This window comes from Etheostoma cragini, chromosome 2 (genome assembly GCF_013103735.1).
Source record: "Etheostoma cragini isolate CJK2018 chromosome 2, CSU_Ecrag_1.0, whole genome shotgun sequence".
In the NCBI taxonomy this organism is placed as follows: Eukaryota; Metazoa; Chordata; class Actinopteri; order Perciformes; family Percidae; genus Etheostoma; species Etheostoma cragini.
In genome coordinates this window covers 15,182,483-15,326,661 of record NC_048408.1, presented here as the reverse complement: position 1 = coordinate 15,326,661, position 144,179 = coordinate 15,182,483, and the positions used below count along the sequence as shown (strand labels likewise).

Here is a 144,179-nt window from a genome sequence, read left to right as displayed (position 1 = left end):
ATTGCAGGCATAAAAGCGGCCAGCAAAACATATTTGCTGTTGTAATTTCTAGGAGACAGGGTTGGCCTATCAGTCTAGGAAAATAAATTACACAAATCAAAGTAAATGTTCCCTTGGCAACAATGTAGATTTGTGGTAGTCGGTAGATTTGACAAGGACTGTCTGTATACTGTGTGTTTATTCATAAAGTATATGTGATGGCATTTGCCTCTATTTGTGCCCCACTCCATGAAAAATATATTTTATTTTAATGGAGGCTCATTATTCAGATCAGGGGTCTATCCCTTCTATTTTGTTGCGGTCCCTAATTTGTGTTTTAATGCTTAGTTCCAAAATAATTTAGGTGTATTATAATAATAATAATAATAATATTTGTAGAAGTGGTATTATTATTATTTTATACGATGAAATTCATAAAGGATTCTTTAAACAGTGGAACCATATGGGACCCTGGTGAGACCTTATTACAAAGCAGAGCCAAAGGCTTTCCCAGAAATGCCTTTATCACAGGAGGGATTTACTGTAAAAGATAACATAATAGAGGCCAGGTAGAGAGGTCTGCATCATATCCACAGGACAGAGGACACACTGTTTTGGTTGCTGCTCTGGCACCAAAGCAGGGAGACCATCCCTCCCTCAGCAGTCCTGATCCCTGCCTCAACACAAGTATTAATAACCCCTATAGCAAGGTTCACTGTCAGCCCTCATTAGCTCCAACTGAAGAAGTAGCCTGAACAGACAAATAGCTAAAGATAAACAATTGATGCATTTACATGTCAGAGCCTGAGCAGAGGATGGATGGCTGTAAAGCAAAATCAACTGTAGCCATCAATAAGCATCCTATGTGCGTACTGTAACTGTATACTTAAGGCTATTTTACACCTGACAACCATATGCGTTTGTTACATACCTCTTACAATATGTGTCCATTCATAATGCTTACAAAGCAGTGGGCTGCTTGATGGACCATGTGAAGGCAGACAGAATGAAATTAACTGTTAATAGACTCGTTCTGACGTATGAATCGAGCATTGCCGTCTAATCCTTTTTGGATGAAAAAAAAAATCCAATTAATGTGGTGACCTTGCTATCCTAATATGCCCTTGTAGGCTGGATGATGTGCAGGGTAAACAGCAGCACTGTCGGACTCTGGGCAATTGAGCTTTCATATGCTGCGGCATCAAAAATCATATTAAAACTTAAGAGGTTTATGTAAACTCTTTTAGTATTTGAGGCAGAGTACATGTGTAGTGAGAACTTTTGATGCAACTGCATTCTGGCATTGCATTTGTGTTTCAACTCTGTTGGCAATGTTATACAGTAAATAATCATTTGAACCCTTGTCATGAGGTGCAACTTCCAAATAAACTATGGGGGCCTCTCTTTTTCCTGAAGCTATTGTGCAGGATGTCCTTGTGTGATTTATGTATTAGACACCCTGAGTGCCAACATGTATTAGTAGGAAAATATTGCACTTCTATTTGCATTTCAGTTGCACTGCTGCTCTGTATCTCTCACTTTTAAGCAGTTAAAAAACCTCAACTGGAGGCTGTATAGCAACAGTTATAGAATTAGACACTTTATAAAAAGCAAAGTAACTATGTAAACTATGTAAAAAGTAACTATGTAAACTATGTAAAAATGAAAAAGTATAGAAAGTGAGCATTATCATTAAATGGACATAAGGATCAAATGTAAAGCCCTTGCAGCTGATGCATTCAAACTATTTCAAGATTCAAGGCTGTCCAACACCCTCAAATGATAATCTAACAATGCAACATATTTCTCAGATTTTCATGTAAAACCTTTCATGTAGTTGCTTGGAAATCAGAAATATGCAATGCGGTAAAAAGGGTAAAATGTCCTTCTGAAATACAGTGGAACAGTACAGTGGTCTGACATAACAGAAATGTCATTAATGTGCATTGATACATGTACTGTATAATGCATTACTTCCAGATTGTGTGTCTTTATCTCATAGTTCTATCCAGCCTCAATACATTTCTTACTGCACGAAAGTGAAGAAAAGCAAGCCCACAGCAAATTTGTGCTCATAATTATCAGGGCTTTTAAAAGCTTGTATGTCGGTCTTGTTTCTTTGAACTTATGATATCCTCAGGCTTTCGCAGACTTTGTGCTAAGCGATATTTCCATATGTCAGGCTTGGTTGCTCTATAAGAAGATGACGGAGTTTGTATTTTCCTTGCTTCCCCTGGGGATGTGATGCTTCAGTGGAAGAGTTACACATTGTTGGCAAGCCCTAACAGTCAAGATGTTTAACCAGCATGATACATGCACGATCGATTGGAGGAGTCCATGTCATGAGCTTTAAATTCTGAAGCTTTAAATATGTAAATTCAAGTCAGTACATGTTTACAAATATGCTAATATTAGAGAACATAGTTTCAAGGAAGTTTGATGTTTTTGTTAAAAAACATACCTTTTTAAACTAAAAATTCAAGTTTATTTATTGCCTGACGATATACAATTGTGGAATATTGGAACTGACTGACTTTGGTCATGAAATTATAATGTCTATTAATGAAATTGTGCGTCTGCAACCACTGGAATATATTAACATATTGCTATTTAAAGCCCTTAGAACACCTACATTTCATTGCGATCCATTACTCTTGGTGAGCATCTATGTGGAGATTTTCCTCTTAGGTCGGCCTCAACTTCCCTGCAGTGCAAACACTGAAAGAGGGCAGAGAAAGAGAGGGAGAAATCACCCTCAGCAAATGTCAAAAGGAGGCAGAGAATACTGAATGTTGCACACACAAGGCTTTATGCAAATTATGTCTTGTGTCTGTGTTCACAAGTGTATACGTGTGTGTATGTGTCTTTGTTTACATGTGTTTGTTTCTTTGCACTAGTGTGAGGTTTGTGCAACTTTCACACGGTCGTGCGTGGATGTGTATTTGTATGCACACAGACTTGAGTTTATGCTGCACGTCCATAGGGATGCTGCAGATGTAGAGTGTGTGTGTGTGTGTGTGTGTGTGTGTGTGTGTGTGGTATTGTCATTTTTGCAAATTAGAAAGACATGTCGCAGGGTGAAATCCCATTAGAGTTTTGTGTCAGCATGCAGCAGTGTTGACATGATATGCATGTTATTCTAATTTGGTAGTCAAAAACAGATTATCACTGGGATATCTCAGGAGAATTTGCCGTTTTTTGATCGCCCTGCTTTTACAGTCTGTCCTCCGATGCTGTCTTCTAATTATTTCCACTGTCTTTTCTTCTCTGCTCCACAGGATAGAGAGCTAATGCCAGAGGAGTTAGATGGTAAGATGTTATAGGTGCAAATACGATGCAAACACAAGATAAATTATTATATAGTCAATGCATAGCTTTATCAATCACATCGATTTTGTGCTTCTCTTCGTGATTCAGGTAAGAGATTGAAGGTTTCTCAGACTGACGTGAAATGTTTGCCAAGACCTACAAAATTAATTAAAAACAACATAACTTGCCATTCTTGAAAGTTGGGTGTAGTTCTGCTTGGTGGACTCAAAACTTTACCTAAGGTAGGGCAAGTTTATTTATATGGCAGATTTCAGCAACAAGGCAATTTAAAGTGCTTTACTTAGCTTCCTGTGCACACACTTTGTATTTGTGGGAGTTTGAAATATTTTACCCTTCTTTACGGTGTATTGCAATTGCTGTAATTTGTGTGTCAGAGCTCCAGGAGGCCTTCAAGGAATTTGACTACGACGCGGATGGCTTCATTCATTACAAAGACATCGCAGACTGCATGAGGACCATGGGCTACATGCCTACAGAGATGGAGCTCATCGAGATCATCCAGCAAATCAAGATGAAATGTGTGTATTTATCCATCCAGTTGTGTGGGTGTGTATGTGTGTGTGTGTGTGTTTCTTCCTGAGTGGTTAAAGCATGTGTGCATGATTGATGGGTCTTTCTGAAGTGAGTCGGTGTGAATGGCAGAGTAATGTGTCTGTTGTACAAACGTGTGTGCTTGTATACGAGCAAATGCTTTCCTATGAGTCCGTGAGGAACTGATGTTCTTCTTTGAAGTTGGGGACTTTCGAGACGTTTTAGCAGACTGATTAATGGCCCTCACACAGCAGATGCAGGGATGTACAAATGTGAGTCTGCATGGAGAAGTGTGTTTAATTGAGATCTAACTTTCCACTGTCTGCTCTTAATGAGAGTGGGTTTTTCTTTGCTGTGTTTACTGAATGATAAAGAAAATATAGATAAAGTATAGACCTGTGAGTGGTGAGTGAATCATTACTGCATTGATTTTTGCCATAAGCCTGCAGAGCCAGCTTGTGTAACACCTACCTGGTGTCAGAGCCAGGCCAGAAAATCTATCTAGTCTGAGCATCTACCAAGACTTTACATTACACCTTCACTGGACACACAGGACTTATGATGCGTGTCCATATGCATTGTATTCACAGATCGCCCGCTTCCCATCATTGCACAGTACTGGGCTTGCCACCAGTTTCTCTTAAATGACCTCTGACAAGCAAAGAAAACAGTCTACACCCTCCTACAACCGCAATGGCTGCAGCTGATTGGACGAACTAGTCACGTGCGTCTGGCTGATCCGGGATTTTTAAAAACGACAATAATGGCGGATAAAATTAGTTCACCGAAACGTGTTTTTGAAAGCATGTTAAGGCTACGCAGTTGCTGAATCCATCTTTTTTTTTTTTTTTTTTTATTAAAAAAGGGTTTCGTCAGCTTTTGAGAGCCGTTGAGCCGAGCCTGTTGCTTCTCATTTGCATAAGTAAATAAATTTTTACAATTATAATTATGCCATGGGTAGTACACCTACTCTACATCAGTTTAAAATCTTTTATTTATCTGACGCTGATGAGATTTACTGGGTATTGAGTGAAAAGGCTTTTTTTTTATATTTTAGAGGCAATTCGGTTGGTGCCTTAAACGTATTGAAATGGTTCCCAGCCATAATGGGCTGAGTTGGCAACCCTTTCAGCTGCACAGGTTTTGGGAAGGTTGCTCTGGTGTATCCTTGCTTAAACTCTTCGGTGATTCCTTTTCAACGTTCGCACCTTGGGGCAGAAATAATAACTTGGAGACAGCCTTCACAAAGGAGGGACAGAACAACTTGTGGTACAGCTGAGGACCAACAACAGAGTAGTTATTAACTAAGTGAGATGCACTCAGTGACTCTGGCATTGCCTGACGACCTACTCAAAGTTCTAGTCGGAATATGAATCTGATACTGCTCCATTGGGCTGTAATTATGGAGTGTGTTCCAACCGACTCAGGAAAGAAAATGACTCTGCACTCAATTGGATAGAGCTACAACCAATTAGAGCAACCCAGTCAGAATGTGATGCATCTTGTACTCTAGCCAAATCCGGTAGGAAGGCTGACTAAACATATTTTCGATCAACAATACCTCAATTACGGTTCTCTGTTCCTCTTTTAAAATGAATATGCTGTCGATATCTTCTATACCAGATGCAATGGTGGACTCTAAACATCTCAATTCTCCAGCGGCAGCCACCTTTGTTTGAGCGCTCTTTGGTGAAGTGGTTGACCGTTATTGTTGATCATCTGTCCATCGTCGTAAAAAGCCCACCTTGATAATTTGATTGGTCCAAACAACTCTGGTTCAAGCATAGTTGCTCAACAATGGATCAAGTCCAGACCAAACTTCCCGGCCTCAAATGTTGTGGGAGGGGGCTAAGTCCGCCTGGCATCCAAGCTAACTCTAGTGTAGTCAGCGGTGAAATATAGACTTTAAACTTTCAACCAAAGGGGGCAGTGAAACACTGTTTTCCAGCCTGCTCTAAAAGTCCAACTGAAATTACATTTCAAGTATATCTTTCTGTCCACAGCAGCACACATATTAGCCCAAATGCCAGACAAACTTAGCCCCGCAAACAACATTTGAGGTCGGGACATCCCATCTGGACTTGATCCGTTGTAGAGCAACTATACTCAAACAATTGAAGGGATGGTGACATTATCCAGGAAATTTGCACCATCATTTCCATTAAATTGTAATTCATTTAAATTCCTGTAAAAAAAAAAAAAGTTAGTTACTCAAACACCCCAAGTTACCTGCTGGAGCAAAAATACTCACACCCACCTACATTGCCGCCATCATGGCCCTAACAGGCTCATATTCTGACTAGAATCTGAGTATGACAACATCAGGCTACATACACATATCTGACGTACATCACGCTGTGACATCCTTCGTGATTTCCTTTGACAAAAAAGGCAGCCTGCAACACAACACAAGAGCCACTTTGAACAACTACATTAGCTTTCCTGCTAAAGTCTCCTTCTTATCCAACTTACAAACATGAACACGTCTTGTTCTGCACCTTAGCTTGTTGAATGAGTGGCCAAACAAACAAAGTGCACTGCCAACGTCAGTTTGCAGGCTAGGTTGCTAAGTTGCTGCTATTAGCTGCTAATTAGCTGCTCAGCTGCAGCATAGAAACTTACCTGTAAATGTCATTTTGGTTCGTTTAGATGCTTGTGTGGTCCTGACTCTTTAATGTCACCATTGCTTTAAAAAAACAAACTCTCTGCCCATGACGTATAACGTGTCTCTGCGGAGATTTGGAGGTCTGGCTGTCCGTGTGTAACCAACTTTATTTCATTTGTCTCTCGGTCCCCTGCTGCAGAGTTCATCTTGCTAGCTGCTGTCAATCAAACACAGGAAGGGATCCGCCCCTCCACGGCAGAGATGAAAATGAGCATTTCTGATATTTCCACAAATACCTTTTTTCTCCCGTTTAATAAAAACATACTATTAACAACATATCAAATATTCACTCCTATTTTTTGGGGATTATTTTGTGATTTTAGCTGGACTTACGTTTAAAAGGGTAACTTCAACAAAATACTTTCATACTCTAGTAGTATCTAGCTTTTTCATCAAGACATACCTTTTGGAAAGGGAGGTTGCTTTTGTCTATTTCAATACTGTAAACACAACCATTGTTTTGGAAGCAAAAATATCAGACATACTGTAGACTAGATAGAATGTATGTATAAAAATGAAACATTACAAGATACCATTAGAGAGAAGCAATTTATCTCTATTTATTTTTGTAAAGGCCTGTAGCCTACTAGTGTAATTACTAATAGGCTTTTTGATATATTGAGACGTTTATATGTATGTATATGTATGTGCCACCTTCAGAATCAATTTACTCAAAAATATAACGGTATTTAGCCCCTAGGACAATAACATCCATTATGACAAAAATATTGAACTTTTGGGTCCACAGTGTAATTGTTTGGTCAAAACACAGTCACATCACATTGGATACAGTAAAGCCGTGTTTCTCAGCTGTGATTCTCATGAACCAAAGTGCAGCGGGCTTCTGTCCTGCCAACTAGTTAATTTGCTTCACCTGTCGTGTCCCATGTGTAAATAACTTCCTTATTATAGATGGTTAGAATGACAAGAGCATGAGAGACCCACCACTGCATTAACCTCACATTAATGTCCCTATCTGATGTGCAAAAAAAGGAGCGTTACAGACTATACATACAAAACTGTACTTGATTGATTGATATCTTTACTTCCTGTTTAATTACAGGGCGAACATGTATTTAAAATCATCTTTCATTGCCAACTTACCAACTTACCTTAATGTTGCAGCCATAAAATGGGCATCTCGGATTTGATTGTAAGCTTTACACACCAGACATTCCATGTATGAGTGAAACAAGCAGAAACAATATGTGATGTTTGTCAAGAAAAGCATTTTTAGGGACACTTAATATTCCTCTTTGCTGGTAGCTACATTTTGTGTATTTTCTGCTATGTTGCATACTGTGTAATGTGAATTATTCATCTGTTCATTGATGCCTTAATTTGACCCACAAGGTAGAATGAGCTTCAGACATCCCACTCTTAATCTCTGTAGCGTAATCCCTAGAGAGCGATTAATAGCATGAAATTCAGTCTTTTTTATATAACTAGCGTTGCGCTATCAATTCAAAAATAATAATAATCTCATAAGACTTTTAAGAGAATTTTTCCACTCCATGATTATAAATTGACCCACTTAAGGCCCAATTCTTGAAGGCAGTGTCAGGAATTCTCTACAGACTGCTTCTCCAAAGGGTAAAGCCAATCAGCCATACCGGACCTTGGGGCAAGCATTAAAATTCTTTGCCATCTTAAAACTCATGTTTCGTATTAAAACTAGTATTAATGGTCTTTTATTTTAGAATACTTTAGCTGCTGTTGTAACTTGATGATAGTTTGAGCCTTCAGTTTTGGTATACACACACCATTAAAAGAGTTTTCCCTACAAGCACAGTTTGCCATAGTTTGATTTTCTTCCTCAGCAGTCCTGACAATCTGAGCCCTGATAACCATTTTTCCCAACAACAGCAGGGCTTCATTGACGTAGAATTTCACATCCACCAAGTTAATGAAAACAGGCCGAGTCTATTGGTCTACACTATCAAATAAGCCAGTCTTTTGTCAAACTAATAACATGAGCCATCCCATTCTATCAGTCTGTTTTGATAATTACCATGGGGATCAAACAAAACAAAACCGTTTCTAACTGGGTTGAAGGATGGATGCATTGTTATCGCCTCCATGCTGTGAGGACGTTCATAAAGTTTTCACACAGAAGCTTGGTATTAAGCCAGGAGGTGCATTAGTACTACCTATACCTAAGAATTGCATTTAGGTACAATATTGAGGTACAGTACTGGTTAAACTTTAGAGGGAGATATTGTACTTTTACACTGTATGTGTGTTGTAAATGTACAATTACTTGTCATACTTCAGTACATTTTGCACCTAATACTTCCATACCTTTTTCTGGAGTGAATTGTGGTGTTACAATGTGCTTGTGTGCTACTTTTAATTAAAACGTCTTTAATCAACATTTTTATATTAACAATGGATCCAATTATTACATTCAGCCAAATTTGAAAAAGGGGTTGCTCAGTGATAAATCCAAAGAGAGTTATCAACAACACAGCAGTCCCCCTCATGCTCTACTGAGGGTTTAAGCCTCTTTAAGCTCATTATTATTATTAATTTTCTTTTTTATGACCTGCCACTTAACTGTTTTGGTTGACTTTTACCACATGCATAAACTTTTTTCATTGAAAAGGCTCTTAAAACCTACTATGCCTGACTTGTTAAGTACTAAATTGAAAACAAAGTAAGCAACTATCTTCTAACGTTACCAGCATAGTGACTTTACAAGGTGGTACATTGTGTCAATGTGGTGTGTTTAGCTTGTTCAGCCCTAAATGGCCCAAAAATGTTAGTGAATGCAGATTATTAAGTCTAGGATCTGAAAGCTTCTTCCATCACTGTCACTAGTCAGATAAGTACATGAAAGACAATATCTCCAGACACCTTACAGTTTTTTTTCCCACTTGCTAAAACACAATTTTGCAAAGTAGACTGGTTTTGTCAAAATACTTTTCAAAACACAATTCACAAAACCACACACCGTACCTCATATAGCCTGCATAATGAAGCACTGCAACCAAAACTACATGTTGCATTATTAAAATGTAAAAACAAACATTTGCACCAAATGACACACACTTCATTCATATTACCAGATTTTTGTCTAACCAACTACATGCAGTAAGGCACAATGAAAAGCCCTCTCATCTTTAGCATGCTTTGCCATGATAATAAACTAATTCAAATTGTAGTACATTCTTCAGATTGTTCACATGCACAGAAACATCTGCAGATACACACATATGCTGTTGAAACATTTTTTCATTTTTTACCAAACAAGTCAATGCAACATATCTACTACAGATATATTTACACTGGACTGAACAAAATATGCTAATGAAAACAGTAAACTGAAAAAGAAAATTGCAGGAAAAATAAGAGGCAAGAAAAAAAAATTGTTCACCTGTGGTCTTTTCACAGTGTTAACTGCCTGATTGAAGTGGTAACAATTAACCATTGAGGTGTTTGGCCAGGTGACACATATATTGGCCAATCATTATTATCATATAGTATCATTTTGAATGGCAGTGTTTTGAAATGGCACACATGTGACTTTATGTCAGATTGTAGTGTCTTATGCAGAGAACTGTGTTTAGTGCATTTAAAAAGTGCCACTTTGAATAGCAAAATGAGTGTTTAGCAGAAAATGTGTTTAGACTTTTGGAGACTTGAGAAGAGGATTTGCTCTCTGTGTGTCAGTTTGAATAATTGTGCAATGCATGTCATGTTAGCGTTTTAGCAATTGGAAAAAAATCCCGGGAAGCACTTGTCACTTGGTAGTCAACCTGTGTGTGTGTGTGTGTGTGTGTGTGTGTGTGTGTGTGTGTGTGTGTCTTTCTGCAGGGGGTGGTCATGTAGACTTTGATGATTTCTGCGAGTTAATGGGGCCTAGGATGTTGGCAGAGACGGCTCAAATGGTGGGGCTGAAGGAGGTCCGCTGTGCCTTCAAACAGGTAAGAGGTCCCCAGCAATGAACTCTAAAGGACTCTGACTTCAAGCAAGTGAAAGGGTCCTGGTACTCTTACAGTACTTTGAAGTATGCAACAGGTCCTTTCCTTGGAGATTACCAAAAGTGTGTGGCTCTTCCTTGTAAACAAGTCTGAGGGGAGTGCTATGAATGCAGAAGAAAAGGAAAGGAAAATATTGTTGATGTTTTTATTAAGCCTGGTCGCTGTCATGCAAAGTGTCACCATCCACATTCCATTCCTCTTTGACTCACCAGTTAATTTGTAATTTGTTCATTGGTCTGAAAGAAATATCTACTGAGTTGCTCTCTTTGACGTCAATACAGAGGCAGGTAGCAAACATGTGGAATTGATTGTCACGCAAAGCCACCCCTGGTGTGACATAGTCTCCAACCAAGCAAAACAATAATTTTAATGTGTTATTTTATAAGCACAGCTTCACACACTTCATCCATTGAACACATTTACAGCATGATAGATTTATAATGGTAACTGCAAAACAGACAACCATGATAATGTGCTCTCAAAGATAATAACTGAAAATATAGAGTACAATATGCTAGTGGGATTCATTGTTCTTTATTATAGATGTATCCCAGGCATTTAGTTTGACTATATTTTGGCTTCTATTAAAAGCAAAGTGAATTTAATTGACAGCAAGACAACAACAAAAAAAAACATGATTTCTACAGGGAAATAACACATATATGTATATAGCACATGAGTGTACACCTTAAAATGTAACAAATAATTTGAGCTATAAAGCTAGTAGTGTTAATATACAGTATAACAACCCAGCCATGAATAGTGAGCTTTGAAACCAAATTCCTATCTCAACCAACCAATCTCTTTCTGAATCAGTTGGACTACTTGAGACTATCGTTCCTCTGCATAAAAGGTTTTCAAAACGTGTCCTATTTTGAAAGTGCAAGGCTGCGGGGTCACACCATTTTGTCTGTGGTTTCTTAATCACAGGTGCGTCATCATCAAGCTCCTGCTAAAGCTGTCAATGGCCTGAAAATCACGTGTTCTGATGTTTGAATCCAGTTGTGGGGGAAAATGAATCAGCTGTCAACAACAGTACCATCGAACAAAACCGTCCACAAATTCAGAGCATAGTGTACTCTGTGACACATAGGACTATATTTTCAACTCATCCCAACTCTAGCCTTATAGTCTTTCTCACTTCTGTACTAACACCTCATGAGTCAGCATTGCCCCATCTGCACATTCAAGCTGTTATTAGACTCCCAGGAACCTCGTGCAACCATGTTGTAACTATACACAGTAAATGTGAAACTCTTTTTTGCATGACATGATCATGTATGTCTCTCGACATCTTTCGCCCCGTCTTCATTTCTCCGTCCTATTCATCGCATCATATTGTAACCACCCTCCTCATTGGCACAGTCACATTTAATCTTGTCCTTTCCTTCTTTATTCCCTGTGTCAGCTCTGATCCTCTGTGATCTATTTATTTGTCTCTCCTAACTCTCTACATGTTCATGTCCCCACCTCATTGCTCTCCGCTAACCGCATATGTCACAGTTTGACTGTGATGGTGATGGAAAGATCACGCTTGATGAGCTGAAGGAGGGCATGAAGACCCTCCTGGGAGAGAAGCTGAAGAAAGGCGAGCTGGAGGAGATCCTCAGCGACATTGACCTCAACAAAGATGGCAAAATTGACTTTGATGGTGAGTGGGTGGGGGGGGGAGTTAGGGGGGAGTGTTGGAAGGGATTGGAGGGACTTCAGGCAAGGTATGAGAGGACATTAAAACAATTAATAAAACACAATGATAACACACTGAGACAGTGAGGTGGGTGGTGTGTATTACTGATTCCTAACCAGTACTTGCAGCCCAAGGGGTACTTAATCCACGAATAAGTTCATAACTTCTGATTTGATGATAATAATTCCTTCTGATAAGTACTATTTGGTCATATTTTAGTATCAAGCTTTCTTCTTTTCTGTCCTGCTCTGTTAAATTGTTACTGCAAGTAAAAACTTCAATATACACGCAAACACTTCATGTATTGGTTTTGAACTAAAAGCCTTACAACGTTCCAACAGACAAAATCTACTACTGACTTTGCACGGTTCTCATATAGTACTTTGTTTCTACTGCCATACGTTACTACAAAATTCACTTTTGCTGGGATATTAACCAGTGGTGTAGTCAGATGTATAATAGTGGGTACATTGGCCAGTATCTGCATTTGGGGGATATCATAGTGGGGGGGTCAGGGAGTCCTCAATGACTTAATTTCCTTCATTCGGATACACTTTTATGCACCAATTTTTGGAGAAAACACCTTTATTTAGCCTATGTGAAGAAGAAAAACACAGATGACAATTCAAAGTATATCAAGTATAAAATGGAAAGTATGTGTCACTGGGCATTTTTTAGTGGGAACATGGAAATCCTGGAGCTTTCTTAGTGGTTATACTGCACATACCTGCGTATCACTTAGACTACACTACTGATATTAACACACATGCAGCCACAGGGACTGAAATGGGATAAAACACTTGAGTAATGCTGAGTAATCCAGAACCACATTTTGGCGTGAGTGTATCCACCTTCATTTTTCCGCCGGGCCTGTATATGGGGCCGGCCTTTATTTGTTCGTGGTGACCATGAACCCGGCCATTATTTGTCTACTAGCCTTTGTTTGAGAAAATATTGTAGTCTGCTATAAGTAATGATGAACATGTGAAAAAGTCAAAGGTAATGTAGGACCTAGCTAAAGGTAATGCAAAAACAGTTGAAATAAATTTCTAAAATAAATGGAAAAATTATTGTTGCATCTAGCGTTCTGCTAATCTATAATTTATTTTAAATAATAAATATCATACACAGAGTACAGAAAAAGTTCAAAATCATTACATAACACATTTGGAACATGATGGATGTGGTGTTGATAAATGGGCCTGCTCGTTTGACAGGGCTGTAGGAGTACATCAGACTCATCAGAGGGATGGTTAAGTCAAGGTGGGTTTGCAGGACGGGCCAATCCAATCTAATCAAGAGTGCATTAAGCCAATCGATACACATGCCTGGACATCTGTCACATGTCCCACAAAGAACACACACTTGGGCAGCTCAAGGACTTTGCAGAAACGCCATTATCATATTTACCTTGCAAGCAAATAAACAATTCAATGGGACACAATCTCACACACACGTACACAAACATACATAGATGAACACATACATTCACTGTGCACTTGTATGGGTACCATGAGCCACACATGCATGCTGTTGTAGGCTCCAGCACACAAAGGGCTTGGAGGTGGGACCCTGTTTGTCTTGTCTCAGCAATCCAATCATTTACAATTATTGGGAACATCTGAAAAGGCGCATCAGTCGCAGAAGGGATCAATAAGCCGGTGCCCCTTATTATCATCAATTAGCCCCTAGGGCAGTGTTTGAGTTGAGATTTGTCCAGCTTAGCCACACATGGGCAGAAAACAAGCATCCACAGCAGCAGTGTGAAGATTGTTCTCAATATCCAGGTAACAGTTTAAACTCATGTGTTAGGACATCTAGGAGCTGCTGGTAGCCTCGGTTGACCTCTTTCTTACAGAAATGGTTAGAGGAGTACCTCAAGAGATAATGTTAGTGGATTGATGTGGAATAGAGGCTTAGTGCTCAGTCAATCAATAGATTCACACCTACAATCAGAAGTCTTCCATAGTAAAGTACTTCAGGAGGACAATGGGAAACAAAAAAAAGACATGGATTGATTTAGTAAAACCTGCCTTAAGCTGTCTCCATCTGTAGTTTTCATTGACAGGAAACATCTATAGTTGTCTTTATTGACAAGTGAATCTCCAATAATGTCTACAGTGAGCTGATACAAGTGGTAGTCAAACTGATTAATGAGAAGACAAGAAGAGATGAAAAGAAGTAGAAAATGGCAGTATCTTGTTCAATCTAGGGCTGGGTTTAATAGCTGTCCAAAAAACTAGACCTGCAACCACTGTCATATTAAAATATACATATATGTGTGTGTGTGTGTTCAACTTAATTGCGCCTGTATAATTTTTTTAAGACATATCACACCACCACTGCTTTAATTTGTCATTCACTCTGATAATAGAAATATTTTGTCATTACATTTCACACCATGAGCTTTAAGTTTCCGGTATGCGCCGGAATGGATGTGACTGCATCCCATGCTGTCCTCTTACGATAGCGTCATCAGTCCTTATTGGTGGACCCACTGCTGTCTTTGTCTCCCTCTCTACAGAGTTCGTTATGATGCTTTCTGCACGATGACCTCTAATCGAAGATGCAGCTCACACTGGATTCTCCTTCCTGCTAATGTAATTTGTTTTCTGTGACATTATGTATTTGAAATGTTTGATAGATTGAAAAACAATAGCCAAAGAGATCTGTTGGTTTTCATTAAAAAAAAAAGTTGAGGTTGAGTAAATACAGAGGGTAAAGGAGGAGTTATGAAAGGCTTTACTGTGTGTAACAATAATGCTGCAGTATGGCCCCCTTGTGGTTAGAAAGTGTATATACTCTACAAGACTCCAAACTATAGCCACATTCATTGTCATTACAAACTAATTACATATTAATTTCCAGTTTTATGATAGATTGTAGTAGATGTATCTTGCATATGAATAGGTTAGAGGCCTCAAAAATGTATATTCTCAACTGATTCTTACTGTGTGATCAACAGCGAAATGAACTCTGTTTAAGTCTAACCCATAAACGCTTGGTTAATTCACATTTGAGGTTGGTGTTTCTTTTTTTTTTGTACTCTTGTGACTGATTTAAAGCGAGCAGGGCTCTGTTGGAGATTTGTTTTGGGATTGCTTTAAAGTGGATCCTTACTGTGAGGAAAAAGCTTGTCTTTAATGTGGATACTATGCCTGAAGTTGAGAAATATGTGTTTTTTATTATTGAAAATTGATAACTTAACATTTTACCAAAAGGCTGGATCTATCCAAAAAGCATTTTTTCCAGATGATTTACATACAAATTACTTGACTTTAATTGTTTCTCTAAGATTTATTTATACACAAATAGTGCCTTCTACTAACTTAAAGAAAAAGTATGCAAGCATACTTCACGCTATGACAAAAAGGAATGGTGACCAAGCCAACATATTGTGTTTTCAAATATCAATGCAAAGTGGCGTAAGGCAAATGCAGTCCCGTCTGAAGCCCTGAAGGTACCGCCCCTCTCCTCCAAGTAGACAGAGAGCAGCTCTGAATGGAGAAGAATGCTAAGTAACCCATTAGTTGTACACATTATGTTTTTGTCTTGTTTTGATTCATAATACTGCGAGACCCCTTTAGGATTTCTCATACAAACACATGTACAAATTTATTCTAACTTATAAATTAATTCAGTTTAAGTTAACGTAATGAGTAGCTGAACCTTTTGGTTTAGAGGAGATAAGAAATACATCAAGAGAACCACAATATCGTCAACACATCGTCGTCGCACTCCACCAGGATCTCCAAAGGTCCATAACAAAACAATAGTGCATCCGACTTAAGGTTAACTGTGAGAGAAAGAAGAGTTTAACAAGCATAGACTCAAGACAAGATTTCTGACATGATGTTAGAAGAGACCAAATGTCTTTTCCTGAACTCTTCGAAGAATTTCGACGTGGAAAACAACAGAAAAAAACCCAGATCTCGTTCTTACAACAGGAGGCTCCTTTGCCACTACTAGGAAGCAGCGATGGAAGTTGTGCATTGTTGGCATGTGAGGGTAGTGAGCATGAAGAAAAAGGGATGCTTGGAAGATAAAGATTAATACTTTCATGAGTGTTATAGTACACAAGAGAAAAATTGTAGTTACACTTGGTTTTCCACAAATCTCATCAATGGTTATCTTAAACCAGATCTTGCTATTAGGCCTGCACGATTCGGGGGAAAATACGAATCCAAATACAAATTGGCAGTACCAATCAAAGATGTTTTTTGGCACCTGTAGCACATAGCGCATCACCACAAGCCTGTAAACATAGAGGCTTCAATGAAGAGAAGGGAAAGAATTGCAGCGCTTTAGAACCTATTTGATACAGTCGGCTTGTAAAATTAAACGAGAATTAGAAAAAAAAAAAAAAGAAAGAAGAGCAATTTATATCGTGAACAGGGCAAATTGAGATTTCACAAAGATTAATCGTGCAGGCCTACTTACTTACTTACTTATCAACATTTTTGGACGTTCTGCATTTAGGATTTTGTTCAAATCACCCTCCCTTCATATTAACATAAATCAACATAGAAAACACAATACAATACGACACAAACTATAATACTCTCTTCATCTCAGCAATGTGATATCTTTAAAGAAGGTACACTCAAGATTGATTGTTGGATATATTTCTCTCTATTGCCGCCTTTGTCTGCATCAACAAAATGTCAACAAAGAGGAGTGGGAACTGCTCTTCTCTTTCAACAGGGTCATTCAGGGACGTTCTTATAAAAATAAACAGCATTAACAATGCAAGCAGATGAATAGCTTGTCATATTTGTCTTATTTCAAAAAAAAAAATTCCCATAGTCACGAACAAATAATGTGCGTCAGCAAAAGTATCCCTGAGGTGGTTTGCCCACAGTTTAAGGATGTTTCAGCTTTGCTGTTTATCTAGTGTAGGCTTTATGTGAAGAACTGTAAAATGAGGTGTTTTTCAGCTGTAATAAGAAAAGTTGAAGGATCAGATGGCAGTAGAAACAAAACTTGGCGAAATGTTGTTACAGGGTTGCTTGAATGTTATTTCAAAGTTGAAAAGATGTTTGCGGCGATGAGAAGAGGAAGCTCTAGTTGTTGGGGATGCTCTGTAGATATGTGAGGATGTGCTGGATCTTCACCAGGCGTTCTTTGAGGCTGGTCATGGCGAGGACAGACAGCTGGTAGCGTGGGTCGATAGGCAGGACAGCCAGCAGCCACCAGCAGCACGCTGGACCATCGGGAGTTGCCTAGAAGACAGGAGGAACAGTATTAGACCTTTGTGTGTGAAAATAGTTGTGCACAGCTCCTGCTGCCATAGTTGTGTGCCGCGACATTCTCGCACAAACCAAAACCTTTCTGCTGTTACCCCAGGCCTTCAGCTGTTTCAGAATTAAAGATTTCCAGTTTGCGTGTTATTCTTCCTGTTTCACAATTAGGATTGAAGGGAAGTACTCGTTTTGTATTGATTGCGGACTGAGTATATACTCGGCCATGCAACACTGAAATAAGTAAAAACAAAAATGTCCCATAATCTGCTAGAGGAACGCAGGTCTGCATCAAAATTCCATGTCTGAAAAAGCCCTGAGCCAGTTGGAGAAGAATTTAAAGTTAATGACGTCTACTATGTCCGTGCTACATGTTACACTGGCCATTAGCCAAACAACTTGTTCCCTGGAACAAACACCAAAAATCATGGTCAATGCTTTCCTTTGTAGGACAACATGATGGAGTTGGAGATTCTTTTCATGGCACTCTTCTGACGCAACAGGACCGGTGGGATTAGCTCTTTAGCCTTTATTGTCAATGGACTCCGCCCCGGGTTGTCCTAATAGCGCAGCTGTAATCCGTTTCGACACTGCAGGCTACGAGCCAGAGCTGAGCACACACAACAACTGAGATCCAGTATTATAACCTCTAAGGCAGGTGAATCCGTGGTAATGTGGGTTTCCCCGAAAGGAAAGTGTGTCATGAGATTAGACAGAATAATCTGCAGTGTCAGACGAGCTAATATAAGCCTTCGACACCGTCCAGTATTTCGAAGTAAATTACCGCTAGAGCACAACTGCTACCAATTCTGATAATAATATAGTGGATAACAATATTTTATATCAATTGGTGTTCCTTTGATTGTCTGCATACCTGGTTATTTAAAAAGTTGTGATGACCACAAGCACTGGAAGTTAAATCTTATTCTTATTCTAAGCACCAGCTGCTTAGCCGTGACATGCTACCAACTCACTGCCGCAGAGTATTCTCACAAATTGACCTGCTACACAAACCACAACTTCTCTACAAGTCACTAACACCACAAATACTAATTTTCTGTCAGTTTCTTCAGGAAACCAACACCCCAAAAGAAGTTAAACTAAGCACAATATATAATTTTCCGGTTTACTAGTTCTAATTACTCCTCATTTTAATAAGGCCAATGCCAGCCACTCCTTTCACACCTCCAATTTATCAGCAATGTGCAAGTTGAGTGTGTAAAAAGACAGTAGATGGATAAGAACCAATATATTTGGGACTAAATCCTTATATTTCTATTGTTTAAACAAGCACAAATATCAATGGAAATATTTGGCTTAATACTCCAACTCAGGCATCCACACTCTATACACTCCTGCTACAGTCCACTGACTGCTCTACAGCAGCAGTGGGTTTACATGCAGAGCAGTAACCGGGGTTAGTGAATAACCGGGTTATGCCAGTTCTCTCTGTATACATGAGTGGGGAAGAATGGGGAGAATGACAGAGAAACTCTACCTCCGGTACAGCAGATGGCGATCAGCAAACACACAAATGGCTTTTGTTTTGATTGCCCACTGTCAACATTACACCGATCGGCCTCTGTAATTAGTAAAATTATAGTTACTTAGTTCGGCTAATTATATCAGTAACATTAACCAGTGTTGGATGGACTTAGCAAGCTAACTTTGTTAGCTAACTAACATTAGGTTAGCCAGCGGCTGCAGCGGGGGATGCTCGGCCCCTCTACTTTTTTGCAGAGACACGGTGTTGACAGCCCCTGAGATGGACAATCTGTTTAGCCTTCGCCTGATGTCCGCTGCTGCCTCGGCGGGGAGTAAAACAGATGGCTCACAGGCTCTTGGCTGGGCATCACTGTTATGTGGTATGGTGTCTTAGCAACGAATATAATTACTCTACGACAGGTTCAAAAACCACTCCAGCGGAGTGGGGAGGGGCAATTGAAGCATGCCTAAACGTATACATGGAGGAATACCCCAATTACTGAAGGAGTTCTCTACCTCTGTTAGCCAGGTTTTTAGAACTCAGATTTGAACCGGTAGGGAGTTACATGGCAGTAAGGCGTATACATGGCGTTTGAGAAATCAGGGCATTGTCTTAACCCAAATTTAATCTTTTTTTTAAAACTACATTCAAACACACTGAATAATGTTTAGTAAAAGATTAAGAAACTTTGATGAATGATTACCTGGATGTCAGCTTCACGTTCTGGCATAGGTCCAAAGTGCTGCAGGATCTGGTTGTGGAAGTGGATTTTGAGGTTCTGGAACCAGACGCGGGCCTGCTCATACACTGCGTCATGCAGGTCTTGTAGTTTCTCTAGCTCGTCCCCGTCCTCCACCTAATAGAATTTTTGCTGTCTATCAGTCACTTTTGGATTTTTAAACAAAAAAAATATACATTCCTTAAAGTAATTGGATGAAATGAATGATAAATGAATGTCTAAACCCTGAATCTACTTAAAGTGACATGCATCCCAAAATCGACCCCTGTAGACTTTAAACTAGAAAGGTAGTTTCATATATCTAAAACTCCGATTTTGGATGGAGTACGTTTACAAAAGCATAACATACTAGATAATATCAATCAAATTATAGTTATTGTGGTTCTTACCCTGGCATCACCCAGGTGCTCAATGTTAGCAGTACTGTAACCATCCTTCATTCCTCGGGATAGGACCCGAAAGCGTTTTCCTCCAATGGTGTCCACTACTGATCGTCCGTCAGGGAGAAAATGGACACTCCTAATGGTCAGCATGCAGCCAAAATCTACAAACCTGCAGGAATGGACACAATTTAGTTTTTGGTTTATGTGGACAAGTATGTTTTGGCGGCCAAACTTGACCGGCCCTGTTGGCTAGCCAGACCAGGCTTGTAATTCTTACAAATCCATGTGCTTGCATGTGTTAATGCTTTCATGCTTACCCTTTCTGGGGATCACTGATACACATCCCAAACTGCCGCGTGCCTGTGTCCATGCAGCGGCGAATCATGAGGCGGTAACGTGGCTCGAAGACATGCAGGGGGCAAGGCACAGTGGGGTAGGCCAAGGTACACACAAAGATAGGCACATTCTTTGTCGGACTGCACAAAGGGAGAGAACATTTTAGACCCTTTGAGTCTCTTTGAAACTTTTGTATACAGAAGCTTCTGATGATGAGGAATCCACCAGGCCATGGACAGAAATTCTTACTTAGAAAGCTCTCGGGTCTCCTCCAGGTGAGTTTTAGTCCTCTCTGCATATTCCTGACTCAAATACTGTTTGATCAACGTGTCCAAGACGGTTGTCACTGTGTGCTTTCTACATGCTAGATACTGGACAGAGCAGGATATGAGTTCATGATTAAAACAGGAAGCAAGAAACATATTTTACTTAGCTTAACTTAATATCAGGATTCAATAAATGCAGAGTGGTCTCTCACCTCTTTCAGGCTCTCTTTACAGAGGGGACACTGGGGTGTATGGTCCAAGCAGCGCTCCAAACAGTTTTTACAGAAGGTGTGTCCACATGGTGTAGTCACAGGCTCGTAGAATAACCTATATTGATCACAGAAATGCAACATCTACATGTTAATTTAAAACTTCGGTCAAGTGTACAATGTGTGCCTTTGGCCCACCAGTGTGTGACCTTACCTCATGCAGAGAGAGCACTCCAAGTCATTGGCGTCCAGAAGATCCTCAGCAACCCTTCTGCAGGTTTTAACCTTTGGTTTGGAGCTTTTCACCACACCTAACGTCAACCAGAAAGAAGAAAGCTTTTAACAATTTATTTTCACTTTTAAGAATTCATCATATACATTGTTGGCATAGGACATCTGATTGTTATTCATTTGAATTGAGAGTCTACCCTACCCATCATATCCTTCCATCAAAAGTGTCCAAGTGTCCACTTAAACTTTTTACTTTATTTTTTATTTATGAGATATTAATGTGAACAGAATCAGAAGAGATTTTCCTGAATTCTTAACTAAGATATAATACATTAGCAAGAACATAAAGCAAATCAATTGTTGGATTGGCCACTGACCTTGTTTTTTAAGCTTGCTACCTCCATTGTCCACAACACAGTGCTCTGTGTCTGACACAGACAGCTTCCTCTTCAGCAGGCTGGCCTTGTCCTCGTCGCCCAGCTGAGGAGCAGAGCAAACTCTCTTGAGCCCTTCCTCAACAGAACTAGAGCCATGCGTCCGCAGCGAATGAGCTCGGCTCAGACCAGGCCGCTCCAGGCTTTCCCAGCGCTTCTAAATAATTATAGAAGACCAATGGTAAGAAGATTATGATTGACTCTTATACACAAGTGCCAACAAAAGCACTGAAGCTCATTGATAAACCATGTGTATCATTATTCAGTCTGCTAGTACCTCCTGGTTGTCCAGATGGTGGTGGGCCGAGGCGGTGCGGACCTGGTGTTGGTGTTGTCTTTGGACTGGGCTGTGTGGTCCAGCTTGGGCATCGGCCATGAGGCTTTTACTGCGCAAGTGAGGTGACGTGTTCAGCGTTGTTTCTCTCAGGCCAACCTTGACATTCTCCTCAGTGGGGTGGAGCAGGCCACACAGGATCTGTAAACAGTCAGTCAGTTGGTCAGCCTGTACATTTGAGAGGGAGACAGAGGGCCCTGTCTTGCACCCGACGCAGCGAAGCGCAAAGCCTGACACTTTGTTAAAATAGCAAATGCACCTGCACCCATCTATTCTCTTTAATGCTCTCACCTTTTCCACTTGTCTTTTAGCACAGGGGAAGTCCTTGTCCACAGATAGACAGTGGAGGAAGACTTGGAGGGACTCGTCCACTTGGCCCATCTCTTGCAGCACCATAGCTTTCCTGAACAAAGCCTGAAAGGACAAAAAAGGGGAGTTATGGTGTACCAGCATTTATGTTCAGATGTGTATTCACGCTCATACTTAGCTTAACTACTATGTACACAAACACCAGTCCATCTTTAAACCTCTATCAACTTTGCGCTTGCTGGGAAGTCTTTATGCTTTAATGTATCTTAAAAAAACAGAATCAAAATCATGCTCAATTGTTTTAAAAAGAGTCTGACAGAAAAGAATATTTCTTAAAACACAGGCAAGAGAAGCAGCTTTTTATTAAATGCAATACATTTATGCTGTCAAATAAATCACTTTGAAATATGCAAGTTATTTTAATTAATATACTAGTTTGCACCACAGAGAAAACATATCGTTTCAATCCAGACACTTGGTCTCATGTTACTGATGTAATAGTCAAGTATAACTTAACCTTAATCACTGCATTCTCTGTCAATCTCTAGAAAACCTCTTCAACCTCATGATCCTCTTTTGTAACTTATTTACCCAAATACCTTCTGCCTTTCATACAAAAAGAAATAGCACGAAGTCATTAAAAATATGCCTTGTAAACAAAGCAACCAACCAAACAACAAACAAACAGGGTCCCTACTAAGAAATTCTTCTTGGGCTATGATTCAGAGAATTCAGACGCAAAGAAAAACACTCTAAACTTGTAACTATATTACCATGACATGACAAATGAGGTGCTCCCTGTCTGTGGCTTTGTTGGAATCAGTCTTAAAATACACCTTTTCTTGGTAATAACTGGCTGGGCAATATATCAGAAGAGACTGACATGCAGATTAAACACATGCCAGACATGCCAGGCGGGCGTGTGAGCACACGTACACAACCTGGTAATGTCACAATCCTTACAGAACCAACTAAATACATTCAATTTGGTCCAATATCCAAATCTCTGATCTGATTAACCTCTCATGATACCAAGTCATACCAATAGTTACCATTTGCCTAATAGAAGAGAATTTTAATCTGAAATAACATTTTTGTAGCATGGGATAACAAATGACTACAGTATCAGTAAGTAACCTACTTCAGCAGAACAACTGAACCAGGGACTAAGTTCTGTGTCCTTTAAAGCCCGATGGTACTGTTTCAGAGCCATGTAGGCCTCCGCCCGAGATAGTCGTGCCAACGCCGTCGTCTCTGGATCTGCACAGGACATGAGGAAGAGGGGGGAGAAAAATCTTTTATTAATTTGAGAAAGGTTTTTTATTTGAATATGTATTGTTAAATACTCTAAAGCACAGCATTTTATTATAAACAGATATTTAATAGTGGGTATCTTAAATATCAAGAAACACAAATAACACCATATTAATTATACTGACTACTTGGTCAGATTCACGATGATTCTCAATATTGGCGGGAATTATCATATTTGTAATATCCTTACTTTCATTGAAAGAAAAAGTGTGATTTTTTGGGAGGCTCCCTAAACTAATATTTTTCCTTTAGTGTGCAGGATAAAATTTGTAGGCCGGGACGTCTCTGCAGCCAAACACTTATTTTAGATTGGTTTGACACATATTGCCTTTAACAACAATTGTGCCCAACTGCAATTTGAATATTGCACTAGTTAATTTACAATTTCAAAAAAATTGCTATTAATTGTGCAGCCCTACTGACTACAGCAAAGTACCTTTAATTTAATGAGCAAAACTACAACCTTCTCTACTTGCATGGGTAGGTAGTGTTCAAGTTTTAAAACTCTCTCAGTTCCTGTAAGTCATCTGTTGCGTAAGCACATGATAAACACTAATTAGATATTAACTGTGTCAGCGAATTCTCAGCCAACAATGCAAAGGACAAATAAGTTGCAAGGACATAAAGAGAAGATTGCATTTTATATTTTTGTTTCTAGTTGTATTTAAGGGTACACAAGAGCTATAAACATTGGCATGTACTCAATATCAATAGCAAACAATCTTAACAAGCCTAAACCAACCTTAAACACTTTCAGAAATGGCTAAATCACTTGTAATAATAATAAAAGTATAAACATATGCATGACCTTTTATACCTGTGGATGTGGATCATGCTAAAATCCGGCATTTGGCACTCAATAAATCAGTATGTTGTGCAGACATTACTGATAAATTAATTATATTAGTGGATTAGGTTTACCTGCAATCCATCAATATGACTATTTTCTTTCAGGACTAAGTTGCAATTTTTCTGCACATGGCAGCTACCATGGCAAGTAATTTATTACCTCTCATTGAGACAAATGGGATGTATCTGTTTTTATTCTGATGTATGACAGCAGCTAATGTGAACAGGATCACAGGTAGTTTATCTAGTCACCATGACATCAACGAACCCCCCTAAATATGTGGAAGTTTGTGTCCCCATTATCAGATTATCTGCAGCGCAGTCTAAAGCAGTGGTACGACTCGGCCAGTGTGCATCCTTGACGCAATTTCAAGTGACTGATTTGGTAGAAAGTGCCAAACCAGTGACCCCTAATTGTTCTTTACATTACATTTTTTTCTTTAACATTTTTTTGGCATTTGAAGGTATGTGGAGAGAGAAGATGTAGTTTTTTTTCCTGTCACTAAAGAGGGAATAATTAAAAAATAAAAACAAAACACTGGTATCGGCTTTGTTATTCTGTTATAACTATACCACAATCTGTGCATCTGTACATATTGCTGTATCGAAGAAGACTTAGCAGCAATTGAGACCATGAAGTAATTATGAAAATGTTTACTGATGTAATAAATCAAGTGAGAGAACTAGTCATTTTTTATAGACTTCTATGTAATCTGACTTTCTGCAACCTGGGAGGGGGGGGGGGGAGTCTCCCCCTGATGGAAATTAGTTTAAGTGGTTTAAGCCTATTAAAGTCTATGGTCACAGCCATTCTAGTAAGCAGGGCCTGCATGGTAGTTCATACCAGCCAGGGTCCACCTAAATCAAACACGGGCACCTGGGTTTGCCCTGCAGTGTCAAAATGGCTCCTGTAAAAGAGTCCTATTCTTTCAGATCCCAGTGAAAAGCAAGTTGTGATACTAACAACAATGCAACCTCTTTTAATGCAGGAACTGCTCAGTGAACTTGCAGGCTGTTTTCATATTCAGGTTACCTCAACTGGAACATCTGGGCATTTAGCTCATTGTTGTTACTGGTAAAAGTAGCAAATCTCATTGACTTCACCTATGCAAGCTTTTACTGAGATTTGCACCCATTCATTTGCCACAGCAGTAGCCTAGTGACTCTCCTTGCATATAAGGAACTGTTAAAAAAGCAAAGTCACTGCCTGGCTGAGTGTCTACGTAGACCCCCAACCCTGCCCCTGCCTTATAACTTTACGCACAAATGCATGCATTCATCATCTTGCAGAATGTTTATGAAACTGCATGTCGTAACAGACATAGCTAACAGTTACAAAATACAGAAGCCCTCCCTTTGATGAATTACAAAACCTGCTCCACGTAACATCCTTATGCAACGTGCACCGAGCGCGCATGCTCAGATAGTGAAATGTCGTAAGCAGCACCTACCCTACCAGGTTACACGACAGATAATGGGAGGAGACTGTAACCTTTACCACACATGGAGTGGGTTTTCGAAATGTTGGTCAGTAAAATTTAGTCTATTTAGCCCTTTGGTGTCTACAACAACAAAAAACATTATGGTACTCTGTTCATGTTCAAGTAACATTTTATAACACAGAAAACGTCCCAGTGACACGTTCCTACCATCCTCACTAAGAGTGCGCAGCAGACACACCACCAGAAAACCTCCCTTTTATCTAAAAAAAAATGCACTTAGGGTTATTTAAACAACACTTACCACATTGAATAACATCGGTTGCTAGCGACACTGCTTCTTGGTAGCGTCTCCTTCTACACAGCTCATCCACTTCACTTATCTTTTTAGACTTATTCAGCTCTTCGGGGAACCATTTTTCTAAAAGTCCGCACAGTAGTACGTTAGTTTTCTCCTCACCGCTAACGGGTTCATTGCATAGCCTACATTTGGAGAGCAGCCGTCGTCGTAAACATCTATTACAGTACGAATGGCCACAGGCTATGGTCACAGGCACACCTAAAAAGCTTTGACAGTTAGGACAGTCAAAGACATCCTCGTCCTTACAGCTATCCCCTGCCTCGCGACCCCGGCCCAAAAGTGAGTCTGGTCCAACCACTTTTCTCTTAAAGTTGCGGAGGATACAGTCCACGAAGGTGCTTAATTGTTCCGGTTGAACAGGGCCATACTGCAAAGCCACTGAAAACCAGTCAATGGCTTCTTTTAGGTCGTTTTTCGATGCTAGAGCATTGGCTTTTTGTAGCATAAATTGATGGTGGTCCTGCCCTTCCAAGACGTTGTCCGAGTCAGGGCCAATAAAGAAGGCGCTTCTCTCCTCCGGTGCGTCCTCCACTTGCGGTTTGAGCGACATTGTAGTGTCAGAAAAAGAAAATGAATGTAATGTAGATTTTCTTCTGTTGACGTGTAGCCTACATTCATTTCTTTAGCAGCCGCGGTCCTTCACAGTGTAGCTAATGGACCGACAAGCACCCAATTGTTACATAAAAAACATGGTCATGTGAATAGCAAAGTCGTGCCCTGATTGGTCAGGACGTCTCGGTTACAAAACCTGTATTTGAAAGTTTCGTAACTACGTATAAAGGACGTTATTGATCAAATTGAAAATATTACAACACAATGTGCATAGAAGATGAAATATCAGATGAGGGAGATGTAAACTTAAACACATTTTTCAACTGTTTATCACAGAGCATTTTAATCATTTATGTGAGAAGTCTTTATTGCTTTCTTGTTTGTTGACCTCAGTGTCTCGTTAATGAGATAGGCTATTGTAGTTCAGACCTGTTTCTATATACACTTGTAGCTGTATACGTGTTATATGCTCAAAAAAAAAAACTATTGTAGTTCAACACAGAACATGCGGACATTAGGTAGACATGGGCTCTGAATCTCTCTAGCCTATGTGATATTTGCCTACGTGACATATACGTTTATTTCATTATCAGTAGAATGTGTGCCTGTCTGACAATTTAGAAACAAGACAATTTTTAAATCAAAGAGAGTTAAACACCAACTATAAAATAATTAAAAGTATTTGGAGTATTTTATAATTTATAATTCATGCAGAGGTTGATTACTTTTAACTAGGGACATGATCAAATCGTTGCATTACTTGTTTTATGTGTTACATGTTCTGCTGCTTTACTGTAATGTTTTGGTGAGCCAAAGATTATAAATTATTCTAATATTATTCTATTTATCAGTCCAACTCTTCGTTGAAATGTGTGAATGTATTCAAAATGTAAAGGATAAATATAACAGACCTTTGCCATTAGCATTTATTTTCTACCTCTTGGTAGAAGATCACCTAATCCTTCTCTTCCAAAGAGGATTTCTGCTGTGACAACATGTTGAACTGTCAGTTACCTCCCGTCATCATCTGCCATTGACTACTGCTGGCCTGTAACCATGGTGTTGCTTTGTACAATCCAGAAGCTATGGTCAGCAATATAAAAGTACTTTACAAGTATATGATGCCCTGATGCTGTTACAGACCTTTTAAACAGGTAAAGGATATAAATACATTTAGGAAATTTCCATTTCTAAAAAAACATTAGTTATTCAATCTGAATTTCAACAAACAAAGAGATTTAGTTTTCATATTTGAAAGGCACTAGTGCTATCACTTAAAACAAGGTGGCCTCCTGTCCTCTTGTCGCTGATTAGAAGTCATCTCTGGAATCCAACGGAGGGACGTTGTAAGTGGAGGGAGCCTTCCCTCTAGTGGTCTATATTTCAATAAAACACGGACAGGCCGTAGCATGCGTGCGTGCGTGCGTGCGCGTTCGTTCATTCGTGTTCTCTCTCTCTCTCTCTCTCTCTCTCTCTCTCTCTCTCTCTCTCTCTCTCTCTCTCTCTCTCTCTCTCTGATTACATGCTGTGTTTAAGTGGTGTCAAAATAATCGGAAAAAACACTTCCTAACCAGGAAATTCACACTGCATGAACATTGTAAGATAGGGCAGGCCTTGGCAAAGGTCTGCATAAAACATTTATAATAAAAGATAGTTTTATTTAATTTTTTTATACATATTTTGAAAGACATGTGTTATGGTGGCCTAGCACATTATTTCCATCTGTGTTTAAGGGAGCGTGGAGCCTGTGTTGTTGGTGAGCATGCCAACCCTTTTCCAAACGATCGTGAGGGGGCAGTGTTGAACAATAAAACAGAAATTAAGTCGTGACTTGAAAATACATCAGTGACCCCTTGTGTTTGGGCTGACACATTTCAACAAGGCATCAGCTGGCTGGATAGTGCCACACACTACACTTCAAACATTTGCTTGCTTAATCTATGAGCAAATGCCACAGAGGTTAAGTAAGACAATATGTGAAGAATAATAAAGAAACATCTAAAACTCCATGTTGAGAAGGATGTACACGGTTGTAGGCTACGTCCTCTTCTTGTTTGTCATGCCACTTTCTTTCTTGCCCTGTCACACTCACATTTGTACATGCCTACACACAGCTGTATCACAACTGTGACACCCCATCTGTGGGATTTGAATTTGATCCCACCACATGTGGGACACAGTGATTAGGTCATTAAAACAACTAGACTGTGTGTGTGTGTGTGTGTGTGTGTGTGTGTGTGCGCACGCACATACCTTGTTTGGAGGTTACTTCTAGCCTTTGGAATTTCTAAAATATGGAGATATGATGTGGAATGATATGAGGTCATCTGTAGAAACATTGTGTGACTAAATTCTCTGTTGCTCTTTCCCATGTTGACTCTTAAAACATGGTGTTATCAATGTAACACGCTAATTCTGTTGTCACAATAATACCAAGGAACCCATCAAAGCATTACACATGTCCCAGAGTTCCTGTTAGGTAGTTGGCATGCCTAATTTGTTGTGACCAAACACAACTACTTATTGCTCATGGTGCGTACACCAGGGGAAACTAATATAATCCTTAGTTATGATTAGTTTCCTGTTTTATTTTGTAGGTTCTTCTCATGTGTCATGTCTTGTTTTACGTCCTGCCCTGTGTGTTTTCCCGCCTTTGTGATTGTTAGGCCCGCCCTGATGTGTTTCACCTGTTCCTCCTCGGCCCTCATGTCACCTGTCGTTCGTTACCCCCCCTCCTCTTCTTGTTTGAGTTCTCTTGCCTTTAGTTCTTGTCTCCCGGTGTCATTTTTCCTAGTGTTTACTTATCCAATGTTTGATATTTCCCACCTTTTTGGATTCACTTTTAAAGCTCGCTGCCTGACTAGTCTCCTGCATTTTGGTCCTCCTTTCACACCCTGGTGTGTCAGAAATGGCACAATATGATGTGATAAATTATTTACAATCTGTAATAAGATGAATAGCCTGTGTGGTGTCAATTTTTGTGTGTATGCCAGGCAAAAATGCAATGAAGACCAATGAGCATGTGCAAGTAGATACAGACAAATTTGATTGTTGGCACAATTTCATTAGTTTACTGCCCTTTAGCCTTGCAGTTTGTTGAGGGCGGCTGTCATCTTTCAGTCTTAGCCCACGGTGCCTTTCCCTCATTTATTTAAAAGAAACAGACTAGTTGTGCTGATGACCTCTGGTCCAGGAGGAAAAATAAATCAGAACCCCCAATTATAATATATGTATACATTTTAATTGGGGGCTTCAATTTGTTTTTCCTTGATTTATTATTCTGTTGCAAACTGAGTACAGCATAAAAAAAGATTGACAAACTGGAAGACGAAACACACACACACAGAGACACACACACACACACACACACACGCATGTGTATTCATTTATCAATGTGGGAAACCTTCTGTGTCTGATTCTCAAACAAGAGCGGAGGAATGCAGCCCTTGTGCTGACTCTTGGTCAGTCTTATCTGCTCCTCCATACTCTCCCAGAGGTGTTTGGGTTCCCAGCAATAATACATACAAATGTGCATGCAAAAACAGGCAGAAACATTTTGACTGTAAAGGTTTATCATTGTCTATTACTCAAACAAATAGTAAAGACAAATCGTTGAATGCACATTACTAACTGTGGTTTTTATGTGTGAGTATTCTGGAGGCTCTGGTCAATCTCTTGTTCCTGTCCACATGAAGTGTTCATGGTCCAACAGACACTAAAGTGAGTATGCCAGCACTAATGTAAATAAATTGTCTTGGTTCAAGTTGGCTGTGTTCTGTCACATTCAAGTTAACACTTCTAGAACACATATAGTAAGTAATGTCCTTGAGTTATGTAAATAACAAGTTTAGTTTCAAAAGAAGCTGGAGGCCGCAAAAAACACAAACAAACATTGCAGGCTAAACTATATTAAAGTGGCGGGAGACGGAGGTGATACTAAAAAAAGTACCTGTTGGCAGGTAACAGACTTTTTCTCATAATGGAAAACCAAAAAAAGCGTGTAGAGTCAAGGCGAGTCGAGCAGGTACCATGTAAAGGAAAAACGCCATTACAAAGTTCTCAATGCTTTGGTTTGCATGTAGGGACCCTCACTATGCTACCGTGGAAGTGTGGTGCTATTTTAAGCCTTGTTGGTGGTTCAAAAATAGCAATTTCTCTTTATTTTACCCGTTCCCAGACAACTAATGCTATAAGATAATTAGCGGTTTGCGCTAAAACTGTTCACATTCGATTAGTATGAAAACGCATCCCGGAGAGCTGTCGACTCGGTACACATGTTATTAACCCCCGAGTTCATTTTGCTCCGGAACTGTCCTTAAACTTTGGATCTGAGAAGGTGTAAGCACACAGAACAAACTGTAGTTTGAGGATATAACAAATGAAAACATGTTTTTTATTTTAATACTTTTAATAGTGCACTTTGATTAACCTGTACAGAAATAATATTAATAAAAAAGATAAACATTTGTTCATTTCGCAACACAAAGCCTAACATTTACAATAAAATAAAATAAAATTGTATGATACAAAACAAACATATCTGAGGTATAAATATATTTGTTTTAAATAAACTGCAATTGTCATGCGTTATTATTTGGCAGAGGCACAGTTAAAAGGTACGAACATTTACGATATGAACAATGGCTTAGCAAAGTAATCATACAACTCAACACGAAAAATGCGCATCCTCAGATTGAAGCGTGAGTTTTATGAATAAAGAATGTTATGAGGACCTAACTCTCTTACTTCTTTTTGAACACTGCCAAGACAGTGCAGAGAATGAAGCTTACACAAAGACCGTTTTCCTTCCTTTGAAACCTCACAAACATTCAATCTGCCCTGTTATTTACAGTAAAACCTGTAAAATCTCCACCTTTATAAAAGGACAATTTTTCTCTGTTTACTTATTTCTTAATTTTTTCATCTCTATCTTTTTTTAGGACTAGCTAGATGTTTCTGTTGCAAGTTAGAACAGTACATTGGTTTTTCTGTTCTCATGTACATCCAAATAATTGTGAAATCTATATTTTCTTATTTTTAAGCTTATAGTGATCTGGCCTAAAACAATTAAAGAAAAAGCAAACTGACTCTGCTCTTAACAACAAGGGAGGAAGAGCTTAATATGGAGAAGTTACTTGCTTTAGCATTTAAATTTGGTCCGTTATTGTGGAGGATTTGTTCTTAAATTCTTTAATCCAAGCTTTGTAAAAAACGTTCTCCGACTCTAAAACTAAGCCTCAGTCACAAAAACAAAAAGTTCCTGATGAGCTATAACTGATAAATTGGCTTTATGTACTATGCCTTCTTCCTAGCATAGTAACTAATCTTCAAGAACAAAATGAGGAGACATCTATTTGTATGTTAGTATTAAATGAAGCTGTTTCTTTGATCAATCCTTCTCTTTTTGGTGTGCCAGCCACCTATTCCTGTCTTTGCCTCTACTGAAACACTAAAACCCTTCCCGTCGTCTCACTGTATCCCATCTACAGTCTCTACTCACTCTGCATATTACCAGCACATTCACATCTTTCTTTACCCATGGACTCATCAATCACATGACCATAATATTGTCTACTGTTCCTCCTGTGCAGGATACATAAGGATAGAGACAACACAAGATGGACACAAACCATTACTGCGAACTGAATACTGTATGTACACATTATGCTGCCACTGGAAACCAGTGCGAGGAATATGCATTTATTAACCGTTTGTTGCTTTGAACACTCATGCACACACACACACACACATACACACACACACAAACACACACACACAAACACACACCGTTGCTTCTCAGAAGCAATAGCACCCTTTGGATAACGTCTAAACCTCACATCCTGTATCAGCGACATTATGTCCTTTGGCCCAAATAAATCTTTGTGTGACACGAGTCTTCTCTGCTCCACACTAAGAACCCCAACAGTTTTAAACGATAACAGCTTTCTGTTGAAACAAAATCAAAGCGAAAAAAGTCCTTCAATTCAGGATCCAGGATTTGTCCTTTAAAAGTGAGTGTTAAGAGGCTTGGACCCTTGGATCTTCCTCTCTGATCATAAAGAGCGGAATGAGTCATTCTGTAGGATCCAAATTATGGTCCAAAGGAGCTGTCGAGTCTGTTGTTTCCCAGAATGCACACGGCGTTCTCATTTGTCTATGGGCACGGTGAATGAGTCACGTATACGTGCCACCTCAGCAGCGCACAAGTGTCCATACAGTTTGTTGTACCACTCTGGGAAACGACCCCTGAGAAGAAGTCGAAAGAGACGTGTTAGCTAATCATGTCAACAGCTGAAAGACCATGAATGACACAAAGCTAGGACTTAATGTAATCTCCAAATAGTCTTTACTCCAGTCAGTAATTCCCTTACCTGCAGTCGTTCCTGGAAATATGTGTGAGTCTGGATTTGTTGGTTCCACAGGACTCAATGAAGTAGCGTGAGGTGAGGACATTGGCCCGAACGCCTACAACAGGTGCACCTTCATGGTCCACAGATGTACACACCAGTGCACACGCTCCCTTTGGCAGGTCTGTTACCCATGTTCTGGTAGAGGAAGAAAAACATTTGGATTTTTAAAAAAAAAGGACCTTAAATTGGAGCAAAACTTCGCAACAAGATGAAGACAAACGGAGAAAGGAGACAGACAGGGAGGAAGAAAAGGAAAATGGGCTCATATCTACCGGAGCACCAGGTGGTCTCTGGTGGGATGCGGAGCCATGGTGTTCCTGACATATTGGTAGACCTCCGTCCTCTCATCCATGGTCTCCACCACCCGGCTCTCCAGCAGGTCCTCGTCCCAGTATCCCTGCTCCCGCAGCACTCGCGTCAGAACCTCGTCAGGACTCGCAGGCACCTCCACGGTCACCTTCCACAGCCGCAGTGGGAAGCCATCGTGCACCTGAAGAAACACATGGAAAGACGTGACAACTTAACAGGCTGTTCTTTAAAAAAAAAGCTTATTAGTTTTGCTCCATTTTATGTCTTTATTTGATAGGCAAAGGCAGAAAGTTGCCAGGTAATAAAGGGAGAGGAAAATTGGTAATGATGACAAATGTCAGCGCTTCAACACCTCGCAGGGACGCCTGAAGGTTGGACTAGCCTATATTAAAGTTTTATAATTTCCCTCCATATAGGTGTAATGTGATCAAATTCGTATATAAAAAAAAAAGTGTTTAAGAGTTCTCACGGCTAAGTGAATGATTAGGTAAACCTTCATCAAAATCTGTCACAATGTAAGATGTTAAATACTGGAGATCAAGTATCTTCTTTTTATGCACAACAGTCAGGCTGGGTTTCACAACCTCCCAATGGCCTTTAGCCAAAACGGCTGCTTTGTTCTGCCGTCAGATAATAATGAACTCTCTGCGCCTTGTGACTCTCAAACTAGGGACAAGATAAACCCCATACAGGGCCCGGGCACACTACATACAGGAAATGTAGGCCTGGGATAACGGTGAGGTTGTGTATGTTTGTGTGTGTCTATGTCGGGCTGATGTCATTCTGGGATAGAGTCCAGGACTGGGATGGGAATGAGAAGTCAGGGGCCCGGCCCGTTTCACACGGATGTGATTCTACACAGGAAACCCTAACTGCTGGTTTTCCACTCAATATTTAGAGAAGCAGGAGAGAGGGAAAGGCCGACATGAAGAGAGAAGGAGAAGGAGACAGGAAACACAGATAGTTGAAAAGACAGCGTGTGAGTCGCGAATGGTGGGTTGTTTACACACTAAAGACAGATTGACTGATGATCTTTTTGTTTTTCTCATTAATTCATCTTTCATAAATCTCTCTGCCACAAACAAACACACTGAAAGAAACATGGACTGAACAGATGAGCCCATATTTGTCTGTCTCAAATGAACTATAGTGAGTTGGCTTACCTTCCTGCAGGCCAGCTCGACATGCTCGGGTGTAGAGCAGCTGTCGTAACCTTTAAACTTGTCCTTGGCGTCTTTAAGGAGGGCGTCTAGGCTGTTCTGGAGGTAGGCCCTGTACCCCCCCTGCCCGGCCTCTTCACCTGCAAGGTCCTCCAACCGTTGCGGCAGCAGTGCCTGCTCCACATAAGAGTTCCTGCAGCGATTCATCTCTTCTGGGATCTGTGGGAAAGGAGGACGATGAGGGTCAGGCCTCACCTTTCCATTGTGTGGGTGGAGCCGCCAGGGTGCATGACGGTAAATGTGTTTGATTTGAAAAATATGATTTGGATTTTGTTTAACAGGGAGAATTAATATATTTAATTGTAAGCCTTTTGGGTCCTATGATGTCCTATGATAAGAGTGATCAGCAATAAGCCTCTACTTAAAGCTTTGTTTTTGTAAGGTATCCCCGCCCTGATTACATTAATGCCCCCTTAATTAATGGAAATTGTATTAAGCGTAATTTTAATAAGGATGGAAACAGCCCACATCTTTTTTTCCTCTTCTTGTTTGCCGAGCTCATTCTCATTCTTTCTCTCTCTCTGTCTGGTTGTATGTGTCATCTTTCAGGTTTAATTAAACACTCACAATATCTCTAAGTCTAAGAAAAGGATTTTCATTACATAAGAAAAGGCTCCTTGAAATTAGGGCAAATTACTGTCAGTAATTTCATCCTTCTTCCTATGAACTTCCGCAAGCAAATACAGATCTAATTGAAGAAAAATAATTTGGGAGGTAATTGATTGAACTTGTTGTGTGATGTGGCCATTACAGGAAGCCAGGGAGTGATCTAATCAAACATAACACTGATGACTCACAGTATGCAGCCTCTTAGGATTTACTGTAGCATGTCAGAGAAGACTGCACTGGGCTGAGCAATGCATTAGGCTGAATGGGATTGAAATTGGATTAGTAACAGTGTAATTTGCTGATTGTTTCCTGTTCATCCATTCAAATGCTCTCCTAGCGGACACGTGGAACCACACTAGATTCATGGGTTTGGAACTTTTGTGGGTTTTTGAGTTTGGATTAAATGGACAGAGAAGCGAAGTTAAGTCCAGTTCTGCACAATGAGGGCATTGAAAATGGTTGGCACATTAGTTTTTTGTAATTATAACATTGCTTGACCAAATGACAGCATGAATTGCATCAACGAGTTCTGTAACTCGGACTATGTTTGTTTACAGGACAAACACAGGGAGACAAGGTGTTTGGCAATGACGCGGTACAGGGAACCAGAGGTGACATTTGTTCTGTCAGCAAACACGTTGCCAAATGTGTTTTGACCAGTAGACCATTCTGAATATATCTTAGTATGTGATATCTTTCACTTTAAAAGTAAGCATTCAGCTCCAGTGTTGTTAACTACTGACCCGAAAGAGTTTGCTGCACTCCTGGATCATGTGTGCCAGGCCGTGAGTGGCAGCCAGGTTTTCATTCAGATCTCTCTGGTCCGGCTTTCCCAGAGTGGGCTTCCTGTTCATCACCCTTTAACCAAAGGAGAGGGAAAAAGAGGATGACAAGATTAGTAACAGCATCCATCATCTAGACAGTGGGCATAAGAGAAGGCTAGGGGTTGAGGGTGGAAAGAAAGAACACATTTTGTCGTGTACACCTGATGAACCCTCTTCGGGAACATAAATAATGTGTTTCTTAATTGGGTGAAGATGTTTATTTAACCTCGCTATTTCCTCTGTCTCTCTCCCTTCCTCCCCTGTCAAGCTTTGCTTTTTCCCCTTTTCGTCTTTATCCTCCATCTACAGTATCCGGCGCATTTGTTTCTTTAGACTGACCCTTTCCTGTTTTGAGAATGTACAGCATATTACATGTTATGCAAGCTTCTAATACAACAACTGTGGCAGTGATAGAACTAAAAAAACGCAATGACATAGTTAAAAGGAGATGGTTACAGTGGCGTAAAACACAGACACACACCTCGGCGAGGAGCTCTCCTTGCGACGCAGGGTGTTGAGGTGGAAGAGGGACGGGGCCAGGCACACAGCCAAGTTGGTAGGAGTCATCTGGTTCTCAGACACGCTGGCTGTCACGTCGCTCAGCAGGCACAGCAGCGTCCGCAGTGCCTCGCGATTCTCATCGGGCAGAAGCAGCACGGCAGCACGCGCTGCCTGCAGACGGAGCTCTTTAGGCATGTCTGGAGAGGAAGAGGAGAGGATGTCATGGCTCGTTTTTTTAGAATTATATGCAGAAAACTACAAGAATAAGCTATGATGGAATCTGTGTCACCCTGGAATGTGTTATATAAGCCGACATTTTGATTCATCTTATAAGAACAGTTATTACAACCTTAAAGGAACAGAACTTGAGGATATGTCTATGTTAACAGTGAGTCAGAGAAGGATGAACCAATCACATATATCACCTCATTCCACAGGTATTTCCTGCACTCATCTTGTTTGTTTTCTTTTTATCGTTTCACAATTTCTTGCTTCATTGCAGGCAAGCAACTACAGCTCAAAAACAATACCATCTTGTTTATTCCAGCACGGAATCCTCTAACAGATGTGTGGCTGTAAAGGCATGTATTGACTCGAAGATATTCTGTGTATACTTTGAATGTACGTTATGTGTGTATTCTTACACTGATAAATCTGGAGGAAGGTCTCAGACAGTTTGCTAGTGAGCAGGGGTTCTGGCAAATCTCTGAAGTACTGCTTAAGCATGTCTGCAACGTCATAGGCTGATTGGCCCTCGTAGTTGACTCCTCCACCATCGGCGCCGCTTGCTTCGTTCATCTGACGAAGCGCTTGGATACGAGATTTAACGCCTGATTTCCTGAAAAGACCCACCTGGTCAAAAAGTCAAGAACAAAGAGAGAAAGAGTGAGATCATGTATACATACACAGAAACCTGATAAGTCAGCTTTGAACTATAAAACCCTTATTAGTCTCAGTATTACCATGAGTACCATGTTTGATCCTATCATTAAGGCGTATCAAAAATGATTAATGTGCCCAAAGCACATACAAAAAAAAATTTTTTAAGCTGAAGGATGTTATCATTGAAAAATAATATTCTCGATTTATCCCCAAATCCAGGGCTTACAGTCAACACGGTTACATCACAGCAGATCCTGTTGACTATATTTACTAGAAGCTCCCATGACACCCAGCCGGCATTCTTGGATTGAATGTTGTGTAGGACCTCATCGGTGGCCTTTTAAGGTTGTATGAAATGCCAATGTTGGGGAGGAAAATAGAAAAAAGGCAGTTGGCTTGTCAAGCCGGCAAATTTTCCATTAGCCTTCACTTTCAAACAGAGGTGCCTTGTCTTGCTTTCAAAAGAACACCAACCCTCTGCTTTACCCTGCGTTATAACTATTTTCTCCTTACTCCCTCTTTCTGTTCTATGAACACACACACACACACACACACACACACACACACACACACACACACACACACAGACACACAAATAATGTCATAATGTCTCTGGATTAAACAGACAGACACAGGTGACTTAACAGCTGCACATTTTCCAGACCTCCTGTGTGACAGAGAGAGACGGGAATAAAAACTATATACACATACTGACAAAGTGGGTATCAAGCTTTTTTTTCAATCCACTGCTCCATCTTATGTAACACCCAGTTTGCCTGATTGTAGATAGCCTAAAAGTTTAATATTATGTGACTCCAGCAGCTTAAAGAAAAAGCTTTTTCTATTAGTTGTGCAAACTAAAAACTGTACCTAAAGCTAAATGATATGACTAACAGGGACTTTGGCAGTATATGTACACTGCAATTAAATTATATGCAAAGGTTTATATAAAAATCTGTCCGTGTGTGTGTTTATTTGTTTACCTGGTCGACGCACTGGCTGCGTAAATAGCGCATGGCCTGCTGAATGCCCTGAGGGAGGGGCTGGCCTGTCCGCTGGACGATGACTTGTAGTGGCACACCGAACACATTCCTGTCTTTGTAGTCGCGCACCTTTATCCGCTTCATAAACTTTGGCACAGCCCTGCAACATACACACACAAGAAAAGAAAACCCATCTCATCAATATCTGCTACTTATTGACTTTATAGAATTTAGCAATTCAGTTGTAAAAGGATTTCTTTAAAAAGGTCGACAATGACTTCATTCTTTCTAGGTCTCATTTGAATAACCTACTTTGTTATCAACAACACGTCTTACCACAATCGGGGTGAAACAGCTCCGGATAAAATGAACAAATGCCAACAGACATTACAAATTTGGATTCATCACAATCTCAGACATATTTTAAATGGCTGTGGTTTAGTTCTGATGTAATGTAAAACCCTGCAAGTCCAAATCACATCACTACTAACAAATCAGCCTTGATACCAAAATGTGTGTGTGTTATGTGTGTGCAAGCAGGAAACCAGGCAGCTGTAGATGCCTGTCTCTGGGTTTATGAGAGGGGTGGATAAACAGGGTGAGGGGAGAATACAGGAGGGGGGTGGGGGGTGTTAAAAGGGGAGGATCCCATTGCTTTATACATCCGCACAAAGTGTCTGTCCCACTTTGTTACTCTGTCGGTCTGTGTATTCATGTGTGTGTATGTGTGCACACTTGGGTGCAAGTGAACATCAAGTCTATAACCACAAACCCCAGAGTTGAAGCATGTAACTCTGACTGTTTCACAAGAATGCACCCACAGATTTATTGCTGTGTGTATCTATCTGCATGGGTGCGAGTGTGTTTAGCAGAGAGACGCTGTGTGTGACTCAGAACAAGCTCGTCTTTGTAAGAGCAGCCGTTCACGAGACTCTGAGCGCTTCTCAGAACCACAGTTCGGAAAAAAATAGAAATGGAGGATATTATGATCCCGGCCCACAATTCTGAATATGTGTGGGCCTCCAGATGCAACAAGTGGCCTCTGTCTTTCAGTGAGTGCCAGCCTGTCATAAGACTGTCGTAATGCCTTCTATTCCTGTCCAAGAAAGGCCTTGGGTAGAAGATATAGGGGAAGTGGAAAAACACAAGAAACTTATAATTTTCCTCATTGGACTGTTTAAAAAAACAGTAATACTGGTTACATTGTTTTTGTATTACATATTTTGACTGTAAAGAATGCCCAGTAATCTATTGTTTGGTCAACAAAGTTAAGTCTCATTTACACACGTTGTATTCTGTACCGTTTTTCGTTTAGGACTTCCCCTTCAAACAACCTATCTACTTCTCCCCAGTATTTGACTTACAGCAGACAGCAGAGGTACAGCCAAAATAAAAGGCAGAAGTAAAGTTGGAAGCGACTTTAAAATCTCGTAAGCAGATACGGGAACTAGGAGGATATTAGGTGCCGTTGGATTATCATCAGCAACATATAAAGGTCAGGCCGATCAGTCTAGAAGGGATAGAGAGAAGTTAGTGGTGGAGGGATAATTGTTAAAGACTGATCGTTCCAGCCTCCAGCTCTCGTAACACCATGCGTGTGAACGGCCATGATTGCCCCGTTGAGAAAAAGACAATGTACGCCCCTTCCCGGCAATTATGGGCCTGGGAAAAGAATGTGAAACCCAACCTCTGTGGACAGCCGTCTCCACACTATACAACAACATGCAGATGGTGGGGATCGGGAGACGGGTGAGATGGAAGGGTAGCAGTTGGATGGATGGATAGATGGATGGCTGAATGCATAAATTCAAGGGCATTGCTTACGAGCCAGCAAATTCCTTTTGCACGAAAAACAAGCTTTAAAATATCAGTGTGTGTCAAACAATCATTTTACAAAATTCCCTTCTTGTCAAACCTCCCTATGTCCCTTACACAAGCATTTCATTTTTCTTTAGTCCACTTACCAGCTAAAGCCATGTTTGTTAGTAGGGGTGTGTCTCTCTAGCAGAGCAGTGAGCTGCAGCAGGGAGAGCTTCTGGAGTAGATTCATCTGTAGCACAGACTGGCAGCTAATCTGGAGCTGGGCCGAGGCCAAGCTGGGCCGGTGGGAGTTCTGGAAGCTCGGCCAGCGGAGTTTCTGTGGTCTGGAGTCCATACAGGGAAAGAGAAGCAGAGAGCACAAATTAAGATGCAATTGAAAAAAAGAGCAGTTTAACTCTTGGAATCTGCGTCATGCTTTTGTGCACATACAACATGACACAAAGCCACACACAGTATTTAGTATGTGCCAACTGATCAGTTTGGGGATTACAGGGGTTTATGTACACATTAATCAAGAGACTGTCTTAAAGACTAGAAACTCGTACTCCCCCCAAATGTGATTTTGCCTGTGTATTCCTAAAGGGACAACAACAGTCCCCATGGAGACCAAGCAGCATTCCAGAGAGTATCCAGCACCATTACGTAAGGTGAGAAGTCTCGGCGTGTCCCTGTTTATCCTTTTCTGTCACTTTCTATTGAAAACACTTTGTTGTTGGTGCCTCAACGTTCGTCTTTAGATTGTTTTGTTGTCCTTGTTGTTGGCTTGAATTTTTCTCTGGTAAAGGATCACTTCACCCAAACCGCAAAAAGTAATATAAACGTAAAAGTAGTATAAAAGTAGGTTTTTAATTTGAACTACTTTCTATAGAAGAAACACTCACCATGAAAAAGACGTGAACATTTTTTAATGTTGTGAGCACCAAAAAGACAATTCAATTCACCTCCATTATTATAGGATGGAGGCTAGATACCAGGTGTGGTTGGTGAAAATAATAAAAAACGTTAAAAACGGTATATTTGAGGGAACCGGCTGTTTAATGGTGACACTGACCTGCTTGTTCTGGTTAGAGATGCCCCGACACCAGAATCTCTCCTCTCTCTCATCCCTTCCTCTCCCTCTCCCAGAGGGTTTCCTGTGCTGTCTTGGTCACTGCCGTTCTCCGTCTCCTCCAGCCGGTTCTGCAGAGGAGAGGACGGGCACGGGGAGGCTGAGTCCAGTGCTGAATCGGAGTCTCCTTCTTCCTCTTCGTCGTCCTCCTCCTCCTCCTCTTCGCCAGTCACAGCCTCTGACCAGGCATTAACAAACCGCTGCAGGCCGCTGACATGTTGTGGCACTTGCTCCAGTTTGCGTTCATCCCCCTCCTCCTCCTCTCCCTCCTCCTCCCTCTCAGTGTAGGGGACGTTGTCGTAAAAACTGAGCCGGCTGTCAACGGAGCCTGAAGAGCAACGACACTGGCGTCTACTTTGCCGCCCCCTGAGGATCACCGGGTTTCCGTTATCATTCCCATTGCTAATGCGTGAACTCCCGTCCTGCAGGGCTTTGGGAAAGGTTCCAGGCTTGTGACCTTCTGGTAAGTAGAAGAAGATCATGCCCTCCTCTCCCTCCTCTTCCTCTTCTTCCGCTTGTTTGCTATTGTCTCGAACACTGCAGTTGTTCCTGCGGTTCTGCTCATCAACTGTCATCCCGTTACTAGCTTGGCAGGGGATTGGGGGCGCGGATTTGGGTGGGGGAGTTGGCAGTCGATCTGAAGCAGGTTGGGGAATGCTGAAAGGATCGAAACCTTCCAAATACATTCCTCCTCTTTTACTAGAGCCTGCCGCTATACTGTGGCTGCGAGCGCGAGCCACTGGACTCGGTGTGCTTACAGTACTTCCACTGCTTGCTTCGGACTGGCTGCTCCCAGTACTTACAGTGCTGCCATTGCTGGTCTGAGTGGAGTAGGATACAGAGCGGTTCCGGTTAAGTGTCATAGTCTGAGTGGGATCGCGCTGGTGATTGAGGTTCTGGTTGAGGTTGATACTGGAGATGTCCACACAGTTGAGACTCCGCAGCTTGTCATCATCCAGACCCTCTTTGATGACAGGGCCACTGATTTCTATCTTCCCTCCGCTGGTGCTCCCTTTCTTCTTTCTCTTGGAGGAGGAACTGCTGCGCAGCCGCAGACTCTCCATCCTCTTGAGAAAGCTCTTAGCTCTTGAGCGTGTGCTTTTGCCGCTGCCACCTCCTCTGTCCAGACTCCCTCCTATTCCTCCCATTGCTGTTTTAACATCAAAGGTGAACTGTCCGAGTGTCTCCAGGGGCGATGGAGGCATCCCATCAGATAGAGAGTCCTCATTAGCGCATCCTGACCCACCTGTGCCCGAGGATGAACACATGCTAGCTACAGAGCTGGCACGAGTGGCACCAGCGGGTACAGCTTCATTTGTCAGCGTGGCACCATGGCTCTTCTCTTCTCCTCTTCCCCCACTCCCGCTGCTGTGGATAGAGCCCACTTCAGGCTGCTCGCTAAGATCAGTCAGCACACTCTCTGAACTATTGCCTTCACGCAGGGCAAGCTTGCTTTTCTGGGATACTTGGTCCTTGGGGAATGGAGGTGGGGCAGCATCTGTGGGCAGTGTGGAAAAAACCTCCAGCTCCTCCATACGGGACCAACGCTTGCTGTCCCTTTGGAAGGTCCAACGACCACTGATGGCACAAGGCTCGTCCTCGTCGGAGTCCTCACTCTGTATAAGGGAGAGGGAGGGGATAAGGGACAGGGAGAAAGAAATAGCATAAAGAGATGGAAAAAGGAGAGGGAGGAAGAGTTACCGTTAGAGGACATTGTGCACCTCTATGTTTTCCATTGCTTTTCCAACATTCCTCACCTTGGTCCAGGAAACTTTCTGGGGTTAGGGAGTTTGTTTTATATATTTGTTGCACTTGCCCTTTGCCTTGTGTGAATTCAGCGTTCTGTTCTCATTTATCCATCTACCTAATTGTAAACGTAATAAGACACGGCTTTTATGTAACATTATCTTAAACAGAGGTGATGTGGTAAAGCAAATTGGATGAAGCAAAGATACCCATGGACAGCCAGTAAACAGGATTCATTCACTGCCTGGCTCCATGGACAGTACATACATATGAATACATAAGAAAAAAGTGACCATTACTGGGCCAAAGTCAAATGATGCACCTTCAGAAAATGCACACACCTCCGCAGTTTGGTTAGACTATCTCTGAGCCTGGAGGGAGTTTGTGATGACCCCCATAGCTCACAGTGCAGTCGGCCAGACTGGGGTCGTTGCCCCCTATACTCTTTATCCCCTTTGTGTGTGCAGATACACTGCTACTGTTTATCCTTTTTCCTTATCAGTGACAGAAAAACGCACCCTTTTTCAAACATAAATCAACACAAGCTAAAACAGATTCCAAAGGAGATTTCTTCACAGTTCCCGATCAAAGTGGAGGACCTTATTTAATAAAACCAAATGCCAAAATGTAACCACCTCCTTCTTCTCACCTTTCCAAAGCCCAATTTATCATCTGAACTCACCAAAACACAAATACAAGCTTTGAAAAAAATTGGCTAGGGAGGTTTTAAAAGCAATAATCAGAACCCCCTTTACAAAGATGTCAAGGAAGTTCCAGTAGAAAAATTATCAAATCCACAAACTCCACGTTCCACTAGTTGAGTGCCAGTGTTCCATTTTCACTGCTCACATGGGCTCCACATACAGGAATCATTTGTTACATGTTTTGCAGTGGAAACATGACGTATTCTCAAATAAAAATGAACAAAGAGTGATCTATCCCCGCTTCTTACAGATTTTATATTTTATTAAAGTCAGAAAAATGTAAAGAGGACAAGAGAGACTTTTGTTATGGTGGTTGGAATGTCATATAACTGCAGTGACTGGCCAACCATTTATCAACATTCTGAAGATATCTCATCCTCAAATAATCTTACCAACAAAACATTCACTGGAACGATGGGCGCTTTAAAAGTCACAAGGAGTTTGCTAAATGAAAACTATTTATTATTAAAATGTAACAGATCAAAAGACCAAACCAGAAATAATGAGAAACACAGAGATGGAGATTTAAGAGAGGGGGAATGTTAAGACATGAGGAGATCAATGCATTCCTAAGCTGTCTAAGGAGGGGGTTGTCATCCCGCAAAGATGGCAAATAACCTCCTTGACTCCTCTACTCATGTTGACTCCTGAAATGAAAGGTGACACAGAAAGGGTCATCCTAATGAATACCACCACACACAGAACAAAGATGTTACTATTTACCACTTAAAGCAGTTTAGGAATTAAGGTTGATTTGTATAAAAAGAAGCAATTCTTCTCACAGAGTGACAGTGGAAGTCAGTCTAGACAAATTTACTTGAAAGACACATAATCTAAACTGGGATATTCAGATTATCCTTCATTCATCCCAGAGGCCTGCTTCATTGAAAGTGAAATCTCATAGTGTGGTGTTTATCTTAAAAGCTACTTATAAACATATAGCATTGCACTTACTTAAAGACCCTTACCAGCGTAATCACAGACAGGAGATGTGTGGAGGTTTGTTCTGCAAGAGTGCCACAAAAGCAGCATACTCATTCCTTTTATGGTGAGCCAGAGTTATAACGAAGTTTTAGAAAAAGACGGGGAGCATGCCATGAGAAGGGGGAGGTCCTGATGAATGCAACTCCTTCGTTTAGACATTAAAGCTATCCTCCTTCTCCCTAGGGTCCTCACAGCCCACTTGATATAGAAATAAAACCCCAAAATGTACCTTCTCATTAAACAAGATGAGAGAAAACACAGCTTTTCCCTCTGGCCAAGAGTGAACTGATGGTTGAAGTGAGAGAATGCAATTGTGGTCGAGGAGACTCGCAAAGGGGCTTTTCATAAAAGGTGTGGAGTTAATGTTTGTGCATGTTCACTTACTCTTTTTCTTTGCGGTGATATCTCCAGTCTCATTAAAGCACACTTGTTAAGGGTGTTCAGTCTCCTGCAAACACAAAAACACACAAAACTATTTTTTAAAAAAACAACTCCTGATGACATTTTGGAATTGTCTCAGTAACAAGGTCTATAATGCTAAGAGCCAAGGTGAAATCTATAGCATGAATGGGTGCACTTTCAGTCTTGTAAGTATGATTCTACCACACACACACACACACACACATACACTCACACACACACACACACACACACACACACACACGTTACATTTAAGTTGGCATAAAATATTCCAGCTGCCTGATTTTTTCTAATACACAAACTCTCATCACCAAGAGGATGTATGATGGCAGAAAGGATGAAACAGGATGAAAAACAAAGAGGGAAAGAGAAAGACAGAGGGTAAGCTTGGGTGCACCCAGGATGGCTAATGAGCTGCTGAAGGATAATCTCCACATGAGTGGGAAGAGAATGAGAGGGAGACAGAAAAGGAGAGGGCGAGGAGAAAATCTGCTGGAAGGCTGACGAAAACTTGGGGAGGGGACAGAAAGCTTATCCCCCACCAGCCACCTGGAGAAGAGAGGGTGGTGGTGGTGGTGGGGTACATCCTCTAGAGAGCTTTTAGAGCAGGCAGATCATGTAACAATGGAGAGATGAAGGGATGGGAACTGGGGGAGAATTGGGCGTGTGGGGAGGGGGTGAAAGGCTGCCAAGAGAAGAAACACACAGATGATAGCTTCCAGATGTATGCAAGGACACCTGCTGTGGTTTATTATTGAGAAGTAGAATTTGATGAAGGAGGTGACTTCATTAAAGAGCCATTATCTCCTCCTCATATGCCAATTGCAATAATATTGCAGGGACACCAACTAGGATGCAAACCTCCAATAACACTCACTGCCATTTTGCCCTTCTTCACATACACTGACTAACATGTCTGGTATATCAGACAAACAAAGCTTTGAAACCATGTATTCAACAATTGTGGGTTAACATATAAGACAGTGGCATATGTCTCCTCTTACATGAAAAGAAAGACTGAATTTGGTGAGCATTGCGTGATCGTAGCATCCAGCAGTGAATGGTAGGTTTGCGATATGTGATACAAAATGAGGTAAACACCATCAGATTACAAAGAAAAATAAGATAGAGAGATAAATCAGATGTGGACGAAGTAAATGGAGAGAGGAGAAGATACAGTGCATAGCTCCAAAGTTCTTATCATGCCATTCTTTCATCTTATCGGCAACTTTCCGAAGCGTGCCTGCTTTTGAAGTCATGTCCTTATAGTTTCATTTGGGGGGAACAAGAGATTGAATAAGAAGAATAAGAAGAATGGCGCATAACATCAAAAGAAAGATAAAAGCTGTGTGAAAGGTTCAGTATGACTTGCGATCTCACCTGCAGAGAGCCTCAATAGCATCCCGATCCAGGAAGTCATGGTCTCTGGTGACTGAAGAGATGTCGATGGGAAATTGGGCATCTAAAAAGAGAGGTTCTGATTAGTGTGGGCATCTCCCTGCTGCTGATTGGATCAGTGTGTTCAGATAAAACTAAAGATACAATCCCTAGCCTCAAAAACACTGACCCACTCCAACACCCACCAGGGCCTTCCGGCCCACCTTCTCCCCCTTCACGTTCATGAAAAGCTAAAAGAGGAAGTAGCGTCTTAGCCGACCAAACAAACACAGCTGCAGCTTTCAGACCCGGCAGGCAGGGGGGATATGGAGCACAGAGGGAGAGAACAGGGGATTGATTGAAGAATGACAATAGGTACTCCACCGCTGCTCAGAGGTCCCACTTCCTTTTCTCCTTCTTTCTCCCTAGTCTACCTCATTACAGTAACAGAATCCCTTGTTATTCACTGAGTTGCAGTATTAGTAATGGCATACAGTTAAATCATAAAGAATATTTAAGCAGTCTGGTCTGGTCAGGATGAATGAACAGATTTGAAGATGTTTTCTGAAAAGGCTGCAACCACATTAGCTTACTGTTCTGAATCCGGCCTATCAGTCTGCTTATCTTTAGTGGGGCAATAGTCTTGACAACACAAACAACAGATATTGTCCCATGGATACAAGGAAAGGCAAAATGTGTCATGCGTCGGCACAAATTCCTACTTGTGTGGAGAGGGCTGCAAGCAACAAACCAGAGAGAATGTAAAAATCTGCATAGTGATTCATTGTGGTTTGCACTTTTGTCTTACTGTTTGTGTATGTATAAAAACAGTCTCATCACCTGTGCAGAAACACAATGAGCCTTCCTTTCAGATAAGAAACCTTTCACGGTTAAGTGAGAACAAGCTATGGCCCATTGACAATGGCAGCTTGGTCCTGCTGTCATCGTCCTGTAGTTACATAATGGCAACTGGTATGCCTATGGCATACCATAATATTGTCGGGAGTATTTTGTTGAGTGTGTATTTAAAACTCAAGGGTGAGGCAAAGCATTCTTTCTCAACCACTTGAGAGGTAAGAAAGACCTTTGGCCCTCAAAGAGTTACTAGGCAGGTTACATTATAGCTAATATTTAAAATATAGTGTGCTGTGGTTTATGCGGCTTTTCCTGCATCAGCACAGCAAAGCACTGGTAATAAGGAGAAACACACCCTTTACTCCTCAGGAATGTTATGCTGTGTGTGGTATGTATGCATGCACAGGCGCAGGTGTGCATGTTGGTGTTTTGTTTGCTCGACAAAGGACATAGTGGTCTTCTGTATGAGTTAATACTCGCATATATAAGAGAAATTAACAGGGTTCTACATTCAGGAAATCTTTATTTAATAAAAAATCAAGAAATTGTTTTATTAAATACCTAACATTAGTAGATCTGCCTAACTGATTGTAGTTATGTTTTTTTGTTTTACACCTGCGGAGTGTGGCAAGAAAACAGCCTTTCACGAATGCGTACAGATTACTGAAGTAACAATGTGACTTAATTCCCAGGGTAACCCGGCTTTCTAATACCAGCATCAACTTTCTATATTCATTATTGCCACATGGGGTAGGAGAGTTGGTTGGAGGATGTCTCACAGGGGCACTTACCTTCATAAAGCTGGGCATACTGTGGGAACCCTGCTGCTCGGAGCCAGGTACAGGCCTCTTTGGCTTCGATCTCTGCAGAGGAGAAAAGATGGAAGAAAACAAAAGCATGTTAGGTGTTGTGGGAGACACTTCAATTCACTTCGAATGGCCTTTTGAATGGGAGTGCTAGGGGCACTTCTATGATAACATCAAAATCCCTATTTTTAAAACACTAAGAAGGCTCAACACAACATTAGATTTTGCTCCAAGTATCACCAGGGGCTCTACACATGAACTCCAGCTTTGAGAACATCGTTTGTGTACACAGAGTGAACTAAAAAGAAAGGTTTTAATAACTTAGATTCGACAGCCACTGCGTCTAGAAGTAATCCTCTTTACATGTGCGCCTGCTCTACCAACTGAGCTAACCCGGACACAATTGGAAAAAACAGTATTGACATTGTAGTTGAAAAAGGAGCCTTATATAAGAATGACAATTCCTCTTATGAAATCCGTCCATTCCCATTCGGAGATTGATTGTTTTTGATGGAAGCGGAAACAACAACAGCTAAGTGAGTTGTTTAAACCATTACTTTTTAGTAAACTCTGTGTACACAAACAATGTTCTCAATGCTGGAGTTCATGTGTAGAGCCCCTGGTGATAGCAAAGTTTCATGTTGTGTTGAGCCTTCTTAGTGTTTTAAAAATAGGGATTTTGATGCTATCACAGAAGTGCCCCTAGCACTCACTCCTATTCAAAAGGCCATTTGACCAAAATACAAGAATACGATAAATCTTAATAGTGGCGCCTCTGTCGTAATTAAGCTTTAAAATGAAGTCAAAATTAAGTAAGTCAAAACTCTAAAACTGAACAGTCCAGCATGCTAGCAGCTTATCAAATGTAAACCCCCTTGACCTTATTAGCTATTTCACACATGGTCACTCTCCTCTCACATGCTTCTAAAGCTAGAGCTCACAGCATCGTTCGTGCAAACTGTGTTAACACCCTGACACGCCAAGTGTCAAGCTCCTTATCCAGGTAAGGTGGTGGTATTTGTTGTTCACAGAGCTCTAACCACAGAAAATGTCTGTCAGGAGCCTTTCCCCATGTGACATGACTGTATCCATGTGTTAGGATATTTTAATGTTTTAACAACACATCTTGTGAACGCAGTGCTGCCCTCCAGCTCCTATTCTCTCATGATATTAATATAGAACATTTCAAGAACCTTTGTTGATTAAGATGTTTATAGAAAAGGTTTAACATACAAATGCATGTTTCTCAAGTGTCCATCGATGCCATTACTAAAGTCAAACATGTTCACAACGCTTTTCCAACGGGGCCAGACAAACTCTTCATAACCCTTAAACACAAGGTGTGACATTTGGGCTTGTTGTGCTAAGTACCGACTGAATGTTAAGGTCCACTGTGTTAGGGGAGCCATGGTGATGTCTCCCAATTATCTGTGAAAGCCCTTTAGCTGACGTATGCCAAATGGCTGCCCACCCTCCTGCCTCATCAGCCCCACAGCCAGCAGAAACATGTCTCCAGGCCTCCGGGATAATGACAGCAAGTACAAATGTGGCACAACCTTGAGAAAAACTTGTAAACAACACCGGTGGAACAAAGGCAGGAAAAGAAACATATAGAATGACTTCAAAAAGCTATATACTTGCTAATATGCTATGCGTGAAGTCTGAATTTACGGCAGGCGAGTTTTATCCTACAATCCTTATTATATTATTATCCCAATAATAGTGATGTCCTTTACACTTTAAGTAGGAGTGATATGTTTGGCCGAGCTCATATCAACCACAGGTGAAAAAATGCTGTGTTAATTAGATCTTCGAAAGACTAGCAGTTCCACCTCATTTTGAGGTTTAATTACACCAAGAAACTGTTAGATTTTGTGTTAGCTCAAGCTCAAACACAGGAGCTTAACAGCAGAACAGACAATGCCTGAAGAGAGACGAAAGAAGTTTCAGTATTTTGGTGGAGAACTACAGAGACAATACAAACATAAATGTGTAATAAATAATGTCAAACAATTGAGGCTTTCAAAAGTGGAAATTAATTTGATGTGGACAAAAGACAGGTAACCATAAAGCACTGTCAGACAGACATGCCAGAAGAAGTCTACTGCTGCAAAGGGTCTCAGCTCAACTATATACAAGGATTTACATACCAACAACAAGCCTAGACGGCAGACAAACCCACTAACAACAAGGTGTGACCAGGTGTGACATGACCAAGACAGGGCCTCCCCTCTGCCACTGCAGGGGCCAACACTCCTGGAGCAACCCCTGAGACCAGCATGAACCCACGTGTCAAATAACACATTAACAACTATGTTTTAACGTTGATTTATTTGACAAATGAGCTCTATTTTTCCTTTTGGATGTGAAGTGTCTCAGAAGCGTGGTGGGTGTGTTGAGCCTCTTATTTTTAGAGCGTGGTGAACCCAGAAGAACGTGGAAACCAAAGTGTAATTATACCAACATTCTTGAAAGCAATCACTGCATAGAGCCAAAGATTTGTGTTTGCTTGAGTATCTGTGTGTGACTGTGACTGTGTGCACATTCAAGTCCTTGTGTGTTTGCTAAGACCGGCCTCATGCTTAAAGACAAACCACTCAAAAGACAGTAAGGCTATTGAAATGCAAATTGGACATACAAACACGTGGTTAGCTTTCCACCCCCAAACTCCGAAAACAGGGGTTTGGGATCCAATAAGGCCGTTGGAGGGAAGCTATCCAGGGACACACCCATTAGGATAGAATGTGTGTCAAATCTACTTTACAGTGACATAATGTGGACTCGGTATGCCTTACCACTGAATATTTACCAATGCACTGCATTGTGTCCCATTCATGCACAGAGTGGAGCAAGAATATTTTTATATCTTTTGTTTGGCTGCAGGAAGTGGACAGGGGCATGGGGCACCTGGCACAAACAACCTAACAATAGAGCTGCACACACATGCAGTCTGATGTAGCTGGAATTAAAAGAACAAGCCATAAAAGATCTTTACAAGAATACCAAAGGCTCATAAAAACGTCACCCTACAACAATCCCCCTTTTACATTACAGTTTGCTTTGATAACTTGAGATCGGTGTATTTGATTTTTTGTCATCCCTCACTGTCCACCCCAATTCCTTAGCCCGCGCCAGGGAACTACCTCACTTCCTCTTCCTGCTTCCCTTACAGGAAGAGAGCCGAGCGGCGCTGCAGTGGCCGCCGACCACCCTGCTGTAAGGCCCTGCCTTCATTTGTTCCTGACCAGATAATAGGCGGGGAGTCAGCCAAGACAAACACTAGCTCCGGTGATTGTGTGTGCTTACCAAACGTCCTCATGGCTCCACAGCTACAGAGCAACATTGAACAAATGCATGTTTTACAGCAGGCACTTAACATTCAAATACGTCTGCAAGAAATTCTGATCACAGAGATAACCTCAAATAGAAAACGGAAGTTCACTACCTTGATAATGATGGTAATATCTGGTATACATGTGCCAAGTTTGTTAAAGTACAACAGATTACAAATAAGAGAGGAGACGGATCATCACCAAAGTTTCAGAGTTAACAGTTACTGTACCAAAAATACTACATGTCAAATGAATTATGTTACAGTTGACCACACTGCTTTATGTGACGAGTCATTTCTGGAGGACACATTCCATTGCATGTTTAAACCTTTTTTCATGTAGTAACAACTTAGGAGTTAGGAATGAATTCAAGTGCTGATAAATTGAGTTCTACTAAATTATATAGCAGTCCACAAGAACTTTGATTCTTTTGTCATTTTGACCCCAGTGACTAGGCTACAAGCTATAAGAGCAACATAAGGTATCAACAGCATGTCATTTTCTGACCTTCTGCTTAACCCAACCTTTCTTCTGTTTGGTCAACTTTTCACCATCCCTGGTTGTGGCCTGGTCATCTTGGAGACAGACAAACAAACAGCTGGAAAGGTTGATATACATTAATCTGAACACAGACCAAAACTAGTGCTCCTGCTGAGGGAGGCCACACAAAAGGTTGTCTGAAACCTGTATGTCAAGTGGGACCGAGAGAGGATATGGGTCTAAAACTGTACTGGCCTCTTAAGGACAACTTAAATGGATGACATGTTATGATCTCCAATCAATTAGACACATTTTAATGTAAATGTATTACTTGGTGAACAAAAATACATAAAAATCCTCTCAGATGGAATGGAAATAGTTGAAATGGAGATAGCCGCACACTAGTTCTGGCTGATGTGAACAAGCAAAAACAACACAGTGAGACACGCTCCTTCTCAGTGGGAAAGAAAGATGAGAGCGTGTATCAGCATATAACATGGCTAATAAGAGTCAGGCCTATGCTAATAGAGATTACATATGGATCACAAGTGGCTTTTCTCCCGGAATTTGGCCAAAGCTGAAGTGGTGGGCTGCCAGGCTGAGTTAAGCTTTACTCCCTGCCCAGTGGTATCAACTTCTAAAATTACCCATCATGGTGTTTTCCCTGCTCTCACCCTCGTCTCCTTTCCTCTCTCCGCTTATTTCAATTCTGTTCGCCCCTTCTCTTCTCTCCTTTCCTGTGGCAGGAAATTCTCACAATTGCTGGCCAAAGTTTCCCTCATTGCAGGAGGCAGCGGGATCTGGCTTGGCGGAGTCTGAATACTCAGCTCCAGTGGGAGTTTGTCAGCAGCTAGCAAACAAAGGATGCTGCTCCCCACCTCAAAGGCCCTGCTACATACATGGCAAACTGGAGGTCAAGAGGCTGAATGCAGTTATCACTGCTGGGGCTGGGGCTTTGAAGTTAGCAGATTAAGAAGAATGCTTGACTAACAACTGTTGTGAATTGAGGTGGCTTATCTGGAATTACCCGATCATAGTTGGGTCTCAAAGAGCCGTCTGTAAACCAACCCATAAGGCAGGCAGAGGGTTCTTATCAGCTCCAGGTCTGAGTGGCTCATTTCTGAAGGAGCTGCAAAGTGGGTCTAGACAGGTGATGTGATAAACCAAGACAGACTCTGTGGCTCGGCAGTAATCTACAGAAAAACTAAGCCAGGAGCCTGGATGCTGCCAGTGTTTGTCCTTCACTCCTGATGTGTCCATGAACTTAAAGAACGGGTTTCTTTTTGATTTGTGATCTGACACTTTTGAAACTATGCCGCGATGTCAGCTTGAATCTGTATAATAGCATTAGGACAAGTGGAGAGACAACAACTTTTTTTTTTACTTCGCCAATGTGAAATTCCTTTCAGTACTATACTGGAATCCAAAGATGGGCGATAACAGATTTTCTTGCTGATGGGGTATCATGTTTTGTGATTCCACGGTTGAGACAGCTGGTGTTCGCTGAGAATGTCTGGCTGTTAGCTAAGGGAGATGATGCCAGGAATATCGCCATCTGGCCAGCCTCAAGCTATGCCCGGTTGACACGCTCACTCACACAGAAAAGATTAATGTGGTTTACTACCAATAGTCCTTACCGGTTGCATGGACAGGCCTCGAATGCAAGGACAGATACACATGCAAACACACAGCTGGCCCAGATGGATCATCGCAGAGCTAAGTCCACAGACCCCTGTGTCCCCTGATGACAGATTTATGCTCACACAAGGGGCCCGAGTCCTGATCAGGTGACCAGGCATATTCAAAGCCTGTGATAAGCTTTCCACAGCCAGATGACAGCCAACCTCACCTCCCCCTTGATAGCTATCAATTCATAAACAGATCCCAGGACAGCCTGGTTCCCTTCAGCAGAGGGAAGGTAACAGCGAAAATTAAACATATGTGTCTCCTCACAGGACATGAAGAAACAGTGTGCCAGCTGGATGTAAATCTTTCAGATAAGGCCCCAGCTCACTTCCAGTTTCAAAAAGAGTGTTTCCTTTATTTGCTTGTCTTCTCCCAACACAACCACCATCTACACTACTATACCATCTAGGCCCATCCCTGACTGAAAGAAACAAAGAGACATGAAGTAAAAGAAAGAGTACACAACAATATGGTTCCATTTATGTAACTAGACTATTCCTTCTGTAGCAAAGATCTCTTTAAGTTTGTGTAAGCATGGAGACAATGTCATACAATCTCTCCATTATTAGTTAGCCTACTAGTGTGTAATGTTCATTCACCCCTCATCGTGAAGGTTGTGAAGGTCTTTGAACACGTCCTTAATGGTTATATGGCTCAACTGAACCTCACTGTGCTCATGTCTGTTCCAGACCTGAGGTTAGCTGATAAGGAGCCATGTGTTGGAACAAACAGTTGAGAGACAAAGGGCCAAAGCCCACAAATCATCTTAAGTCTGCCATCACAAGACTGAGAACGGGATGTTGTACACAGCCTCAACATCCACCTCGAATCTCCCTTACCATAGCAAAAGGTCGGCACGGCAGTCAAAAGGCACACCTAAATAAACTGGAGGCATCGACATCGCAGACTGGCACTATACCTGTTGATAATCTTAAAAGACACAAAACAAGATCCTGTTTCCCCACACGAATCACAGTTTAATTTAATCCAAACAAAGCTCCTGTGGACTGTGTGCGTACGAAGGGAAATGTGTTGGACAAAGATTTTTCCTAAAGATAGGAACCTCGCAGGGTCGTGTGTAACTTAGTTACAGGTAATAAAAAAAAACCTGGGGGGGTTTAGTTGTGAACAGGACTGAGGACACTGGAAACGCGGAGGTTTGCGCAAAGCGGGGAGATGTCTTATCCGACAGCTCGCAGCGCTGCGCCGTAAAAGAGTGCTGTACTTACAGGTAGAATTCAAACAAACATGTTGACTTTAAATAGAAAACCATCAAAAATAATTAATTTAAAGTAAATTATGGAATTGACTTACGTGTTAATATCATGTTTTTATGTCTTGGCCGCGATCAGCCTCAGCATTTAAAACCAAAGTCCCGGCTGCGCCCTGGCAGGCTACGGCTGTCCACCGTCAGGTCTGCTGCACTGTTAGGACGAAGCCCGCATGATAAATCCAGCGTACACAAAACTCTAACTATACAGTCGATAGCACATGTCCTCTGACCGTTGCGCGAGACAGTAAATCCATGGCTTTAATTTGATTTGGCTGCGATACACAGAACTCCAAAATTCTCCAAATCCTTCCAACACTGCGAGTCCCTGAATGAAGCGGTCCCCAGCAGGAATGTGAATGGAGTAGTGTGATTCAAGCTTTAGGAATGGGCAGCTCTGCCGTGGCTCCGCCCCCCACCCGCCTCGCTGCTTCCCACCTGATAAGGAGCTGGAGACACACACGGATCCACTCAGACCAACCTCAGCACATCATTACTTGTTGGGGAAGATAAGTTATAACGATTACAGTATCATGTCATAACAGTGTGTCAAAGTGCACTAACAATGCCACCGAATCGTACTTTTTTGGTTTCTGGAATGCACTTCATCTTTCCCTTGACAGTCATCTTATTTCGTATGTGTTACTAATTTAATACACTGATTTGACTTGTTCACAACAAATACGCCGGACAAATGTTACCCATGTAACATCGAAAGTGATTATCTGTGCTCCCCAGGTCTCCATTCTATTCCTTTCAGCTCCTGCCTCGCCTGAGCCTCAACCACCTCCCCTAATAGGCAACAATTGAGGATTGAGCCCAGTTTGCATATCATTAGAAAATGCCGGAGACAACTGGGAGACGTTCTTTTGTGACGCGAGATTAGTCCGAAAAAGCGCAAGTGGCGCAATGAAAGGAGAACTGTTGCAGGTATGGTAATGACTCTGGCCCGGCCCCTGACCCTGTCCGTGTCGCGCCTGACGCACGTACACCACGCACAGGTTGACTTTACGATAACACATTCAATCAGATTTTAGTTAGTCGTGATGATGTAATCACTTTGATTGCACCATACTTTGTAAGCACCTACAAAGACAGTCATTACAATTGCTATAATTAGTTATTGATATAACAACACTGATATTATTTACATTTGCCCTTAGATATACAGGATTACTTCATATAGGCTAAACATTTTATTTTTACCTCTACGTTTCTTTTTTCCCCCTGACAGGACAAAAGTAGTGGTTTTATGCAACTGTTTAATTTATAATCCATGACTCATTTGAATAGGAAAGTGTTGAAACCTCGCTAATATTTTTCAGGAACTTTTCATCTAGTTTTCCAATAACTCCTTAACAATGTCAGCGTTTGGCATTAGCTAGATCTGTGTTATTGCTATGGTAATACACTGAGGTCACTGAGGTGGTGCGAAAAGAGAAAGCCAGATGAGTCAACATGTGGCAGGGAAATACATGTAATCCAAAACTTGGACTGCGAATGGGAAGAGATGATGCAGACAATCCTGGCTAACTGGGCAGCCTGTTGTTGGCTGCCATACCGGTCCCAGCTGACGGAGGAGTCACAAGTGATTCACCCACAAGAGATCTTGCCGGCTATTACAGTGAGCAAAATCACGAGGCTAAGTACATCCAGCTGAAGCATTATATATTAATAATACGTCAGCAGCAAACGTAATTTCATGAGCTCATAAACTGAGGGATTTTATCCAAAATCTGTAACCTTACGGGAGGGAGAAGATAATTATGTCCCGTTAGTGTGTATGTATGTACTCTATGTTTGTGTGTGTGTATGTGTGTGTTTATGTGTGTGTGTGCTTGTGTGTGTATGAAAGAGAGAGAGAAAGAGGGATTGGGGAAGGATAGAGAGAGACAATAAGCAAAGAGAGGAAGGAGAGATGAAGACAGATTACCAAACAAGCCCAAATCCCTAAGCCACAATACCCGACCACCCAGAGGCTGCACACAAAACCCAATGGATCAATGGAAGTACATTTCCAGGATAATTGTCTGACATCCGGTGAGTGACCTTCCGCTCTATGTGTGTTGCCGTTCTTGAACTCTGTTCGCTTTGGAAATCAACAAAAAACTTTGAGCTAGCAAGCGACTGAGATGGGTCAACAACCACGTGCAGAGTTGATGGGGGTTTGCGCTCTTAAGTTGTTTTGTGGTGAGAAATACATAATAATGCCAGCGATTGTTGATGAATGTGTGTGGTAAAGTGCGAGAGATCAGACAAGTAGACTGCCGCTGCTGCCAGTTGCTCTGGGCCAAATGAGTGTCTCTTTACAGTGTCTACAATTTTCATTCATCAAAGCTCGTCAGAGTCAGGCGCTTGTTTGGCTTATGATTCAGATACAGATCAAATACACGCTGGTGTAATGAGGGCTTTGGACAAAAGAGAGGAAATGAGGAGATGCATCAGTGTTACAGCAGGCAGACACAAGGGATTAAGCCTGCATTACATGTAACAGTTCCTTGTAAATGGAATAAAAACAAACACTTTTACCTTTAAGGCATGGTAAGGGAAGTTTCAGTGGATTATTTTGTGATTCACAGTACATTTTACTCAAGTCTCTAGCTGTTCTGAATTATAACTTGTATTTTAAAACAAATAAAAAACACAAAATAAACTCAAGGCATTCAATTTGAATAAAATTGGCTTTGTATGCCCTACCAACTTGCTGCTGCTGGGTTGTTGGGTGAAGCTACTGTTGTAGGTTGTAAACTTAACAGCGTCACCTCTGACCTTGACACACAGAGGGAGGAAAAAAAGGAACTTTAAAAAAAAAACGTAACTGTCAGATAGATAGACAGAAAAAGAGAGACAATTATAATATTAATCCAATATAAAAAGACAGAAAAACAAAAACAAAGAGAGAAAGAAGTGAGAGAAAGACGAAAGGGTTTTGGCCGCCATGGAAAAGTCCTACTGTGGGCTTGCCTCGGGGTCAACGCTCCCCTCCTCTACCAGTCCTGACCCCAGGGAACAGGGCCAGGTGAGGGTCAGTGGACGGACGTGTCAGTCCAACATGCACATAAACACCCAAGGCCGTGTCAACAAAGACCCACAAAAGAGATCGCAGCAAAGGTCATAGCAGCCATCCTGAAGTAGAGATGAACATTTTAGATGTGTATGTGTGTGTGTGTGTGTGTATGTGTGTGTGTGCAAGTGTCTGAATGCCTTCTTTTTGTGGTTGAGATGTTTTAGATAATGGGGCTATAAAGATGCTTTCCCTTACAGATAGCTAACCCATAAAATAATCAAAAACAGGGACAAAAGGGGCATTTATGTTTTTATTACAATGCTACTTTGTTATTTACTCTCTGTGGGTGTGTGTGTTTTTTTTTAAAGCAAGATACAGCCACTGTCTTGAAACATGAACCTAAATGCCTCCAATGACCAGCGTGTGTCTTCTGCCTTTCACTGACGCAGAGAGAGAGAGAGAGAGAGAGAGAGAGAGGGTGAGTGGAGAAGAGGGAGGAGAATAATCTTTTCATAACAGGAATTTCCAGAAATAGCTCATCCATGGACTTGGGGATCGGCCCAATAAGACACTGATTAGAGAGAGAGAGAGAAAAAGAAAGAGAGAGAGCATATGCTTCCATGCACACAATGGCAAGGAGGAAGTGCAGGGAGACAGAGGCTTGGACCAGCACACACACAAACACACACACAAACAAAGGAAGTGTGAGCAGACAGCAGACCAAATGCCTCACCGACACCCTCTCCGGGCTTTGATGGACTGACCACGATCACAATAGAGGCAGGAGGCACACACACAAACACACACACACACACACACACACACACACACACCCATAACCCCCCCCCCCCACACACACACACACACAAACAATGGATTGGTGTTGTACTACCATGTATTTTTCATCCAGGTGGTGAGGTTAAACAATAAAAAAACACCTTATGGTGGATCATCCATTTATCATGGAACTTTAACTTGTTGACCAAAACAATACAAATCTATTTAGACTTTAGCACATAGTCCACAACAAACAACTAGAGCAGAAAAATGAACCATTGAAGGAGGGTTGCAGGGATAATGGGCTTTTAAGTGATTCTGTGTATCTGCACACACACACACACACACACACACACACACACATATTTCCGGGTGGACAAAAAAGCCTGCACAGGATTTCACATTTAAAACTAAACAAACTTTATCAGGTTTCACGTTTAAGGAGGCCATTCCTCCTTTTTAAAACAAGACTAATCGTAAAGAATCTTAGAACATGTTCCCTTATTAAAAACCAAATAACCTATTGAAAGTATCAGCTTTACTGTCAATTCAATTGTAGAAGCTGAACATAAATACAGCTGCTATCTATGATATTGTGCACTTCTGCAAGTTTTGTCAAGTATGAACGCACACTGGCAAGTTAGCTTTTTACTACACAATCAAAGCGCCAGAAACTCAACAGCAAATAAAGTCCTGCGTGTGTGAAGAACTCAACACTGTTCCAATCTCTTGCTAGAGGTTTCTCCTGGAGGTTTATTGTTTAATGATAATTTGAAACCCCGTCCCTTGTTACCTTGGCAACTAATACTTTTTCTTATGTCCAGTTTAGAGGTCTTTAAAGGTCCATTCAGTACCTAGTAACTAAATCCCAACCCAGGGCCTGAGTCAGACCAGATTCAAACCATATTTAAGAAAAGCCTGTGTTAGTGAGTTACCCAGATAAATGGTAACAGGAGATTTCTTTATATTGGCCTAATTGTATATTAATTTTATTTTAGAAGTTATCTGTTGTAGTTATGGCTGATACTGAGGCAGGGTCATCACAGAATAAGGAAATTTAACCAAGAACAAATTAAAACTAAAGGGACAGACGGGCAAAAACCTGAGTCAATCTCGGCCTGGCTTTATCAGATGGAGACAATTATGGGATTGTAAATTATTCAAAACCGACTATGAATTGGCCCTCAGGTGTATAATAGTATGTCTGTTTAATTCATAAAATAACTTGTAAATTTGTGATGTGGTTGTACATCAGTAGCTTTAATTAAATCACGCCTTCCATTTAGTGTCTTGTTTCTTTTCAGTCCGTGTTTGTGTTTGCATACTATTTGTTTTTTCCTTGTCCCCCTGTTCTTGTGTAAAGCGTTATTTGGTTTCATTAAAATACGCTTTATTAAGCTATTACATTGGTTGCTACAACAAACTCTTAATGCTTTAGCTCGTGACAGTGACAGTTATACCCGGTTTAGCTCACGATACATCCAAAGTAGGCTATGCAATGATGCATCTGTAATGTATTCTCTTATTGTTAATGAATGATTTTCTGGCCAAGCAAAATATTTGTTGCATCTATAGGACCTCCTGGTAACGCTTACTCAGTAATCTACAGCGGGTAATACAGCAGTGTAAGGAATGACTTTTACAGCAGCAGGTTTGGTTAAGACAGTACCGCTTCTGTCCAATTCCGCTGGAATCAACACAAACTGAAAGTTACAAATAGCCACTTTAAAATTGCTCTGTTTGTTCTTTTATATTTTAGAAAAAGAGTATTTTACGGAACAAAGCCACTTGTATCTTGAAGACGTTCACAAAGGAAGCTCTGGATCTCCAGGAAATCCACTGCCTGTCTTATCCTGATCAAGATAAAGAAGTGCGGGAAAAGAACACACACACACATACACACACACACACACACACACACACACACACACACACACACACACACACACACACACACACACACACACACACACACACACACACACACACACACACACACACACACACAGCTGCAGATTATTGCTCATATTTTTCTATTTAGTCAGGCATGGGTAAGGCAGATTAGTTTTTTTAGGTGAGAGAGGAATGGCACAGAAAGAGCAGAACCAGAGGGTAATTATTGGCGGTTTTAAAAAAAGACAGTGTAGTATAAAAGAAAAGAAGTCAGTGTGTAAAATCTAACAGTGGAAACTTCTATTCCAACTTAAAACTGCTGTGGGGTTAATGCAAACACTGGTTGATTATTTCCATTAATTTTACTGCTGAACTCCAAAACAACATTTTATGGTAAAGCACAGTTGTTACTGGCCTAGCGTGAATGAACCAAGCGGGTTTGATTTATTTCTACAGGCTCTAACAGTGGAGCAATCACATTTCAACACATACAGAGTTACTGTGTGTGACCACATTTTCTAAGAATTACAAGAGGTGGAGGTATGCTTGGGAAACCAACTCAAGACTCGGGGAGTGGTTAATGATGCCAACCATATGGCTGTGAAATGAGTACACAGCAACATTTTGAGCTGTGCTGGAAATGTCCAGAATTCTTGTTCCAAACCAAGTGTGGTATAATAATCAGAGTTTGGAATAATTTCCATATCAAGTCTTATTCATCCTGTAAGACTTTAAAACTCACATAACTAACACCAAAGTACTCTTCCTGTTGTTACATGATGGTTTTAGTTCTGCCTGACACACAGACCAAAGCATTAGCTTTCCATATTAATGCTCTCTCTCTCTTGCATTGCAAAGTCAATAGAAAATATTTTTCAATTGCTCAAAAAAGAATGGAAATTTGAGGTTTCAGGGAAACTAATAAATGGACCTCAAGGTAACATTGCTTTGTCAAGAGCTTCGCTGCAGCTGCTGTGCGGAGCAGACAATTTCAGTTTGTAATTATAGCACCCGTCGTCCGACTCATTTGTGAGACTGTGCTGTGGTGAGATTCCTTCTATACGCCCCTATGGGTTTTCTCAATCCCACCTGCATAATCTTTATTTTATATTACTCTGTTTTCTTAAGTTACTGTCGTCTTGATTTTATTGTGCAATGTAAACAAATTAAAAATGTGAACATCTCAGTGGGCGCTGATATGCAAAAATAAACAAAATAGGTTTTATTTCTATAAAAACAAAACAATGGTAGGGGAGGTGGCCAAGTAATATAATCGGTGTATGCCTGTCCACCGTGTAACAACGGAAACACAGACTATCGCGGCAAGCCTAACGGACTCTCCTGCGGATTTTGCCTTATTAAAGCGACGTCACGTTCAAAACAATCATTCTCAGACACAATGTAATGACAGCCGTCCCTAAGAATGTGATGTTGGTTGATATTGTCTGACATCCTGGTGAAGTGGTCAGGGTTAAGATAAATTTGGCATACGAATGGAGATGTTGGCATGGGTGTCAAAGTTAGGCCAGCTACCTTTCAGCAGCAATGAATCATGGGTGGAAGATTTTTGTTGCAATGATATGACGAGCCCTGCAGCAATAGTGTGGAGGGCTAACAGTGTATGAACTACGTACAAGGTGGGAATGGATGGATGTCGGATATGCCAAGGAGACAGGAGCTATTTGACATCAGGGGAAAATAATTGGTGTATGCGTATGTTCCTGGATGTATGCCTGTTTTTTCTGTTTGTGTAAGTAGTATGTTATTATCTTTTAAATATATTCTTGTGTGTCCTGCATGTGCAAAGCCACACTGTGTCCAACAAGCCATTTTTACAATAGAAGGGTAGAACTTTTCCTTTTTTGTTCCTGTTTTGAATTTGGTCATGGACACATAGACACGTTGAGCAAAGACCAAATTCCAATGTACCATATGTCCATTCTTTCTCTGTGCAGAATCAGCCAGTGAGTAACGCAGGAAGTTAATGCTTTAGTCTTCTCTGCCATGACCCATGACCTCCTTTGAACCCTGACCTCTAGCGAGGCACGTGACAAACCATGCATTCATCTAGGCTGTCATGACAAACACAAACCAGGTTCAGCTGGAAGATTATCACTGATTCCGAGGCTCCTTTGCAAAAGTGCATCGAGCAGGTTTGAATTTCAGAGTGATTTCTTCCAGCTCCCAACTTCTTCCAGCTTATGTTTTTTCTCAGAAGATAAAATAAGACATAGTGCTATTGCAGATTTAAGAGAGGTGGGATAAAGGACAGGCGCACCACGACAAATCCTATACCAAACCAAAATTATGACGTGCCTAAAATCATTTCCCCATGTCATCTTCATTGTACAGAACCTTAAAAAAACTGATGCGTTACTCTTTAGCTATTTAGTTACTAAATGAGCCTGGATGAAAACTCGTCACTTAAAATATACTTGTGATAATTTAAAACACATTCTATTCATTTCTGACCTTCTAGAAGTTAATTAACCTTTAAGTTAATTATTTTTATTTTCAGGGGGTGTTATCAATGGTTCCAGATTGTAGTTGTGAATTATACAGTTAACAGTTACTGCATAGGTGAGGTGGCCTAAGACACATAAATGCCTTCCAAAAAATACTAGTGTCACTGAAATTTGCTTATTGACAAAAAAACACAGTTTCGTTTTACTTCTACTGATTGCTGGTTTTCTTTTCCTAGGAATAAAGTGCTTTTTTGTCTCTTATTTTGCTTCATGCGCAAGTAATTTTCCACCCTCTAGTTGAGGGGCTGAGAAAGCACAGCAGGAAGACATATATCAGCCAGTGGAAATGAACTCATTGCTTATGTAAAAACCATGAGCACCTAACTAGAGATGGACATGAGAATCGCTTGACAAATGCTTTGCACATGCAGGAATTAAGGACATTGAGGCAGAGTTAGTTCTTTGTGTGTCGGAGCAAATCCACATATGTACATACGTTTATTTAAATACTTGGCATATTTTTAAGGTATACTTCTGTAAGCACTGACCAACAAGGAAGGTTTTTGATATGATTATGAATGGCCTTACTTCAGTTGGAAAATCTAAATTTTTGTCTTTACGCATGGCTGACCCAAATCCAGTGTGTAGGAATCTAAGTAATCTGGTGTATTAAGCCGAACAAAAATAAAGAAAAGTTAGTGTATGTATTTAGCTGTGTCAAGAGTAGGCAGCATCCCTGTAGGTATGCAGTGGACAGAAACTTGTCATAAATGGACAGTGACATATTGATGGTAATTAGTACTCAGGGTCAAGAACTTTAATGACCATAATAAAATGACTGACTAAGGTACATGTTGATTTTTTCAATAAATTCTGTTTTTGACACAAGGTTTTCAGTTTCGTCCTCTGTGTTTTATTTTTAGGATGGCCGATCCGAGTCCCCGTACAGACCAAGTGCAGAGTGTGGACTGGTAGCTGGAAAGATGGCAGTTCCCCTCCTGGGCATCTTTGAGAAAGGTACCAAACCCCCAACGGCTCAGAGTGCCTTTAGTTGGCAGCCCCCTCACTCTGACACATGAATATTTGTGCATGTATAAGGTCCAGTTTGTTCATATTTGCGTATTTCAGACCTGTTCAATTTTCCCTTGAGTTTTTTTTTTTAAGTATGTCTTCTTCTTATTCCTAATGTCTGCATCTCGTGTTCTTTGGTCACTTAAACGCACTTTAACACTTTATAGGATTAGCCCTAATGCCCTGAACCCCCATTCACCCACTCTTTCACTCCCTGTCCTACACATAGACACAGTTGGTTTATTTACTTTAGGAGCTAATGGACAGCACTGATGTGTTAGTGGGTGGAGACATTGGGTGATGAACAGGAGCCGCGGTCAGACCTGTGACTCCCCCCCCTCTTCCTCTGCTCCTCATCGGACCCTGGGGGATGATAGCTCAACTCTTGAGCAAAGAGGGGGGCTAATACTGTCCAGCTGGAGGTTGGCAGCAGTGACAGAACATCCATATGCCCAACAGATTGGGCTCTGGCTCTCATGCTGACCCTTCTCTGTTTACCCAGTCCTCCCATCTTTCCAAAAACTAAGGAATAGAAGTGGACAGAAATTATAAAAACAGCGATACTGGAGAGCCACAAGGAGAAAGGCAGGAAAACACTATGTATTTTGTTGTTATGAAAGATTTAATGGTCCAGATCAACATGACTGATGCATGAGAATAAATTATGTTAGTAGTAGGTGTGACAAAAAGCAGTATACCAGACCACCTTAAAATGCACTGGTAGCAGCTGTGATAATGTGAGACAGTCAGGTTCAGTGGGAAATGCTAGGTGACATGGTAACACCAGAGGGCTATTTCACAGAACCAAGAGGAGGGACAGGCTGTTAGGTCCGGACAGGCTTTATTAATCCTGCTACCTTTTCTGTTCCCTCAGCAGTGCTATTAGCTTATTGTTATATGCCTGCGTTAAAAAACATTTTAATGATTATTCATGTGACACTGTTACTGTTATATTGTTGTATGAAGATTGCTGTTCATATTGTTGTTAGAAATTTGACAAACATATTATGGCAGTTGCTTTACATGTGCGTTTCTATGTTGGAAGTTTCTATAGTATTAATGCTCTTTTAAAAAACGTGAGAAAAAGCGTTGCAGATAATAGCAAACTGACTAAAAATATACATTTACGAACTACTGCTCTTAAATGAAACCATTCAATGAGTCACTTGTCATTGGAAAATCAAACAGTTGTACACTTAGCATTAAAAGCAAGCAGTGGAAGTTAATATGACTTAGGTAATTTATATTTTAGCCCATGAGAGGGGGAAACAGAGTGAAAAAGATATTTATGCATCATATTCTAGCATTGGAGAAAATTGATCTTCACTGTAAATTAACATTATCTTCTGCTCACTTTCAAGGCAAAGAGTATAATGGATAATTTGTGCAAATGGTTAGTAGTCTAATCCTTGAATAGTTTTATGATGACTTCCATGCAGAACAGTGGTCAGTTAACGTAAAGGCTATTTTTAGACTACTTACGCATTCAATCGGTCCATGATCGTCTGCCTTGCTTTGTCCCACTGTTTAATTATAGCAACCGTGTTTCTTTTTTACAATTAATGTGTTTCGCGTTATCATACTTCCACAAGAAGCTGCTGCTCAATCTGTTTAAAGTATGAACAATGCGTATTCTCCATTTTCACCACCTCGCGGTCTGTTACAGAAAGTCATGAACGAGCATCTATCGGAATTACTTCAGCCTTGCTCGACCTGGTCGCTCCTCCTCAGCCTGACTTGACCTTTGTGAAACTTACCGAGCCAGGCGGCACAGATTCGACTAGGTAAAACCTCGCTTTTCCTGGATTTGTAAATTCTGCTTTTGTGAAACGGCCCCCAGGATGCTGACGGTAGGCTCACAATAACAATGTTAACAAGTGAATACTTATGGACATAAACGGTGGACCACCTGCTAACCAACTTTACCATCCTAGGAGCTAAGCCATTAGCATGTCTAAAATTTGAAAAAATAAATTATAGAAACTTTGGTTTAAAGTAACTGTTACTGATTCTGTAAATGACCAAAAACGAAACTGTCACTTATTTTTTTACAATGATCTCTGTTTTCTTAGAGGATAACAGAGTCCTAATACTTATTTTACGTATTTTGAAGGGGACCACATTATTGTCTGAAGAAAAAAGTTAACAACCATAAAAACAAGATAACCCCCCCCCCCCCTTTGCTTCTTTGCTTTTAGTGCTAATGGCTTTAAGGCAATGAGGCAAGCACGGGAAAAACAAATAAAAAGGGGCTGTCAGTGTTGTAGCTTTATTCACCTGTAGGTTTTGAACTTGATCCTAAAAACTGTCATGCTCATGAGGCATCAGAGAGCCAGACTTTTCTAGCTCACGTTTCAGTGCGTGCATATTGGTAAGAGCCACTCAAGTGGTTCACATGATAGCTATTGACCCTGGAGACAGACAGGCAAAGAGAGAAAAAAACCCAACAGGTTTACCATTCATTAGGTTTCAACTGAAAGCTATTTGAGAAAGGGACAGATGCACACACAGGGATCTCTGTTAGAAAAAACTGGAGGTCCGACGTCACCTAAAAATGTATCAAAAATACTCATTTTAATTACATGCCAAGAATGCCTTGGTCAGAACATAATGGCCCTGCTGCTTTGTTTTACAACCAATAAATGAAAAAATTGTGTTGGAGGAAGCAGATGGCAACTTTGTGGCCTGTCAGGGTATTTAGTCCAAGAAATGCTGGACACACACTATGTTCAGTGACCCTCACATTAACCACCCACGCACACACACACACACACACACACACACACACACACACACACACACACACACACACACACACACACACTTAAAGACATTAAGTTGTCAAAGTGTCACTTACCCAGCATGCTGATGCTATGCGCTCCAGTGCTTGTATTATTACCAGCTGTAAGGAGTTAAAGTAAAAGGTTGGCCAAGACACAGAAAGTGACAACACTCAGCCTGTGGCCTTGTGGTCACCCATTCATGGAGGAAAAAAGGGTTACGATCCCTGAGTGGCTAAAAGGTGAAAGTTCACCGGCAACACCTCTCGATCAGAGGGGGAAAGGGACATTAAGTGGCTGCTCAGTCTAAAGAGAGATTATGTTAAAGCTCCTAGGAGGTCTCTGTTATGATGAGCAGAGAAAAATACACAAAATTAAAGGTCCCATGACGTGGTGCTCTTTGGATGCTTTTATATAGGCCTTAGTGGTCCCCTAATACCATATCTGAAGTCTCTTTCCCAAAATTCAGCCTTGGTGCAGAATTACAGCCACTAGAGCCAGTCCCACAATGAGCTTTCCTTAGTATGTGCCATTTCTGAGTATCTAGCTTTTGAGCAGGAGAGAAGGGGGGGCAAGCCTATGACCTCATAAGGGGCAAGTATCCAGATCATCCCATCTGAGCTTTAATTTTCTCAAAGGCAGCGCGGGATACCCAGGGCTCGATTTACACCTATCGCCATTTCTAGCAACTGGGGGATAGGCAGGCTGGAGGAACGCATATTAATGTTAAAAAACTCATAAAGAGACATTTTCAGTCCATGGGACCTTTAAGTTTGGTCATGTCAGCACTCAGAACTAGAGCACTTATTGAAATACAAAATACATTTTTTAAAAGGTTGCTACAGCAACCTATTGTATAAAGCTGGTAAAACACTGGATGAACTTGATGCCATTTGCTGGTAGTCCAGAACACATCTTGTGATGGATCACAATGTTGCCCTGACACAAACCTTTCATTTGAGATTCTTGGAAAAGCCTTTTAAAAAGTTCAGCAAGGGCCCGAAGGCATTCATAACTCCTTCCTCAGAAGCCTTAGACCTCTAACAAAATTCTTACTTACTGATGATCATACTATTCTTGAAATAGCTCACATTTATCTCACATTTGGATCACATTTATCTCACACTATATCATCTAATTCACAGCAACAGATTTGTCCAATTACCACAAATGAATTATAGGGAAGCGACGACCATAACATTTACAACATTACCTTTCAGATCTAACAGGGGAACCACAAGTCTTCACCTAACTGGCAAGGAGTGGACCTTAAGACTTGACCTCAAGAACAAGCTTCAGTTCCCCAGGAAAATAGTGGAAACATCTCTCCGCCCCAACCTTGTCATGCGGCTGGTGGTCTGCAGACCTCCAAGTGCCTTGCGAGGGGGGGACTTGAGGCAGCCATGAGTGGAAGCAGGCAAAGTTCTCCAACTTGCCTGTGGAGTGCAGGGAGGCTGACTTGAGGGATTTCATATATTTGGTGGAGGTGCAGGAGGCTGCCGGGGCTTTGTCGGCTACTCAACCTCTCGACTGCTCCGAGACATGGGCGTGACAGAAGCGAGGCATCAGAAAGCCTTCAAAGATCTGGCAGAAAAGGCGGAAAAAATGTAGTTTCTGGTGTGTTGAGGGGCAGGTGAAGAGTTTGTGGCCAGATAACACGTAGTGTATCAGCAGAGCACATACTGGGAATAAAGGACTATTGATCCTGTTGAAACTGTTGATCCCCAGCTGATGACCCGCTAAGGTCTGGTAGAGGTTTTTGTTCTGTCTTCCCTGAAGGAGACACCTGTTGTGCAAGGCACTGGTGGAAGTGCTTTAGGCAGCAATGCCCTGCAGATAGACCAGCAACCTGTATCTCAAACTTAGATCTAACAAAAGCCTGGAGGAGAGTAAATGCCCAAGTTATATTGTCCAACAGTTCCAGTGACTCATGCAGTCTTATGACTGGCTTCAAAAAGAAAGACATCTAGACATAGTTTTGATGGAGAGATCTGAGGCCTAGGTACATGGAGTTAGTCAAAAATCTATATGTGCATGGGATGAAGTTTACACCTTGGTTATAGAAAGAGTGCAGCCTTAATGTATCTGACTAATTTTTTTTACCATGTCTGTATTATATTGCACTGTATCTTTTTACCTCTTGGAGAATTGGTAATGGGGTCACAATGGGTTTGGGGAGGGAGGGGATGGTTGTTCTGTTTCTGAGATGTATAAGGTTTTGTCAGTTGTTAAGGCATCTATTGTTAGTAAGATAAAAACGATCTCCATAAATATTTAGAATCAGCTGTGCAGATGGATTACCATCCTCAAGTAAAATATGCTGTCTGGTGTTTTATGTTTCTGGGCTTAGGAAAAACTTATGTGTGTCTCAATAAATGATACTATCTTGCTGGCAGGTCAGTGAAATGCTGAAAGGATGGATGTTGGATGATAGGGTATCTTGTGCTGGTGACTGGAGTGAGTCACAACATGGGTCAGTGTGTTTGTATTTCTGAAAACACTGGGATAATATCATGATCTCTTAAAATGTTTGTATCACACTACTATGTCAATATAAGTAGCCATCATTCTTTGGTTCCTGGGAATCTCATATTTCGACCATTGAGCTTGATTTCCCCTGACTAATAAACACACACAGGGACATCTGCTTGTGTTTATGATTTTAAATTGATAGGGATCCAGGTTAGAATCTGCATTCCTCACTGTTGCTATGAGATTTGAAAACCAACTCTAATGCATTAAAATCGTAAAGCCTGTTTTCTTATTGAGCAAATGATAAATTTCATTTTGAGATCAGTGTCATTCCCAACAACTCTTGTTCTCGTTCCAGTAAAAAGCCAAATCAGAAGAATCCATGATGACTCAATGCTCCAAACTGTAAGTGATAGACAGATACATAGATTTCTATTGATCCCCGAAAATGAGAAATTCCAGTGTTGCAGCAGCCAAGAGCACACACACAGCACACAAAGAGAATATACATGAAATAGCGGGGTACAATATACATGAAAAATTAATATGATAGAATATAAGAACAAATAATTTAAAACATATACAAGTTAGGAATAAGTGCAGTGGGAAGTGAATGCCCCCATAATCAATGGCAAGGGGGTCAGAAATACCAACATGAGCAATAGGATTAGCTCAAAATCCCCTGCGGATTGACTGAGTAAATTAAAGATGGCTAACCCCTAAGACCTGCTAGAGCCGCAAAAAGCAGCAGACACACAGGAAATGAAGGCCCACTGGAGAGTAAACAAACAACATACCATGAGATCAGGCACCCCAAGAGGCAGTTAAGTCACCAGAGATGAGACCCCTTTAATGGGGCATTAAAACATGTTATAAGTACCCATGTGGAAGAGATTTTTCCGGAATGTGTCTACTTTACAACTAATGACCAGTGACCAGTCGTCACGTAATCACATAACAAGTCTTTAAGTTCTCAACCTCTCATCTTCCATCATACCTCACAGTTAAGGAGGGATGTACATGGAAGAAAGTCACACACTCATAGGGTTTTACATTGTAGTAAATTCCACAGCTTGATTGTTCTCATTATTTTCACTTAAGTTCCTGATACACATGAATGCATACCCATTATCTGCACACATATTTTTTATCTGAACGCCAAATCTGTTATTTAATGTGAGTCCTTCACTGCTTTGTCATTTCCATGTGTTTTTTTCATCCCTAGATCTCATATTTGTAAAGCTACTATAACTAATTCAGTCTTAAACAATCATCAAACCACAAATAGTTACACAGCATTAAGTCATCTGTCTACAGTTACACAATTGGCACACAATGTACTGATGATGAAATCCCTGTCCTTTGTGGATTAAAGACACAATTTTATATACTTTTATTGTGCAAAAGCTCTCTATCTGTAGAGGTTTCTAAATAATGTAGGAGCAATTGAACCTCTTGATGCATATTCCTTCTAATTCTCTCTCCACTACACTTTGTCAAGCGCCTTCTCCCTTCCAGGCTTTCTCATTAACAGTACATGAATATCTTCAAACACAGCACCACCAATCAGTAGTATTGATTAAAGCCACGAAGGCAATGGTGACTCAAGGTATTAAAGACAGCTCTGTGTCTGCCAACAAAGCAACTCTGCTCACATCAGCATTCTCACCATTTCTGCTGACGGACGGAGGGAAGGTGTAGGAGTGGACGGCCATGAAAGTCTGCGGTGTGAAATCAGACATTCTCGAGCGCAGAGGCAGGAGAGAATTCCACAATGTGTGCAAATATTCGTGCACACAAACACACTTTGGGGATCCCAAGTGTGCCAGTTACCTAGTTTTGTGAGTGGTGGGTCTGCGAAGCACTGCTCCTCATCTCTGTACAATGTCAATGGACACTTGTAGTGGTGGGCTCATTGTTCAGTTAGATCTGAAAGTTTGAGTGTGTGAGGAAGCCCAGTGTTTACCAATGTTCTGTACTGAACAATCACATCACCTTTCAACTGCAGAGTAAACGCATGGGGAGCAAATGGGACAATTACAAGTCAAGAACGTGCATCAAGTGGGCTATTTGTGGTCTTGCTGAAAGGGCTCAGACATCCCACTTGGGAGATGATTAGGGCGAAGAGACTCAAAAATCAAAGAATAGGCTGATTAGGATTCTGCTCAGGCAGTAGCTGCAGTCACATGCACATCATGCTAATGTCTTCTCTAACTGAGTCTTCAATGTCTTAGTACTGCTCTCTCTCTCTATACACAATAGAAAAAAGTAAAAACAACATCAAAAAAACTATGAAGAAAAAGAAATGATCATTATTTCCTGTAAAGCTACAACTTCACCATGGCTTTTATGTTGTTGCTCTCTGGATCAAACATCTTTTCACGTTTTCTTTTTACTGAGGACAGAACAAATCAGAACAAATTTCTAGACAGATAAAACAAAGAGGGGTCTTTTGAGTAGAGACTCAAAAGACATATGCAGTGAGTTCATGTGTTAAAGTAAGTGACAAAATACTGAAGGAGAGGGAGCATAGTAGAACAAGCAAAGTAAACAAGTTGGCGTAAGATGGCGGAGTCACTGGGTTTAGCAAAACATTCCAAAGTTTTCGAAACAAGCGTCCTTGTGAGTGCACAGGAGCAGAAACAAGGGGGCTTTAAATCACTGAACAGGAACAGCACTGGAGGACTCTAATTCAATCATAAATATTTCAAGAGTTTTCACTCTCACACACACCAACATGTCAAGTTAAGTGGCTACCAGTCAGTCACCTATATACCAGCAGGACAATCAGTCAGAATAACCTTGCTAAACCTCCTAACCTGGAAAATGACAATATTGTCCACTTACACCAGCCCACTGGAGTAGAACTGCAGTTTGTGAATTATAACTAGCCAATCTTGGTGTTACAAAATTGAACAAAACATAGCATAGCAATCTGGTAAAACAATGTATGCTGATGTACAGGCCAGTATGTAAAAAAAAAAAGATTAATTTAAAAATAAAAAAAAGCATAAAACCTCTCATTTGCTGATGAAGACAGTGTCATATGAATGAAGGTTTTGGAAAAGGGTAGTAAGTGGACTTTCAGTTGGTACTGCTTAGTCAAAATACAAAGTACTATGAACAGGAATGAACTTTCCTGATTTATAGATTCAATGGTTACACATAGTGCCTTTAATTTATTTAAATTTATTTTTGAAGTCTTTCTTCTTTCCTGAGGGAACCACAAGAAAAAACCTTTGACTGACATGCTTTTCAAGTGCTGGGTTAACAAATGCTAAACAAATACAAAAACATACAGAGATAGTAAAAGATGGATGATGAGGTAGAGAGTGAAAATACAGAATGTTCCTGGCATGTGTCCCATAGTCATGTCTAGTCGAGCTTGACTGTAATCTTATAGTGTATACATACACATGCTTACACAGTAAAGGTGTCTGTGCATGCTTTAGGTATGCTCTGAATCGTTTCCACCCACACACGCAAACACTGTTTTTATGTCTCATGAGACACACATAGACTTGAATGAAATGTCAGGCACAGAGATGACAGGAAACAGTGTTCTTGGCCTACTTTTTCAAATCCTCATGACTGGGATGGGATGTTGCCACAAAAGTAGATAGTCAAGCATTTCATCTGCCTTGATAAAATAATAAGGAGGTGCTATTTATAGACGTAAATCGGGCAGCTGAAGCTAAATGCCTGAAGGCATATTGAATCGCGAGGTCCCGAAGAAGGGATTGGTGAAACATCACAAGCTGTTCTACAGAACTTAAGGTGCTCAAAATAAGCCACTGGAACAACTCGTGATAAAACAATATATGCAGATCTGATTAGGTAACAGAAATGAGCTGTGAGAACTAAAAACAATACAAAATACAACCAGGATGGTAACACATGGTTGCTAAGATCACAAATGTTCATGCTGCAACCCAACAAACAGTTAAGTAAAATTATTCAAAGCTCAACAGCAAGGCAAGTCAATCATGGGTGTTTAAAGTACAGATAACACAATATGAGTATTGTATTATTTAATTCAATCCTAAAGAATTTAATGAAATAAAATAAGCAAAACGAATTCAACTAAAGATGTACACATTTCATATTTGTGTCTGCAGTATCTGCAGTTAATTTTTTGGTTTTTAAGCTAAATCCCGGATTAAACTTTAATAGATCTGTCTATTCTTTGGGTGAAAGTATCTTGTTGAAACTAATTTGTTACATGGTTGCCTTCTGGATTTTCATTCAAAGAGATCTTTGCTGATGTAACAGTGGTGCACCCTTTATGACTTTCTCTTTGAGCATCCTCTAGGCGTGAAATGTCCCCGCTGGGTCCCTGTAGAGTCCTGTAGGGCTTCAATAGGCCCAGGACATCTGTGTGGTTTCACAGCAGGCAGGGCTTGAGTAGACCGGAACACGTCTATGGAGCTCCCACTGGCTCACCCTTAAACCCAATACAAAAGACTGGTAGCCACTTAACAATAACACAGTCATGCACAAGTATGGGCACAAAGACAAAAATACACACCCACACACACTGGCACTTACTTATAGCAAATATATTTACATAAATCCACACCCACTGTTTTATTTATTGAACCCCAGTGTGTTTAGGCAAAAGAGTATTTAATGACCTTCATGTCTTTCCTAGATGCAGTACCATTTTGATAGTAGCCTTTTTCCGACCAAGTAGTTACAGGAACATAGTTATAGTAGCAGTCCAATTCTAAATAGTTCTAACTACTCTCTCTCAAAACCATTTTTTCCATTTGCATTTGCACTGGCCAAGTGGCCATAGGAACTGGTAGGTGGAATAAGTGAGTGGCGCAAGCACGGCAACGGTCTTTATAGCGTCGTCATTGGACTTTAGCGCCACATACAACAACAAACCAGCAATCCCGGTGGCTGAGTCCTTTGTGGCGGCGTTGCCAAAGTATGCTGGAAGGTGGCCAAGAATAACGTCCAGTGTGACGTACAACTTGCTCGTTGTGCGATTTGCACAGCTCTGGTTGTTGTGGTCCTTTATCTTCTTGTAGTCTTGTTTCAGCTTCTTCACCTTTTCTCTGCACTGCTTGGCAGTGTGGTAAACCCCCATTTGCAATAACTCACTGGGGATTTTGCCAAAGATTTTAATGTTTCTTGAGGATCCTTCCAGGTCCTTCTGCACCTCCTCGGTGGCGTACATGGCCAGCGGCGCCTGCACCTCCCCATCAGTCCACTTTTCAAAGTTATGCATTCCGTCTGTTCTTGTAGTAATTCATGTAGTCAAGTAATTATTCAAGTAGCAAATGTTTTGCTAAAACAGACGGCATGGCTTCTACAGAGGGTGCTCTGTGGGGGCGTGACTTATAAGTTGGACCAATCAACGTAGACCTAGGTCACTGGGGAAAAAGGGAAAAAGACCCTGCCCTGAAGTAGGAGCTGAAAGAGTTACAGGAATTGTGGTCAGAGGAACTTAATATTTCCCAAATTGGTCTTATGTTCTAAGAACTGAAAAAATCTCTCTGGTCGGTAAGTGGCTATTGATATGTTAGGCATACTGTATGTTGAAAAACCTTGACCAAACCAGAACATGAACTTAAGTGTTCACCTTACACTGGATAGACAAGGCTGTACGGAAGGAAATGTTGGTTGGTTGTTTGATGGGTCATTTTAGCTATTGTAGCAGCCTGGGTTTGAACCTGTGGCCCTTTCCTGTCTAATCACTATCACTCTGAAATAAAGGGAAAAAGCCCCAAAAATAAAATAGGTAAATTAGTGTAGGTATTTGTAACAACACCTACACACTAGAAGTGTTGGCTTTTTTTTTGTGCACCAATACCTTTCCATTTATAGTGCAGTTTGACTGTAATAAATACCGGTTTTACTTTGGCAGCAGCAACATTTTAAATCACCAACTACCTTAAGACTGTATATTTAGTTCATTCTGAGCGTGAAGAAAAACTTTGTAAGTGCAAGTGAGAAACTGAGGTTGCTGACCCTAAATTTCCTAAACAAGCAAGATAGACAATGCATAATTGCACTGTTGGGATGTCTGCAGGAACAAAACGTAAAGTGCTTTCAAAGGGTAGGAAGGCTGCTTGAGGTTTGTGCTCAGGTTCACAAAAATATAACCCAAAGTCTTGTTTTCTAACTATTTGGTGATGAAAGTCTGCATTAACACGTGACTGTATTAACAGCTGTTATTAAGAGAAAATCCACTTATCACTGTTAAGGGAAAACGGTGCAAACATGAACTCAATACATGTGGATATTGGTGTAATATTACAGAACTGCAGCAACTATATGCATGTTCACACTCATTTGGCATTCCTAATACTCGAGCCAGAGCAAAACGGCAAGACAGAGTAAAGCGCAAATCCGTAAGACAATGAACATTTCTCTATTTTTGGTAACTAAGGCTTTCGTCACTGAATGCGACAATATAAACTAAACAATATATGCATTTGTATCTTACTTAAGCAAAAGCTTACACAACCTTACAAAATATCTAGACATTTGCTGAAACATTCCAAGCCAAGAGGAAATGAACCAACCTAATAGGCCTAATACTTCCATTCACATGATTTTGGGAAATTATTTGATTGACAAATCTCTGGTTGTTATGCAATAGCAATGGCCCGGTAGCATTATGATAGTCATAATAAAACAACTAGGACTCTCAGGGAACCAGCTTAAAGTGGTGGAAAGCAGGAGAGAAGAAATAACATGTTGCAGCAATCCATGATTACATCACAACGCAATCCTAAAGAAGTGGCACTACTACAACTTTTTGTGTAAAAACATGACATTTGGAAAGACTGTTACACAAAATCTTGGTCAAGTAAAAACCTTTTAGTTCAAGGGCAGGAGGGTGGGCACATGTTATGTGTCAACTGGGAAAAAGAATACGTCAGCATAAGTGACATGAAAGAAAAAATTAATTAATGCGATGAATGATGTTGACATAATTCAGTGGGCTCTTACTTCATAACTTTTCCCACTCTGTTTATTGCTGATCACATGTCTACATTCATTAATCACTTAAACATCTTACTGTGTATCATGGAAATGAGCAATAATCTCAAAAGTCCAATTTACTTACAGGCTTTTGGAGCTTAGTGATTTTTGTGACGAAGTCAAAAATATTTAATGTTGTGTGATTTATTTTATAACATTGTATTTACTTTGTCCGGTGAATGTAAAAAAAAAAAGAGTTTACTATTGACGTTTCATAAACTATTTAAAGTTATGCATTACCGTGATCTTCTGGTCAACTGAACGCAACAGCTCAACTCAAATGCTCTAATCTGGAATCTGTATGATAGTAAACTTTACCAATTGACTAAGGGAAATATTTTGAAGGCAGCTATGATGACAGATTTGTTCGTTGCCCTCTTTTCTTTTGCTATCTGCCCTGATTCCAGATGCCCTTTGACCTGTGTGAAAATGACTGAAACCTATTTAAAACAGAGCAGAAGGCATGCCACTCATTCCAGACTATGTTCTCTTCTTCCTAGTCTTTGCTGAGTCAAATATGTCCATATTCCACTTACCTCCCACAAATCAAAAGGCCAATTTATTTTTTATTTTTCCAGGTTGTGAAGCATTGAATCTGGCAGCTTAGATGAATCATGGAACAAGATAAGTCAAAAGGGTTTGGGTGCGTTTTATATGGCAAACTGAAATTCTCAGAGCTATTTCATGAACTGGTGAAAAGGTGTGCAGCCTCAATGGTGCCGTATCTGTTACTGTCTTGTTGGAATTGCATGCCTTTGGCCTAAAGGAAGGGATGAGTTCCTCAAAGTTCATTCATACACCTCAACTGCCTAAAGAAAATCTGTCAAGAAAAAGGGGGTTGATTGAACAGTAGCCTGACAAACCTGTGATCTTTTTGATGACGTCTCCAACAGACAGTGTGCACAAAGACTGAGTAACAGCAGAGTTCTGTCAGTTGAAAAACTTGTGGGTGTTTTCCCTTTAGCTGTAAACACGCTTAAATATGTGATGTGATAATAGGAATCGTGGGTAGGAAATGTAAACAAGGCTATTGGGTTTCAGGATGCTTGATGCTGCACATAGATGACATGCACTCCTTGAGAGGATGCCCTGAGTGTTATAAGCTGATGCATGTGCGTCATCAAGGATCACACACTGCCATGAATTTAAAAGCTTAGACAAACTGAATCATGTTTAATCAGTGTATTCTCAAATGACATAAAATTTAGTTAAAGTCATATATAAAATACAGTTTAAATATGTTATGGAATCAGGATTTATAATTTAATGGAACTTTAACACTAGAAGCTTTTTATGATAAAGCGTAACTATGAGTAAATGGCATGTGGACACAAACACGCTGACTAAGAACACCTACATCTCTCTTGCTTTAGTACAGTGTGTTCCTGCACTTTACAAATGCATGAATTCACACAAAGTGCAATGGATTAGTTTACTCATGCATTTTCTGTCAAAGCCACAACATTCTGCCTATGTCTAGATGAAAGACAGCAAATGAAAAAAAGAGAAATTAGTGACAGGAGAGCTGTAATTAGATCCTGTCATTCTTTGACCCACTTTTCAACTCTTCCCTCTTTCATGTGGGACATGGAGCTATGTGGCAACAGCCTGAAACATCCTGTTGGATATTTATCACCTGGTCCTCTCTTCTTCAATGGAGAGGTTAGGCTACAGAGCACTGGCCTCTGGATTCAGTGGGAACATTGTGTTACCTTCTTTGAAAAGAAGCACTCCAGCATCTGTACTGACTTGGAAAGTGCCAAGCAGCTCTGTTAATCCATTTTCTATGCTGTTGCTCTTATATGATAGAGGACTATCTGTATTATTTAAAAGCAAGGTAGACAGGGAGTTGGAAGTGTATTCTAAAGCACTCAGTCCTGCGTGTGTACAAGCAGCTCATCAGTTATACATGGGCAAAACCCAGTTTTCAGAACTTGTGGTGGAAGCAGGTAAGAGGGGAAACTGTCAACACTGCTATCTCAAAGTCCTACACAGAGAGAGGTAACCATGTTCATGCACATGCTCCAACACAAATTGAACTGCCGTATCATAAAGCACACACAAACCTAAATATGACACAAACCTGACAACAATCATCTTAAAATTGTCCCAAGACACATCTCAACTAGTGAGTGCCTGTTTCTCAGAGCTGCAGCATCCCCACACATCAAAGAAATTATATCTATTGATATGTTTGTCAAAAATAAGGTCCACTTTGCAGAAGCCCTGCAGCGAATCCCGTTTTCTCTCTGAAACAATGACTATGCAGTTTCCTCATTTGGTTGTGTATCTTGTTAAAAGATTGTGAAACTCCACGTGCTTGGAGTACATTACAACTGTACGTTTTGGATCAAAACATACGCATTACAGCATGCATACAATCACATACAAAACTGAGGTAACAAACATGTACAGTACATGTACTGAGCAAATACCTAAATACATGTACCTGCTGTGTCAGTCATTGCCTTCGTCACTCACCTGCTAGTCGACTCTCTCGAGTGGGCTTGCTAAGCCTATCTAGGGCTTTGGAGGTAGAGGACCTGATGTGGTCACTGAAGGACCTCTGCAGCAGGAGCAGCCTCATAGAGCGAGACATGCCGTTTAGCATCCGGCGAAATGTATCTATGTAAGACCTTGTCCCAACACCTGTTCCTGATGAGGCAGATTATTGAGCTTTTGTGCCTTGTCAATTCCTCCTTTTTCCACTACTTCTATTTTCAAACTCAGACCATATCAATGTTGAAGCATTAAGTCCTAATCTGACTAGTTTCTCCCTCTCGGTTTTACCTCCTTCTCTTTCTCACTCTGTTCTGTTCCAGCCTGGACTGTACACTCCCGTCTGGTGCAGTGAGCATCAGTGCGGTAACTGCTGGTACACATCCAGCAAGTGCTGCAATGCTCTCATATTCTATTCTGCCAGTGTGTGTGTGTGTGTGTGTGTGTGTGTGTGTGTGTGTGTGTGTGTGCATATATACATGTGTGTAAGTGTGACTAAGTGCTTTCTGACACAAGCTCCAGCACTTTGTGTGAATATCTGAGAGGTTAAGAATCATGACTACCATCTTCAACTCTCCCTCCCTGTCTTTTTTTAATATCATCCTTTTTTGCCTCTCTCTCTGTCACCTTCCTCCTCTTATCCACTCTGTTTACACCTGCCCTACCCTGTCTAGACGCAGAGAGCATCAATGCCAGTTATACAACTCTCGCCTAGGTAGCCTGCTTGTTATGAAGATCCACTTCCGTTCACAAGCAGCTAAATACATAACAGAACTGAAATACAGGAAGTAAGATGATGAAGTGGTCCAGGATAATATTTGAGTCACTCGACAAAGCTGCAGGATACTTGATTGGCTCCCAAAAATGGGTGATAGTAAAACAATTTTTAAGGGGTTTCCCAAAAGGAAACTGAGATGTCAAGGGTGAAAAAAATGCTAGGGTTTAAAACTGATCGCACTGGTTCCTCCTGCGCCTCAGAAACCTCTCAGTTATTTCTCACAACCAATCATCACTTTCCTTTGCCATGGGAAATGGTGCAACCTATGCCATCACTTCACTTTAAATACATTATGGTAGGACTAGAGTATGCAGTTCATACACACATATAATGTGACATAGTCATTGTTGCTGCCGCTCCATCTCTGCCTGGCTCCATGTTATGTATTGTATGTGCTTTAAATGTGGTCTCTGTTACTTTTCTCCTTTCTCTTGTCTTCTTTGTTTTGTCTTTATTGCAAGGGCTGCTTTTATGCCTTTGCCATCATCTTTACTTGCTTGTTTGTGTGCCACTTTGTATGTTTTTATCCTTTTTGCTTAGGCGTGCTGTCATTATACAGTAGATGTAATGTACCTCATTTGAAAAGGTTAACTATTGTATTTTAGGATGCATATTGTCAGCTGGCCAGGGACTACAGCTGTAAATTAGCCATAGAGGCTAAAGCTGCCCCTTTTACTGTGCAGTTATTTAATAAGGACTGTCCATGGTATTATAAACCAATACGCTAAACTAAACATAAACACACACATACAAACACAAGTAAACATGCCATTAGTTATTGAGAAATAGGTATGTACTGTACACCTTATGTAACAAAAGGTTACATAAGGTTTAAGGCTACTGACATGGACAAAAACAACACAATGGAATCCACTACTTAGACTGTGGCTGAGTTGATCGGATAATGCTGATTTAGCCACTATGAAGCAAGCACAACTCTCTGGGGTCTGTGTAGAAGCTTGGTCATTTGCTACTTACTGGGTGTAAACAGCAACTTCAGTATCTATAGCTGATTGGGGTTTTACACTCTGATTTTTAAGAAGATAAATCATTAGCATTTAAAAATGAGAATGGATCTTGTAATCAGGTACAACATTATTGTTTTCTTACCATTTAATATAATCCTTTAATAATTGTAATGCAATTTTAAGAAAGGTATACAATCTTCAAGCTGCACTACTTAATATTCTCATATTGACAATGGGTCTAGAGAGCTTTTTAACATCTTTCAGCTTGTTTTTTGTTTTACAGCCTGCAACTTTACGGTTGTTGTTCAGTTTCTCTGCCACCATTAACATTGCTGAATGCTTTAAGCAGACGGACAAAGTTAGCAACTGGCTAGTGCAGGTAATGAAACATTTATCAGATAAAGAGAGAAACAGGGCTAAAAGCAAAGTGAATATTTTACTTAAATTCCATTGGGTGGCCAGAAACATAACTCCAAATGAATGCTAATGTTGCTCTGTTCTCAACTGTATTAGTAAATAGACTGCTGTGTGCTAACATGTCAGAAAACTCAGTTAACGGGTAAATTTACTGAACTAATAAATACTTTTTGTCATATGTGCATGTAGCTGTGAGCAGTATGAGCTGTTCAGATTGCCCTCCGAAACACATTTGAGAAAGTCAGCCAATAATGCTGATTGTTCCAGCAAGTGAAGGTAATGTACCCAGCATTGGCTTATTGCAGCCTACTGATAGCATTGTGCTCATCGCGGCCAATTGACTTTATGATCTCCTGAGGTTTGCGGAGACTGATAAGGCTGAGATTCCCGCGTCTTTGCTTTTTCACGACCCAATGTTCTGTGCTTCTGCAATCGTGGAATGACCTCTTTAACGACATTGTAAATAAGGATTAGGATGGGATGCAGAAGAACACACATGCTATAAAAGTATCACGTTTTTTGTATCCTTCCTCACACACCTGTTTGAAACCCACGACATCTGAATCACATTATATGCTTGTGGGTATGTGCATACTCCAAGACATGCAAATGAAAAACATCTGGGTCAGTATTTGCATCACAACAACATATCAGTGTACTTTCGCCTCTCTCTCTCTCGCTCTCTCTCTTGTGCTCTCTGGTATACCTGTAATAAGCAGGTATAAACAGACTGTAATCTGGATCTGGGGGAAACTGTCCTGCAGGGCAGAGGAGAGAGGGTGGAGAGGGAAAAACAATGAAGTTCTCATACCTCAGAAAGGAAAGTCTTGCCACAGGCCCCCTCTGTCAAACAAGTGTGCAGCGTGCCAGGAGTGTGTACCTACATCTAACTCCACCGAACAGAGGCACAAGAGGTTATCTGCCAACATACTGGCCTAGAAATGAACACGGAGAGGGGGGTGAAAATAAGGGAAGGGGGGTGTTTCTGGAAGGACTTCAAACAGTGTATATAAACAGTATGTGAGAGTCTATTATTTAAATGCCTGTGAAAAACAATGCACTAAACTGTATTCTTTCCAGCATGGACAAAAATGTGTATGTATGTGTGGGTGTGTCCGAGTTTGACTGTGATTGTGTGTGAGTCCCTTTGATGTGACCATCTGCTTAAGATCTTAAGGATAGGACGCATCAAGCTGACAGCAAAAAACTAGTGGCAATGAAGGCCGACTGCGGCTTCTCCTCAGGTCACCTGTGTCTTGGTCAAAAAGTTGCACTTGAACACAACGCAATGACTACAATCAACGACTAATCAGCATGTACATTCTGCACCTCCGTGACAGGAAATAACTCTTCAGGCCGGCAGGCTATGGTAATCAATTTATCTTTAAAAACAAAACCGGACATAGAGTGTTTTCCCGACACATCATCAGACCGGATGTCGCCATATTTGAGGTACTCCTCATCACAACAAAGCACAGGCACTGAAGTAGATCCCGAACGTCGTCAAGGAAAATTGTTAATTATTGCCATGTTTTAGGTTGTACCAATGGGTCAGGCTGAGAAAAACATTTGAAATATTATTGACTTCCAAAAGTTGTTAAAAAACAGGGAGAGTAATGGCAGAAGTTATCAGAGGAAAGGGGGCACTTGTGGTTGTCAGATAGTGTACAGATAGTGTACAGTGAAGATAGCAAACTGGGGGTCTTTGAAATGAAACAAAACAAAAAACAATTGAGAGTCACTTGGCTACACCTTGAGTATCACAATGATATCATACAGTTAAGGTTAGGTTGATTAAAGACGTTATTGCATTACTTACTTTGGCCTTCACAACACAGCGGCCGTTAATGACTTGGTACTGCGTCTCCCTCACCCATCCATATACCATCCGGTTATAGAGATCTGCACCGCCAATAAACGGTAGTTTCTCAAAATGTTGCGCCTTTTCATTTGTCCAAGTCCTCCCCTATATACCTTTGCATCTTGGACGCTTTTCGGTTGTTTGGCTACATTCACTTAAAGTATCCAAAGTGCACAATACTCCATTGTACTCCGTTCAGTTGTTTAGAACGAGTGCCTCCGATATGAGAGGCTGTCCCTCCCAACGGGATAAGCAAACATCCAGAAAGCGTACCTTCTATGGGGAGATTCTGAGACTAACAAGATAAGAACTTCCGCTAGCATTCCATTGACTCCCATTCACTTTGATGTTGCTTTGACAGCGAATAACTTTACATTTGACTTGTTTAAAGACTCTATTTCTCAATTGTTTATTTCTACAGAAACATAACAATGTTCGTCTTGTATTTCACGTTCAGGACCTGTACCAGTCGTTTTTGTAAAAATAGGCAAATAACGATTGTGTCATGACCACACAACCTTCTGTCGCACAGTAGAGAAATAAGTGTGTAATCAGGAGAAGCTCACGGGCAATCGGGAGGACGTCGTGGCATACAATCAAGAGGGAAGCCCATAGAGAGTCCATGAAACCACCGGAACAAATTATTTCAGCTACCTTTTGATGGATTGGAAATACTTCGGCATGTGGCAAGATTCTTAATGATTCAGATTTCTCTTGGCACAGCTACCAGAAGACTGACAAATTTCGGAAAGGTTGCTAACGTCACATTTAAGTTGTCAAGCTCAGTGTGAGGCTGCACAGTACGCTCAGCCATCGCCGAAAAAGTGCTTCTAATTGACTACAAAGGTCTCCGTCAAAGTCTATGGCATCGCTGTGTCCATTTCTTATACTGTCTATGGTCCCTCCCAAAGACCAACACCAGCAGGCCCGGATCCAGAATGCGGAATGGCAGGGTGGCTGGGTGAGTCTGTTCAACAGAGCAAAACCCCCTCTGCATCTTACCAAGATCTTTTAAAAGACATGTTTATTTGAAATAAATATACCTACACAAGTAGTTATGTTTCTTTTTCTTTAATCTACTATCAAACATAAACTTCCTTTCCCTTATTGTCTGTCCTACTTTCAACTCCATTCTGACTATCTGATACCTTAGTGCCGTGTGTGTGTGTGTGTGTTTGTGTTTGTGTGTGTGTGTGTGCGCATCGGTCAATTCAAGAACTTAAAATCATTCTTATTCTCAATAAGATATCATACAGCCAGACACCTTAAGGTACCAAAACACAAAACATCCCATATAAAGTTAATCCAAACAATCCACGTCTACTTCACGTTCTAGACTATCTCTCCCCCTGACACCCAGACAAGGGGAATTAACCAGCCATGGAGTGACATGGCATGCTGAGCCAGGGCTGATTCATCAGCCTGGGGACAGCAAAGGCATCAACACCATCAACACAGGGAGATTTACAATCCCCTGGTTTTGGTTGATTGTACTTACTGAATAACGCATGCATTCAGACCAATTATAAACCCCAGTTAAAACAATAATTAGAAGAGTAAAGATGGACCTGTGCAGAAAAACACTCCTTGTTTGTTTACTTTGCTCCTGACACATTCTTCCCTTTTATTTTTAAGGTGATGAGCTTTTTGTGGCAAAGTATAGTAAAATACTTCTGATCCTTTTGAAGAAACCCTGTATATACTGAATGTACAGGCCACGTTAGTATTTTCTCTATTATGGCGCTGAATATTGGAACGTTATGATGTCACTGTCACTTACTGTCAATTGACTTTTGACCTTTGGATATAAAATGTCATTAATTCATCATTTTATCTGATTATACATTTGTGTGTATTGTTTTCATAATTAGCCAATAAGTTATGGTAATAAACATGTTTTGTGACGTCACAGTGAAACTTGACATCAGTTCATCCTTGAGTCCAAGTGGGCGTTTTTGCGCCAAATTTGAAGAAATTCCCTCCAGGGGCTCCTGAGATATCACGATCACAAAAAAAGACAGATGGACAACCTTAAAACATAATGCCTCTGGCCACGGCTATCGCAGGCATGGAAGCATAAAAACTAATTTCACTGAATGAAAGGTATGAAGAATCATAGTGAAATTCTTTTCTGGCGATGAAGTTAAAGCACTCAGAGAGCGCATAGAAAAGTAGCTCAAGAGAAAATAGCAATAAATCTAAAAGAAGAAGAAGAAAAGAAGCAATTACCACCAAATTTAATTAATGTAAGAATCCACAACCAAATTCTGTACATAATTGCCCTAAGAATACTGCATCCATAAAAAAAACTAAAGGCACCTAGATAATCAAGATTTATGCAGTTAGTCATTATACACAGGAACAGAAATTGTGTTTAATTTCTATAAAAAGTAATACATGTTTTTCATGCACAGTGGGTGATGAAACACATACCAATCCACTGATAAATACATAAAGCTAAAGTAAGAATAATGACACAAGCCCTCTAAAGGCTTTTTTACTGTATTTGGTATAGGAGAGGCTTTTGTTATTGTAACTGGGAGTTCAGCAAGCTGACTTCCTGTTCCTTCATGCAGTGGTTTCCTGTTCAGAGTACCATAGGTAGGGGGAATGATTTCCAAAGAAAGAAGTCTCAAAACTCAGAGAAAAAACAGCAAAAAGAGGTTCCTGAGCCCTGACGTAAGTAAATAGGTGATTTGATGAAGAGAAGAAATAAGTTCATTTTTTGCTAAATTACAATTTTCCTATCTTAGGAAATGTATTTTTCAAAGGACACTTATTGTAAAGATATATCAACATGAAGACTAAATAATCAAAAGCCCATCAAAATATTGATATTAATATGTCTTTCATGTATAAGTATTTCCACGCATGAGATCAGGCATACAAAGTTGAATTCTTTGTTTCCAAGGGGAACAGTTCAGATTGCACACATATATATGTAGTCACAGCTGAGTTGGAAGCGTGAAATAGAAATGTAATGAACTCCAACATAGTACAGTGAAGTACCAGTCTCTACACAAGAAGCCGAGGAAAGTGTGTGTCAAATGGAAGGGGAAAGCAGAGGCTGTTTGGGGGAGGTGTTTAGGCTGGCGTAGACTGACAGGGAAGGCCAGGAATGTGACCTTGCACAAGCACAGTGACTATTATACTATGTATGGAGGGGTGGCAAAAACAAAACATGGGGTAAGGCAGACTCAATCAAAGATCAGGAAGGAGTAACAGAAAAAGAACATCAGTCATGATCTATTATTGACTTGGCTCTAGGCTATGGGAGTTCCAATACATCTGTCAAAGCACCTTCTCAAATGAGAGAAATGGGCATGCTGCTGCTGCAGGGTATGAACAAGGAGAAAGCAGCACAGGTCACAAATGAGGAAAGCAAGTTACTCACGAAAGCTGAAAGCCGAAGCTGATTTTACTGTGATATTCTTTGAATTAGGTGGACATGTTCCCATTTTGAGAAGTGGAGATGCGGTCTGTTAAAGCTGGTGCTGGTAGGCATTTTCACTTTGTCATGTCTGTACACTAAATATGGAGGTATAGACAGCCGGTTGATTAGCTTAGCATAGCATAAGGACTGGACTTTCTCGTTGCTCTGCCATTGTCCAGAGCAAAGAGAAAGTCCAGTGATTATGCTATGCTAAGCTAATCAACTGGCTGTCTATACCTCAATATTTAGTGTACAGACATGAGAGAGATATTTAAATTCTCATTTAGCCCTTAGCACAAAAGCAATAAGTATTTCCCAAAATAATGAACTTTAAAAGTGAAGTGACTTCAAAAGAATTGGCTTCCTTTGATTACAAATACAGGCTGTTGGCGAGCCACAGTCAAATAGAGGGGACTTGGTGTGTAATAATAATAAATATTTTTTTTGTGTCAGAACAGTAAAAACACAGCTGTATTTGTCACTGGATTTCTAAGAAAGGAAGGATAGTGACATAACAACAAGAATTACAGATTAAAGAGAATAAGAAACAAAAAGGAGTGCCAGACAGACAGAAATGATGAACTACCAACTTCCTAGTGCCAGAGCGCCCCTCCCCTACAGGACTCCACTGAGAGTGCTAAACCGCTTCCTCTTTCCTCAGTTTTCCTTTCTTCCGAGGCAAGTACTGTCAACTATGGGGCTATGAGTCTAGGTAAAAGGTCAGGCCTTAACTCTGCTGTTGGTTGGTATCCCATTATTGTGTTCTGTTTAAATATTCCCACTGGTTTATATTTAGATCAGGAAGGCACAGCATGGTGCCTCTAACCTCAGCTACAATCATGGAATGAAAAAAAAAGATAGACCATCATTAGAACCAGGAATCTCTAAAGTGTGGTGTAACACTAATGGGAGAGAGAGAACTATAAAGAGACCCGTTACATCTTATCCACATTCTTCTGCCGTATACATAATAGAAGTGTGACGATATTAAAACATGACAATATTTCTTGTCAAGGTGGAAAGTTGTCTTGCAATATCAGTACACAAGTGCAGAGCGGCAGCCAGAACGATGGATTCTGGCTTTGACCTCGAAATTATCATAGAAGATCCCCCCCGCCCGTTCTCCAAGGTTGACTCAGAGGTAGCTTTTGCAGAGCGGTGGCGGGGTTGCAGTAAAAATACAACATGTTAGAGGGTACCACTGTCCTCTTTCTTTCTCACATTTGTCCGAGACACAGGTCTGCAGTCTGCAGTTCAGCGTGGCTGCTGGCTTGCGCAAATTTCTCTCTTTTTTCTCTCTGTCTTGGAGCAGTGCATCATATTTGAAGAAAGAAATTGGTCAGTCTCAGATTGCACTTTGATTATTGAGAGAGAACTTCTTTAAAAAAATAAGACTTAAACTAATTCATTCATTTTTGTTATTTTTACTGTTTTAAGTTTTTATTTGAGGACCTTCTAACTAAACTTACTAAAGTAGTTTAGTTAGAACGTCACACACAGCTTCAATTAGACGTTTCATTAGAAGCTCACCCCGCAGTTATTAGGTCTGAAGAGGTTATACAGGAGAGAAGCAAGTCATTTGAGTTTGTGGCAAAACCTTTCACAGTGCTCATTTTTCATTTTATGACTTTTGATTAAATAAAAGACTATTTTTCCAGTCAAATTTCATCATTGAAGTTTTCTTTTTTTCTATAAAATCTTATCTCATCTCCTTCTTGTGAACCCAATTTGATGTATTGTCTCATCTTGTGAGCTGAGTGTCTCATCGCTTACCTAATACGCAAGTTGAAAACTTAATGTGTTGATGACAATCACTTTTTGAAGCTTGTGCAAAACCAGCATCATGTGCGGTCAAGATCAGTTTAACACAACCTGTAATCAATAAAGATTGTCAGTCACTACGTTCAGACAGAACTAAATTTCAAAAAGGTGTGTGGAATTAAAGGAATATGTGTGTTCACTATCGGCTAAAGGTTAAACAATACTGTGCTTGGTTAATGCAGCACAATATCCCTTAATAATTTGGAAGAAAAATATTTTGGTTAGCTTTTTCAGGCATATTATTTAGCACCACTATGTACGGTACAGGCTTTTAGAAAAGCCTTCCCCGTTGTAACCACTCTCACCTCTCACGTGATATGAATGTAGTTATATCCCCCAAAAAGTATAGGTTATAGAAGTGAGAACATTAAACACTCATTTCACAGTGGTTGCTTTCATGCCATTCATCCAGCCTAAAGCTCCTATTACCGGATACCCTACCAACAATCAACCCCACTATCCTTCACCTGCTCAGTCAGAGGAGTAGAGAGGAACTAACTGGTCAATTGTTTAGTGCTGAAGGAGTGACTAAATAGAGTGAAACTGCAGTGTGAAACTGCAGTGTAAAACTGCGTGGACCGCTGTGGACTTGCGTCGGTCCTGCAAGTGGTTTCAGAAAAATGGCTGCATGTGTCTACGACAATGCGTGGAACATCAACACCGGTGTAAGCCTGCAGCTGTCCACCGACACGGAGTGCGGACACTATGTCTGATCCTCCCGTACGCGTGAACTCAGACTCCGCTGTCTACTTGTCAGTTTTTGGTTAATGATCAGTTGACATTTCTTTTTATTGTGTTTTCTTTTTGAATCATTTTAATTTTATAGAATTTGAATTCATCAAAACAACTACATGAAAACATATCAAGTAAGTAATATGATGAAAGTTTAGATAAAAAGCCTATTTTCCCCCTAAATCTGTCAATTGTGATGTCTAATGTTTGAAATAGTGGTAATTGATGGGCAGACAGCATGAAGTAGATTTCTTTTGGGCTTTCGTTACATCTTGAGTTTGATTTTAACACCATGACATACACATCGTATCTCTCATCACATCACATGCATCATCTCATAGACCATCCCCAACTGATGATAAGAACTGTCATGCAAACTTGACGCATGACAGTCCTAATCATCTCCAGATGGTAGGTAGCATGGTAAGAGTGATGTCATCGGCATTTCAGTGCACTAGCACTCTGCACTCACTCTCAGGCTATGCAGCGTCACAGGAGACCCATAAAGAACACTTCTAAACAACAGCTTGTCAGTTGTAACTATGCTGCATGTAGACAAATCCTCTTTGTGCACAGGAAAGCCGTGACACTGACCGCTCACCAAGGTACACCCGGCGCCGCAGGGAGGTCATCAAATGAGCTATTACAGAGCGCAGGCTGTGCAAACGTCTTGTTGATCAGTAGTGTGCTTCCGTTGACACAGACATAGTAAAATTAACCATGAATGAGCTGTCTTTCATGGCAGTGTAGCAGGAGCCTTAAGGGCATGGTGTGTGATGTAACACTGTCCCAAATGTGTCATTCCCAGCGGCTTAAATGGCGGAGGTACAGAGAGAGCTTTGAAGTGTCACAATGAACACTGGCCTTTGTGCTTCATCAAGTCCCCCAATACAACGCCAACTCCCAATCGCACCCCCACCCGACTCCTGGGTGCCATCCCACAGACCCAGAGACGGAGGTTACGTAACTTGCTCACAGGAAGTCCGACTGATTTAAATGAAGAAAAATGACCAAGATAAACACTTTTCCCCTTTTAAATTGGCACTGTCTGTTTTTGCAAGCTTTAGCGTCCTTGTAAAAAGACGTTTAGAGTGGGCCTCTTGCAAAAAGATAGCGCTCACATATGCACATGCATACACACACAACAAACTTACTGAAAGCTTCTGCACATTTCCCAAGAAAGGTTTTCAGCAAGGGGCAGTAATTAGAAGGAGAGACAGAGCGAGAGTGAGTAAGGTCTCACAGCAGGCTTTGAGACAGTGGGGGAAGAATATGAAAGCCTTGTCCCCACGTTGAACAAGCTCTCTGGTATTGTTTACCAGCGGACTGACGACCCAGGGGGGTGTTTAATGAACACTGCTCCCCTGCTGGCTGTCTGAAACAAGGGTTGTCCATCCATAGTTTCCTGATGACCCTGTGCATCACCGGCAGACTGCTGACAGTGAGGTTGGAGCCAGAATTGAGGGGCCAGTCACTACACATTGAGTTTGTTCTCGAGATCGATTCATAATAAAGTGTGCAAAGAGGTTGACGTCATTGCAAAGTAATGACATAGCTTGTCAATACTGAGAAGGCTATTCATCAGAAAGAAGTCAGATGATGTTTGATAATTGTAGGCCAACAATTACTACACAAGTCCAGTCACAAAAAGCATGTGTACAAGGGTGTGTATTTAAATAAATTTACATATTATAGGCATTTAGCTGTCTATTCTTGCTTTTAATACTGTAATATATTTTTTAAACATTGAAACATCTTATGAAGAATGTAGGAAAGAACAGCAAGGAAAAGGTAAATAATACAGGTCAAAAGTTTTGGGCATCAGACACGACATCCAGTCTGGCTCTTATCTAGAAAAGGCGACTGGCTTGATGGTTTAGTAGATGAGTGTAGGATCTTATCTACACTGTCATCCAGTGTCTTATAGAACCAGAGCCCGTCTCCCTCCACTCAACTCCTTCCTTCCTCCCTCCTCTCTTGCTTCATGTTGTGAACGCCAGACAACGCTATCAATCAGAAATTGCACAGCAGAATCTCTGGACATGACAGACCAGACCCAGACCAGATCTAATGCAGACAAATACTTTTTCCAAACACATGTGAAAAGATGAGGAAAAAGCAATCTAACTTAACGCAACCAATCCTTTGAGTGTCAAGATCTGTGAGTAAATTGAAACAATACAAAAACAGCAAGGACTTACCAGCTTTTTCTGTCTCAGGAATGGCAGAGGTGTTCTAGGAAAGAAAAGAGAACAATTATTATAGTTAAACAGTACCTTCATCACTATTCAAACTCATACAGTAAAATCCCTTGATCTGCCGCTCTTTATACATTCCTAAATAAACATTTAAAAATGTTTTTGTGTCATGAAAACTAATCAAATACTAGTATTTATTCAGTGTTATGGTGTTGTGTTAGCTGTAATTCCTTTGCATGTTCTCTCTCCCAACCGATGGACATCTTCTGATCTAGGAACATCAGAATCTACACAAGATCAAAGAATAGGACAGGGGCTTTTCTGGGTGTCTTTTGAGAGTAATTGTACCCAGTTCAGTCGGCCCAGGAGTGTAACTGCAATAATCCTTGATTATTGCACTGTGATCAACAATATCATCATATTTTACTCTATCATTTTCAGAATATTGTTTAAAACCAAAGACTGTGCAGCTACAGTGATTTGTTGCTACACACAAACATACCAATAAGACAACTGTAGAAACACAAATTGGCCATTCCCAAACACAGCAAAAACATGGTTTCTAAAACTCCAAAAGTAAAATATTGTAAAATATTGTCACAGCAGATAACAAACCCACCAGAGGCTTCTGAACAATATAACATCACTAAACGTCAGAGCACACAGTGCACCCTCCTCTGATTCTTTGTTGATTCAAGACTCACGTAGGTAGTGTGGAGACATTAACGATGAAATCACACACAAACACATTTTGTAGCCAATGCTAGATTCTAATCATTCTGTACATGAATATTTCCTTCTTTGGCTTTGTTGTGGGTTTTAGAAAATACTACTGCTTTAAAACCGGGTTTCTGGTACCACAATTGAGCATTGATGTGTGATTTCATTGGCAAGTGTGCATGTGTGTGTGTGTGTGTGTGTGTGTGTGTGTGTGTGTGTGTGTGCTGTGTGTGTGTGGAGGGCAGCAGTCAGTTGGAATGCAAAGGTCTTTCTTGCCTCTGACTTTTGACCTCAGGTTCCTTGGCTGACCTCCACACCCTGCCCTGTTTTAATCCACACTCCCCTGGAACCGATCAGACAGGACAAGGAGGACAGGGTACACTCTCAATACAATTGATCTACATTGCCTTTGGTGTTCAAAAAGGTGTAGATATCTACTTGTCTTCCTGATATTTCTATTCAGATAAATGCCTCCTCCTCCGTGTTTATTTTTTTTACCCTTAGGCCTAATTAAAGGGCTTTAGCTGTGCCCCGCTGTGACTACTTTAAAGCCTGTTTACCCTTTGGCACCTACTTACATAACAGAATCAGGACAGCCACAGCCACACTAGCCTCTTTCACACAGCCTTTTCTAGAACGTTGTGCCGGCAGCAGAGGTAGTCACAGATCCGAATCAATTTGGGTTAAAAAGGGACAGCCGGCATGGTGGGACTACACGCACACACGCACACACGCACACTAAATGCCAACGCTGTTGTGTTACACGTCATGCCTCTTTTGCTACCGGAATGCCAATATGATATCTAAAAATCAGAGATTGGGGTTGTTTGGTTATGTGTTAAAAAAACCAAAAAGAAAAAGCAAAGCCAGCGTTATGGCGGATGTTCTTCACGGCAGTATTGCAGAATCTCTGTGTAAAAAGGCCTACTCATTATCATCTACTACAGGCCCTTCACCTCTCAAATATCAAATATATTTTATATGAACCACCACAGGTGTGACACTGTCTAGTGAGACTGGATACCATAACCCTTTCCCAATTCCCAGTGTGTGCATCCCGGATTCCTCTCCTCGATTCCCCTCCTCGCGTCTTAGTCCCGCCCAAATGAGATTTGAGCTGAGGAGTCAAGGAAGAGCCTTGAGGAGAGAGGAATCAAGGCAACAGATATTTAACAAACACACACACACACATGAACACACACACAAACAGGCCTATATATTTATAATAGCCTATAGCCTACATACACAGTAGCCTATGGCTAGGTCTGGGCAATATGGAGAAAAATCAAATATCAAAATAGTTTTGACCAAATACCTCCATATATATATATATATTAATATGTTTTTTAGGTAAGTTCAGAAAAGGACATCACTTTACTGTATTGCAGCCTTTAAAACCACGAAAAGACAACACTTTTGCCATTTTACGATATTATGAAATCCAAAATCTAAGATGATATCGCATCATTTCATATCACGACATTGATATAATATCGATATATTGGCCAGCTCTACCAATGGCTATAGCCTTTATAGGCTATCATATACCCGCTATTAATCAGAATGTTAATTTGTATGATCTGACTGGCCCGATCTGTAACGTTAGATTTAGAACGGAGGCGGGGATATTATCGTTCTCTCTCCCGTTTTCTTGCGCATCTTTGTTGACATGGCACGGGTGAGAAGTCTTCCGCACTCACTCGTCGATGTGCATTTTAGGAATTGGGACGTCCTTCAACATGGAGCGCTAAGAATAATTTCCGGGTCACAAGCCAGAGAATTGAGGAGTCAAGGAGTTGAGGAGGTTCAAATCTGGGAATTGGGAATGGCCCAATGCCTGCTCACAGATGCAATGTGTTTGTTTTTGCTAACATGTTGTCTGATCAGTGCTGGATAAAGTGTTATCTTGATCCTAATCTGTTTTACTCAGATTTTCTAAAAGCCAGTGGGTAAGCTGTCTGTACATACAAACTTGATCTAAAATCCAAATCTAAAAGTACATCACTAGTGGTACGTCTGCAGAGGTATGTGTGTGTACATACTGTACGTGTTTGCACATGTGTTTGTGCATAATGTGCATGCGCAAAACAGCATGATTGTTGATTTTAAAGAAGGTCTGATTTTTATATAAATAAAAGAGAAATGCATATGGAGCCAGACTGTGCACTTAGTCCTCCTTAAGTCTACTTACAGCAGGGGCATAGCACAAAATTCTGGGCCCGGTAGAAAGGCATTTTCTATGGGCCCCTCCCCGCATCCACAGCTATTCATTCTAGCATATTTTTGGGCCCTCCTAATATGAGGGCCCTGGATACTCAGTCCTCTTTTTCCCCCCAGTCCGACGCCACAGACCTCCAGTTATTAGCAATTAAAAATAACATTTAAATCCTTCCAAGGGCCCTGTTTCAGACACAAAGTGGGTAAAATTACCTTGTGGACAAATAGCTTTTTAATTTATTGTTGATTAATGACCCAAAAAAGACACCAGGGAGAAGCCATAGCCAGATACTCCTACTCACTCCTCTGCCAGTAAATCATTAGCACAAAGAGAACAACAGCGAGGTGAAATCAGAGATAGATTTATATTCAGTGCTGTTTTAGCTGTTGGACATATTAGCACTGCTTTTTTAGCCACAACAGTGTCCTTGCTGCATTCCCCTGTGTGCAAAACACTGTAGATAGTACATGATTTAGTCAAGACAACACTAACAACCTGGTTTGTTTTTGCCTATTTATCAATTGCATATAAACTGTCTCTGCTGGCAAACAGGTTAGTGATTTTCTTCACTTTCTTTTTGTTATGGTTTTCCCTTACAGTTTAATTTGAAAGATCACCAATGTCTTATTTTTTTTTGGTTAATAAGTTTAGTTTTGAATTAAAATGAGAATGATGTATAAGGTTGGCAACTGCGTCATCATGTATTTTCTTATTGGAAACAAATTACAGTAGATCAAAAGGCCAAAACCAACACCATCCTACAAAGATCCTACCAAGGACTGCCTCTGATGCCAAAGCCTGATACAGTTTATTGATTGTGTTACAAACCTATCCAAAATCTATAACACATCGGTTAGCCACACTGTTGCAGCTGGCGTCCATAATGACTTTGTACGCATGCACTCTAGCTTATTTGAGTCAATCACACATAAACTGTCCTGCTGCTGTACTGACGTTCACCAAATGTGTATTAATGCGCTTCTGAAAAGAGACCCCCCCCCCAAAAAAAGGCCCTATTTACTCACATTTCAGTAAAATTTGCCAGAAACTATTTTATACTATATTGCCCAACTGTTTTACAAAGTTTTTTAGCCTTTTTTTAAAAGTGAAAATATATATATTATATATTATATTATTATATATATTATATATTTTGACCAATTTTTTATATTTATATTTTAAGGAGGAATGAGACAGGTTTGGGAAGTTGGAAAAAGTATCAAGATGGACTAACACATTATCGGGCTTAGTCTTTTTGTAGAATATGTTGGCAATAAGAACATAGAATATCACCAGTCTTATTATGTAATCTGTGGTGATACATTAAAATATATCATCCAACAGAATGTTATATATGGACAGTACTGCATAAATTCATGTGTGGCTTTGTGCCAAAGGTTTATCTTCTATATTTGGCACAGTGGTGTTAACTGAAAAAAATTAGATCAATCATCAATCCGCTACAACTCCACAACTTGCACAAAGAATGGCCTTGAATAATTGAATCAATATGGGAGGTCTGTGTGGCTTCTTCACTTAGCACTAACAAGACATTTCAGTTCACCGGTGTGCGCCCTTCCTATTGTGTAAACACTGCACCACGGGTTCCTGTCAATGACCCATGAAGTCACTTACACACAGTGTAAATCTCACCTTTAAACAATTGTGTTTTCACTCATAATAGCAATTACAGTTGAATAAATGTGAGCGAGAGAGCACAGAGCCTAACAAGAATGCGAATGAATGGGTACCAGCAAGTACCAGTGTTTTCATAGCACCGGGATCACATATTTCCCAATGTTAGCCTGCGTTCCCCTGGCTTGCCACATTGCAGGTTGTCCAAGTGTGTGGTTGTCCGGACCGTGTCAGGTGTTCACTGGGGAGTCGTAGGCTGCAGAGTACACAAGCGTCAGCTGCCTCATTTACTGCCACTAATTTACTGGAAGTGGGTTGGGTGGGGGGCACATGGGGTATAGTATGTTTGCTTAACATGTCTGTCTGTCTGTGTGTGTGTGTGTGTGTGTGTGTGTGTGTGTGTGTGTGTTTGTGTAGTAGCCTGCAAGCATGTGTGCCTGATTGAATAACAACGATAGGGTATTTTTGTCATTACCGTAGCAGGAACCTTAAGCTACATCTGTACTACTATATTATTATTTTTTAAATGCCATTTTGTAACAAAATCAATCCACACAAGTCGATAAGTCCACGATAAGTCCACACAAGCCTTTAGGCTCTACAACAGAAATGATCTTTGTCAATATTAACACGTACTATAACATAACATTCAGTTTTCCCTTTTCTTAAATTTTAGGGGTGTTAAAACCATCTATATCTGACAGTACCAAACATATTGTGTATCATGTTGTTACAGCTCTTCGTTGAAGCTACGTGATTTTACATTGAGTGAAATTTTCAAACCCAAGAACTCATGTAGTCTACGGCTTTACCATCACATTCAATGGAAATGTTCTACATGTCTTGCTCATCATTTTAGACACATTTCACCCAAATTCAGCAAAACGTATCTTTGCAAATTTTGGGAACCCTACTAGAAGTTTAAATAATGCGCTGAAGGTTTGAAAAAAGTACGGCTGCACAGCATGAGCTTGTTCTATCACATTCACTGGTGGGGTTTTAAATCACAAAAAATCGGAAGGAATATATCACAAAGAGTATAACAATCAAATATTTGGTTTCAGTTTTGGTATTATTTCGGTTGGTACCAAATAAAAAACATTAAGGTTCAATACACTGCCCTCGTAACAATTCATTACTTTTTTTAATTAGTCCTACATTGTGTATAGCTGTGTGCACATGCTTCTCTGAGTGAGTGAGTGAGTTAGTGAGTTAGTCAGAGATGTTAAGCAAACAGTCGTCATGTGGCCATTGCACAATAATTCCAAGCAGTCCACCATGCCTCTCTCAACCTTACCGCCACCCTCTCATCCCCAGCCCCCCTCCTGCACTGCAGCTGCAGTGTCTGTGTGTGTGTGTGTATGACCACCCATGGTCTGTGCTGGCCAAGGATTAGGGGGCTCAGGCTAAACCAAACCTTTTTCTCCACCACTTAACGCAAATGGCTAAATTGGTGCAGATGGCTTATGGTCAGGTAAGCTGGCGGCTCCGGCACTAGACGTATAAAGTAACTGTGTGATAGAGGGAAAAGAGACACAATGTGTGTGTTTGTGTGTGTGTGTGTGTGCGAGTGCATGCCTGTCCAGGGCCTTTTGGATATGTTATCTGGAGATCATTTCTGACTGGCATGAATGCGCTCTTTCTGCCCTGCACTTATAAAAGAATTTATTCTCCATGCTCTGATGACCCCTGAGTGCACGTGTGCAGGCAAACGTGGGAAACAATTTCTTTTTAGCCTTCTCCTTGAGGAAAAGTCCACCCCCCACTCCGTACTTTCTCCCCCAGATCCCCTTTTCACATTTTAATAGTTTCCATATGTCGCACTTGAAGTGTGTCAACAGGAAGTGATGTGTTGGCTTGGTGTAATGATGCATTGGAACATTTCCTACAGAAAATGTATGTTAGCGTCCAGATGTTGGATTTAACAGCTATTTAAAAGAAAACAACTTCTGACAACATTTGGAAACGTCTCAGTAAGACTTTCAGTCTTTAGTATGCTTTTACCATACACACTGTGCACTAACACACACACTCAGACCGCCAGCCGAGGCCTTATTCTCTCACTTAACCTTGAGTCTGAAAGAGAGTGAGAAAAGTATACACAAACACACACACACACACACACACACACACACACACACACACCTTTGTTTACAAGTGTAAGCCAAAGCGAAGGCTTCTGGTTTCAGGCAGTGTCTGGTGGGATTTACGCGGGCCCCTGGAGCATAAACTGTGAACTGGCCCTTTGAATCCATCGCCGGATGAGAGAATAACACTTAACTTGTCTGACCATGAGACTATTCCTCCTGAAAGGCAAACTGCTCATCAACAGAATTTGCTTCTTAGGTCATTCTTACAGTTAGAGCTCCCTGCTACATGAAAGTAACCTGTGAATCGCTATACAACTGCAGGTATAACTTCACTAAACATGACATGTTTCAGCATGTGTGTGTGCAGACCATATGACCTTTCCCCAGACAATGACCTCAACGAGACGGTCATACTTTTGCAGCTATGATGTAAGCCTGACTACGAGTGTGCAATCATCTTTCCTCATACTTGAACTTTTGTCATGATCAGCACCTCTCCAACACTGGAGAACAACATCACACACAAAAGACACACTGGATACATCATCCATCCATCGTCTCTTATTGGTTATCCTGACAAAAAAGCTCATGGGACTGTTTTATTCATGCTATTCTACTCCTGTCTTACTACACTTATTAAGATACAAAATGTGTCACCAGGTGGTTAACAACACAGACAGATTACACTGTCCTCTGTAGAAGACTGTTGGGGTCCCATAGCAGCCCTGTGGCAGACACCCAGCTTATTGACTTCCCAGAAGGACCAGTGGACGAGACCTCGCTGGGTCACAGTTTTGACTGTCTAGTTTAGAGGGCACTGCATTTAGATGTTGCAGTGTAGCATTGACTGCTGGGTAACCCAACTGTAAACACACTTTGTCACATGCCACAATAACATTATAAAAAATCTAAACTTTCACTTTGGAAATATTTTAAAAACCATAACAAGACGTCTCAATGTTTGCTGGGTTTGCTTGTAGAGAGGAGGTCTCATCACAACCATTTTACAACCAAATAAATAGTCCATAAAAAGTTGAATAAAAACAAAAGACATGGACACATACTGGCACATTTGCTTTTCCACTTTTTTACCATCTGAAAGTCAATCTCATAACCAAGTTGTCGTTTATGACGCCACCGTCTGACCAATGTTTGCTAAGATGAGTTGAATAAATTGCACCTGGTTTAACAATGAATTCCTTTGTACATGTTTCAGCATCTGATCAATGTGTTTGCTTCTGTGAGTGCATTTGGTTTGTTTATTTTGTGATATATGGCAGTTTATGTTAGCTGGCTGCAGGGCTGTTTACAGATGCCTGTCATCCTTTAGATTTACTGTCAACAAGTACCATCATCCTGCAACTATTCCCTGCCCTTTTTACTGTCTCCTAATTAAACTGACTCAGTGCATTTTCAATTTTGTTTTTTATAATACTCTGCCGACTACAAAAGAAATTTAAATATATTTATCCAGTATATCTTTTTCACTACTACCCTAGAAATCTAGACACACTCTAGCAGCAGTAAATGTATTTTGCAGCCAGGGTCAGTCTAGCAACTCTGCGTTGGCTTGCAAGCTGGATAAACTAAACTCTAGTCAGGCCATTCACATCGTATATAGTCGGTGGGCGGGCTTAACATACTGACAGCAGAGTTGTGACGGTTTCATGTGAGTTCCCTGCTACGTGAAAACAAAGAAGATGGCTGCTGCTGCTGGCAAACAGCAATCTTTCGAATCGGCTTTAGCCGTGACTCTGGAAGACTTGGAGTTTAGTTTTTCTTTAAGAAAAGAACAAAGAACTGCACAGTCAGTTTAAAAAAAGGAAGATGTGTCTGGAGTTTTGCCGGCTGGATACGTAAAAGTTGAATCTATCAATTAGCGTTGCTCTGGTTGGTTGTAGTGCTATCCAATTGTGTGCAGAAAGAATTTGACAGACAACCATTTATCTTGCCCCTCGGATTGAGCCCTGCCAATGGGGAGTTCCCAGACACAACATCGTGATGTGGGTCTGTCTTGTCAGGCTGTTACTCTACTGTTCTGTGCTTTATGAAACAGCTATAGCCTTGAATCCACAGGAAAAACAAGATTTCCTTGTGGGAGTTGAGGAGAAGTTTATTTTCTACATCCTGCTCCAAACACAAGCCTTTTATTTTTTCTAGCCCACTTTCTCAAAACCACAGCAGGTCTACAGTATTTGTTTCCTTGTTACAGCTGAGCTCAACAGAGTGAGCTTGGGGACAATGACAGCAACACGGCTTGCGTGGCCATGACCGGAGCCACTGCTGGCAACGATATTAGGAATCCCACTATGGCCACACCAAGACCCGTCCTTCAATAGCATTCACACACTACTATTGGCCAGGCGTCCATGTTTACATGACAGGTCCCATCCCCTGACCCATCCCTAACCCTAACCTTAACCACTCAAGGTGAAATGCCTAACCCCAACCAATTGAGCTGTTTCGTATTGGGGGACCTGGCATGGCCATAGTGGGATTCATAATTTTTCCTGCTGGCAGCCGCTGTCAGCCTGAATGTCGGTTTCATAGCTCACTGACTCATTATGGCCTACTACAGTCTTTAAGCCAAATATGTGGGTGGAATGGAGGGAAACATATTTATGCCTGCTGCATATGTTGTGCATACAGTATTATTGACCTAGGATGGGATTGAATGAGAGATAGAGAGAGATAGTTAGAGCAAATGTAGAGATACATAAAAGGCAGTAAAACAGCTAAATATTGAGTCTTTTTTTCTGGAACATTGAGAAGGTGTGGTTTGGATAAAGGATGTTTGGGGGAACTTTGAGGCTGCCAAACCGGAACACGGAGGAAGGACAGAGCAGAGATCTGCTAGCGACCTTAGCACGCAATCCACAGCACTTCTATTGTCCACCAAACCACAGTATGATAAGGAGCTATGTACATACATAACCAACTGATAGGTCCTTCATTCTGAAATAAAAATATCTCTCAATCAATCATTTTGCCAAAACTCCTGTCCAGACATCTGGTATTTTCAGAATTCCCTGTCAAACAGTGGCAACACCACCTAAGGAGATGACAGAAGTTGTGTTTGAAGCAGAGTTGCTGTGGAGACAAAATACAGATCCAAACAAAGGGTTAAAGGTTGCCTTGTTATGAAATGTTTGCTAAAGACGATAGGGCAGCGCCTTCTCTGTCACCATACAATGCATGCATGACATGTAAAACACCCCTGTGCTAAATTTAACAGACAGCCATGGTCTGTGCCTGGTTCAGTAACTGAGGTCTGTAGGGGATTCTGAGTATGTCGTGGTGGTGAGAACACTCTGCGCTGAGGGTGACTGATATGTTGTTTCCTTCTGTAACATTCGGAGGAAGGTGGTCAGGGGTCAGCAGCCTCCACCCTCCTCTGTGGCTTGGCACATCCTCTGCAGCCTCTCTAAAAATAGAGTCACATAACAAATGGCCCTCACACCATGCGCAACTTTATTTTATCATTACAAATTAGACACTTACAAAGCCAAATCAATTACAATTAATACCATGAAATGCACTTTTACAAATTCTTTAAAAAGATAACACCTAATACTACTCAAAATTGTAAATTAATACACCAAAGAATGAAATTGGTGTATTAATTTACAAATCTTTCAGTGAGAGAAAATAATAAGAGTTAAAACTATTATTTGATTAACTGATTAGTTGATCAGAAAAATCAATAATCATCACAATAATAGTAATTTGTTTCTCACCGAAATGCCATACATCATTGGTTTCAGATTCTCAAGTGTGAATATGTTCTACTTTTCTTTGTTTTACGTGACTGTAAACTGACTGTTTGGGTTAGTCGGACAAAACGGGACATTTGACAATCTCACCTTAAGTTTCAACATATTTCCCTATTTTTTGACATTTCATAGACCAAATGATTAATCAATTGAGAAAATAATCAGCAAATTGAGCAATAATGAAAATAATCATTGCATCCCCAAATATAACATACAGGGAAAATCACTAGATATGCATCAGTCTATAAACCCAATAACAGCCACCTGTTGCAACACAACAATGCAAATGAAATAACATGGCAAGACACCTGCTACACTAAGCAAGTAATAGAAACCTGCCAACAAAAACACTTAGGGGCAAAGAATAGCACTTCCACCATGAGAAAAAAACACCTGCTGTGGTACAACGTCCGCTAGATGTTAGCCCCTAATTTGTTGCAAGAATAACAGCCACCTGCTGATGGCTAACAATAGCCACCAGCTAAACCAGCAAGAGCCAAGAATCTATTCACTTGAACCCAATGCCTTTTACACAACAGTGAGTGAATGATACATGCCAACTGAAAGTCAACTCATCACCAACGTACACAGTAACATACAACACATTTATCATTGATACATAAAAAACAGAACAGCACAAGTATGTGCTTGGTAAAATCCCACCAGAGTTACACTGAGTGCCAGGAGGTGTTAGAGTGGATAGTAAGAACACAACTACCAGTTACCTCTAGCATAATCCGTCGTAAGATGGAAGGAATGCAAATGCACAATGATAAACACCTAACCAATATCAAAACAAACACACACACCAGCCATTCCTCTGCAATCATCAGCAAGACACAGGATAAGACAAACACATTTCTTTCCCCCTGACTTTCTACACCAATGCTTTCTTTGGTTTTAATACCTAGATTCACATCTCGCGGTAACCCAAAGTTCATACAACTGCTGATACATATGTACCTCTGTTTTTAAGCGTGACTTCCCGACCAACATTGAAAGCAGTGACCGTGACTTCAGTCCCCCCCAAGGCTAATACCAGTAATAATTTTTTTTGTGACCAAATGTTTTTAATTATAATACCATTAATAGTCAAATAAATGTATTTGCTCTGGTCTGAAGGAAAGAATTACTAGGTTGAATTAACACTACAGCATTGGCCCGGAATGAATTGACAGTGAATACACATCATTTACTTTCTCAAAAAAGTGAATTTAATGTTAAGTAACTCTTTTAGTAAAATAAGAACAAACAACTGTCAGTTGGTCTTACTTTCTGCCCTAATTTCAGATTTGAACCTCTAAATGACCTTCTGCATTGAGATATTTATCTTGGTACTTAATATACATTATCAAGGTTGTGTTTTAATAGGTCCACATACTACTCCTTGTTTTATCTCCTCTCATAAAATTACAGCAGTGCGTGAAGTTGCAATTTCTGTGTAGGTGTTACCTTTAAAACGAGTTGCGCAATGGCTTGCCAAAAAGATATATGTTGTTTGCCGTCCTGAGTAAACTTGCAAATTCCTTCTTGAATGATTTCAAGACAATTTCAAGGCAAAATGTGGAATTGCATATTTTAATGTTTTTTGTGTACATTTGCTTGGATTTAGGCATTTTTGAACAATGGGTTTGTTTGTTTGTTTTCAGTGTATGATCTGATTGTTATGTTTAGCCTTTGTCAACACTTATGCCTGATATCAGACACTTTTGTCAACTAGTTAATCTCCATTTACGTCTTCATCAACCACCTCTGTGGAGTGGACAGATTCAAAGGTCTGAACCTAGGCAACAACAATGTGTCAGAGAGGTATAGATTAAACTTGATCAGAAGTTTTGAGACTGTAGTTTGTGGTACTTTATTTCTTGTATTGTGTACAGTTCTGGTAATTCAGCCACCCCATGTTTAATCTAGAAAATCTGTCAGTGGTACAGTGTAATGGTCAACATTAAAGAAAGGATGAGACTTCACATTATAAAATTAGATTACACTCACGTAAAACGGAAACAAAGGTTATACATTTGCTCTGTGAACATTTTACAATAAAATTAAGACTCTACATACTACCTTTCCTGTAATTACAGCTGAGTAGTCTTTTTATATAATAACAATGCATAGTAATTATTCTGTTCTTGAATAATCTATTATACTATGTATGCTGTCATCTTGTAAAACACAACTGTTGTAATATTAAATCAAAACCTCAACCCTGGTTTTTCCTCACACATGCCTTGTGTTCACATCATTTAAAGGATTTGTATTGTCTAGCTAAAAAGATTAAGTGGGCATCCAAACACTTTAGGTTTAAAAGGACTCGACAGTCACTTCAACTATTAACCACTGAGAATCCCCTTCATGAAGTCATCATCTCTTTGGCCTCAATCAATCACCCCGCAGGCTTCCACTGTAAAAAGCCTCCTATTAGGCGCAGAGAAAGCGCTGTTTACCCAAGCTTAGTGAGTTACCTTGGGTTACTGCAGGAATGGAGGTTGTGGAAACAGTTGGCCACAGACTTTATGCCTCACACATCATTGAGCATGTTGCTCTGTGTCCCTTAAAGTAACAGTCACACAACTAAATGTAGCTTTTTTTGAGAAAGCGTAAGAGTTGTGACGTGCAGCAAGACAAAGCAATGTCAACAAGGAATTGCGAGAGATAATTCAAGAATGTGAGACATACTTTTCATCAAGGAATTCTGACATTTCCACAGGTTGCAATGTTTTGTTCTAAGTAGATAAGAGAGAACTGTTTTGCAATAGAAACATCCTGTTCGGAAAACATTTGATCGCAAGGAGGGATTGTGGGAAAGGTGCCCTTTGGTATGTGTAGTGTACTTTTCTGTATATTGTCACCGTGACCAACGTTTTGCAGTTTTGCTTATTTGTTTAAGTAAGAAAATGTATCTCTAAAAAAGAAAAAGAAACAAAGAAATAAACATCCTGTTTGGTATTTATGGTTATCCTATTATGCATCACTACATCATGAGATAAAGTGTCTAAAAGCATTTTTTTTTTTAACATTTCAATTCAAACTATTGTAAAGAGTGAGTCTGCTGTCTACCCGCCTTGTTCCCTTTGCCCTCATTGAAGGCAATAGCAAAGCAAGGCTGACAAAGAAATTAAGTGAGCAAGCAAGAGGTTTGAAGACGCATGTCTCACTTGAAGTGTGTGTCCCACTCGCTCCCCCCTGGCCTGGCTTTTTACCCCCAGACCTGCCTTTTGACCCCTTTGTTGGGGTGAAGGGGTCTAGATCTTTGGAACCAGCTAATTATAGAGTTTTAACGTCTGCTTGGCTAAGCCCTAAGAGCTGGAGGACATTCCTACAATTGGGGGATTCAACTGTCTGTGTGTGTGAGTGTCTGTGTGTGTGTGTGTGTGTGTGTGTGTGTGTGTGTCTGCGTGCGTGTGTGTGCCTTCTGTGTCCTGGTTGTGGTTTTTGTACCACTAAGAGAAAAAATTTTGTTTTATTGAAACATAAAAGTTGTTTAACAGTAGCTCTATGCTAAACTGAAAAACGATGCAAATGACACAAACCCGAAATCAAACTGATGTTTCGAGGTCTTAAAACCATCCAAATTGATCTGGAGGTCTAGTTTTATTGAAGTATATAATTCCCAATTTCTTTGGATCTCTCTTGGATAGTTTTAAGTTACCCTGTCACACATATAGACATTACTCTGTGGTAATGTCTAAAGTTTTACCATGGAGCCTGTAATATTTTTTTGTGGGGAACAATGCCTTTGTTACCTTGTTTCCAACCATTATAGTGTGGTATAGAAAGCCTGCTAACAACTAGCCAAACGAGAGCCTGGATATCAGCATCATTTACCCAGTGCAACTGGACTCATGAATAGTAATGAGCTCAGGCAACATGACGTCTGTCTGACCAGCTCTTGTAATTGGCCTGATTTCTCTGCTTATTGCTTTTCATTGGCTAGAGCTGACAGAGGAGGTAGCAGTTCATTTTCACATTCACAATATAACATAAACACATATGGACCTAACCTATTTAAAACCAAATGCAAGTAAAAACGGTTTTGTGTGGCAGGCACTTTAAAAAAACTGTAAATATTGCATAACATTCAGACTTTAAAAATGGAGACACACAAACCTTACCATATCACTTTAGATAAAATGAAAAAGCTTCTATCTTACCCCACTCTTAGGTTTTGCTCCAAGGGCTGTTGTAGGTCTAGAAGTAGAGGCAGCAGGAACGTGTAAATGTGGAGGGTTTTGTAATGCTTCTGGCACAGATCCTAAATCAAACTCCTGCACAGGTTAATGAAAAAATATGTAAGCATTACATTGTTGTGCAAAGAACTGAGTGTTCCTCAAATGTTTCAGTATTTCTTCAATGATGATCAACGCCATAGGTTTAATAAATGCAAAGCACATTACCCAGAGGGCAGATAAGAATACTGTAGTTGATGGAAGACATGAAAGAATAAATGAAGGTAATTTCTGAAACCACTGGGTGCAATACATTTATTTTATAGTGTTTTTTGAACTGCATTAGAAACTGCAGCTAAATCCAGCAAGGTAACATGCAGGTGTGTACCATGAGTTGTCTTCGATGGAGGGTTGGCGTGCTGTTCATAGAGGAGGTGGCACTGAGTGCATTCTCAATTTCCTGGTCCAACTGGTCAAGCTTCATCAGCAGCAACACCATTGAGTCCAGACGAGCATGCTCACGCTGAATAAAGAGACAAATCAAATAAATAAAAAATTACCTTAGCTCTGAGCTCATAAGTGTAGTAGAGACACTGAAGCCCAAATTGCTCCGGTGCCTTGCATAGCAGCTCTGCCCCCATCAGTGTGTGAGTGGATGAATGAGAGGAAAATTGTAAAGCGTCGGTAGAAAAGCACTACATAAAGATGGACAGGATGACATTTTTCTCCCTGGCTACAAGTCTTGCAGAGACCTTCCTCCAGAGAGCTGCAGGGGCTAGTCCACATCCAGCCTTAAAAGAGGGACTTCCGGCAAAATTAAATCAGTAATAAAGATCATTTCTATTTCTAGTTATCCAGTTCGGGCTACATTTTGTTGAGAAAGATCATGGAAAGCAGCTTTCTGGAGCTAAACACTAGTTGGCAAGACATACATTGTATAGCTTCATCAGCTTGTTGCCTGCCTGCTGATCTGTATGGCACGACAGTATTGCAAACTGAACCAAGTGGGCGGTGTATTATCAATATACAGTAGTTATATAGATCAAAATAGAGGATGCAGAGAAGTTGGCTTGGAAGACATCAGAATTAGCTTATCTCAACCCACCCCATAGTTGTTGGCTTTACTTTCCTCCAAGCCCTCCCAAGTGACCTATATCCGTAATAAATCATCATCTTATTAAAAATAACAACAAATATATCTTTTTATAACAGCTCAAAAGTAATGTAAAATTGACTCTTGATGCCGTGCATGCCAAAAGAATTGAGGAGCGCTATGCTCTTTCTTTCCTTTGTCCTTTCCCCTTCCTTTTCAACTGCTGCTGAACTCTTATCCTGCCACTTTAACCTTCTGCTCTTCTGTATCCTTCTCTGTTCTGCACTTTAAAATGGCTAGTCCTGGTTGTTTCCTCTGCTTTTATCTTGTTGGTATCATCTCTGGACAGTTTTAATCATCTGACTTCTTAACACGTATCCCTTAGTCCTCTAATCTGCAGTGTTCAATTATATATTCTAACGCTGTGATAACAAGTCTGACACTGACCTCAGGTGGTGTGTCTCCGGTAAGACAAGCTAAATAACATGCAATCCATCACACCTTCACACTCCACCTACCACTCTGTCCTTGTTTGCTATCCCTCAATCTTGTTTTGTTTGCTGCGATATAAACCCTTGTCTGAAGTTCAAAAACTTGTAAAATCCCTTTCTGAAGAACAGAGTACATGCTTCCATTTCATTCTGCCTGTCTTTTATCCTGGCTCCGGGTGTGGCTCTCTGTCTGAGCTTCTCTCCCGAGAGAAGAACCCCAAGAAATCACACGTCTGGCTCATAATTCCCAAACAAACCTTGTTACAATCTCCCCTAACAGACCTGTTAAAAGCTTTATGAGGGTGAGCTCATTGGTCACACAGCCACTGTGATTGTATGTTGGTGCAAGGGTCTAGAGGCATGTGAATGTGAGTCTGGTTTTCGTGCACTGTGCCTGTTCTTAGGTGGGAGACATTAGAGAGAAATCTTATCGTTTCATGTGGAACAAAGTAAGGCAGAAACATATTCTGTGAGCGGGCTAATGTGGCTTGTTCTTGTTTTGGTTATGTTTACAATGGGTGTATGCAGATGACAACATTCATATGAGCATTGACTAATGCTGATGTGTTTGAGGTTGACAGGTTTTACGGATCCTAGATAGAATCTGCATCTTGATAAACAAGCTGCAGCTTCAGCCTTGCGCATGGCTCCCTGCTCCATCCCTATTAACGTCTTATGACTTGTGCTTGCATTTATTTTCCAGTTATTGCCCAATTAGCCTGTCAAAAGCAGTTCCTGTTGTGTTTGCCGAGAGAGCAAATAGACATCGAGGGCCATGTGTGTCATGGAAATGTGTCTCACATTGATGCATTCATTGGCATTCCTAGCTAGTGGCAGTGAACATCACTACGTTCTGCCTCCTTGGCAAAGTATCACAATAAGGCATTGTATCATTGTAAAACAATGACTTCTTTACGAGGCCTCACTGAATGAACAAAAGCATCTGACCCGAAATGGCAATAACAACCACAAAACAGCAGAGTAAAAAACAAGTGCAGAGCAATATCAGGCGCCTCACAGAGGCAACATTTTTAGGGGGCATTCTGGTGGTTTGGGTGTTCTCAGAAGGTTTCTTTTCTCTCTTTCCCGTTTTTTGAGGTTTCTGTTACATTCCTCTTGGCTTCCTGTTTTGTGAGATGGGAGACAGTTCCCACACTGTTTGAACTCTTAGACCCCTTCTTCCACTTTCCTAGCTCTCTTTTTCAAACCCCCTCTTACACCCAGTGGCCTGCATCCCATTTCTCAGACCTGTCCATTAAACTGAGGTTCTTTTTCTCTGCTGAGGTAAACATGGTTTGCAGACAAATATGCTTCAAAATACGGCGCATACGCTCTGCTTAATGTAGGTAGGCCTATCTCATTTGTAAACAGTGACCAAAAGCATGGGCATTTGATTAATAAATAAAACTTAAGGTTTGGCCCTGAGTTAATTAAGCCTTGTTGTTACAACAAATAAACGCAGAAACAAAGCCCAATATGAGGTTCATCTGTCATCTGCCAATAATAAGCCATTATGCAAACCAGATGGGGTCATTTTACAAATTGAATCTGCAACAACAACATGATTCACTGGGGACATAATCATTTGTTTGTACAATATCTTATTAGAGATTTTTCCAGGATTCTGTTGCCGTTTTCCACTCACAGATCATAACATCAGCTCGTTTGTTTCCCTCATAATATTCAAGAGCTTCTTCTCACTTCTCTTTATGCTAAATGCAGTATATTAACTCCCTTGTGGTTCACAATGTTCATTTTTACTGTGTCACTTCTTTACTGTCCTCATTACATTTTCTTAGTATACTGGCATCATACAGTTTGTAAATAAACCCCTTGGTGAAAACCATGTGGTGCTGTCAAAGAGGAGGCAAGCTATTACCATATGGTGGATGAATTGCTTTGGCGCCTTCCAGTTTAATGGCTGATCTCCTTAACTTGAGTACCAGGAGCTAGCTTTTTCAGCTATTTAATCCAAAAGTTGAAAGTCATCCAGAGATTGAAAGTAGTGCCAGACTGTGATCTCACGTTTTTGGCAGCTGACTGAGTGACGTCAACATTGGTTATGACTGAGAGGGCCTGCAAATTTTCCATGCACACATAGAATTTATGTCAAAATAACAAAGTGATAATACATGTAAATATCTGGTTTTACCCAACTCACAGGATTGTTAGAAACACAGATACAACCAGAGTGTTGCCAACACTGCAACTTGTCGCATATGTTACTCACTCAGCATCATCGCTCATGCCACGCTTTCTATTAAAAGATTTTTATCTTATTCTACTTTGCAAAGGGGGCTGTGGTAGTGTGTATAAGAAACAACATGACACATGACATGACAGACACATTTTCTGTGTGTGAATACATACAGAGCTAATACATTGAAAATACATTAAAGCAAGTATAAAACCCAGTCTACAACTGAACTTGACCAAACGGTACCACCCGTCATAACCAGTGCAGCACATTGTCAAGTTATATAAATCCACATCCCACTCACTGACCAACAAGACACAGTGTAGCATAGTGTTCAAGATATTATATCACAGGAATGCATAAACCTCAGAAAATAACTGATTAACTTGTTAATTTTATACTAATATCTACAAGAATTTTCATATTAAACATTTTAAGAGTCGCTGTTCACTGGCTGGTGATCGTCTTCAGCTATCACAAGAATCAAACTTTCCACAATATGGTACTTGTCTAAACAACATGCCTGCTTTGCGCCCTGCATTGTAAATAATGGATTTCTTGTTGTCATTTCAAAAAGGCCAACACTGCAACTACTAACAGTGAATAAATGTTGTGTCTATTCTTGGGCCATTGCTTTGTTCAAATGAATCCAAATCCATGAACTGGTTATTATGTTTATGGCACTTTACTGTACCCAACAAGCACAGTCTAGCAAGCAGTGTATAAGTAGTATACAACATACAGTATTTTCTGGGGAAAGCAGTTTAAGCTTTTCACCCCAGAGATTACTTGAGCATCCAACCCTCTCTGTGTGATAGTCTCCATGCCCTTATAGGAACTTGTTTTGCAATGAGCGGTTGAGAAAGAGTAAAACATTTCACAGATCCCCCCACTCACAGATCTGTAAGCATGTGAGAGTGAAGTCATTGTTTTCCGAGCCGCTTGCCAGAGTGTGGGACAAAAATCATTTGTGGACTGTACTGTATATGCGTGTCACTTCATTTAAAAAACAGAACTTATTTCTGAGATTTTGAAGCGCAAGTATTGCGATTACTACACAGAAACAAAATTAATGATCCACTGCATTCCTTTTACATCTATATATAAATATAACCTTACCTTTCTCATGCGCACTTTGACCACATTGTCGTCTTTTTGATCTCCAGGTTCATTTGTTCCATCTAAAACTGGACTGGCAAGTTGTGTGTCACTGTAAATAACTGTGTGTGTGGCCTCATCTGGCTCCCCCATTCTAGAGACTGTGGCTCCTGGCCTCTGATGTTCCCTCTGACCATCTGCCACCTGAGGGACAGGTGACTCACTTAGGTAACAACCAGAAGCTTGGTTGCCATGGAGTCTTTCTGGTGAGAGCTCCTCGTTGACCTCTGTCGGGCATGGTGGCAGGCTTTCGCTGTGCTGATCAGTACATGCATGTTTATCCACCATATTGGAGTGCTGAACATGTGGATTTGGGGTGAAACCTGAGGCAATGTCCTTTTGAGGGTCCAGTACAGGGGTGTCATCTGGCTCAACGTGGCTAACTTCTGGGATAGTATCCAATATTAAACTGCTATTTTCCAACTGCTGGGCTATGGTTTGATCCTCACAACAAGCCAACTCTTTAGACACTGAGCTTTCATCAGTGTTTGCCATTGGTTGACTTACAGAGGCCGTCGTTTCCACATATTGGTCTGCACACTGAGAAATATTTGTCTGAATGGGGTTTCCTTTTGAATAACCAATTTCCAGTGTTTCAGATGAGTCATTGCTGTTAACTGTCATACAGCAACACTGATCTATGAAACGGATATCAGATGATGTGATTGGCCCATACCTGACTCCTGCTGCTTTCTTGCTGCCTTCTGCTAGTGCACTTTCCTCTCCCTGAGGCCGGTTCATCGCCTTCATTTCAACATTATGTTGCTGTTCCAACAATGTCTGGTGGGATATTTCACAACCATGAGCCTGATCCAATACTCCATAGCAGTCATGTTGATCTTGCTCTCCCCCTTGAATGTCTCTTGAGTGATGTTTAAGTTCTGTATTTTTATTTAGAGCTGAGAAATTTAGTCCATCCAGCTGGTCAGCAGAATCTGCGCTCCGTTTGTCAGTTACTCCTTTGTCCCATAGTTCGTCTACAACTAAAGTCACAGCTGGTTCCACAGTTTTGTTAGCCTGTGACATAACATCACCACTCTCCATCACATTAACCGAGCTGTGAAGCACACCAACAGGTAAGGTTACACTTGCATCAGCATGGCCAGAGGTGGAAATCTCATTTTCCTCTACATCTGGAAGGTCAGTTTGAGGTTCCAGTTCAGCAGCAGAGGACTGTTTGAGTGCAACCTCAAAGATTTCAGGAGGTTGGCTGTAACCCTCTGTATGGCTCTCCTTTGTTTCCTGATGATTTGGAAGTTTGCCAGGCTGTTCACCAGCAGATCCAGACATTGGAGGCCCATTGTTTGAAGAGATAGAGATGCATTGTTGCTCTTCACGTGAGATATGTGGACTTTTAAAGACATTATCGTCATTGCAGAGTTTGTGAATATGGCTACTCTCTGTGCCAACTTCACATTCACCATTGATAGTTTTCTCACTGTGACTTCTGCTATCAGTTGAACAAGAAATATTTTCCCTGGACATCTCACTGTCTGAGTTAAAGTGAAATTCTCCAGACTTCCCAATGTGGAGATGCTCTGATTCAGAGGCCCTTTGGGAAATATTAATGTGAATCGACTCATTAAGGCGATCACCTGACTCTTCCCGCAAACCCAGTGGGACCTTTCCATCACGTTCCATTGTCTTCAACTGCTCTGATCCAATATCATCATTCAAAACAGAACCTGTCACCTCGAGTGTCTGACAAAGGTCCTCTGTGGGCAGTTGGTGGCAGCCCTCTGGCATGGAGGCACACCTAGTCCGTCGACCTTGTTTGGAAGCCCCTGCTCCCATCCAAGGCCCCTCACTGTCAACCCCATGACAGCAGACCAGGTCCAGATCATCATAGCTGTACTGTAATCCTGAAGCATGAGTCACATGGTCCTCCCAACTTCTTTTCCGTATGGCTACTGGCATGGTGGACAGGCAACGCTATCCGATAGAGATGCTTATGACGGCAAGCAAAAATGGAGAACCAGATCTAGTGCAATTGAGAAGAGAAATGAGGATAAAGACAGTGTTTGCAAGTTATGAATGGACAGTACCTAAATATGCAGATGACAATATGGTAAACCATATTTCACTTTAAAGTATACTGCTATGGAGTATTGAGTGAAAGTACAAGAGGGGCGCAATTATAAGGCATTCACAATTCCATTGAAAGTATAAACTGCTAGATCTGTAGAAAAAAACAGACTTCCTAGTTATGCTAATCTAACACAGGATCTTTGCAACAAGAGCTATTTCAATTCTTACATTACAACATGCCAACTGCAACAGTTTTTTGCCTGAAGTGTTAAAACGCTTCCAGGAATAAAGCCAACAAAGCTGTCCGGATTCTAAAACATCAAGATTAATGTAGACGTCCCTTGTTTACTATTTAAAATCTTTGGTGAACTGTAACCAAACCAGTATATCAAATTTACACTGCAAACCTTGTGGCCGGGTTAGCTCAGTTGGTAGAGCAGGCGCACATATATAGAGGTTTACTCCTCAGCGGCTGTGGGTTCGACTCTGATGTGCAGCCCTTTGCTGCATTTCGTTTCCCCTCTCTCTCCCCTTTCATGTTTTCATCTGTCCTGTAAAATGAAAGGCCAAAAAATGCCCCCAAAACTTTTCTTTAAAAAAAATATTACACATTAACTTTAACTGTGTAAAGGGTGGTCTAAAATTGCAGGGTGTTGGTTAACCGACATACTGTACTTACCCATACACCTACAACAATTAAAATGATGCAACTAAAGGGAGCTAAAACTGAAAATGACAGTCAGGGTCCCTGAACAGCTCATTCTCCACACGCCAACATTATCATAATGCATTAACCAAACCAAATCTCCCCCCCTACCCCCCATTATTCTAGTTCAGAATGTACAGAAGTAAAGGAAGACAGGGATTCAAAAAGCAGGATGTACTCATTTCAAGATGGACATCTGCTATATTTATATATATATATATATATATATATACTGTATATATACATATATATATCATCACAATAGAAAAATAATAAATAAAATTGTACAGTAACTGAAAACTTGAGACTTATTTTCCAATTTCAATCCAATTTCTCTCAATACTCAATTTTTACACACATCTTTCTTGAGCATTACATTTTCTCTACTTTTTACCTTTGATTTCCTCAGGAGAAGCGCTAGATAATACTAAATGCCATCTGCACCCTCTGGCATGAATCTGCTCCTAGATATTAGTTTAGTAAGGGAGGTTAAAAGAAATGTCCCAAAGCAGTTGCTCTTTCTACTTGCCCTTGAAATGATAGCAAAACTGACACCTCATACATTTCAGATATTTTATGCCGGAGTAACAACTTTTAGCCTACTTCTTCTAAATTCTCCAATGATGACACAGATATTTACCATATGATCCAGTAGCTGTATATTCAGTGATTAAACACCCGGTGATAAGCCAAGAAATAGGTGATAGATCCAGTAATTGCTTCCACTACAGTTATCCAGAGATGTATCGCAAGTTGCCTTTTCATTCATCCACCGAAAGCAGTGCAAACTTGTTTGGGAAATATGAATCCATCTCTTTTCAAGTGACGTTTTATCCGTTTTATTTTGCAAGCAGTCCTTAGGCTAGGTTTCTGCAAGCCAATATCTGGACTCCAGTCAGTATCTGCGCTGTAAAACTGTCGGAAAGGCAGTGAAGCCCCCAAAGGCAGGCAGAAAGCCGGGGAGCAGTGAAAAGTCCAAAGACAACTTCCATCTTGATCACATTAGGGTTTTTGCTGACGCTGTATGCCAAAGAGTAGGGGTGGCGTAAGAGGGGCCGGGTTTTCTTTCCCCCACTCCTCCCCTGCTCTCCTCCGTTCTATCCCTCTTCTCATCAGGTCCCCTCCCTGCTGGTTTTGACAGGGAGTCTGAGTCACATCCTAGGAGCCCCATCCCCCGTCTCACAACTCAAGCAGTACACTATTCGCATTTATTCACTCCACCCTCCTCTAATGTACATTCTCTCCTCACTATTTTAGAAACTTCCTGTCCGCCTCTTCTCTCACAACCTGTCTCTATTCCTCTTCTTAGTGGATTTGTTTCTTGTTCTGCCTCAGCTTGCTATTTCACTAAGCTGGGCAAGGCTCCCACCAGTTGGTTTAGATTAGTAACAGACAGGATGCCTTCTAAGACCTCTGGCTACATGCCAAGAGAGATTGCTCTAATATTTTGGCAGTTATATTTTGAGCATGCTTTTTTTTAATTTGTCATCTTGTAACTCTACAAGCAGTCTTAACCAAAGACACTGGCACTAATGAAAAAAATAAACAAAAGGAAGATATCTTTACAGATAAGCTGTGAGAATGCATGTTTCCAAATATTCTGTAAGAATATATTATATAATTCCCTTTTAAAAAGTTGTATGACGGTGGGGAAAATGCTAAAGGTACTGTCAACCTCTTATCATTGTTTTATAGTAGACCTAAGTGAAGAAAAAACATTCAAAGGACCCAAATGCCAGTAATTAATTTCCTAATATAGTCATTTGTCAGAGGCACGGAGCAGAAAGAAAAGGCAAAGCCAAGGCTATTTACACTTGATGTCCCTGAGACAATTTAAGGCAAACGATAACCAGCTAATTTTGTCTTTGAAGTTTGATTGAAACAGGGGTTGCAAAACAATTTAAATAACCAATTACCATAACCAGTTACAAAAAATGTGTGCTATATGAATTCATAACATTCTAACAGCAGCTCCATCCAATGCTAAATAAAGTTATCACCTAATTTTACAAACTCAAGCTATGACCGAATGTATCAAGGAAATATTATCAGTGGGGTCTGTTGCACAAAAAGAGCAATGCATCAAAGCAAAAGGGACTTGCGAGCACAAGAGAAATGGAATGAAGCCCCCTCCAACCATCCCTGGAACCCTGGCCTTTAAGCTCTGGGTCATCCAGATGTGAGGTGAGGCTCTGGATGAGTCTTTTCTTAGGGGCATCGCTGGGAAACTGTACACTGCCGTCCATGTGGGTTCTTTAGGGACACAGATGGTCATACCCAAGGGGAAGGATCCAAGTTCAACAAGACTCCTCTGTAGCATGTCGGATGATGCTTTGTGGTTACGCTCAGCACAGTGTAACGAAATGCAGATCTTTTTGGTCACAGTAGCTTCCATGTGGATATAGCTGGTGATTGAAGTGCAGAGGCCGACACAGAGCATGACTCAGGCTATCTACTCATTACCTCATGTGGATATATCCAACACAGGCCTATAATTTAAAAGGCTAGGCCTCCCCTGTGACAATCCTACCATCCCAAGCAGCCACAGGGCAACTGGTCTATGTCACAATCTGATCCATCAGTGACACTGTACAAACACATGTTCAATCAACAACAAGTGTGACACTAGATGCCCAACAGCAATGTCTTTATATGTGTGTTTGCTTGTAAGCTGCAAGAGTACTAAAGCATTAAAATTGGAACATTCAAAAAAATGAACAAATCCAAGCCCTGGGACACCGTGGCCGCAGATGCACCACGGAAGCTTCATGAAACGGAGCTATTTGCATGCAATAATCTTTAGCTGCTACCCTATACATGCAGACAATAACAATGCTAACATGCTGATGTTTGTAAGATAAAACGTGTACCATGTTCACTATATAAGTTAAGCATGTTAACATGCTAACATTTGACTATTGCTACGCAAAACTGTTTGAGATAATATGAACCAAAATATTCAGTTTTGTGATATTTTGTGTGCAGTATATTTTTAAATCTGTGTACATGAATATGTATTCTATGGGAGAGTTATTTTACAATATGTGTTTGCCCTTTAACAGTCAACGCTACAGTCCATGTCAAAGAGGACATGCAAGAAGATTTACACTGGCATGCAGCATCATTGCTCACATGTTTAGAGCGGTCACATACGTGGTTAAGAAAGACCTATTCATGATTCACCATATAATCCCCCACTGTTCAACCCCTCTGCTTCTTAAGTGGAGCAGTGAGAGTCCAAAGGAAACAGCCTCACATTCCTCACTGATATGGTTTATTATTGGAAAAATAAGCCAGTCTAAATCATGGGCATTGAAGAACACAGTGTTTGCCCATGTAGGAAAAGGTAGGTGACTCTTGTGGAGAAAAAAAAAAAACCTGTCCCTCCCATGACTGAATTATTTTGAGACCTTGCATTTACAGAGATTGCTTTGAGAAGATTTTGTTTCACTCATTTTAAGGCTTCTTTGAATAACCATTTTATTACTCTACTTGCCCATCAGTTATGCAAAGTTGTGAAAACGGATCTTGGGTTAATTTACCCTAAAAAGAAAACTAAACTAAATGCCAGAATCTCATCTGAACATCTAGAAACCACATCAACAAACCCTACCAAGATCTGTGCAATCCCTTCCTGTCACTTGCTATGCCCTGTGGTTAACAACTTCTTTTCAAAAGCCTGGAGTCATGCTAGTTCAAATGACAGCGTTTCAGGCCTGCTTTTAAACTTCAGCAATTGCAATAATCTTGAATGAAACATCCCAATGCAGATGACTTAAAAGCATTTAGAAAGACAGCTGAGGCCTCCATTGCTGTCTAAATTAAAAAAATGGTCTTCAATCATCTGGATCTAAATGCGAGTAGTCACTGTTGAAGAAACCAAGGGGGCTTTGGCCGCTGATGGGGGGATATAGTGTGACTGTTACCGTGGGAAAAGGAAGTACAAGTTATTGAGGATACAGACCATAACAATCTCCAGACTAAAATAATCTATCTAATCTTCTTGTAAGAGGACCTGTGTGTGTGTGTGTGTGTGTGTGTGTGCGTGTGCGTGTGTGTGAGAGAGAGACAAGAAAAAATGTTATTTACTGTATATGTGCTTGTGTGACTGCAGTAGAGTGTTTGATTTGTCAAATCAATGATAAAGACTTGTGTCACCTGGGCCTTATATTTTTATGACTTGGGAAGAACAATATATCAGTAATCACATTGGTACCGACCAATGTTAATAATTTTTTTATACATCAGCATCGGTTGGATGAGCTAAACTGGTCAGATGTGAACAGCCGTGATTATTTCCGTCTAACCGCCGCTGTGTGTGTTTCAGTGCGCTGCTGGTGTGTGTGTGTGTGTGTGTGTGTGTGTGTGTTTTGGATAAGAAGAGTGTGCGATGGAGAGAGAGAGGGAGGTGTTTGTGTCAGTGAGTATGAACTTAGCAGTAAGGTGATAGCTGTGAGCGTGTTAGTGCAGTCTGTTCACAGTGTATCTGTCGGTGAATAAATGCTGCTACTCTTCAAGACGCGAGCCAAGTTCCTGTGTCTTGGTGCTACCTGCTGGTTAAAGTGAAGGAGTTTAGCCGGTACAGAGCTAGCTACTTTAGCTTAGACTGCATAACTTAAATTGGGAGGACCTTTAAGGTGGACCAGCTTTTCTCCTTTTAGGGACAAGCAGCTCCTCCTCCTGTTTTTCAAATATTTTGCAAATAAAAAAAGTTGTTTCTTTTCGCAGTATTTAAACACTTTTTCAGTATGTACAAAATATGATTATCATAAAAACTTGTTTTACACAGATCATATCGGTACCAATACAAAACGTTTGGCCAATTCCGACATTAACATTACTGTTATGGCTGATGACCCATCAGCCATAAAGGAAATGTTAATATCGGTATAAGCCAAACTTTTTGTATCGGTGCATCACTATTTATGACGACAGTGGAAAACACTGTCTCGCACACTGAGAAAGTCCCATTAGTGTCCTATGACTGTACACATCACATCAGCAAACATAATAGTGTAAATGCCAAACCACCAGCAACATTCACTGGGGAGAAACCTCATTGTCTGTTAAGGCTCCAATTATTTTGCCCATATCTTGTACATTCAAAACACACAATAACCCACACACCAATTTCCTGTTAATATTGAAGCGATTGGAATATCTAATTCTTGTGTTGCTGCTTTTAAACATTATGCACATTTGGATAGCCTACTTTTAATTTGCCTGAAAACAATATACCCATTATATACACAGGCTTAATGGAAAATAAGATACTAATATCCTGTACATGTAATGAGTCTTTAAACAAGACCTTGACCACACCACAAAATGGAGACTTGCATGTCCTGGAAAATCCCCCTTCTAAAAAACAGAGACCGTGACCTCATCCTGGACAAGTAAGCATAAACAAAAACTCCAACCAAGAAAGCTATCACATTTTAAGAACTCTTGCCTCTCTCTCTTGCTCCCTTGGGCTGTCTGTGCCTTATTCCAGACATCCTGGCTCTTTATTCTCCAGGAGACTCCGTTATCTTGTCTCTCTTCTTTTCTATGAATGGTATCTTTGAGTTTCTTGTCTTGTATATGATTTAGATGTGTACTCTCTCCTCTCGGGGGTCTTCATGTGAATCAAACGTCTAAGGGTAGATGGTGCCATATGTTGTAAATTTGTGACTTGAAATTTTGGGCTGTATAAAGAAAATTTCTGCTTCAAAATCAAACAGCTGTTATCACCTCAAGCAATTGGTTTGCAGATTCTCACAACCTGGAATTACATCCAACTAAAGACAAAAAAATATATTTCATAAAAGAGGGTATGTGAGTCAGGGATACATCGTGCAAGTAAATGCTGCCTATGTTCTGCTCAGACAATCTACCTGCAAACAGACAGTTAAGTATGGATCAAGACAGGGCTATTTGGTGACAACAGCTGGATTTAATGTGCATACTCAGACTCTAACAAATGCCCCATAAACCTAAAACCACCTGCACCTGAACGCACACAGCCATCCACATACTACATAATACTCATGTGTACATTAGCATTAAATGGGGCTAGTGTTTCACAGGCTGATCTTAAAAACACGCCACCATCTCGTATCCTTCCATTTGCTTACCCAGCAGATGTTTAACTTTGCTTTTTTTTTTAACCTTTTTTGTTACTGTAATATTGAAACTCAAACTCAGATTTGGGCTTATTTAAACACTCAAACTTCAAACTATAATGTGTTTTGTATGATGTTCCACATGAATGAGAAAGGAACACTAATTGATTTCAACGGCTCATTTTGGAAAATGCAGTTTGTATTAACAAAGGTCAAGTAATTTAAAGAGAATCTATTGTGAAACTGAAAAGTGAGTAATTTATCATCATCCTTTCCATCCACTTTTGCAAAAACTAAATGTAGTTGCAATGTTGACGTTCCAAATTATTTGCCTTTTGGAATTCATCACATCCTCCAAAGCTTGACAATTTCTAACAGCTCCATTCTTAAAAGCATCTGAGGACAGAGGCACATACTATTTATCCTCTTGTCTTGTTGTTTGTGAGAAATGATTCTTGAGCTTGGATCAGACTTTGTGAGGGCCAGGATAGTGACATACACCAGCCCCCCACCCCACAGGATCCTGCTGAACATGTGCTGTGCTGGCATTGACTCTTCCAATAGAGATCCAGAAAAATGTGTTGTTCTTGGACACAGTTGCCACAGCAGCATCAGCTGGAAATACTTGAGACAAAGAGTCAGTAGATGAGGGGCCAGGAGCCGTTTCATATGAGACCTCTGAACACTTATGTTTCTACTCCATTTTAGTTTGCATTTTAGTTCCAAATGTAACCGCCCAACATCTGCCCTCGTTCACTCCCATCCGATGTGTAGTGTTGTAGTATTCAACATATGTTCTGAGGCCTGTACAACGAGTCAAGATCAACATGCCCTGGATTTATTTCAGTTATCAGGCTTGACCTTACCCAATAACCACAGTTCCACATAAGATTTGTCGCAACAGTAGTTATCAACTAGTTTGATCAACCCAGAGTTTCCCAATCCAGGGACACGCACATAAAAGAGGCGGTGTTTGCACAGCATGACCAATCGCAAACATCTACCAGAGCTGCATAATTACGTTTGAAGAGCAAACTATATTTCTACATAAATATTAAGATTAATCAATTAAGATTAATGTGTCATTTATTAATCCCACAAGAGGAAATTACAATTTACATTCTGTTGTTATTCCACACAGGCCTGAATTACACACACCTACTCAGTACCTATACATGCACTAATTGAGAGATGTCAGAGTGAGGCAAAAGGCGCCCCTAGCAGTTGGGGGTTCGGTGCCTTGCTCAAGAGCACCTTGCCAGTGCCCAGGAGGTGAACTGGCACCTATCCAGCACTAGTCCACCACCATACTTTGGTCCGTATGTGGACATGAACCATGGACCCCATCGTTCCAAAACCAATTCCCTACTGACTGAGCAACTGCAACCCCCAGAACACAGACACGATTTTTCAGGCAAAACGCAATACAGCCGCTGCTTCCCTTAAAAGGAAGGAAAGCTGGCAAAAAATAGCCGATGCTGTAAATGCGTAAATCCCAAGGCTTTTCAATATTACTTTCCCATCAGTCAGGCACAATCTGACCATTATGACACTTGTCTTTTCCATAAACTGTCTGCTTTAGCCTTTTTTTTGCAACCCTAGTAGTGGTAAGCGATCGTGAGAGCAAATATAAAAAAATATATCAAATATATAAAAAACATAATTCAAACCAATGTGCGCATTGGCAACTCACAGCTCAAGAAGCCAACAAATAGCCTATTCGTAATTCCCTACACTTAACATCTATATCTTTCATAAAAATGCCCATCGGGAATGTTAATGGGATTGTCGGTTTCTTAGGTGTTCAGCCTAAGTTACGCCGTGGTAAGTTGCCACAGCAATGTAACCCAGTTCCACCGTTGTGATACACAAAACCCTGGGTTGAACCTGAAGTTACCTCGTTAACGCCAAATATTGCTTCGTAGTACAGGCCTCTGGTCCTGCCAGGTCTCTATTTCCTTATTCTTATTTTTGCTTTTAATCCATAGGCTACTGACACAGTAACAGCTATTATCAGGTATGAGGAAAATGTACATGTGTATCTGTCTGAAATTCAGTTTAAAAAAAATTGATTTTTTATAAGATCTAAGGCTGCAGGAATGTTGCACTTGTCAACTGTACCTCGTGAAAAGAGAATAGGACCGCCACAGTTAAATATTTACCTTCCCTTCTGGTTTTCTATGCAATGCATAAACATTTATCGTGCAATAGGAGCAAAGAGACAATAATACGCAACACACTTCTTCTACGGGATACTGTTTAACATTCCAGCCCACTCAGGAAGTGTACACGTCAGGAAACCTTCACTATGAGGACAAGAAACCTCTTAAAAAACAGCAGATAGGGGGAGAAAACATTGCTACTTTAAAAAAAAAAAGACTCTTGCCTAGAGCCATGAGTGGCTACATTTTTTACATGGACTGGATTCAACTAGGATTCACCAACCTTTGCCTTTGCTTGTAAATATGTGCACCTCTCGAAAGCTGCGTGAGACTGCTGTGAGTAAGGAGATCATCCTTCAACTGGAGTGCCTGCCTCAGTGTCTTTGTCAGCAGGCATCCCCACTCGTCTCTGAGCAAAGACGAACTCTGTAGTCCCCCCAGCAGCAGGGCTACATGGGAGTGTATATTATTGATCAGACAATTAGCATTTGATGGAATAAACTGGCTGTAATACCATGACACGGACTGCTGGGGGCGACAAAACCTCATTTATCAATGTGAGGAGCTGTTATTTATTGAATGTAGTGACTGAATGTAAGAAACCATCTGGTATTATAAATTTAGATTTGAATATGAAGATTTGTATATTTTGGACACGTTAAGTCCGCGTTAAGGGACTGACAAAAACACATGCGGAACTGTAAACTAGCATAACTGCGTGGTCCATGTTAATGCCCCTCAACTATTATTGACCAGCCTGTCCTCTGCTTTTTTCAATGTAAAACTTACACGGCTAGCATAAATGCGGAATGTAGCAGGAGCACGAGAGGCAAAGTAAAACCTTCAACATCTCAAAAGTGTCGATTTCCCAATATGAGAGACTGTTTGCACATAGATAAATAAGAATAACTGAAGCCAACTGTTACAGACAAATCTCATAACTTGGACAGTCTATGGACGTGAAGCTAATCCATTACTCACCTTTGTAGGTGTAATGGCAGTCTAAGGTGGCCAAGTTAACAGTAGCCTACGTTAAAGGTCCCTGGATATGGTCAATTTGAGCTACTTAAGCTTTAGTCGTATTGATATAGTTTTTTCTGCCATTCCGAGAGATAGGCCTGGCCAAACTATGAATTATTTCCATACAGAATTAATCACATACAGTTAACTTTAGCCTTTATTACTTCATTACTCCAGCAAACGGCGCCAAATTCAACACGTGTGTCCTACACATAGATAGTTGAAGAAAGGTCCTACGTCTCCACTCCAACCGCCGTCAGACGGCTATGCTGCTTTCACTGCACCTTGTGACTTTCTAAATCCTTCACGGACTTGTGTATAAGAAGAAGAAATATGTTCATTATGGTCTTCTTGAATGTTTTGTGCCATGTTTATTGTGTTTTTAAAGTTTTTTTTGTACCATGAACTGCAAATCAAGTTTCTCCTTGAGGGACAATAAATCGCTATTGAACTCTACACTCTGAACTGAATTGTTTAAACTCGGCTACTGCGGAATTGCTGAATTACAATTCTGACATTTATGATAGTCTATGAAGTCACCATAAGAAATTTGGCTTCTTCCGCGTTTGTTTACCTGCACCTCGGGAGTTTCACAAATGGGCGTTTGTTTCTGAATTAAACAGGTCACAAAAAGTCACAAAGTTTTATATTTGTGTCCTTGTACTTATAAATAGAAAGAGAAACGAAAGCAAGAGGGATATGCACTGATAAAGTATAAGCGCAAAAAAGCCAGATAAAGTTTTGTTTTCGTTCAAGTTAGCTGAAGTTGTCCACAATGGGATGTTGTAACAGCACCGAGGTAAGTTAGCTACAATATGATGTAAGTTATGGCTTTAAAACTTGAAAAACTGTAACGCTAATATGCAGTGGAGTTTGAGACAATCTGTTCGACGATAGCGTCACTTCTTCAGCAGTGGCAGCTTGTTTTACAGCAACAGCAGCAGCAACAACAGCAATTTGTCAGCGGATTTTAGACCAGCGTGGACGCTGTACAGCTATACTGCGCCGCAGCAGCCACAACAAAACAGAATTAAGGTTATCTGTGTTATCTTGAATTGACTTTTATTTATGCCTTGGCAGAGCAAACGTGATTGGAAACCACTGGAGCAGCGCAGCTGCACGGACATCCCATGGCTCATCATATTCATGTTGTTTTGTATTGGGATGGTAAGTTTTCAGTGAATGTGCGTTTACACTGAGTTACCATTTTAAGCTAATGCAGTCACAAAAACAGATCTGGAATAAGTCTTACATTTTTGATGGTGATTTGTATTGAATTAACCGCGTTTTGGGGACTAATTTGTTTTTTATTGCATTGTACACAAATCTAATAGATTGTCCACCCTACTTATTTCAGTCAGGGTGATATTGTATTGTAATACAGTTCAACATCACCACCAATGTTTGTATATTCGTGCATGTCTGTCTATTAGAAATTTGCATTGTGTACTGATAAATGCTTAGAAGTAAAGTTGGAGATCATTGAAGTGGCCCCTTATGCAAGCAGCTGCTAACCTTTGCATAGCTGTGCAGTTTTTATTCAACTTTGTAGTCTTTTTGGATGCTGTAGTTTGTTTGTGGTTCTGTTGAATGACATTGTGTTATACTGTGAGGTGTTTGATATTAAATCCTCCCTCGCTGATATAAATGGGATAGACAAATAATTAGAAATACCTGTTACTGTAATTCAAAATCAGTTCAACAGCTGCACAAACTACATTCTCCAAAATGACCTTAAAACTGAACCATCACTGTTGTACACTGTTGTATTAGACTGCATTTTGAGTTCACCATAAACTGCAACCTAAGTGGTTGGCAAATAAAAAATCAAGTTTTGGTTCTAGATTTTGTCAAAATAACTAATTAAAGATGAGTCCATGGTGCTATCTATCTGTGTTGTCTGCAGGTGTGTATATGTGCCTTTCCCATCGCCACAGGAGCTGCCTCCAGGCTTATCTCAGGATATGATAGTTATGGCAACACCTGTGGCAAGAATAACACCAAGATCGAGGGAGTACCCCTGAGTGGCCGGGACATGACAGAAAACAAGTTAGTCCGCTTTGTTACCGATTACTTTCTTGGTGACAGGGGTTTATTTACATCAAAATAATCTGCAGCAATCATATCCAGTGCATGTAGTACAAACATATTTTAACTTGATCTGTTTTCCTGATTAGATCACATACAGTGACCAAACATTTAGTTATAGATTCAGTATATTAAAGGAGACATGTTGAGGTTGCCCGCCCCCCTCCTAACCCTCTGTAGTTGAGTGTTGGTAGCACAGAAGAAGGCCTTCAACATTACTTGTGGGCATGAAAGGATTGCATCATGTAATCCTGATCTAATTTGCCACAAACAAAAACCGGTTTGTAAACACATCAGTTTATCTCCCGTTCTAGCTTACAAAGCTGACAAGGTTCATCTGTCCAGACCATTACCTTTTTACATTCATCGGAAAATTACACATTGCAAATAAAAGTTTAACAATTTACTCTTACACAGAAGTTGTAGAAAAAACTTGTAACAGGAGATGTTAAGACAAATGCAGTGTTTTCTCTGTCCAGGACAGTCTGAAGTTAGGTCTGTTTGAGCAACGTCATTTGCATAAATTGACGAGAATAAGATGTCAGGTCAGTCAGAAGTGCTACACTGACTCATGTCGCGCTGTGCTCTGCTGCTTAAGTTTATCGCATATCTAACAGATATCATAGTTTAAGGGCATATTTCACTTTTTTTAAATAGTTTTTCCCCTAAGAAAGACTGGGTTAATGGGTATTTTTATCATCCGGACAGATTTGTCACAAATTCTCCTCTTTTCATAATTTATATGAGGAGTCTTTGATTTTATTCCTCCTTTGGGCAGTAGCTTTCCATCAGCATGCAGCCTGTAGGCCCATTTTTACTGGAACAATGGGTCATGCTTTACTGATGGGCTGATTGTCCATGGAGGCATTGACTAAAAGGCGTTTCGGCTACAAAGACGGATCTGTGCGACAGTGTAGCAATGTCCCCGTCTTAACTTTTCTGCCTAGACAGAAGAATCCCGACTGGCAGAGTTATAACCAAATATACTGATATTGTTTGTTCAAAAGAAAGCACTTTATAATGACCAGTTAATTAATCTGAATGTCTTCTTCTTATCAGGTATGTTTTCTTTCTAGACCCTTGCAACCTCGATTTAATCAACAGGAAGATCAAGTCGATTGCTCTATGTGTCTCCAAATGTCCTGCTGCTCAACTGAAGGAATACAATGATTTAAAGCAGTTTGCGCTGAGTAATGGTGAGAAAAGTACACAAGTGAAAATGTTTTAGAGAGAATGTGGTCAACTGTATTACAGGAGAGTTTCACTTTACTGATACTTACATGTGTTTATGAGAAATGGGTCATTCATTGAATACAGCTACAAATCCTTGCAGACATATATTAAACATGTTGAACATGTTTTCTAAGTTTTGTTTTTTCCAATTGATAGGATCTTATCTCTGCTCCTATGATATTTCTCCTACGAGATACACAAGCCATTCAGACAGATTCACTAAATGTCCCAAGCTCCCTGTTCCTCCAAGGTAATCAAGCATGTTCTTTTCACTTAATTATCAACTCATAAACAAGGAAGTTACTTTCTCACTAGAATCAGTTTTCCCCTATTTTTAGTAGGACTGGGCAATATATTAATATTATATCAATATTCTGATATGAGATTAGGTGTCTTAGATTTTGTAATATATCGTTATATCTTGATATGACATAAGTGTTGCCTTTTACAGTAAAGTGATGTACTTTTTTGAATTTACCAAACTGTTCTAGCTGTTTTATTGTTTGCCTTTTCCCCACTTAAACACTATGTCAACATTACTGTTGATTAATTATCTAAAATCCAAGTGTGAAGATATTTAGTCAAAGCATTAATTGTCAACCCTAAAACTTTGCCGCAATATTGATATCAAGGTATTTGGTCAACAATATTGTGATAGCTGATTCCCAAATGAATAATATAGAAAGATCTAGATAATCTACCATAATCTGTAGTCCTCTTCTTCAAGCACTGTCCTTTTAAAAATAAATAAACCCATGTTCTTCATCTTTTTCATGCTTGTAGTAAGTCTGTCCCATTGTTACACCGCTGTATTCCTGCGGATATCGGCTGCTATGCAGAATTCGCCCAGGCCTTCATCACATTTGTCAGTGACAACACTGTGCTGCGACGAGTCATTTCTGGGGTGATGGCCAGCAAGGAGATCATCATGGGCCTTTGTTTGCTGGCTTTAGGTATAACACACACACACACACACACACACACACACACACACACACACACAAACACACGTCATTTTAGGCATTTTATTATTTGTTTTTATCCAACGAAAAAATTACTGGTATGTTTTGTTCTTTTTTTTTTGTTCTTTGCTGCTGCTCCCATTGTACAGCCGTAATTGCTGATTCTGACTGGTGGAAGAAGCATTCAGATCCTTTACTTAAGGAAAAGTACTAATATCACAATGTAAAAATACTCTGTTACAAGTAAAAGTCCTGACTTTGCAAATATTACTTGAGTAAAAGTACTTAAGAATCATCATGAAAATGTACTTAAAGTATTAAAACTAAACTTACTCATTGCAAAAAAACCTCACATTTTAGAAACTGGAAACAATCCAAACAGTTCTGTCAGTCAACTAAATGTTTAATCCTCTAATCATATCAGCTAGACTTGTAGGCCGTTATATTGTTGGTCTGTTTAGTTTACAATAAAACATCAGCTTTTATAAACTGCATGTGTTTTTTGTGCAAAAATCTTAATTTGTGAAGGAACTAAATAAAGCTGTCAGATTAATGTAGTGGAGTAAAGTACCTCAAATTTGTACTTAAGTACAGTACTTAGTTACATTCCATTACTGGTCAGTAGGAAGGCAACTTTTTGAAGCAAAGCTATTTTTGTCATGAAAAATAACAGGAAATGTCTGAATGTTTACAGACTGGTGTCCGCTAAAGTTTAGCCCACTAGCATTCATTAAAGGTCGGCTTTAACTCCTCCCATTGTTACAGCAAACAGACAGAACTGGGCCCATGTCAGTTTTATCCCTTTTGTCTCAGTTGTCTGAGCTGTCTGGTTTGTAATAATTGTCAAGTCCACATAATTAAAAGCAGGACAGTTTCCACATATGGGATGTGTGGGCTTTTCTCATTCACTTATGCTTATAATGGCATACAAAACCCCACGGCTTAATTGCATTGCATAGTTCAGTGTATGTTTCAAGATAAAACAATATTTTATTAAACCTCACAATGAACAGATATAACTTAAAAACTGCGTGCTTTTCATGATGTAACATGTTCCTGGTTAGTAGTGTTTCTATTCTAAAATGATGCACTGTGTTTTTTGTTGTTTTTTCTCTCAGTCCTGTCCCTGATCATGATGGTTGTCATTCGTTACATCTCCAAAGTGCTGGTGTGGATTCTAACGATTCTGGTAGTCATTGGCTCTATAGGTAACTTTCAAAAGCATCTACGCATCCAATTCATTTTGACATGTTTCAATATGTTCCTGTTTTATTTTGGCTCTCTCAGTAATATTATTTGGATAAGACAACAGCACAGGATGTTACTCTTTTCTGCTCTGATCTTTTGCAGGTGGGACAGGCGTCCTCTGGTGGCTCTATGCAGACTACAAGAGAGCCCTTGATAATAACACCTTATCAGTATTTGGAAAAGAAGTTGCCTCAGACAATGTAAAGGCCCTGCTTGTGTATGCAATTGGTGCAACAATTTTCACGGTATGTCTAACTGCACAGGTACTGTACAGTATGTGTGCATGCATTTGGTGATACTGTATCCTATATCACTAGAGCTGTGTGACTCAATGTGCGGCTATTGAGTCTCCTGTGGCTCACCAAGCTTTAATTTGTGGCTCGCGTGGCAGTAAATAATACAGTGATATAATCACGCAGTCAATACAGATATTTCATAAAAAACACAAAAAACAAGCAGGGCTATAACATAACCCTTGGTCTGCTCTATTACAAATAATTTATATTTAAAGAAATATCCAAAACCGTGTCATTACAAGATGGAAATATAGACAATAAAAGATATATAAACTTGCTCTGCCCTTCCGTCAAAAACACTGACTGACTGCTGAGTTGTCAGTATGGGTGGTCTTTTTAGCTCTTAACACCGAATGTGGTCTTGGATGGTTAAATACATATTGGGGCTAATGTTCACAAAATATAAAAATGTATGTTCAGGGATAACAGATTGATAAGTAGACATGCTATTTATTACTGGTTGTAACTATAAATATAAAGTGGCTCTCCTACTGACTTTGTACTATCAGTGTGGCTCTCATGAAAAAAATAGTGGAGACCACTGCACTAGAAAAAGAAAAGAATACTTTTTCTGTTCAACTGACAGGAAAAGGTATGTGTGATATCTTTCTCTTGCAGCTAGATCATTTTTAATGTGCTTCCTGTAGCGTGTAGCTTTTTCTTTACTTGACAATGGTATCTACAATCATTAAAAGAGTTTTTTTTTTATATAATCATAAAAAGGTATTTAAAATATATATACACACACACACACACACACACACACACACTGTGTGTGTGTGTGTGTAGTATAGTATAGTATTCATATAGTAACTATGAATGTACATTTAAGGAATATTTGTAAAATATACTATTAAATAATTGAAGTTAACATGTTTATTTAAACCAGAGGGGACATTCCTTCTGGTTGTACCCACCTGACTTTTGCTGCTAATTTTAAATTATACAGGCATTTTCTTGGACACCTATTTTCACTTCTGACTTTGCTTGCAAGTTAATTCATTCAGTTTTATAATACTTCAAAATAAAAGTTCTATGAATGTGGTTGCGCCACCCTGACATTTCAGACATGCAAATTTCCAGACAAAGGTTTTTTTCAATTTTCCAAAAATGTTCTGAGCGATTAAACTAGTAAACATTGTTTATTTGAAATTTGTTTTTATTTCCTTACTTTTTAAATCCATATTTAATACTTTTCACATGTGAAAACGTGTTAATTTGCTCGGATAGTTGCACCACCTGACGTTTTGAGGGTTTAAGGCAAAATATGAAATATATACCATTTTTATGATACACTAAAACATGTTCAAATTAAAGAGGTTTAATAGAATAAAATGACACTTGAATGAATCATTTAAATTATTTTAAACCAAAGTAATGCACTTGGACACAAAAAGCTGCATGTCATGTCATTGACCTGTGTGCTAAAAATTGAACCAACTGATTTCTTTAATGCTACAGCTCATTTCAGTGAATTGATTAGATTACTGTTCTTTGTGTTACCCTCCAGGTAGTTCTCCTGCTGGTGATGTTCTTCATGAGGAAGCGTGTGGCTCTAACCATCTCCCTGTTCCACGTGGCTGGTAAAGTGTTCATCCACCTTCCCCTGCTGGCTCTGCAGCCTTTCTGGACCTTCCTTTGCCTCATGCTCTTCTGGGTCTACTGGATCGCTGTGCTTCTCTCTCTCGGGACTTCAGGTGAGGACAGAGGCTAGCGGGGGGCTCTAGTACTGGTAGTTCATTTATGTGGAGGGTGGTCAAAACTGCATTTGCAATTCAGAAGCCTTAGTGGTGTGTACATGCTCAGAAGGGTTTTATATTGGCAATGCAGCACACAGACTATAGTTACTAGCATCACATGTGTGAGTGGTACCATACCCATACAAGTAGAATATTAAGTTTGGAACTTGTGACATTTTGTCTTGGTTTTGTGGCATGACTAAACTCCCACTTTTGGAATCTTGTGCCAGTCTTGTGATGGAGTCAAAGAACTTCTCTCTTCATCTCCCACTTCTCTTTTCCACAGTTGATGTTTAATTCCAGCAAAGTAAGAAAAACAAAGGGTCAGCACAAATTAAGTCAAAACATCACATATACTTGCTTCATGATTACTATTTTCTGTGTATTTTGGTAAGCATGGAAATGTGAAAATCATATTAATATATTTCAACTGCATTAAATGTAAGCTAAGGTGGTCCCAGTGTCATCGTAATGCATTTGTATTGTAATATGTATTATGATGTGAAACTTTCCTAGGGCATTTCTTTTGGTTAGTTTAGTTAAATGAAAATTTAACATCTCATATTATGCATCTCAGACAGTTGGTCCCCAGATAATTTGGGAATCGTGTTCAAAGTTTTGAGTTCATGAAGTTGTGACAAGGTGGTCAATTATACATCAATTACAAGTAAAATTTAGATTAGATAGTTTAGTTTCCTGGTAGGATGCTTAACAAATATCAAGGTAATATAGAGGGACGTACAGTAGATGCAAATGTTTTAGGTCTTGTGTAAAATTACTCTGACTTAACAGTACAACATCCAACCCAAACTTACACTTGTATTACTTTACAGGCACACCAGTAAAGAACAACTCTACAGGTGTCGTTGAATATCAAATGCAAGGGCCTATGCAGTACATGGTGTGGTATCATGCCGTGGGTCTCATCTGGATCAGTGAGTTCATACTTGCCTTTCAGCAAATGACCATCGCGGGAGCTGTAGTCACTTACTACTTCACAAGGTACGAAAGAAGTTCACATGAAAGGATTAACGATGTGTTTGCTGTTTCTCATGTTTATTTGAAAACTAAGTTATTAGACTGTATAATTTAAATGATGTTTTCTCTTTCTATCTGAATAACTTAAGGAATAAGTCCCAGTTGCCAGCAACTCCCATCCTCTCCTCTATGGTACGTACCATCCGCTACCATCTGGGTACTCTGGCCAAAGGCTCCTTCATCATCACACTTGTCAAGATCCCTCGTATCATCCTAATGTACATCCACAGCCAGCTCAAAGGAAAGGTGAGCTCTGAAATGTTGCAGGTTATTTTAAATGCTACAAACTCTAAAACTCTATTATGGCCTCATGTTGAGCCTGTAGGTAAGAATCATCAGTACCTTTGAGTCATTCATTCTTATTAAGTGTGTTAACCTGTGAATTTATTAATTTTTTACAGGAAAATGCCTGTGCTCGCTGCATGCTGAAAGCTTGTGTCTGCTGTCTGTGGTGTCTTGAGAAGTGCCTTTCATACTTAAATCAAGTAAGTCATTTCAGGTTGTTGAAGGAAGAAAATCTAGTTTACTGTACAGTGGAAACAAGATCCTAAGTATTTACCCTGTCCATATTGCATTATTTCAGAATGCTTACACTGCAACAGCCATCAACAGCACCAGTTTCTGCACCTCTGCCCGCGATGCTTTCCTTATCTTGGTGGAGAATGCTCTCCGAGTGGCCGCCATCAACACTGTGGGCGACTTTGTCCTCTTCTTGGGAAAGGTACCGCACAAAGACATATTGTGCTAGATGTCCACTGATACAAACTGCCCCACAAACCCAAATTGGTTTTATATATTTTTGAACTTGTCTTATATCTATACTCTCAGGTGCTTATAGTCTCCTGTACAGCCTTCGCCGGCATCCTGGCTCTGAACTACCAGAGGGAATACACGGTGTGGGTCCTGCCTCTTCTCATCGTCTGTCTGTTTGCCTTCCTGGTGGCTCACTGCTTCCTTTCGGTCTTTGAAAATGTGGTGGACGTTCTCTTCCTCTGCTTTGCTGTGGACACAAAGTACAATGATGGCAGCTCTGGGCGCGAGTATTACATGGACAAGGCCTTAATGGTAAGAGGACAGTGTGTTTAAACAGAATATACAGACTAAGAACTACTGACTAACAACAAATAATTCCTTCAGAGGGAATTTTTCTGCCCCTGTGAGTTTTAGAAGTATTTTTTGCTTTTGGGGGCTCAATGGGAATCATGCAAGAACCAACCTTACGAACAGGAATTGTCGCGGCTGCTGGCACCAGACTTGCCCTCCAGTTGATCCTCATTAAGGATTTAAAGTGTACTTATTCCAATTGTTGGGCCTCGAAAGAGTCTTGTATTGTTATTTTTCATCACTATCTCCTCGAGTCGGGAGTTGGTAATTTGCGCACCTGCTGCCTTCTTTGGATGTAGATTCATTTTTAAGTGATACAGGTGATTTAAGACCATTTGTGGCACTCACCAAATTTCTATATTTGGCGTATTTTGGCACAGTAACTTTTACATTTCAGTAATTCTTTGATTAAGAATTCTCGCACACATACAGCTGCCTCCAGGTCCTTCTGCAGGTTGCTGAACAGCATCTCCCTTTTTTGCACCCAACAACCCTGGTCCCCTAATCATGCACAGTGACCGTGCAGGACATTTTGTGTGAATTCTAATATGGATATTTATAAAAGATCAGAAAATTCCAATGCTTTCTTTCTGATGTCTAACCATTTTGAATTAAGTATTGTGGTGCTGCAGAGACGTCCCGGCCTAAAAATCCCATCCTACAGACTACAAAAAATAACTTTTTAGGAAAGATCATTGCAAAAATCACACTATAATCGTGTTAATTTCTTTCAATGTTCATTTTCTCATGAAAATGAGAATAAGGATACAAAAACAATCATTCCCTTCAATATTGTGAATCATTTTGCAATTGCAAAATCATTTAATACAATCGCAATTAGATATTTTCAACATATTGTGCAGCCCTACATAACACCTTTTTATTCTTAGCATTGTATGAGAATCATATTGTTTTATATACAATGACAGTAAAATCATTGTTCTATAATTGTCTTTCCCTTCCCAGGAATTTGTAGAGAACAGTAAAAAAGAAGGTCTGTACAAGCCTAATGATGGAGATGGACGGGAGATGAAGTCCTTGGTGAGTACAAAATATTTGTAGTCTTCACACCCATCTGAAAGCTGTTTCAGTCCCACTTGAAAGTTTGTCTCATTCAGAGAAATTAGGTAAGCTAACCTGTAGGTTACTCGTGATTCTAACACTGCGTTATGTGTATTCCTGCAGGCACGTGGAGGTACTTCTGCTTGACCAAGTGCCAGAAAGACGGTGAAAACCACTAAAAATACACCAAAGCCTAACTTGAAGTATACTAACATTTCACTCCAGGGACATCAGTAAGATGACTAACACTACACAGAAGTTACAGAGTTTCAGCAAAATATGCAATGGGTAGGAGGGAGTGTTTATTTAAAGTTTGACACTAATAGCTTTAGTATTTCAAAAGCATATTTGGGAGTGTTTGGTTATTAATAGGATAAGTTTGCAAGTTTTCTTTCTTTTTTTTCTTAGTTTTTAACAGAGTTTTCTTTTTTTATTCCAATTTTAAATAAGCAATTTAACATTGGTTTAACATGGTTTAACAAAGAATTCCGGTCGATTTTAACATGTAGCTCTGTTTTTATTTTTAAATGTGTAGTGCTGTCAAAGCAAGACAAATGAAAACAATCGGTGCAGTTTACTCCAAGTTATCCCCCTGCTAGATTTTGCATCCAACAGGCTTAAACAAGGCAAGTTTTAAACTTGTTTTAAACTTCTGAACATGCTCAAAATGTCAGTACCAGTGCTATGGAATGTGCAGTTATCCCTTCCAAGTGAACACAGCTAATTTGACTGCATTAGATGTGACAGAAAGGCATAAATGTTGTGCTAATTCAGCCAGTGCACATACCTCTGTTTATTTCCTGTTTTCCGGTGAAGTCCACACTAGTTGATTATCACATCTTGTATGCCTTTCTGTCACATCTAGTGAAGTCAGATTCACTGTGTTTACTTAGAAGGAATAACTGCACATAGCTAGGCACTGGTAATGACATTTTGAACATGTTTAGAGGCTATAAACACGTTTAAAACTATCCCTGTTTAAGCCTGTTGGGGACTAACTCTAGAAGGAGGATACCAGTAACAAGGTGTAGGCAGCACTGATTGTTTTAATTTTTTTTGTTTTCTTTTGTCACAGCACTCCAAATTTCTCAACTACAGACCTACGTGTTGAAATCGTCCGGAATTCTCCTTTAACATGTCTGGTTTTACTTATTGTGTAATTATTGTTAGCTGTAGTTTGTTTCAGTGTAAATTTTTAAATGGATAGCTAACTGTGTTTTGTCAAAGGCTGTTCATGTTGTTTTATTACTTCTAAAGTTTTATACTTAAATAAATTCAAAGTTGTTGTTTGATTATCAACATCGACAAAAAAAACTTCTTTCAGTCACAGGTCTACTACAGGCCACTTCTCTGAATTTCATCTGAGATATTAGAACATATACAGTATGGTCATTATGCTTTTAAATCCTGGCAATTTTACTAATAATCAATCACTTCTACTCACCAGGGGGCAGCTAAGGAATGGAAATGGAGTTTTAAATTTCAATAATACAATATATAACTATAACAATGTATATGCTATAGTGTTTTAAATATATATATCTTAAATAGACTTATTTCACACACAGACACATGTACATTTTTACTTTTTACTTTTCTTTCACACGGATTTTATCTCAATAGTGCGGCTTACCCATAGACCGTTTATTTTAACGGTCTATGGGCTTACCCTTTATTATGACAACTATTACGATGTGTTGCACAATGTGCAGTGTGCAATTTTGTTGGCTTGTGGCAGTCTGCATGCAAATAAGCATGTCCATGCAGAGAAATGCAGCAGTCTGTGTACTTTATGTATGGGTATATATGCACTATGTAGTGTTGCATTCTTTACACGCAAGATATTATTTGTTTGTCCAAGAAAAGGTTCCTTTGGGACAATACAATCTATCTTATCTTATACATATATGATAAAACACATAACTATATCAGGAAGTGTAAATACAATGCATACTAGTTAATAGAAAAATGGAACACCAATTTGTTCCTAAATCTCTTGGATTTTCAAGTGGGAATAAGTACACGCAACAGTCCCAAACTGCAGCCCAAATTCCTGGAGAGATTTCAGGTTGTGTTAACAAAATGAATCATGTTTAATATTCTTTGATTAGGTTAAACCTTAACATGAACACAAATGAGAAATTCCATCTGCCTCCTTGAATGCAACACCGACAAGAACGAGACAGTGAAGCTGCAGGGTTTAACTTTAACCACTTGAGGGGAGCAAATCCTTTAAAATAAATGACGTTCACAATGTAAATTCACTCTAGATGGCATGCCCTTCAAAATAATGAGAACAAAATGACTTTTTAACCTCATACCGGGACTAACAAGTTTAGACTTCTCTGAATTCACTTAAGGCAAATAAATGTTATTTGGATTTGTCATTACTTTTTAGACGTAATTTCACATTTCATGACAAAAAATCTAATTTAGAAAAGATGAAACCTAAATTAAGTATTAGTTAATGTATGGGACCCTGGGACACATATTTATCACCACACACACACACACACACACACACACACACACACACACACACAAATTTTAGCATATATATATATATATATATATATATATATATATATATATATATATATATATTAGAGGCTATTTTTGCAAGCTCAAAACTAGCCAGGCTAGAATAAGAGATTTAGAGTTACTGTAATTGATGGGATAGCTCTCTCTGGCAACTGCTATCTGCCTCCATAAAACCCAGGAATCCACAGAAAAACAACTCAATGGCTGGTAGTGAGTCACACAACTGATTTCTCTATTACTTACAGAACACACACCATTCCTGGAAGCCCTTTATCATTGGATAGAAAGATGGGAAAACACATTCTGCCGGAGGCTGTCTCAGCAGGAAGCAGTAAGATCTTACAGCCTGAATTGGAATGTTTTTTATTTCATTTTGTAATTCTTTCACTTGAATAATTTGGATACTGATCATATTATAGTTAACAAAGCAGGCCGACTTGGACGTGTTTGAGTTAATGGCTGTTTTTTATTGAACCATGAGCTACATCCTTAAAATAGTCTTCTTAATCTTTGAACTAAAACTAAAATCAGATTAATGTTATACTGTATTTTGGACACTTTGAGAAAATTAAAATAAATACGTATCATTATACGTATTTTATATTATGTACTGAGTAATATTACAGTATATGCTGCACACTCATTGCAGTTTCTCAGAATACATTTTAAAGGAATCGCACTAATGTATTTTTTAAGCCCTTCTTGATTTTTTAAAACCTTTGTCTCAACAAACTGAAGTAATTGGGCATTTTATTCATTTACTTTGCAGGACAAGTACTGTATATCATCCTATAGTGTTCTCGGCACAGGCAATGTATGAGATAATTATTTGCTTCTTATCAGAAGCTCTGAAACTATAATTCAACTTGTAAATAGTTTACAACCATTAAACCTGTTCTGCCCCATCCTATATGGATGTCTGTTGTTAGCGCTGACTCTGGCGCTGTAACATGAGCCTGCTAAGTGTGTGTGTGTGTGTGTGTCTGTCAGAGAGTGTATTGACCAAACAGTGACTTTACCATTAAGGTGAGCCATACTGCCTCCTCAGCAGCTCAGCCCAGGAAGCTTAGCTCAGACCTTTTCAATGGTGCTTACATTTAGAACATAAACAAGACTTCAATGAGGAAAAGAGCCCACAATGCTGCTGTAGTCATGCAAACAGAGAGTAGCCTCTCTGTTAAATAATAGAAATAGAAAATAGGACTGGGATCCTAATGATCATAATGTGATCATAATGATCATGATACACGCCCATACACATAGGTCAACAGTCAACCGACACAGTGTAACGTGTAGTATGGCTGGGCGATAAGATTTATTTGACTTTTAATTTACTTTAATTTATTAATCAATAGGTCATTAATGAACATTTCTGTAAGTGTGCCATTGCTAGCTGACTAATTTTCGGTCATTTGGCTAGATGTTTTGTAACCAGTGAGGCGATAGTTAAAATGTACAGACAGAAGACAACCAGACACCATAAAGAACAGCAACAAAATAAGCATTCCCAAAACTTATGGCGGAAATATGGTATTGAGCGTATTATTATTATTATTTTACGATATTGATAAACCAGTTTACCATGATATGGCAATGCATACAAAATGAAACAGCATTTAAACTATAGCTGAGGTTCAAAGATCATTCTTAATGTCAAAAAATGGAAATTTGAAAATGTATTTCAGTGATAACTGTGTAAACTTCATCTGCTGATGAAAATAAAATATGATTCAGAATTAGCCACTAAATGGACTTTGTTGTTAGCATTGTTCTACATTGAACTGAGATGGTTCTGCTGCTGCTATATACATGTAAATATCAATACATTATGAGCAATAATAACTTAAACTTAGTACATGATCACACGTAATACAGCAACAATGCACCGGAGTATGGAAGTGGGAAAATGACCTGCTTCACACAAAATTTCTTATCCAAGAATCCTGATTTCCGAACATCATAAGTGCTTCCTACTCTTTCAGGCTTTTCCCCTCTGCTCTCAGTCATGCTGTCTCCCCATACACTGGCACATTACTTTTAATTGTTGGACGGCCTCCAACAACAGGCTCCAATGTGTGGAAATTAGCCACAGTGATGTTATCTCTACACATTTCTATGGTCAACACAGACAGGGAGAGGAAAAGTGTGTGAAAAGGAACATTTGATATTTATCCAGTGACTTCCCTATCTGTAGCCGCCAACGCGCACACACGCACACACACACACGCACACACACACACACACACACACACACATACATACACACACACACACACACACACGCATTGTGTGAGTTTCTGCGGCCAGCCTATCTGGACTGTTTAAAAAAAAAACAGTTCTTACAGCACAAAAAAGGAAACCAACTTTTCCAGCTCAATTAATGATTATTTGTTTTGTACTATGCTTACTCACTTAGGGTATGTGTTTTGCTCTACATGTGTTTACTGTACATGTGTGGGGTAGTAATGGCCCAGTGGATATGACATGTGCCTTAGGTGTGGGAGATCTGGGTTTTAATTCCCACTGTGATACATCAACCAATGTGTCCCTGAGCAAGACACTTAACCCAGAGGTGTGTGGCCTCTGACAAATATAGCAATTGCAAGTCGCTTTGGATAAAAGCGTCAGCTAAATGAAATGTAATGTAAGTTGTGCTTGTATGTGCTGTGTGTATGCATGCATGCATGCATGCGGGTGGGGCGCTGGTTCATAAAATATTCACCTGTTCTTTTCCTACATAATGCAGTAATGTCCCTGCACACAAACCTTACTGCCTACAAACAAGCAGAGTTTGTCACTCCTGACTGTCAGCACTTACTGTCAGACGACTTGTGATGGACTTGTAGTACTTCTCAGTTTTCACATACTAAATAAAATGAAATATCCCCCTCAACTTTTATAACACAGAAACCCGGCAGCTTGGCTGTCCTTTCCTAAATAGAAGCTTTCCTACACAAGCTGCATTCATCTATAGCCGTCCTCCAGCACGCGATACTATGCAGTCAGGCAAACATTGGTCAATATAGCTTTTATTTAAGCAAATCATACATACACTGTAAAAAAATGCATCTGTATCCTAACCTTTAAACACTATCAAAGCTGTGATGACAGTGTGAGATTGGTTGAGATTGGCTACAGTGTCTGAGGTCATCAAAATGATTTGCATGTCATCACACTCATGAAATAGCACACTTTAGGACTGAAATGTTTTCCAGTTCTTCAAGGGGATTGAAATTCCAAGTTAAAAGAAATGAAGGGAGCAAAAAACAAAACAAAAACACTATTGGACAGTTTGATGGCACTTTTCAGGTCTTAACATGGAATTTCAACAGATGTTTGATTTAAAATGAAGCCTGAAAGGCAGATTAATAATTGAAAATTAGGATTAACATGGAAGCTCAGCTAATCTCAGGTCTGCATTAACAGTCACAGGACTTGTCAAGACTACACAAATCTAGGATCAGTTTCAATTTTCAACCCTGACAGATAATCACTATAATTAGTTAGAGCAGATCGTAATCCAGCTTTTGAAACAAAGTAAAAGCAAAAAATTGTAAAATGTAAGATTTCTAAACCAAAGCTTCCTCTAGCCAGTGTATTACTATATCAAACATTTTCAAATCCAGCAGAATCTAAGTGTTTGTATGCCTTAACTGCTAAGTATAGCTTTGCTTCTCTACATTCTAGCTATCCTGTATAACAAATCAAAGACCTGAAATGTGGCCTATGTAACACCATCGTAAGAGAGACCCAAAACACAAGCCATACCAAAACCCAAATAGTATCCAAGCTTTGACAGTAATGCCACTCTTATGCAGTGTAATGACAAGCTAAAGTCAGTCCAGTAATGCATGCTTCTCACACTATCACCACCATCTGTCCTCTGTCCTTAAAGGCACACCCTCACCCTTTATCCCCCGACAGACATTTTCAACAGGTCTGCATGGTTCTGTGGTTTTATTACTGTGCAAGAAGAGAGTTATTCTTTTACACTGTGTGCTCAAATCACGTCATGACTCATATCTGGCAATTTAAAACATCATCTTCAATTCGGAGCTGTGATGAGGTTTTTTTTTGAGCTCACTGACATATATTAAAGGTCAGTAAACTTTTTGGGATCAGACAGACTTGTGGCTTAAACAGTTTTATAACTATGCAAGTGCAGTTTTATCTGTACATGCTTGTGGGAATTTCCCCCTCATAGCAACATAATGTTCTGAGTTCCACAAAGGTTTTAGCCTCTGGTTCTACAGACTGAAACAACATCACACAGTATTAGACATGCTACGACAAATCTGTTTCATCTTCTGTATTCGTCCAACAATGGATTAGAAAAATAGATCATAATATTTTCCCCCTAACACCAACAGCCCAGCAGTAATTTGTCTTTCCCTGTTGCTGAGCCTTTGAGATGATGTGACTTGATTTGTGTCTCTGTGAAAACAGCAAGCATGTCGGTTCTGATTGTTATCCAACTCGCGCTGTTGTTTTTTTTGCCTTAATTTTAACTCCTAATGAAGCATGTCTAACTCTTATCTTGTTTTTTCACACAGTTACAGTCACAGTTACAAATCAAGATCAAAGGAAACCTAAAGAGTGCAATATTCTCTTATCTACATCATTAACATCCCACCTATACACAGGAATTTGATTTGATAAGGAGTAAAAGGGTGGGGGAGCGGGGGTGTGGAGGGGAGGAAGAGGATGAAGGAATAAAGAGGGGGAAATTGTTGTGCCTTAGGCATCAACACACTCAGGCATCAGAGTGCTGCATGAGGACAGGACACATTAGAAGACACGGACTGTCCAATGAAGGGAGAGGTCTTTGCACACGTGACCAAATCCAAAGCACGGGATTGGTTGTAGATTAGTCCTTGTCATGTTCTCTGGTTGGCTGACACACATGGGAACAAGGGCCAATAACCAATCATATTTTGTTCTTAAAGAGGAAGAGAAATCATAAACCTTTCCCAGAAATAATGTATTTTTTGTGTGTATTTTTTAAAACTTATGAACAAACAATACACAGAGAGTAGTCCATAGGCTGTTAGTACGATTAAGTATCTGCCTGGGGAGTCACCTAGAAACGTGCAGTTTGGCCAAACAAACAGTTTTCTCTTTTTTTCTTTTCATTTTTTGAAATTACGACAGATATTCGTCGTTGAAATCGTCATCATCCTCATCTTCGTCGTCCTCATCGTCCATCCCAGCCTGGTCGTTGAGCACAAAGGAATCTTCATCGTCAGCAGCGAACAGTGAGTCTCCGCTGCCAAGGTCTCCAGAAGACTCCAATATCACGCCTACAATAGAAACGGGGAATAAACCAAATCTTACAACTAAAGGAGTCGTTTTGAGAAACAGATAATAGTCATAAAAGAAGATTGACACCACTTTCATGCATGCACGTTCTATATGAGCTATTAAGGTTTGTTTCGCATGAGCCTGGCAACCTCACAGTAAGGACAGGGCTCAAGGAAGTTACCCGGACAAAAAATAGTATAACACATAAAACAAGTAAACAAGACATTTGTCAGTAAGCAAGCTTTAGAGGTGTTGGTAGGAGGATTTTGTTACCTTTGCACAGAGCCAGGGTTTCGGTTTCCAGTCTTTATGCTGAGGTAAACTACATACTTAACTTAAAAAACATTTAATTGAACTGACAGATACAACAGTGGTATCAATCTTGTCATCTAACTTTTGGCAAGCAAGCAAATAAGCCCATCTCCAAAACTGTCAAACAATTTCTATAAAATTGTATGTATGCTATGTTACGTTACAAATACATTATGGTAAGTGACAGATCTTTTATCCAATACAAAAAAGAAACTTGTGTGTTGACACACATCTATGAATTATACCCTTCATGATGCCTTAACTGCAAATCACGCTGTGTTTCTTTGTCCTTTTACATGGAAACATGACACTCAATGGAGTTTTGCCTACCACAGTTTGCAGGGCCATGGGTGCGTGAGCTGGCCACCTCGTTGCCATAGCGATCAACACACCAACACTGGCCGCTGCTGCTGTGACACTGGTGGGACCTGTAGTAACCTTCCTCATCACAGGATGGCAGGTACTGACCTATACGCACAAGCCAAAACACACAGACACACACAATGAAATAGGGTAACACACTGTTTGTGTTTGTGTGTGTGTGTGTGTGTGTAATTGTAATCTTGTGTGTGTTTAAGTGTGTGTCTTACCAAGCAGTTTCTTTCCTGCTTGCTTTTTGTTGACACTGGACAGCTCTGCTTTACAAGGCGAATCTGAAAATGAGACACAAAGGGATGCTGGTAACCAGCTGCAGCAGTCTGCTTTGGTGGGAATGCTTCTGTTTGAGTGAACTCTGCTTCCTTTGTGTACTTTTTGCTTTCGTCGTGCTGTTTGTTGTCCTGCTGTCTTTGGTTTTACAAATGCAGCTCCGATGACTTATCTATAAACACTGTTTCTATATGACCTAAAAAACGAATTTTCCTCCTTTGTCTCACACAATGGCATTCAAATGCAATGCATTGTATTGCATTGTATTATGCATCCATTGTGATTGAATGGAAGGTGTCTGTTATTTCCATGTCTGTAGAAGTGAGTTTAGTAAGTAATATTGTATTACAACTGTTTATTGAGTTTTGGCCATCATTTACATCGATTATTATAACAATGTGCTTACCAAAGTGACTGCTTAGATGGCAAAACATCAAAAAATTGTTACATGAAGTATGAAGGGAAGAGCAAACGAATCATCAGACAATCAGAGAAGCTGTAAATAAACCAACAGTTAAGCCAAGCCACAAACTGAGAGTACCAAAATGTTGATAATATCTCTCATTGCACGGGATCACGGCACAATCTTCCTTACGAATGTTCTGCATGGCTTCCGAGCTAGGTGGGTGTGGCTTACTTGCTCGCGAATCAGCTGGGTATTCACAAAGGTGGCGATTGGAAGAAGCTGGAGTCGAGAGTTCAGGTCTCATGAAGGAGACCCTCTTTTCCTCATTCATTTGTGTCAACTTTATTTTTCAGCGCCTTAAATGTCTACAAATGAGCTGCTCACCAGCAGAGTGAGCTGGTGGAGTGACGGAGCAGAGCGGCACTTGGCAACAATGACAGTTAGGCCTACTCATTTACCTGTAGCCAGGCAGCCGAAGGTTTAGCTACGTAGATTCATATGCACAAGCGGCCAAATCTTGAAGCTCCTAGACAGGTGAGGATATTATCATATTTTCCCAGGATTGTGGTCATGCTGTGACAAACTGCAATACTTAAAGTAAGCCAATGTCAGTATGTTGTGATGTATGTTTCCAGCGCACAGTTAAGTAGTGGGCCAAAATTGTTCTGTTTGCATTTTCTTTCTCTCTTAATGAAGTTTGGCTAACTTGAGGTTTTATTTAAAGCCTGTATGAGTGTCTGTTCATGTGTCATGTTTATTATGTAAGAGATCTATAAAAATTAAATTGTTAAATTGTTATGTATGAAATCAAAACTTCGCTTTCAATGTCTTACATAACAAGATACAAAGACTGAAGCTGAATCACATCTGTGTTTGCAAGCTTATCTAAGTGTGAATGCATTTTAGGTATTTGTATTTACATGTGAGTGCATGGAGATATCATACCTGTGTACCTCTGGAAACATGTGCACCACTCAGAGCTGCTTATAACATTGTCGGCGTGTGTATCACAGGATGTGAAGAATGCGTCAGAGCACGGCTCGTTTCTGTCCAGGTAGAGGCTCTTGATCTCCGATTGGTCCAGCTGGACATCGAAATTTGTGTCCAGTCGGGAGAACATCCAACCCAGAGGGTCCTTACAAATAGGTGACGCCCCAACCTCAAACTCTGCCAGGAAAAAGGTTAAAAATGACAGCGTGTAGTTTGCAGCCAGTGGAACAATGACTGTGATACTGCACAAAGTACTGTTGTGTTTTCTACTTGGCTAATGCCAGGTGACTTACTGTTTTTCTCTGGCTTCTGGATCTTGACTCTCTTGTGGTTGCCATTCTCATGCAGCACTCTAAACCAGTCTCTCAGACGACTCACCACCTCCTTGAGATCCGACTCACTGCACACTGAGGAGCAATAACACTAAGGATTACTGATGATAAAGTGATGCTTTAACAGTAACACATTTCACAGAAGAAATGAGTCAAGTTA

At 40.3% G+C, this 144,179-nt stretch overlaps 6 protein-coding genes and 1 long non-coding RNA gene across 17 annotated transcripts in view; 3 read left to right on the top strand and 4 right to left on the bottom strand.

Moving 5' to 3' along the window:
• doc2d (double C2-like domains, delta) overlaps positions 1 to 6,649 on the bottom strand; it is a 69,139-nt gene extending 62,490 nt beyond the window's left edge. Inside the window, exon 1 of the mRNA XM_034898275.1 lies at positions 6,463 to 6,649. The gene's annotated coding sequence lies outside the window, so the exon portion shown is untranslated. The remainder of the gene's footprint in view (positions 1 to 6,462) is intronic.
• The window catches only part of cabp4 (calcium binding protein 4), a 21,621-nt gene extending 6,763 nt beyond the window's left edge, over positions 1 to 14,858 (top strand). Inside the window, exons 5-9 of the mRNA XM_034898289.1 lie at positions 3,258 to 3,288; positions 3,684 to 3,827; positions 10,322 to 10,431; positions 11,992 to 12,139; positions 14,700 to 14,858. Coding sequence (XP_034754180.1) covers positions 3,258 to 3,288; positions 3,684 to 3,827; positions 10,322 to 10,431; positions 11,992 to 12,139; positions 14,700 to 14,728 — 462 coding nt within the window. The 3' untranslated portion in view covers positions 14,729 to 14,858. The remainder of the gene's footprint in view (positions 1 to 3,257; positions 3,289 to 3,683; positions 3,828 to 10,321; positions 10,432 to 11,991; positions 12,140 to 14,699) is intronic.
• Positions 14,859 to 16,966: 2,108 nt separating this feature from the next.
• Positions 16,967 to 26,802, bottom strand: lonrf1l (LON peptidase N-terminal domain and ring finger 1, like). Its single transcript, XM_034898236.1, has 12 exons — positions 26,049 to 26,802; positions 23,284 to 23,402; positions 22,125 to 22,247; positions 21,777 to 21,974; positions 21,443 to 21,656; positions 21,049 to 21,145; positions 20,838 to 20,952; positions 20,609 to 20,730; positions 20,341 to 20,499; positions 20,030 to 20,192; positions 19,605 to 19,757; positions 16,967 to 17,397 (listed from the first exon to the last, which is right to left on the bottom strand). Exons 1-12 carry the CDS (start codon positions 26,653 to 26,655, stop codon positions 17,239 to 17,241), a joined length of 2,229 nt encoding a protein of 742 aa, XP_034754127.1. The 5' UTR covers positions 26,656 to 26,802; the 3' UTR covers positions 16,967 to 17,238.
• A 4,786-nt stretch (positions 26,803 to 31,588) lies between these two features.
• dlc1 (DLC1 Rho GTPase activating protein) lies at positions 31,589 to 112,679 on the bottom strand. 9 transcript variants are annotated; one of them, XM_034898164.1, is made up of 17 exons: positions 110,661 to 112,679; positions 106,149 to 106,283; positions 105,746 to 105,859; positions 91,159 to 91,192; positions 48,202 to 48,273; positions 46,559 to 46,640; positions 45,143 to 45,206; positions 41,268 to 42,940; positions 40,360 to 40,539; positions 38,396 to 38,555; positions 37,175 to 37,382; positions 36,511 to 36,727; positions 35,949 to 36,063; positions 34,540 to 34,755; positions 33,340 to 33,557; positions 33,029 to 33,202; positions 31,589 to 32,903 (listed from the first exon to the last, which is right to left on the bottom strand). In XM_034898164.1, the coding sequence occupies exons 1-17, from the start codon at positions 112,614 to 112,616 to the stop codon at positions 32,804 to 32,806; spliced, it is 5,718 nt and encodes a 1,905-aa protein (XP_034754055.1). In that variant the 5' UTR covers positions 112,617 to 112,679; the 3' UTR covers positions 31,589 to 32,803. The 9 variants fall into 9 exon arrangements, with proteins under 9 accessions (XP_034754055.1, XP_034754062.1, XP_034754071.1 ...); XM_034898171.1 differs by having other exon boundaries at positions 46,559 to 46,655; positions 110,661 to 112,288; XM_034898180.1 differs by lacking the exons at positions 35,949 to 36,063; positions 36,511 to 36,727; positions 37,175 to 37,382 and having other exon boundaries at positions 46,559 to 46,655; positions 110,661 to 112,291.
• LOC117960410 lies at positions 90,885 to 100,343 on the top strand. The gene is made up of 3 exons (XR_004660147.1): positions 90,885 to 90,895; positions 91,162 to 91,169; positions 100,096 to 100,343. It is a non-coding gene; the product is annotated as an uncharacterized LOC117960410 (long non-coding RNA).
• A 7,045-nt stretch (positions 112,680 to 119,724) lies between the features above and the next one.
• Positions 119,725 to 133,655, top strand: LOC117960322 (choline transporter-like protein 1). Its single transcript, XM_034898160.1, has 17 exons — positions 119,725 to 119,736; positions 123,453 to 123,518; positions 123,800 to 123,886; positions 124,626 to 124,768; positions 125,867 to 126,003; positions 126,197 to 126,290; positions 126,824 to 126,993; positions 128,121 to 128,210; positions 128,353 to 128,495; positions 130,057 to 130,243; positions 131,119 to 131,287; positions 131,413 to 131,569; positions 131,725 to 131,808; positions 131,907 to 132,044; positions 132,152 to 132,388; positions 133,394 to 133,468; positions 133,613 to 133,655. Exons 2-17 carry the CDS (start codon positions 123,495 to 123,497, stop codon positions 133,634 to 133,636), a joined length of 1,959 nt encoding a protein of 652 aa, XP_034754051.1. The 5' UTR covers positions 119,725 to 119,736; positions 123,453 to 123,494; the 3' UTR covers positions 133,637 to 133,655.
• Positions 133,656 to 139,043: 5,388 nt separating this feature from the next.
• The window catches only part of spock3 (SPARC (osteonectin), cwcv and kazal like domains proteoglycan 3), a 19,130-nt gene continuing 13,994 nt past the window's right edge, over positions 139,044 to 144,179 (bottom strand). For all 3 annotated transcript variants that reach the window (XM_034892925.1, XM_034892931.1, XM_034892939.1), the window contains 5 exons: positions 143,981 to 144,094; positions 143,643 to 143,864; positions 142,234 to 142,296; positions 141,974 to 142,111; positions 139,044 to 141,330 (listed from right to left, as the gene is read on the bottom strand). In XM_034892925.1, the coding sequence (XP_034748816.1) occupies positions 141,173 to 141,330; positions 141,974 to 142,111; positions 142,234 to 142,296; positions 143,643 to 143,864; positions 143,981 to 144,094 (695 nt within the window). In that variant the 3' untranslated portion in view covers positions 139,044 to 141,172. The remainder of the gene's footprint in view (positions 141,331 to 141,973; positions 142,112 to 142,233; positions 142,297 to 143,642; positions 143,865 to 143,980; positions 144,095 to 144,179) is intronic.

Coding starts and splice junctions, on each gene's coding strand:
- dlc1 (XM_034898164.1), bottom strand. CDS start 112,616: ATGCCAGTAGCCATACGGAAAAGAAGTTGGGAGGACCATGTGACTCAT. Junction 105,860..106,148: donor TCCATCGAAGACAACTCATG/GTACACACCTGC, acceptor TAACCTGTGCAG/GAGTTTGATTTAGGATCTGT. Junction 34,756..35,948: donor AGTGCAGCAAACTCTTTCGG/GTCAGTAGTTAA, acceptor CCTTTCCCACAG/ATCCCAGAAGAGATGAATCG.
- lonrf1l (XM_034898236.1), bottom strand. CDS start 26,655: ATGTCGCTCAAACCGCAAGTGGAGGACGCACCGGAGGAGAGAAGCGCC. Junction 21,146..21,442: donor TAGCAAGCTTAAAAAACAAG/GTCAGTGGCCAA, acceptor GGTTGACGTTAG/GTGTGGTGAAAAGCTCCAAA. Junction 20,953..21,048: donor GAGTGCTCTCTCTGCATGAG/GTAAGGTCACAC, acceptor TGATCAATATAG/GTTATTCTACGAGCCTGTGA.
- LOC117960322 (XM_034898160.1), top strand. CDS start 123,495: ATGGGATGTTGTAACAGCACCGAG. Junction 126,291..126,823: donor AAGCTCCCTGTTCCTCCAAG/GTAATCAAGCAT, acceptor TCATGCTTGTAG/TAAGTCTGTCCCATTGTTAC. Junction 128,496..130,056: donor TTGGTGCAACAATTTTCACG/GTATGTCTAACT, acceptor GTTACCCTCCAG/GTAGTTCTCCTGCTGGTGAT.